The following is a 144,179-nucleotide window of genomic DNA, read 5'->3' as shown; positions in this document are numbered from 1 at the left end:
GGAACTGCGCTTCCGTTAATGTCTCTATATTGATAACTACTAAAGTTGGAGTTCTGTTTTAACATCACGTGGTTCCTCATTTATTCCTGCTATCCGCAAACGGCGTGCCACCGTTTAATTGGCACTGGCGTCACGAACATTTTCTACCATCACCTGCCTTTGCAGAGAGTCAGCCGTCTCAGGTTAGTGTCTATTGCACTACAACACCCAGGAACACTATTACACACAACTTGAGTACGCTGCATTTCTCCATTCATACACTACAGCTAACCATAAGATATAGTCTGCAGAGTGTTTCTCCATTCATACACTACAGCTAACCATAAGATATAGTCTGCAGAGTGTTTCTCCATTCATACACTACAGCTAGCCATAAGATATAGTCTGCAGAGTGTTTATCCATTCATACACTACAGCTAGCCATAAGATATAGTCTGCAGAGTGTTTCTCCATTCATACACTACAGCTAGCCATAAGATATAGTCTGCAGAGTGTTTCTCCATTCATACACTACAGCTAGCCATAAGATATAGCCTGCAGAGTGTTTCTCCATTCATACACTACAGCTAGCCATAAGATATAGTCTGCAGAGTGTTTCTCCATTCATACACTATAGCTAGCCATAAGATATAGTCTGCAGAGTGTTTCTCCATTCATACACTACAGCTAGCCATAAGATATAGTCTGCAGAGTGTTTCTCCATTCATACACTACAGCTAGCCATAAGATATAGTCTGCAGAGTGTTTCTCCATTCATACACTACAGATAGCCATAAGATATAGTCTGCAGAGTGTTTCTCCATTCATACACTACAGATAGCCATAAGATATAGCATGCAGAGTGTTTCTCCATTCATACACTACAGCTAGCCATAAGATATAGTCTGCAGAGTGTTTCTCCATTCATACACTATAGCTAGCCATAAGATATAGTCTGCAGAGTGTTTCTCCATTCATACACTATAGCTAGCCATAAGATATAGTCTGCAGAGTGTTTCTCCATTCATACACTACAGCTAGCCATAAGATATAGTCTGCAGAGTGTTTCTCCATTCATACACTACAGCTAGCCATGAGATATAGTCTGCAGAGTGTTTCTCCATTCATACACTACAGCTAGCCATAAGATATAGCCTGCAGAGTGTTTCTCCATTCATACACTACAGCTAGCCATAAGATATAGTCTGCAGAGTGTTTCTCCATTCATACACTATAGCTAACCATAAGATATAGTCTGCAGAGTGTTTCTCCATTCATACACTATAGCTAGCCATAAGATATAGTCTGCAGAGTGTTTCTCCATTCATACACTACAGCTAGCCATAAGATATAGTCTGCAGAGTGTTTCTCCATTCATACACTACAGCTAGCCATAAGATATAGTCTGCAGAGTGTTTCTCCATTCATACACTACAGCTAGCCATAAGATATAGTCTGCATAGTGTTTCTCCATTCATACACTACAGCTAACCATAAGATATAGTCTGCAGAGTGTTTCTCCATTCATACACTACAGCTAGCCATAAGATATAGTCTGCAGAGTGTTTCTCCATTCATACACTACAGCTAGCCATAAGATATAGTCTGCATAGTGTTTCTCCATTCATACACTACAGCTAGCCATAAGATATAGTCTGCAGAGTGTTTCTCCATTCATACACTACAGCTAGCCATAAGATATAGTCTGCAGAGTGTTTCTCCATTCATACACTATAGCTAGCCATAAGATATAGTTTGCAGAGTGCTTCTCTATTCATACACTATAGCTAGCCATAAGATATAGTCTGCAGAATGTTTCTCCATTCATACACTACAGCTAGCCATAAGATATAGTCTGCAGAGTGTTTCTCTATTCATACACTACAGCTAGCCATAAGATATAGTCTGCAGAGTGTTTCTCCATTCATACACTACAGCTAGCCATAAGATATAGTCTGCAGAGTGTTTCTCCATTCATACACTACAGCTAACCATAAGATATAGTCTGCAGAGTGTTTCTCCATTCATACACTACAGCTAGCCATAAGATATAGTCTGCAGAGTGCTTCTCTATTCATACACTGTAGCTAGCCATAAGATATAGTCTGCAGAATGTTTCTCCATTCATACACTACAGCTAGCCATAAGATATAGTCTGCAGAGTGTTTCTCTATTCATACACTACAGCTAGCCATAAGATAGAGTCTGCAGAGTGTTTCTCCATTCATACACTACAGCTAGCCATAAGATATAGTCTGCAGAGTGTTTCTCCATTCATACACTACAGCTAACCATAAGATATAGTCTGCAGAGTGTTTCTCCATTCATACACTACAGCTAGCCATAAGATATAGTCTGCAGAGTGTTTCTCTATTCATACACTACAGCTAGCCATAAGATATAGTCTGCAGAGTGTTTCTCCATTCATACACTACAGCTAGCCATAAGATATAGTCTGCAGAGTGTTTCTCCATTCATACACTACAGCTAGCCATAAGATATAGTCTGCAGAGTGTTTCTCCATTCATACACTACAGCTAGCCATAAGATATAGCCTGCAGAGTGTTTCTCCATTCATACACTACAGCTAGCCATAAGATATAGTCTGCAGAGTGTTTCTCCATTCATACACTATAGCTAGCCATAAGATATAGTCTGCAGAGTGTTTCTCCATTCATACACTATAGCTAGCCATAAGATATAGTCTGCAGAGTGTTTCTCCATTCATACACTACAGCTAGCCATAAGATATAGTCTGCAGAGTGTTTCTCCATTCATACACTACAGCTAGCCATAAGATATAGTCTGCAGTGTGTTTCTCCATTCATACACTACAGCTAGCCATAAGATATAGTCTGCAGAGTGTTTCTCCATTCATACACTACAGCTAGCCATGAGATATAGTCTGCAGAGTGTTTCTCTATTCATACACTACAGATAGCCATAAGATATAGTCTGCAGAGTGTTTCTCCATTCATACACTACAGCTAGCCATAAGATATAGTCTGCAGAGTGTTTCTCCATTCATACCCTACAGCTAACCATAAGATATAGTCTGCAGAGTGTTTCTCCATTCATACACTACAGCTAGCCATAAGATATAGTCTGCAGAGTGTTTCTCCATTCATACACTACAGCTAACCATAAGATATAGTCTGCAGAGTGTTTCTCCATTCATACACTACAGCTAACCATAAGATATAGTCTGCAGAGTGTTTCTCCATTCATACACTACAGCTAGCCATAAGATATAGTCTGCAGAGTGTTTCTCCATTCATACACTACATCTAGCCATAAAATATAGTCTGCAGAATGTTTCTCCATTCATACACTACAGCTAGCCATAAGATATAGTCTGCAGAGTGTTTCTCCATTCATACACTACAGCTAGCCATAAGATATAGTCTGCAGAGTGTTTCTGTAGTGTACGGGGACTGTAATGCCCGTCACTACAAAAGTGTCACTTGGTGTGCTGTCGTCCCTCCTTATTTATGGGGAAGTTGGTATATGTCAGTTTTATAAAATGTCATGTAATGTAATGCATGTATTTCCCTGTTACTATGAAACTTGCATGTACAGGCCTGCTAGGGGTGTCATTCCAGCTTCTAGTCACTAGAGGGAGCTAGAGAGCCCTAGTTTATATAAGGCCCAGTCAGGGAAGCAAAAGTCAGTCTAGGCTAAGTGTCTGTCTAAAGCTGCAGCCTGTAGTCTGAAGCTGGAGCTTAGACTATGTCAGAGACAAGTCCAGGCCTGAAGCCTACGGACCAGGAGAGGGTATTGCAGACCCTGTAACCGGGTTTCAATTCCAAGGAGAAGGTTCCCCTCCTGAATATATATATGCAGAAGCAGGAAGACCACTGTTCAGAAGTTTCTAGAGCCTGAGGAAGCTGAGAGGGAGACAGAGGCAAAGCGCAGAAAAGCAAGAGGTACTCAAAATAACAGAGGAGGTACTTTATAAAGAGAAAACCAAGGATATACGCCAGAGTTAAGGTATTGGGCCTTGGAGAAGATTTTCTATGTCCCAGGATCAGTCAGAAATAGAGTGCAAGCTCCTGTACTGCAAGTCCTATGTTTCACACTCTGTAATCACCTTGCTCAATCTGTATTGCCTGCATCAACCGTATTGAAAAATCGACTGTATGCAAAGGAACTGCGCTTCCGTTAATGTCTCTATATTGATAACTACTAAAGTTGGAGTTCTGTTTTAACATCACGTGGTTCCTCATTTATTCCTGCTATCCGCAAACGGCGTGCCACCGTTTAATTGGCACTGGCGTCACGAACATTTTCTACCATCACCTGCCTTTGCAGAGAGTCAGCCGTCTCAGGTTAGTGTCTATTGCACTACAACACCCAGGAACACTATTACACACAACTTGAGTACGCTGCATTTCTCCATTCATACACTACAGCTAACCATAAGATATAGTCTGCAGAGTGTTTCTCCATTCATACACTACAGCTAACCATAAGATATAGTCTGCAGAGTGTTTCTCCATTCATACACTACAGCTAGCCATAAGATATAGTCTGCAGAGTGTTTCTCCATTCATACACTACAGCTAGCCATAAGATATAGTCTGCAGAGTGTTTCTCCATTCATACACTACAGCTAGCCATAAGATATAGTCTGCAGAGTGTTTCTCCATTCATACACTACAGCTAGCCATAAGATATAGCCTGCAGAGTGTTTCTCCATTCATACACTACAGCTAGCCATAAGATATAGTCTGCAGAGTGTTTCTCCATTCATACACTATAGCTAGCCATAAGATATAGTCTGCAGAGTGTTTCTCCATTCATACACTACAGCTAGCCATAAGATATAGTCTGCAGAGTGTTTCTCCATTCATACACTACAGCTAGCCATAAGATATAGTCTGCAGAGTGTTTCTCCATTCATACACTACAGATAGCCATAAGATATAGCCTGCAGAGTGTTTCTCCATTCATACACTACAGCTAGCCATAAGATATAGTCTGCAGAGTGTTTCTCCATTCATACACTATAGCTAGCCATAAGATATAGTCTGCAGAGTGTTTCTCCATTCATACACTATAGCTAGCCATAAGATATAGTCTGCAGAGTGTTTCTCCATTCATACACTACAGCTAGCCATAAGATATAGTCTGCAGAGTGTTTCTCCATTCATACACTACAGCTAGCCATGAGATATAGTCTGCAGAGTGTTTCTCCATTCATACACTACAGCTAGCCATAAGATATAGCCTGCAGAGTGTTTCTCCATTCATACACTACAGCTAGCCATAAGATATAGTCTGCAGAGTGTTTCTCCATTCATACACTATAGCTAACCATAAGATATAGTCTGCAGAGTGTTTCTCCATTCATACACTATAGCTAGCCATAAGATATAGTCTGCAGAGTGTTTCTCCATTCATACACTACAGCTAGCCATAAGATATAGTCTGCAGAGTGTTTCTCCATTCATACACTACAGCTAGCCATAAGATATAGTCTGCAGAGTGTTTCTCCATTCATACACTACAGCTAGCCATAAGATATAGTCTGCATAGTGTTTCTCCATTCATACACTACAGCTAACCATAAGATATAGTCTGCAGAGTGTTTCTCCATTCATACACTACAGCTAGCCATAAGATATAGTCTGCAGAGTGTTTCTCCATTCATACACTACAGCTAGCCATAAGATATAGTCTGCATAGTGTTTCTCCATTCATACACTACAGCTAGCCATAAGATATAGTCTGCAGAGTGTTTCTCCATTCATACACTACAGCTAGCCATAAGATATAGTCTGCAGAGTGTTTCTCCATTCATACACTATAGCTAGCCATAAGATATAGTTTGCAGAGTGCTTCTCTATTCATACACTATAGCTAGCCATAAGATATAGTCTGCAGAATGTTTCTCCATTCATACACTACAGCTAGCCATAAGATATAGTCTGCAGAGTGTTTCTCTATTCATACACTACAGCTAGCCATAAGATATAGTCTGCAGAGTGTTTCTCCATTCATACACTACAGCTAGCCATAAGATATAGTCTGCAGAGTGTTTCTCCATTCATACACTACAGCTAACCATAAGATATAGTCTGCAGAGTGTTTCTCCATTCATACACTACAGCTAGCCATAAGATATAGTCTGCAGAGTGCTTCTCTATTCATACACTGTAGCTAGCCATAAGATATAGTCTGCAGAATGTTTCTCCATTCATACACTACAGCTAGCCATAAGATATAGTCTGCAGAGTGTTTCTCTATTCATACACTACAGCTAGCCATAAGATATAGTCTGCAGAGTGTTTCTCCATTCATACACTACAGCTAGCCATAAGATATAGTCTGCAGAGTGTTTCTCCATTCATACACTACAGCTAACCATAAGATATAGTCTGCAGAGTGTTTCTCCATTCATACACTACAGCTAGCCATAAGATATAGTCTGCAGAGTGTTTCTCTATTCATACACTACAGCTAGCCATAAGATATAGTCTGCAGAGTGTTTCTCCATTCATACACTACAGCTAGCCATAAGATATAGTCTGCAGAGTGTTTCTCCATTCATACACTACAGCTAACCATAAGATATAGTCTGCAGAGTGTTTCTCCATTCATACACTACAGCTAGCCATAAGATATAGTCTGCAGAGTGTTTCCCCATTCATACACTACAGCTAGCCATAAGATATAGTCTGCAGAGTGTTTCTCCATTCATACACTACAGCTAGCCATAAGATATAGTCTGCAGAGTGTTTCTCCATTCATACACTACAGCTAGCCATAAGATATAGCCTGCAGAGTGTTTCTCCATTCATACACTACAGCTAGCCATAAGATATAGTCTGCAGAGTGTTTCTCCATTCATACACTATAGCTAGCCATAAGATATAGTCTGCAGAGTGTTTCTCCATTCATACACTACAGCTAGCCATAAGATATAGTCTGCAGAGTGTTTCTCCATTCATACACTACAGCTAGCCATAAGATATAGTCTGCAGAGTGTTTCTCCATTCATACACTACAGCTAGCCATAAGATATAGCCTGCAGAGTGTTTCTCCATTCATACACTACAGCTAGCCATAAGATATAGTCTGCAGAGTGTTTCTCCATTCATACACTATAGCTAGCCATAAGATATAGTCTGCAGAGTGTTTCTCCATTCATACACTATAGCTAGCCATAAGATATAGTCTGCAGAGTGTTTCTCCATTCATACACTACAGCTAGCCATAAGATATAGTCTGCAGAGTGTTTCTCCATTCATACACTACAGCTAGCCATGAGATATAGTCTGCAGAGTGTTTCTCCATTCATACACTACAGCTAGCCATAAGATATAGCCTGCAGAGTGTTTCTCCATTCATACACTACAGCTAGCCATAAGATATAGTCTGCAGAGTGTTTCTCCATTCATACACTATAGCTCAACCATAAGATATAGTCTGCAGAGTGTTTCTCCATCATACACTATAGCTAGCCATAAGATATAGTCTGCAGAGTGTTTCTCCATTCATACACTACAGCTAGCCATAAGATATAGTCTGCAGAGTGTTTCTCCATTCATACACTACAGCTAGCCATAAGATATAGTCTGCAGAGTGTTTCTCCATTCATACACTACAGCTAGCCATAAGATATAGTCTGCATAGTGTTTCTCCATTCATACACTACAGCTAACCATAAGATATAGTCTGCAGAGTGTTTCTCCATTCATACACTACAGCTAGCCATAAGATATAGTCTGCAGAGTGTTTCTCCATTCATACACTACAGCTAGCCATAAGATATAGTCTGCATAGTGTTTCTCCATTCATACACTACAGCTAGCCATAAGATATAGTCTGCAGAGTGTTTCTCCATTCATACACTACAGCTAGCCATAAGATATAGTCTGCAGAGTGTTTCTCCATTCATATACTATAGCTAGCCATAAGATATAGTTTGCAGAGTGCTTCTCTATTCATACACTATAGCTAGCCATAAGATATAGTCTGCAGAATGTTTCTCCATTCATACACTACAGCTAGCCATAAGATATAGTCTGCAGAGTGTTTCTCTATTCATACACTACAGCTAGCCATAAGATATAGTCTGCAGAGTGTTTCTCCATTCATACACTACAGCTAGCCATAAGATATAGTCTGCAGAGTGTTTCTCCATTCATACACTACAGCTAACCATAAGATATAGTCTGCAGAGTGTTTCTCCATTCATACACTACAGCTAGCCATAAGATATAGTCTGCAGAGTGCTTCTCTATTCATACACTGTAGCTAGCCATAAGATATAGTCTGCAGAATGTTTCTCCATTCATACACTACAGCTAGCCATAAGATATAGTCTGCAGAGTGTTTCTCTATTCATACACTACAGCTAGCCATAAGATATAGTCTGCAGAGTGTTTCTCTATTCATACACTACAGCTAGCCATAAGATATAGTCTGCAGAGTGTTTCTCCATTCATACACTACAGCTAACCATAAGATATAGTCTGCAGAGTGTTTCTCCATTCATACACTACAGCTAGCCATAAGATATAGTCTGCAGAGTGTTTCTCTATTCATACACTACAGCTAGCCATAAGATATAGTCTGCAGAGTGTTTCTCCATTCATACACTACAGCTAGCCATAAGATATAGTCTGCAGAGTGTTTCTCCATTCATACACTATAGCTAGCCATAAGATATAGTCTGCAGAGTGTTTCTCCATTCATACACTATAGCTAGCCATAAGATATAGTCTGCAGAGTGTTTCTCCATTCATACACTACAGCTAGCCATAAGATATAGTCTGCAGAGTGTTTCTCCATTCATACACTACAGCTAGCCATAAGATATAGTCTGCAGAGTGTTTCTCCATTCATACACTACAGCTAGCCATAAGATATAGCCTGCAGAGTGTTTCTCCATTCATACACTACAGCTAGCCATGAGATATAGTCTGCAGAGTGTTTCTCCATTCATACACTACAGCTAGCCATAAGATATAGCCTGCAGAGTGTTTCTCCATTCATACACTACAGCTAGCCATAAGATATAGTCTGCAGAGTGTTTCTCCATTCATACACTATAGCTAACCATAAGATATAGTCTGCAGAGTGTTTCTCCATTCATACACTATAGCTAGCCATAAGATATAGTCTGCAGAGTGTTTCTCCATTCATACACTACAGCTAGCCATAAGATATAGTCTGCAGAGTGTTTCTCCATTCATACACTACAGCTAGCCATAAGATATAGTCTGCAGAGTGTTTCTCCATTCATACACTACAGCTAGCCATAAGATATAGTCTGCAGAGTGTTTCTCCATTCATACACTACAGCTAGCCATAAGATATAGTCTGCAGAGTGTTTCTCTATTCATACACTACAGCTAGCCATAAGATATAGTCTGCAGAGTGTTTCTCCATTCATACACTACAGCTAACCATAAGATATAGTCTGCAGAGTGTTTCTCCATTCATACACTACAGCTAGCCATAAGATATAGTCTGCAGAGTGTTTCTCCATTCATACACTACAGCTAGCCATAAGATATAGTCTGCATAGTGTTTCTCCATTCATACACTACAGCTAGCCATAAGATATAGTCTGCAGAGTGTTTCTCCATTCATACACTACAGCTAGCCATAAGATATAGTCTGCAGAGTGTTTCTCCATTCATACACTACAGCTAGCCATAAGATATAGTCTGCAGAGTGCTTCTCTATTCATACACTATAGCTAGCCATAAGATATAGTCTGCAGAATGTTTCTCCATTCATACACTACAGCTAGCCATAAGATATAGTCTGCAGAGTGTTTCTCTATTCATACACTACAGCTAGCCATAAGGTATAGTCTGCAGAGTGTTTCTCCATTCATACACTACAGCTAGCCATAAGATATAGTCTGCAGAGTGTTTCTCCATTCATACACTACAGCTAACCATAAGATATAGTCTGCAGAGTGTTTCTCCATTCATACACTACAGCTAGCCATAAGATATAGTCTGCAGAGTGCATCTCTATTCATACACTATAGCTAGCCATAAGATATAGTCTGCAGAATGTTTCTCCATTCATACACTACAGCTAGCCATAAGATATAGTCTGCAGAGTGTTTCTCCATTCATACACTACAGCTAGCCATAAGATATAGTCTGCAGAGTGTTTCTCTATTCATACACTACAGCTAGCCATAAGATATAGTCTGCAGAGTGTTTCTCCATTCATACACTACAGCTAGCCATAAGATATAGTCTGCAGAGTGTTTCTCTATTCATACACTACAGCTAGCCATAAGATATAGTCTGCAGAGTGTTTCTCCATTCATACACTACAGCTAGCCATAAGATATAGTCTGCAGAGTGTTTCTCCATTCATACACTACAGCTAGCCATAAGATATAGTCTGCAGAGTGTTTCTCCATTCATACACTACAGCTAGCCATAAGATATAGTCTGCAGAGTGCTTCTCTATTCATACACTACAGCTAGCCATAAGATATAGTCTGCAGAGTGTTTCTCCATTCATACACTACAGCTAGCCATAAAATATAGTCTGCAAAGTGTTTCTCCATTCATACACTACAGCTAGCCATGAGATATAGTCTGCAGAGTGTTTCTCCATTCATACACTACAGCTAGCCATAAGATATAGTCTGCAGAGTGCTTCTCCATTCATACACTACAGCTAACCATAAAATATAGTCTGCAGAGTGTTTCTCCATTCATACACTACAGCTAGCCATAAGATATAGTCTGCAGAGTGTTTCTCCATTCATACACTACAGCTAGCCATAAGATATAGTCTGCAGAGTGTTTCTCTATTCATACACTATAGCTAACCATAAGATATAGTCTGCAGAGTGTTTCTCTATTCATACACTATAGCTAGCCATAAGATATAGTCTGCAGAGTGTTTCTCCATTCATACACTACAGCTAGCCATAAGATATAGTCTGCAGAGTGTATCTCCGTTCATACACTACAGCTAGCCATAAGATATAGTCTGCAGAGTGTTTCTCTATTCATACACTACAGCTAGCCATAAGATATAGTCTGCAGAGTGTTTCTCCATTCATACACTACAGCTAACCATAAGATATAGTCTGCAGAGTGTTTCTCCATTCATACACTACAGCTAGCCATAAGATATAGTCTGCAGAGTGTTTCTCTATTCATACACTACAGCTAGCCATAAGATATAGTCTGCAGAGTGTTTCTCCATTCATACACTATAGCTAGCCATAAGATATAGTCTGCAGAGTGTTTCTCTATTCATACACTACAGCTAGCCATAAGATATAGTCTGCAGAGTGTTTCTCCATTCATACACTACAGCTAGCCATAAGATATAGTCTGCAGAGTGTTTCTCCATTCATACACTACAGCTAACCATAAGATATAGTCTGCAGAGTGTTTCTCCATTCATACACTACAGCTAGCCATAAGATATAGTCTGCAGAGTGCTTCTCTATTCATACACTGTAGCTAGCCATAAGATATAGTCTGCAGAATGTTTCTCCATTCATACACTACAGCTAGCCATAAGATATAGTCTGCAGAGTGTTTCTCTATTCATACACTACAGCTAGCCATAAGATATAGTCTGCAGAGTGTTTCTCCATTCATACACTACAGCTAGCCATAAGATATAGTCTGCAGAGTGTTTCTCCATTCATACACTACAGCTAGCCATAAGATATAGTCTGCAGAGTGTTTCTCTATTCATACACTACAGCTAGCCATAAGATATAGTCTGCAGAGTGTTTCTCCATTCATACACTACAGCTAGCCATAAGATATAGTCTGCAGAGTGTTTCTCCATTCATACACTATAGCTAGCCATAAGATATAGTCTGCAGAGTGTTTCTCCATTCATACACTATAGCTAGCCATAAGATATAGTCTGCAGAGTGTTTCTCCATTCATACACTACAGCTAGCCATAAGATATAGTCTGCAGAGTGTTTCTCCATTCATACACTACAGCTAGCCATAAGATATAGCCTGCAGAGTGTTTCTCCATTCATACACTACAGCTAGCCATGAGATATAGTCTGCAGAGTGTTTCTCCATTCATACACTACAGCTAGCCATAAGATATAGCCTGCAGAGTGTTTCTCCATTCATACACTACAGCTAGCCATAAGATATAGTCTGCAGAGTGTTTCTCCATTCATACACTATAGCTAACCATAAGATATAGTCTGCAGAGTGTTTCTCCATTCATACACTATAGCTAGCCATAAGATATAGTCTGCAGAGTGTTTCTCCATTCATACACTACAGCTAGCCATAAGATATAGTCTGCAGAGTGTTTCTCCATTCATACACTACAGCTAGCCATAAGATATAGTCTGCAGAGTGTTTCTCCATTCATACACTACAGCTAGCCATAAGATATAGTCTGCAGAGTGTTTCTCCATTCATACACTACAGCTAGCCATAAGATATAGTCTGCAGAGTGTTTCTCTATTCATACACTACAGCTAGCCATAAGATATAGTCTGCAGAGTGTTTCTCCATTCATACACTACAGCTAACCATAAGATATAGTCTGCAGAGTGTTTCTCCATTCATACACTACAGCTAGCCATAAGATATAGTCTGCAGAGTGTTTCTCCATTCATACACTACAGCTAGCCATAAGATATAGTCTGCATAGTGTTTCTCCATTCATACACTACAGCTAGCCATAAGATATAGTCTGCAGAGTGTTTCTCCATTCATACACTACAGCTAGCCATAAGATATAGTCTGCAGAGTGTTTCTCCATTCATACACTACAGCTAGCCATAAGATATAGTCTGCAGAGTGCTTCTCTATTCATACACTATAGCTAGCCATAAGATATAGTCTGCAGAATGTTTCTCCATTCATACACTACAGCTAGCCATAAGATATAGTCTGCAGAGTGTTTCTCTATTCATACACTACAGCTAGCCATAAGATATAGTCTGCAGAGTGTTTCTCCATTCATACACTACAGCTAGCCATAAGATATAGTCTGCAGAGTGTTTCTCCATTCATACACTACAGCTAACCATAAGATATAGTCTGCAGAGTGTTTCTCCATTCATACACTACAGCTAGCCATAAGATATAGTCTGCAGAGTGCATCTCTATTCATACACTATAGCTAGCCATAAGATATAGTCTGCAGAATGTTTCTCCATTCATACACTACAGCTAGCCATAAGATATAGTCTGCAGAGTGTTTCTCCATTCATACACTACAGCTAGCCATAAGATATAGTCTGCAGAGTGTTTCTCTATTCATACACTACAGCTAGCCATAAGATATAGTCTGCAGAGTGTTTCTCCATTCATACACTACAGCTAGCCATAAGATATAGTCTGCAGAGTGTTTCTCTATTCATACACTACAGCTAGCCATAAGATATAGTCTGCAGAGTGTTTCTCCATTCATACACTACAGCTAGCCATAAGATATAGTCTGCAGAGTGTTTCTCCATTCATACACTACAGCTAGCCATAAGATATAGTCTGCAGAGTGTTTCTCCATTCATACACTACAGCTAGCCATAAGATATAGTCTGCAGAGTGCTTCTCTATTCATACACTACAGCTAGCCATAAGATATAGTCTGCAGAGTGTTTCTCCATTCATACACTACAGCTAGCCATAAAATATAGTCTGCAAAGTGTTTCTCCATTCATACACTACAGCTAGCCATGAGATATAGTCTGCAGAGTGTTTCTCCATTCATACACTACAGCTAGCCATAAGATATAGTCTGCAGAGTGCTTCTCCATTCATACACTACAGCTAACCATAAAATATAGTCTGCAGAGTGTTTCTCCATTCATACACTACAGCTAGCCATAAGATATAGTCTGCAGAGTGTTTCTCCATTCATACACTACAGCTAGCCATAAGATATAGTCTGCAGAGTGTTTCTCTATTCATACACTATAGCTAACCATAAGATATAGTCTGCAGAGTGTTTCTCTATTCATACACTATAGCTAGCCATAAGATATAGTCTGCAGAGTGTTTCTCCATTCATACACTACAGCTAGCCATAAGATATAGTCTGCAGAGTGTATCTCCGTTCATACACTACAGCTAGCCATAAGATATAGTCTGCAGAGTGTTTCTCTATTCATACACTACAGCTAGCCATAAGATATAGTCTGCAGAGTGTTTCTCCATTCATACACTACAGCTAACCATAAGATATAGTCTGCAGAGTGTTTCTCCATTCATACACTACAGCTAGCCATAAGATATAGTCTGCAGAGTGTTTCTCTATTCATACACTACAGCTAGCCATAAGATATAGTCTGCAGAGTGTTTCTCCATTCATACACTATAGCTAGCCATAAGATATAGTCTGCAGAGTGCTTCTCCATTCATACACTACAGCTAGCCATAAGATATGGTCTGCAGAGTGTTTCTCCTTTCATACACTGCAGCTAACCATAAGATATAGTCTGCAGAGTGTTTCTCTATTCATAGACTACAGCTAACCATAAGATATAGTCTGCAGAGTGTTTCTCCATTCATACACTACAGCTAGCCATAAGATATAGTCTGCAGAGTGCTTTTCCATTCATACACTACAGCTAGCCATAAGATATAGTCTGCAGAGTGTTTCTCCATTCATACACTACAGCTAGCCATAAGATATGGGCTGCAGAGTGTTTCTCCATTCATACACTATAGCTAGCCATAAGATATGGTCTGCAGAGTGTTTCTCTATTCATAGACTATAGCTAACCATAAGATATAGTCTGCAGAGTGTTTCTCTATTCATACACTATAGCTAGCCATAAGATATAGTCTGCAGAGTGTTTCTCTATTCATAGACTACAGCTAACCATAAGATATAGTCTGCAGAGTGCTTCTCTATTCATACACTATAGCTAACCATAAGATATAGTCTGCAGAGTGTTTCTCCTTTCATACACTATAGCTAACCATAAGATATAGTCTGCATAGTGTTTCTCTATTCATACACTACAGCTAGCCATAAGATATAGTCTGCAGAGTGTTTCTCCATTCATACACTACAGCTAGCCATAAGATATAGTCTGCAGAGTGTTTCTCTATTCATACACTACAGCTAACCATAAGATATAGTCTGCAGAGTGTTTCTCTATTCATAGACTACAGCTAACCATAAGATATAGTCTGCAGAGTGTTTCTCCATTCATAGACTACAGCTAACCATAAGATATAGTCTGCAGAGTGTTTCTCTATTCATACACTATAGCTAACCATAAGATATAGTCTGCAGAGTGTTTCTCTATTCATACACTATAGCTAACCATAAGATATAGTCTGCATAGTGTTTCTCTATTCATACACTACAGCTAGCCATAAGATATAGTCTGCAGAGTGTTTCTCCTTTCATACACTAAAGCTAGCCATAAGATATAGTCTGCAGAGTGTTTCTCCATTCATACACTACAGCTAGCCATAAGATATAGTCTGCAGAGTGTTTCTCCATTCATACACTACAGCTAGCCATAAGATATAGTCTGCAGAGTGTTTCTCCATTCATACACTACAGCTAGCCATAAGATATAGTCTGCAGAGTGTATCTCCGTTCATACACTACAGCTAGCCATAAGATATAGTCTGCAGAGTGTTTCTCCATTCATACACTATAGCTAGCCATAAGATATAGTCTGCAGAGTGTTTCTCCATTCATACACTACAGCTAGCCATAAGATATAGTCTGCAGAGTGTTTCTCTATTCATACACTACAGCTAGCCATAAGATATAGTCTGCAGAGTGTTTCTCCATTCATACACTATAGCTAGCCATAAGATATAGTCTGCAGAGTGCTTCTCCATTCATACACTACAGCTAGCCATAAGATATGGTCTGCAGAATGTTTCTCCATTCATACACTACAGCTAGCCATAAGATATGGTCTGCAGAGTGTTTCTCCTTTCATACACTGCAGCTAGCCATAAGATATAGTCTGCAGAGTGTTTCTCTATTCATACACTACAGCTAACCATAAGATATAGTCTGCAGAGTGTTTCTCTATTCATAGACTACAGCTAACCATAAGATATAGTCTGCAGAGTGTTTCTCCATTCATAGACTACAGCTAACCATAAGATATAGTCTGCAGAGTGTTTCTCTATTCATACACTATAGCTAACCATAAGATATAGTCTGCAGAGTGTTTCTCTATTCATACACTATAGCTAGCCATAAGATATAGTCTGCAGAGTGTTTCTCCATTCATACACTACAGCTAGCCATAAGATATAGTCTGCAGAGTGTATCTCCGTTCATACACTACAGCTAGCCATAAGATATAGTCTGCAGAGTGTTTCTCCATTCATACACTATAGCTAGCCATAAGATATAGTTTGCAGAGTGCTTCTCCATTCATACACTACAGCTAGCCATAAGATATAGTCTGCAGAGTGTTTCTCTATTCATACACTACAGCTAGCCATAAGATATAGTCTGCAGAGTGTTTCTCCATTCATACACTATAGCTAGCCATAAGATATAGTCTGCAGAGTGCTTCTCCATTCATACACTACAGCTAGCCATAAGATATGGTCTGCAGAGTGTTTCTCCTTTCATACACTGCAGCTAACCATAAGATATAGTCTGCAGAGTGTTTCTCTATTCATAGACTACAGCTAACCATAAGATATAGTCTGCAGAGTGTTTCTCCATTCATACACTACAGCTAGCCATAAGATATAGTCTGCAGAGTGCTTTTCCATTCATACACTACAGCTAGCCATAAGATATAGTCTGCAGAGTGTTTCTCCATTCATACACTACAGCTAGCCATAAGATATGGGCTGCAGAGTGTTTCTCCATTCATACACTATAGCTAGCCATAAGATATGGTCTGCAGAGTGTTTCTCTATTCATAGACTATAGCTAGCCATAAGATATAGTCTGCAGAGTGTTTCTCTATTCATACACTACAGCTAGCCATAAGATATAGTCTGCAGAGTGCTTCTCTATTCATACACTACAGCTAACCATAAGATATAGTCTGCAGAGTGTTTCTCCTTTCATACACTATAGCTAACCATAAGATATAGTCTGCATAGTGTTTCTCTATTCATACACTACAGCTAGCCATAAGATATAGTCTGCAGAGTGTTTCTCCATTCATACACTACAGCTAGCCATAAGATATAGTCTGCAGAGTGTTTCTCTATTCATACACTACAGCTAACCATAAGATATAGTCTGCAGAGTGTTTCTCTATTCATAGACTACAGCTAACCATAAGATATAGTCTGCAGAGTGTTTCTCCATTCATAGACTACAGCTAACCATAAGATATAGTCTGCAGAGTGTTTCTCTATTCATACACTATAGCTAACCATAAGATATAGTCTGCAGAGTGTTTCTCTATTCATACACTATAGCTAGCCATAAGATATAGTCTGCAGAGTGTTTCTCCATTCATACACTACAGCTAGCCATAAGATATAGTCTGCAGAGTGTATCTCCGTTCATACACTACAGCTAGCCATAAGATATAGTCTGCAGAGTGTTTCTCCATTCATACACTATAGCTAGCCATAGGATATAGTCTGCAGAGTGTTTCTCCATTCATACACTACAGCTAGCCATAAGATATAGTCTGCAGAGTGTTTCTCTATTCATACACTACAGCTAGCCATAAGATATAGTCTGCAGAGTGTTTCTCCATTCATACACTATAGCTAGCCATAAGATATAGTCTGCAGAGTGCTTCTCCATTCATACACTACAGCTAGCCATAAGATATGGTCTGCAGAGTGTTTCTCCTTTCATACACTGCAGCTAACCATAAGATATAGTCTGCAGAGTGTTTCTCTATTCATAGACTACAGCTAACCATAAGATATAGTCTGCAGAGTGTTTCTCTATTCATACACTACAGCTAACCATAAGATATAGTCTGCAGAGTGTTTCTCTATTCATAGACTACAGCTAGCCATAAGATATAGTCTGCAGAGTGTTTCTCCATTCATAGACTACAGCTAACCATAAGATATAGTCTGCAGAGTGTTTCTCTATTCATACACTATAGCTAACCATAAGATATAGTCTGCAGAGTGTTTCTCTATTCATACACTATAGCTAACCATAAGATATAGTCTGCATAGTGTTTCTCTATTCATACACTACAGCTAGCCATAAGATATAGTCTGCAGAGTGTTTCTCCTTTCATACACTAAAGCTAGCCATAAGATATAGTCTGCAGAGTGTTTCTCCATTCATACACTACAGCTAGCCATAAGATATAGTCTGCAGAGTGTTTCTCCATTCTTACACTATAGCTAGCCATAAGATATAGTCTGCAGAGTGTTTCTCCATTCATACACTACAGCTAAACATAAGATATAGTCTGCAGAGTGTTTCTCCATTCATACACTGCAGCTAACCATAAGATATAGTCTGCAGAGTGTTTCTCCATTCATACACTGCAGCTAACCATAAGATATAGTCTGCAGAGTGTTTCTCCATTCATACACTACAGCTAGCCATAAGATATAGTCTGCAGAGTGTTTCTCCATTCATACACTACAGCTAGCCATAAGATATAGTCTGCAGAGTGTATCTCCGTTCATACACTACAGCTAGCCATAAGATATAGTCTGCAGAGTGTTTCTCCATTCATACACTATAGCTAGCCATAAGATATAGTCTGCAGAGTGTTTCTCCATTCATACACTACAGCTAGCCATAAGATATAGTCTGCAGAGTGTTTCTCTATTCATACACTACAGCTAGCCATAAGATATAGTCTGCAGAGTGTTTCTCCATTCATACACTATAGCTAGCCATAAGATATAGTCTGCAGAGTGCTTCTCCATTCATACACTACAGCTAGCCATAAGATATGGTCTGCAGAATGTTTCTCCATTCATACACTACAGCTAGCCATAAGATATGGTCTGCAGAGTGTTTCTCCATTCATACACTACAGCTAGCCATAAGATATAGTCTGCAGAGTGTTTCTCCATTCATACACTGCAGCTAGCCATAAGATATAGTCTGCAGAGTGTTTCTCTATTCATACACTACAGCTAGCCATAAGATATAGTCTGCAGAGTGTTTCTCTATTCATAGACTACAGCTAACCATAAGATATAGTCTGCAGAGTGTTTCTCTATTCATACACTACAGCTAACCATAAGATATAGTCTGCAGAGTGTTTCTCTATTCATAGACTACAGCTAACCATAAGATATAGTCTGCAGAGTGTTTCTCCATTCATAGACTACAGCTAACCATAAGATATAGTCTGCAGAGTGTTTCTCTATTCATACACTATAGCTAACCATAAGATATAGTCTGCAGAGTGTTTCTCTATTCATACACTATAGCTAGCCATAAGATATAGTCTGCAGAGTGTTTCTCCATTCATACACTACAGCTAGCCATAAGATATAGTCTGCAGAGTGTATCTCCGTTCATACACTACAGCTAGCCATAAGATATAGTCTGCAGAGTGTTTCTCCATTCATACACTACAGCTAGCCATAAGATATAGTTTGCAGAGTGCTTCTCCATTCATACACTACAGCTAGCCATAAGATATAGTCTGCAGAGTGTTTCTCTATTCATACACTACAGCTAGCCATAAGATATAGTCTGCAGAGTGTTTCTCCATTCATACACTATAGCTAGCTATAAGATATAGTCTGCAGAGTGCTTCTCCATTCATACACTACAGCTAGCCATAAGATATGGTCTGCAGAGTGTTTCTCCTTTCATACACTGCAGCTAACCATAAGATATAGTCTGCAGAGTGTTTCTCTATTCATAGACTACAGCTAACCATAAGATATAGTCTGCAGAGTGTTTCTCCATTCATACACTACAGCTAGCCATAAGATATAGTCTGCAGAGTGCTTTTCCATTCATACACTACAGCTAGCCATAAGATATAGTCTGCAGAGTGTTTCTCCATTCATACACTTCAGCTAGCCATAAGATATGGGCTGCAGAGTGTTTCTCCATTCATACACTATAGCTAGCCATAAGATATGGTCTGCAGAGTGTTTCTCTATTCATAGACTATAGCTAGCCATAAGATATAGTCTGCAGAGTGTTTCTCTATTCATACACTATAGCTAGCCATAAGATATAGTCTGCAGAGTGTTTCTCTATTCATAGACTACAGCTAACCATAAGATATAGTCTGCAGAGTGCTTCTCTATTCATACACTACAGCTAACCATAAGATATAGTCTGCAGAGTGTTTCTCCTTTCATACACTATAGCTAACCATAAGATATAGTCTGCATAGTGTTTCTCTATTCATACACTACAGCTAGCCATAAGATATAGTCTGCAGAGTGTTTCTCCATTCATACACTACAGCTAGCCATAAGATATAGTCTGCAGAGTGTTTCTCTATTCATACACTACAGCTAACCATAAGATATAGTCTGCAGAGTGTTTCTCTATTCATAGACTACAGCTAACCATAAGATATAGTCTGCAGAGTGTTTCTCCATTCATAGACTACAGCTAACCATAAGATATAGTCTGCAGAGTGTTTCTCTATTCATACACTATAGCTAACCATAAGATATAGTCTGCAGAGTGTTTCTCTATTCATACACTATAGCTAGCCATAAGATATAGTCTGCAGAGTGTTTCTCCATTCATACACTACAGCTAGCCATAAGATATAGTCTGCAGAGTGTATCTCCGTTCATACACTACAGCTAGCCATAAGATATAGTCTGCAGAGTGTTTCTCCATTCATACACTACAGCTAGCCATAAGATATAGTCTGCAGAGTGTTTCTCCATTCATACACTATAGCTAGCCATAGGATATAGTCTGCAGAGTGTTTCTCCATTCATACACTACAGCTAGCCATAAGATATAGTCTGCAGAGTGTTTCTCTATTCATACACTACAGCTAGCCATAAGATATAGTCTGCAGAGTGTTTCTCCATTCATACACTATAGCTAGCCATAAGATATAGTCTGCAGAGTGCTTCTCCATTCATACACTACAGCTAGCCATAAGATATGGTCTGCAGAGTGTTTCTCCTTTCATACACTGCAGCTAACCATAAGATATAGTCTGCAGAGTGTTTCTCTATTCATACACTACAGCTAACCATAAGATATAGTCTGCAGAGTGTTTCTCTATTCATAGACTACAGCTAGCCATAAGATATAGTCTGCAGAGTGTTTCTCCATTCATAGACTACAGCTAACCATAAGATATAGTCTGCAGAGTGTTTCTCTATTCATACACTATAGCTAACCATAAGATATAGTCTGCAGAGTGTTTCTCTATTCATACACTACAGCTAGCCATAAGATATAGTCTGCAGAGTGTTTCTCCTTTCATACACTAAAGCTAGCCATAAGATATAGTCTGCAGAGTGTTTCTCCATTCATACACTACAGCTAGCCATAAGATATAGTCTGCAGAGTGTTTCTCCATTCATACACTATAGCTAGCCATAAGATATAGTCTGCAGAGTGTTTCTCCATTCATACACTACAGCTAAACATAAGATATAGTCTGCAGAGTGTTTCTCCATTCATACACTGCAGCTAACCATAAGATATAGTCTGCAGAGTGTTTCTCCATTCATACACTGCAGCTAACCATAAGATATAGTCTGCAGAGTGTTTCTCCATTCATACACTACAGCTAGCCATAAGATATAGTCTGCAGAGTGTTTCTCCATTCATACACTACAGCTAGCCATAAGATATAGTCTGCAGAGTGCTTTTCCATTCATACACTACAGCTAGCCATACGATATAGTCTGCAGAATGTTTCTCCATTCATACACTACAGCTAGCCATAAGATATGGTCTGCAGAGTGTTTCTCCATTCATACACTATAGCTAGCCATAAGATATGGTCTGCAGAGTGTTTCTCTATTCATAGACTATAGCTAACCATAAGATATAGTCTGCAGAGTGTTTCTCTATTCATACACTACAGCTAGCCATAAGATATAGTCTGCAGAGTGTTTCTCTATTCATAGACTACAGCTAACCATAAGATATAGTCTGCAGAGTGCTTCTCTATTCATACACTACAGCTAACCATAAGATATAGTCTGCAGAGTGTTTCTCCTTTCATACACTATAGCTAGCCATAAGATATAGTCTGCAGAGTGTTTCTCCATTCATACACTACAGCTAGCCATAAGATATAGTTTGCAGAGTGTTTCTCCATTCATACACTACAGCTAGCCATAAGATATAGTTTGCATAGTGTTTCTCTATTCATACACTACAGCTAGCCATAAGATATAGTCTGCAGAGTGTTTCTCCATTCATACACTACAGCTAGCCATAAGATATAGTCTGCAGAGTGTTTCTCCATTCATACACTACAGCTAGCCATAAGATATAGTCTGCAGAGTGTTTCTCCATTCATACACTACAGCTAGCCATAAGATATAGTCTGCAGAGTGTTTCTCCATTCATACACTACAGCTAGCCATAAGATATAGTTTGCAGAGTGTTTCTCCATTCATACACTACAGCTAGCCATAAGATATAGTTTGCAGAGTGTTTCTCCATTCATACACTACAGCTAGCCATAAGATATAGTCTGCAGAGTGTTTCTCCATTCATACACTACAGCTAGCCATAAGATATAGTCTGCAGAGTGTTTCTCCATTCATACACTACAGCTAGCCATAAGATATAGTTTGCAGAGTGTTTCTCCATTCATACACTACAGCTAGCCATAAGATATAGTTTGCAGAGTGTTTCTCCATTCATACACTACAGCTAACCATAAGATATAGTCTGCAGAGTGTTTCTCCATTCATACACTACAGCTAACCATAAGATATAGTCTGCAGAGTGTTTCTCCATTCATACACTACAGCTAACCATAAGATATAGTCTGCAGAGTGTTTCTCCATTCATACACTACAGCTAACCATAAGATATAGTCTGCAGAGTGTTTCTCCATTCATACACTACAGCTAGCCATAAGATATAGTCTGCAGAATGTTTCTCCATTCATACACTACAGCTAACCATAAGATATAGTTTGCAGAGTGTTTCTCCATTCATACACTATAGCTAGCCATAAGATATAGTCTGCAGAGTGTTTCTCCATTCATACACTACAGCTAACCATAAGATATAGTCTGCAGAGTGCTTCTCTATTCATACACTACAGCTAACCATAAGATATAGTCTGCAGAGTGTTTCTCTATTCATACACTACAGCTAGCCATAAGATATAGTCTGCAGAGTGTTTCTCTATTCATACACTACAGCTAGCCATAAGATATAGTCTGCAGAGTGCTTCTCCATTCATACACTAAAGCTAACCATAAGATATAGTCTGCAGAGTGTTTCTATATTCATACACTACAGCTAGCCATAAGATATAGTCTGCAGAGTGCTTCTCCATTCATACACTAAAGCTAACCATAAGATATAGTCTGCAGAGTGTTTCTATATTCATACACTACAGCTAGCCATAAGATATAGTCTGCAAAGTGTTTCTCTATTCATACACTATAGCTAGCCATACAATATAGTCTGCAGAGTGTTTCTCCTTTCATACACTACAGGATGCAGTCTGTTTCATCATTCATACACTATAGCCTGGCATAACTGTCGGCTGTAGTCATAAACCTCAGCCATAAACTATAGTCTGTGTTCTTTGTTTTATTCATACCTTATAACGAGCCATAAACTGCAGTCTTCACTCTGACTTTCCATTTGTTCACCATACTCCTCCATAAATCACATTCTAATGTCATAAGCTAGTCTGTCTTTACATGTATACACTATTAGTAGCTATATACCACACCCTACATGGTGCCATATTTAACAATAATTAATTAATTAATAAATAATTGACACAAACCTCTTGTGGACGAAAAAGCCGCGGTCTTTATTAAAATCTTGGGGGTTACGTAAATCAACCAACTTTTAAATACCAATATAAATACCATTCTGAATAATTAATAAATTCCATTACTGAAGTAATTTAAGTCCACCCAGAATTCTGCGCGTCCAACCCCAACAGGCAAGTGATGTATTAACCGAACTTGCCCCGCCCCCCCCACCAACAAAACCGCGGCCCTTTCATTGATGGACTGTAAACCATTAATGAAAATGTCTAGCCCAATATCAGAAAGGTGAACCAAATCTTCCCGGTACAATCCCAAAACAGACCCATCTAACTCAAGATGACGGTGCGACCAACCATTTATTGTTGGCATAAATTTTTCCGAATTCTGTCTAAAAATTTTAACTGAGGATTTTTCCACAAGAAACAAGGGATAACTTCTGAAAAAACCAACACCACCCCCGGAATAAGCTCGCTAATATACGCTAAATCCCTTTTCATTTCTGACAACAAATCCAAAGTTTTGTTCCTACCCAGATCATTTCCTCCGACATGAAAGATAATAACCTGAGGAGGAAGATAGGATTGTAACTCACCCTTTAAAATAGGGACCACTTGATGCCATTTCATACCTCTAAAACCTAACCAATACAAATAAACTGAAGGAATATAAAAAAACACTTGCTGAGCATAATTACGAGCAGAGGATCTCTTCTCAGCCCCAAAAACGAATGAATGTCCAATAATCCAGACTATAATATCATCAGAACCTGAAAAAGAATCATAATCATAACACCAAATAGGTCTAACATACATTCTATAACAATCTGACTTCCATTTACCAATTCTTTTTATCAAAGCTTTATCCAACCCCATCCGTGAAGTCTCAGTAGCAGCCCCAATATGAAACTAATGGGATGAATAACGCTCCGACCCTAAGCCCAATGAAGATAAACATTTCTTGAGCACTGCATTGAATTGAAATTTGGACAATGAAGAACCATCCTCATGAACCAAAAAAGAATTACCTCTCACTGGACGAACCACTAAAAACTCTTTAACCGCCTAAACCAGACAAACCTCCGATTTCCCAATCTTATTCAAAGAATTAACTGAAGCTCTACCAATCTGATCCGTTTTTGATTTCTTAATTGAGATCAAAACTGAATCTACACCTAACTTGATATCAGAAAGCAACAACTGAGAATCAGACTGAGTATTAACAGACACCAATTCACTTAATCTAAACACATCAAAAAATGCCAATACAAACGCTAACTTAAACAACCGAAACTCAAAAACAGAGGAAGCCACATGACTCAAAGACGAAAATAACCTACCAATCAACTCAAACGTAACTGGCCTACGAGCATCGACAACAAATCTACCTCTCTTAAAACCTTTCAAAAACTGCTTTACAACAAATGAATTATTAACAGGAGGTAGACCTGCTAACTTAAAAAAGAAAGACACGCCTGCCAACGTCTTTTGAATAGCTGAAAATCCTAGACCCATCCTAACCAAACCACAACTAAAATCCAAAACTGACCCTACATTTCCATCAAAAACCATTAACCCATGCTTATTACAAAATACAACCCATTTATTCCAAGCTAAAGCATACCCATTCCATGTATTAGGTGCCAATGAATTCTGAATATGCTCACTCATCAGTGCCAGATTATCTCCCATAAGTAGGCTGGACAAGGAATGCCCTTCTTCTGAGCATCTGGAACCAGAACTTGAAATTCCTCCCACTGCGCACGAGAAAGAGAGTCAGCTATATTATTTTCCTTACTTGCTATATACTTAGCCTTCAGCCATATATTCCTAGAAAGACAACATCTGACCACAACATGTAATAACTTCACTACTAACTTATTATTAGAAGATTAGCAATTCACTGCAAACATCACCCTTTGTTATCTGTGTGCAACAAAACCCTCTTATTAGCTAACACATTACCCCAATTAACCAATGATACTACAACTGGGAATAATTCTAATAAAACTTTTTGTAAGCCCCGTAGCTCTCCAAGACTCAGGCCAAGTCTCCGCCGACCACTGCCCTTGTAAAAAAGCTCCATAACCCCATGACCCTGACGCGTCTGTAAACAAGCCTAATGCCTCCGCCTCAACGAAATCTCCCTGCCAAATGCTAGCTCCATTAAAATGAATCAAAAACTCCTCCCAAACCCTAAGATCATCCTTCAATTCCTTACTCAATCGCACATGCGCTCCCGGAGATTTAAGACCACTAGTAGCCAATGCCATATAAAGTCTTTTAGAAAAAATCCTACCAACAGGTATTACTCTAGACGCAAAGGCAAAAAGCCCCAACAAACTTTACTGTAATTCACGTAAAGTAGTTTTCTTTACTACCAACATTTTTCTTATCAATAACAGCAACCTATAAATTTTTTCCGCTGGAAGCCTAAATTCCATAGCCACTGTATCGATAGTTATACCTAAAAATTCAATAGAGCAACAAGGTAAAACCGTTTTTTCTTCAGCTAAAGGAACCCCAAAACAATTGCAAACCTCATAAAAACGACCTAACAAACTAGAACAAACTTCAGAACCGGCCGGACCAAAAAACAAAAAATCATCAAGGTAATGTAATAAACCACCTACCCTAATATTGTACATACAAACCAAATGAATAAACAAATAAAACGACTCAAAATATGAACATGATAACGAAAAACCCATATCATAGTAAAATCTCTCCTCAAACTGAAATCCTAATGAATTAAAACCCTCTGGGCATACTAGTAATAAGCTAAAAGCGGACTTTATATCCGCTTTCGCCAATAAACAATTCTTGCCAAACAAATTTAATAATTTCACAGCCTCATCGAACGAGCTGTATGAAACCGAACATAACTGACTATCAATTTCATCATTCAATGAACATTTTTCAATGAACATATTTAAAAAATAAATGGTGGATAATCCTAAATTCATTACTAGCTTTTTTTGGGGTACTAAACCCAACGGAGAAATGTGAAAATCTTCAAAAGGCGGGGTAGTGAACGGACCTGCCACTCTACCCGCTAAAACTTCTTTATTAATTTTATCCTTTACTACCTCCATATTAAGTGATACCGAATTAAAATTCTCACTCCACTTACAACCTGACCCTTTTAAATTTTGGAACAAAGAAACCAAAACTGAAACCTTTAAGAAGAAGTTCGGCTTTCTCCCTGTTTGGGTAAATTTCTAACCACGGCCGCATGTTTTGCAAGTTCACTGGAGTCTGCGCTTTTTGTATAATCTCGGGTAATGCCTGCCTGCTGGAATCCAGAGGGCCTTTTGAAACACCTGAACATTGGATGAGGACCCGAACAGACAGAACATTCATGCCTAAACCTGCAAGAATTTAACCATTTGCACGCTGACTCATTGAAAGCAAAACGCAAGCTTTTCTTGATCAAATTTTTTGTTCCCACCATATGCTGCTTATTTGATGTTACTGCCCTCTGAGGGAGCATCAAACTAAGCCATAACCCTACGTCCTTATTTCCCCATTTTAAACCTGGATGAACCGCTAACTGTTGTCTAAAAGTTTCATCATATTGAAACCATGAAAGCCCTCCAAAATTACGGTAGGCTTCCAAAATGATGTCAACATGCTGAAAAAGGCCTACACACAACTGGGAGTATTTAGAAACTAAAATAGAAGCGTAAATACAAAACGCCTGTAACCAATTGTTAAAGGATCTAGATACACCTCTTCTCCTCTCTTCCTCTGACTTTTCATCTGACTTCTTATCAACCTTAAAAACTTCTTTAGGTGATGGGAGTAAAGATAAAATATCGACATACTCACACCACCAAATTTTTTCTTTAACTACATTTGACAGATGAAAACCCAGAGGAGAAGCCTCACAAGATAGCGCTTCTTTCAAGCATGACTCATTAACCCCTACAGCATTCTCAAGGACTGGTCCCCTTTTACTAGCAGCAACACTAGCCGCCAATGAAGGACGATCAGTCCACGCCAACACTACTTCCGGATCTGCCCTAGCTATATTACCCTGTGCTAACTCAAAGAAAATTCTAGCTAAATCCTGTAAAAAAGAATGGTTACACTCTCACCCCTGGGCTGCTGATCCGGGTCTTCAGGCGGTGACACAACTATCTCCTCAAAACCAGGCTGCGAAACCGCCGGCCTGGGAGAAGACTTCTAGTGCCTGCCCTCACTGGCACTCCTCTGCGGCAAATATATCCTCCTGGGCCTCTTCCTTCTTGCAGATGTCCTGGTTGGGGCTCCTAAAATATGTGATCCGGCTGGAACATCCAGTTCCTGGACCGGACTACAGAATGACGCACTTCCGGTCGCCGCGCTGTGACGATTCTAAAGCTCTGCCTCTTCCGGCGCATGCGCAGTTCCGCTTTCCTTTTCCACAAGCGCTCCGGAACTCTGCAGTATCGGCGCCTCCCCGGCCAGTAACCTGCGCAGCCAATCCTCGCTGCCACAGGTAAAAGCTCTTTTGCAAATCTGGCAAAGGAGAGCCTCTACACTGCCGGAGTCCATCTTCTGTCGCTGGCCTTCCTTAAACGCAGCCGCTCTTCTTTCTTCCAGGAGCCGCTACTTGCTCTCCGCTCATGACACTGCTCTTCTGCCCTGCTTCCGCTGTACAGCTCCAGGCGGCGCTTCACACTTCAGTCGCCATTTCTTCTCTCTTCTGCCGGCTACCGGTCACCACTTCTTCTTCACCGCCGATGCTCCACTGGACTCCGCTGCCGCCGACACCTCCGCAATTTCTATCTTCAAGCCGAGATGGACGAGCTTCTTCTTGATCTTGACACAGCGACTGAAATCCACAGGTAAGCTCTCTCAATAAATAGGTGAAATTCCTGCCACACACCACCAGAAACCAATCAGGGAACTAAATAAAAATAGAAACAGGCCCAGCAACTGGACAGCAACCGATTTAACCAATAGCAATGCTGACCAGCCATATAATTGTCCAATCCTGAAGCTGTCCAGCATAAAACCGGCTCACTTTACCTGAGGAGAAATAACACAAGAGAAAAAAGGGGGGGGGTGTAGAAAACACCACAAAACCACAATCTATGTTTCGATGGCACCATGAGGGGCAAAGCCCATTCAGGCCATGCCCCTATCAGTCTGTGTCTCCATTCATTTATTATAGGATGTCAGAAATGTAGCTTGTAGTGCTTATATACTGTATGTATATACATGAATCCACTTCTTTCTACCTCAAAAAAGTATATGAAGGAACTTTGAACTTTCTTCTCTGTGTTGGATGGTCTAAGACCAGGGTGCACCCTTCTGTTTAGTAGACAACAGTTCTTGAAGGACATGACAGCAAGCTAATGATCAAGTCATGAAACTTACTTTAAGTTATGTTATCTGGACTGGTAATACATATACACAGACTTTCCATCAATGACCTATCAGGAAAAAGCTAAGTTACCCCATCACCCCCACACAAACTGAAATGAACGTGCAGGTGAACTCTACCATGGATGACATGCAAAAGCAAACAAACACTATGGGGCAGATTTACTATAAAACATGCTCTTTTACCAACTGTTTCATACACTTTTCTAAGCATTTTACACCTCATCTGACAAGGGGTGTGGTTTCACAGGGAGGGCGTGGCCTAAACATGCCTCAGTGCCCCAAAATGTTGGTGCATTTTGGAGTAAAACTACGCCAGCTTTAAAATTTGAGTAGTTTTTATGGCACTCAGACAAATGTTTGGAACACTGACAAATTTTTGGTGCATAGTCAAATTTCTGGAGCTTGAACACAGGCAAAGGATCTCTGATACTCCAAATTTATACAGGTCTATGTGCCAGAATAGTAAATTTGGCTAATATTAAGACTATGATTCGTATTCCTACACGGTGTAAAGTGGGACAGCAAATCTGTACCTACATGTAACGGCACATTGATCTGCGCACAATGATACATGCAAACACTGGAAATGTAGGTTAATTGTACAAATTTTTATGGCAAATATCGACACTTCGAGAATTCGCGAAGATCTAGAATATAGTTCTATATATTCGTAATCGCGAATATTCTAGTTTTTTTTTCATCAGTACCCTCACTGCTTCTTGTTTGTGGGCCAATGAGAAGGCTGCAATATCTTTGTCTGAGCTTAGCAACATCCCTAGCAACCAATAGGAAAGTTGCCTACCCCTTACTATAATCACTGCAAAAAAATGCACCAAAATGATACGTAACTGACAATACTAGCTAATTCCTCAAGCCGATGTTAAAAGCTGAGAACTTTGCCAATACCTTCCAGTCAGGAACATATCGGAGCCCCTCATGCACCACGTCACGGTGTCTCAGCACGCATGGGGTCCTACCACTGAACTGCCCGTGGTGTGTGAACAGGGTCTTAACAGTGCTAGAACCAACTCACAGCCAGACTCTCACATGCCTCCATAGTGGTATCACCAATGCACTGTGAGGTAGAAGAAGCTGCCAGGTGCAAAAGAATGTTACTAACAAAATGAAGTGGCACATTCCATACATATAAAGAAAAAAACTCACTGAAAAAAGTGGCCTAAATGGGTGGAAATGCTCCAAACCCAAACACTGTCGCATGTCTATAACCGGGGAAGCAACGGGAGGAATTGCTCCACCGGTTCTAGACACGCTACAGTGTTTGGGTTACTATATAAGAAACTCCCCAGCAGTGTCATTGCTGTGGGCAGTGTCATTGCTGTGCTATGCTGTGTCATTACATTAGATAGCTAGTTAGTTAGCTTATATATATAAAATTCTGATAGTTAGGGGGAGATAGTCAGTGTAGGTTAGATCCTGATATAGTGTACAGTGCTGCCCATAATTATTCATACCCCTGGCAAATTTTGACTTAAAGTTACTTTTATTCAACCAGAAAGTAATTTTTGGACGGGAAATGACATAGGTGTCTCCCAAAAGATAATATGACGATGTACAAAAGGCATTATTGTGGAAAAATAACATTTCTCAGCTTTTATTTACATTTGAGCAAAAAGTGTGCAGTCCAAAATTATTCATACCCTTCTCAATAATCAATAGAAAAGCATTTATTGGCTATTACAGCAATCAAACGCTTCCTATAATTGCAGACCAGCTTTTTGCATGTCTCCACAGGTATTTTTGCCCATTCATCTTTAGCAATGAGCTCCAAATCTTTTAGGTTGGAGGGTCTTCTTGCCATCACCCTGATCTTTAGCTCCCTCCACAGATTCTCAATTGGATTCAAGTGGACTCTGGCTGGGCCACTCCAAAACGTTAACGTTGTTGTCTGCTAACCATTTCTTCACCACTTTTGCTGTGTGTTTTTGATCATTGTCATGCTGAAATGTCCACTGGTGCCCAAGGCCAAGCTTCTCTGCAGACTGCCTGATGTTGTCGTTGAGAATCCTCATGTATTGCTCTTTTTTCATGGTGCCGTTTACTGTGATTAGGTTCCCTGGTCCATTGGCTTAAAAACACTGCCAAAGCATTAGGTTCCCATCACCATGTTTGACAGTGGGGATGGTGTTCTTTGGGTTGAAGGCTTCTCCTTTTTTACGCCAAATGAAGGAAACATCATTGTGACCAAACAATTCAATTTTTGTTTCATCTGACCATAACACAGAAGACCAGAAGTCTTCTTCTTTGTCCAGATGAGCTTTTGCAAAGGCCAATCGAGATTTTGTGTGCCTTATCTGGAGAAGTGGCGTCCTCCTTGGTCTGCATCCGTGGAACCCAGCAGTGTGCAGTGTCCGTTGGATTGTCTGCCTTGAGACATTGCCACCAGCAGAGCCCAGATTCACCAGGATGGCCTTGGTGGTGAATTGATCCTTGGATTCTTTTTCACCTCTCTAACTATCCCCCTGGCCAGCACAGGTGTCACTTTTGGCTTCCAACCACGTCCTCTGAGATTTTCCACAGTGCGGAACATCTTGTATTTTTTGCTCAAATGTAAATAAAAGCTGAGAAATGTTTTTTTTTCCACAATAATGCCTCTTGTACATCGTACTTATTATCTTTTGGGAGACACCTATGTCATTTCCCGCAAAAAATTACTTGCTGGTTGAATAAAAGTAACTTTAAGTCAAAATTTGCCAGGGGTATGAATAATTATGGGCAGCACTGGTAGCTGATAGGTTCCAGTGCAGGGTGTTAGGTAGTGTGATAGGAATTACAGTCCTGTGATAGGGATTAGATTCCTCCAGTCTCAGGAAACTTCTAGCAGCTTGAAAAATGTATCAAAAGTGACCCACACCTGTATTGCGCGTGCAACACGCGCATATTACATTGCTGATTTTCAAGAAAATAATGATTGGAGATTACGAATTCTAGAATTAGCGAATTTATGGCGACTATTAGGCCAAAAATTCGCGAAATATTGCGAAAACGAATATTGCCTATGCTGCTCATCACTACTACTGTATACTAATGGCTCCTTTACAACAAGTGTGCATAGGAAAAGTGCTGTCGATTACCTGATAAATTGGGTTATAAGATTGTTCGTGTGGACACCAAAATCATTGTTTGCAGACAGGAGATCGTGCCATCTAAACAGTGTCTGCTGCCGGCAATTAATGAGGAGCAATGGCATTACCAATCATTCCTCCACATACCGCGGAAGTGAACACTGAATGTAAATGTTCACTGATGAGCAGGTGATTGCCGGGAAAGAATGCTTCCTTCCAATCGTCTGCTAAATTGAGCAGTGTCTAGAAGCCTTTACTATGCAAGAAAATTAGAAGCACTTTGTGCACATTTTAAATCAAAATAGCGTTGGGCCCATATACCAGGGGCAAGGTGGCTTCTGCAGATGGGAACCTACGCCACACATTCCTGCCTATCTGTCCACGGTTGATAATTAGAGCATAGTATAGTTGGTTGCTGCATTGCCCTGAATTATGTAGGCCTAGACCCAGGTGAGGCATGTCTGATAGTGTAGGTTCCAGGCTGAAGATGCCTCCTTGCCATTTGTAGATGGATACGACACAATTTTGATCACAAATGTGTGCAAAGTGGTTAAAATTTTCATGTACTGTATAGTAAATATTGTAATGTAATTCCGAATAATCCATGTTTCCAGTGTTTGCATGTGCCTCTGCACATGGAGCGGTGGGCTGCGTTTTATCAAGGAAATTTACTAAGTACCCACAGAGAATGGATTCTAGCCTGTAACTCTATTTCCCAATTTTAAGCAATAAGTAATTGTCTATTATGCTTGTGTGCAGTACTAGAGTATGAAACCCTACAAAAGCTGCCGAGATGAGTCAAGCTGTCTGTTCACAAGCCCTGCAATGAAATGTGTTGAGGCTAAAGTTGATAAGGTAATGTTTGTTTCTATATACAAATATTAAGAAAGAATCAGAAAACATATAGTTGGTGTTGATAGTCTACTAATTGAAATAAATTATACCGGCACCCTTGTTAACAGCATTATCCATGATTTCCTTACACGCACTGGAATACAGGCTCGCAATGCAGTGCTAATGGAAGATGTGAAATATGTATCTGCTGCCCCTACCTGGTGATGTCTGCACATTGCACACCCTAAAGCAGTGAGCTCGCCCTCATAAAGCTCTAAGGGACAAAATATCAGAGGAATTCTGCCTATCATCCTGTGAAAATGCTTCGCAAGCTGAACACAACACGAGATGAAGGGCATCTATGACAGAGCAGATCAGGAGACAAAGATTGCACCTAACTGATTGGATGGAATGTTTGCTGGCATATCCTCCTGAACCTGGTTTTTATGCTTGCAGGCAGCTCCTTTGCAGTTTCTTCACAAAATTCAGCTTTAATGCTTTTATGTTGAACCTCCAGAAAGGCATTAAGACATCTATGAGGAAAATTTCTAGCATGTCAGTATTAACAAATTTATAGCAATGCTGCCTTTAAAGAAATACTCTGGGCACTTTGTTCTGCCTAGTGTGTGCTCCAGGACACAGGGATTTAAATAACACCAATCACAGAATCTATGCTGTATCTCCTGCGGCGCAACGTTAGGCATAAGGCAGAGCGTGTGGATTGCCCACAGAATGTATAAAGAAAAATTAAATGCTCCTTGGGTCTCACCAGAAGACCCAGCCATCTAAGTGTCCCCTCTCCAGTAAAATAGCATCTTTCTGTATTTGTGAAAGTGTAATTACACAGTACAAGCCAAACATACTGTAGTCACGTTGCAGATTGTTACATCTGTACAATCAGATATTAGAGCATAAAAATAAACTAGCACTTTCTTCTGCAGACTCCAAGTAGCTACATAAACTACATAAACATCTATACATGTAGATCAGAACATACACGTGGGCAAAAGGCTACTAGAAATCTGCCCACAAATAAGCACAGGACTTTGTTTTCCGTCCTGCATAATGGAAACCAGACGGATCCGTTATGCTTGCCTATAGACTTCTATTATGACGGATCGAAACGGAATGTCTCTTAAAGGCTTCTGTTTTGCATTCTGTCCGAGAACTCCATTATATTCCGTTATAAATGGAACCTAAAACGGAATACCCTAACGCAAGTGCAAACCCGCCCTAACTAGTGTTGAGCTAATCAAAGTCCAGAAGAATTTCCTCGTGCTTCGTGGTAGAGAATACATTTTTCCCTGAAATAGTGTAAAAAAATAAATCATACTTCCCTCATCCATTTGCTTGCGACGGGCCGGCTGTCGCCATCTTGATTGAAGATCTTGCATGAAATCCTGTGTGCGGCGACGTATGACATCACCATACCGGCTGACTTGGTGACACAGGCCACGCGAGATTTCGCACTAGATCTTCAATCAAGATGGCGGCAGCCGTTGCGAGCAAAAGGATGAGGTAAGCATGATTTTTTTTTTTTTTTACATTTTACACTCAGCTATGAACATGGCATCTTAGGGATACAATGACGGGGAGCGGTCATTGCACCCACTACTTACAAGTAGTAATTACTGTACAAGAAGTAATTTGTCACAAAGCGATTTTTAATTTTTTTGTTAAATTTGGTCAAGCAGCTGAATCGAAATTTTGTAATAACTTGTTCATCTCTAATACTTACTTCAGGCAAAAATGGCAAGGATAGGCCCCATTGAATAACAACAGTGTTAACCTATTAATCCCGTGGCTACGTTCACATGACATTCTATACATAAGGTGTGGAAACAGTGTCTCCTAGGTTCCAGTTTATGCGTTTCAGACGACTAAACGTCCTTAATCATAACAGTTATGATTAAAACTGACCTTTCATGGTTTTGTATTAATGGAGATAAATACCTTTACTTGCAGGGCAACCCCCCCGCTGATGCTGCCACCCTGCCTGATTTTTTTAAACATCATTCCTGCGCCCCGCTGTGCCGCCCCCCCCCCGCAGTTTTAGCGCTCAGTATGCTAATACTGAGCATCAGTACAGGGAGGGGGAGACGCTAGGGTTTCTCAATGGGCGTATCCTTCTCCCTGGCTGTGCCGCAATCCAATCACAGCGGAGAGCGTCACAGCCCGGTAGAAGGTGAGTTTTTTTTTCTCCCTTCTCTGCTGTGATTGGACCGCGGCACAGCCAGGGAGAAGGAGACGCCCATTGAGAAAACCTGGCGTCTCCTCCTCCCTGTACCGATGCTCAGTATTAACATACTGAGCGGGAAAACTACAGGGGGGCGCAGGAGCAATATTTTAATTAATCAGGCAGGGTGGCAGCATCACCAGGGGATGCCCCGCAAATAAAGGTATGTATCTCAATTAATAAAAAACCATGAAAGGTCCTCTTTAATCATAACTGTTATGATTAAGGACGCTTAATCATCTGAAACATGTAAACTGGAACCTAGGAGACTGTTTCCACACCTTATATATCGAATATTTGGATAAAGCAACATGGACTGTTAAAAATCAGTGCTGGATCCTTTGTCATGAAGTTTGAATTGGCCTTAAACCCAGGTCTTCTGTGCATGGTGCATATCCCTGCTTCAGGTGAGCTGGAAATCTCTTTGTTTTGTACTTCATTATAATAATGCCTATTCTTGTCTGCAAAACAGTCAAGAATAGAACATATTTTATCTTATTTGTGGGACTGCGGAACGGACATATATACATTCCACAAAAAATGTGGATGAAATGTGGACCAAAAATACGGTTGTGTGAATGGAGCCTAAAGAAAAATAAAATATGTTAAACCTTATACATCCAAAAATGTAATGTAATGAAAACTAGAAAGCTAAAACCAGTTTCGAGAAAAAAAACAAGTGGGAAAACAAGTAAAAACAGCAAGAAGTCATTGTAAGTATATTGTGACAATAACAGCTTGAGTAAGGGCATGATCACCTCTTGGGGACGTCCCTGTCCCTCTCCTTGCGCAGAGTGCCAGCGGTGGCCCCTAGTTACAGTAACCCCCCTTCTACGAGGGGCCAAAGTTATAGGGTCGGGTTCCTCCGGATGAGCCAGATGAAACCTTTTCACCAGTCTGGCAGCATGTAGCTTACTCATCGGCATCCAAGACCTCTCTTCTGGCCCAAAACCCTTCCAATGCACCAGATACTGGAAGGAATTCTGGACCTTTCTAACATCAATAATCCTTAAGACCTCGAATTCAATTTGTCCGGCAACCTCCACTGGAGGCGGGGGTTCCTGTGAAGGAACGACAGGTGACACATACTTCTTAAGTAAAGACTTGTGAAACACATTGTGGATGCGAAAGGAGTAAGGTAGTTTTAGTTTAAAAGATACAGGGTTAATAACCTTAATAATCTCATAAGGACCAATAAATCGTGGAGCAAACTTATTAGATGGTACTTTAAGAGACAGATTTTTGGTAGGTAGCCATACCTTGTCATTCACCATCAAATCCACCCCATGAGAACGTCTTTTATCAGCCTTGATTTTCTGAACCTCCTGGGCTGTGCACAGTTCTCTAACGAATTTATCTGCTTCCGGAACTTGTGAAGAGGACGGCGACAGTAAATTAAATCGTGGATGTAAGCCAAGATTACAGAAAAAGGGCGACACTCCAGTGGAGTTCACCCAGTTATTAATAGCAAACTCAGCCATGGGTAGATGCCGCACCCACAACTGTTGGTTGTCAGCAATATAACATCTCATAAACTGTTCCAACGACTGATTCAAACGATCGGTTTGACCATTAGTTTCAGGGTGAAAAGCAGAAGAAAAAGACAAAGCAATATCACATTTATGACAAAAGGCTCTCCAAAACCTAGAAATAAACTGAACACCTCTATTGGAGACAACATTTTCTGGAATCCCGTGCAGACGTACCACATGATCCACAAACAGGGAAGCCAGAGTCTTAGCATTAGGGAGCTTAGCCAATGGGATGAAATGCACCATCTTACTAAATCTATCGACCACTACCCATACAACTGATTTATCCTCAGGGGGAGGCAAGTCAGTAATCAAATCCATGGAAAAATGCAACCATAGTCTACTAGGAATGGGTAACGGTCGCAACTCACCAGTCGGGAGAGTTCTGGGAGTTTTGGCTCTAGCACACACCTCACATGAAGACACATACGAGTTGACATCCCTCAATAACGTGGGCCACCAGTAGGACCTGGAAATGAGTTCCTTGGTGGCATTAACACCGGGATGTCCACACAATACTGAATTATGGCACTCACCCAAAAGCCGGAGGCGTAAGTGACCTGGAACAAATAACTTATCATTGGAGGACTGTACCGGAGCTAGATGCTGTTCCGCCTCAATTTTAGTGGTAAGATCAGAGGATGTTGAGGCCACAATGATACCAGATGGCAAAATTGGTTCTGGAGGAGTGAATTAAAAGAGAATTATGTATCACTAGTATGTCACCCGTGGGTGATATAAGAGACCGGCGCTGGAAGACGAGCTAAACAGCTATTCCCAATAGAGCTTTTTTACTATATTAAATCTGCCCCTTGTATTGAGATAGGATCTGTGGAAAAGAGGGTGATGTGCTAGGATCAGCCTATCAATATCCTATTGTATAAAGGAATGTATATATATATATAACTGCTGCGTTGAAAGTGATTATAAGTCCTAAAATATTAATAAACAATAAAAGCAAACGCTAGTGTTATTAGTCCGGTCCGTTACCTTCTTTGATTTTTTTGATTTTTTTCTCCCTCTCTCTCAATTTTACTGTGCCTTTCTCCCGCTCGTGTAAAGTCCTTTTCTTTATAGGTGCTTTTTGGATGGAAGCGTCCTCCTTGTTCACCTCCTAACACCAGCGCTGCTCTGGCCGGAAGCATGCGCAGTGCGGGGGAACTTGTGATTCCGTTACCCGGGAAACCACTGCTGGTGACATCACCGTTGAAAGTACTGGAGCCTCCGTGGGTCAAAAAACATCCAACGCGTTTCAGAGCCTATCGGGCTCCTTCGTCAGGGTTCTGGAGGAGTGTCTGGAGGTTGAAAGGCATGAAAACTTTGGGACAAGGCATCAGGTTTTACATTTTTACTTCCTGGCCTGAAAGTAATAGAAAAATTAAAACACGTAAAGAACAGCGCCCATCTTGCTTGTCTAGGATTTAAAGGTTTAGCAGATACCAAAAACAATAGATTTTTATGATCCGTAAGAACAGTGATGCAATGCAGAGCCCCCTCCAAAAAAAATTGCCACTCCTCAAAAGCCCATTTAATAGCGAACAGCTCTGGATTCCCGATGTCGTAATTTCTCTCGGTAGGGGAGAACTTCTGAGAGAAAAATGCACATGGCCTTAGGTTCGTAAGTTTAGATGAACCCTGAGAGAGAACTGCCCCTACTCCGTCCTCCGATGCATCTACCTCAACAATAAAAGGTTTTTCTTGATCAGGCTGAATCAGGCCTGGGGTGTCGCTGAAACACCTCTTGAGGGTTTCGAAGGCTTCTATAGCCTCAGATGGCCAATTAAGATCTGCCCCCTTCCTGGTTAGGTCGATAAGAGGTTTAGCATTGTAACGCTTTAGGGTCCATTCACACGTCCGTAATTTGGGTTCACATTCATTCCGCAATTTGCGGACCCATTCACTTTCAATGGGGCTGGAACGGTTGCAAATCCGCATTTCCGGGATCCACATCCATATTTTCGTAATCCGCATCTGTTTTTTTCTGGATCCGTTTTTTCTGGATCCGCAATTCCGTTCCTGAAAAAAATAGAACATGTCCTATTCTTGTCCGCAATTGCGGACCAGAAAAGGCATTTTCTATTATAATGTCTGTAATGTGCGGTCCGCAAATTGCGGATCGCACATTGCAGGTGTCCGTGTTTTGCGGATCCACAATTTGCGGATACGCAAAACACTTACGGACCTGTGAATGGACCCTTAAGAGAAGAAGGTATTACCCACTCCTGAATGGCTTGAACTTTCCCCGGATCCATCTTAAAAGATTAAGGGGTAAGTATATAACCCAAAAACAAGATTTCCTGTACCCCAAAAATACAATTGATTCTCCCTAAGGACTTCCAGCACTTGTCTGATATGGATGACATGGGATTCCCAACTTGGTGAGAAGATCAGGATAACATCCAGGTACACAATCATAAATTTGCCAATAAACTGCCTGAAAAGGTCATTAAAGGGTCAAGGTACAATGCAAACCAATACAGAGAACTTGGTAAATTTAAAAGACCTTATTCACAGGCAACCTGTGGCCAGCAGGCTGCCTTTTTAAATAGTCCTGGCTGGTGAGTCACATGACGTGGCCAGCGTCACGTGACTCACAGCAGCCAAACTCAGCAGAGCACCGATCATCATTATCAGCGCTCGGCTCTCCTGCAGCTCGCCTGCTGTCATAGAGACGAGGACGCAGGCTACGTTCCTGCCTCTCCTCTTGCGCAGGGTGCCGGCGGTGCTGTGAAGGAAGCGCGCGTCGCCGACCCCTCGGTACAAAGAGGATAAAAATAAAAAATCAGGGAGGGTGCCCCCTTGTCGTTCTAATGCTGGTCTGGGCCCCACCGCTCTCTCGCTTGTTGAGCAGTAGAGACCAGATCAGCTTTGGAAGGCCAGCGGCAGGGGCTTATTGATGGTTAGTAATCCTTCTTAAGTTCCTTTCTGACTAGAGTTGAGCGAACACCTGGATGTTCGGGTTCGAGAAGTTCGGCCGAACTTCCCGGAAATGTTCGGGTTCGGGATCCGAACCCGATCCGAACTTCGTCCCGAACCCGAACCCCATTGAAGTCAATGGGGACCCGAACTTTTGGGCACTAAAAAGGCTGTAAAACAGCCCAGGAAAGAGCTAGAGGGCTGCAAAAGGCAGCAACATGTAGGTAAATCCCCTGCAAACAAATGTGGATAGGGAAATGAATTAAAATTAAAATTAAAAAAATAAAAATGAACCAATATCAATTGGACAGAGGTCCCATAGCAGAGAATCTGGCTTCACGTCAGCAGAGAATCAGTCTCTTCATGCCATAGCAAAGAATCTGGCTTCATGTCAGCAGAGAATCAGTCTCTCCATGCCATAGCAGAGAATCTGGCTTCATGTCAGCGCAGAATCAGTCTTCATGTCATAGCAGAGAATCAGGCTTCACGTCACCCACCACTGGAACAGGCCACTGTCACACATTTAGGCCCAGGCACCCAGGCAGAGGAGAGGTCCCGTAACAGAGAATCTGGCCTTATGTCAGCGCAGAATCTGTCTTCATGTCATAGCAGAGAATCAGGCTTCACGTCACCCACCACTGGAACAGGCCCCTGTCACACATTTAGGCCCCGGCACCCAGACAGAGGAGAGCGGTCCCTTAACAGAGAATCTGGCCTTATGTCAGCGCAGAATCTGTCTTCATGTCATAGCAGAGAATCAGGCTTCACGTCACCCACCACTGGAACAGGCCACTGTCACACATTTAGGCCCAGGCACCCAGGCAGAGGAGAGAGGTCCCGTAACAGAGAATCTGGCCTTATGTCAGCGCAGAATCTGTCTTCATGTCATAGCAGAGAATCAGGCTTCACGTCACCCACCACTGGAACAGGCCACTGTCACACATTTAGGCCCCGGCACCCAGACAGAGGAGAGCGGTCCCGTAACAGAGAATCTGGCCTTATGTCAGCGCAGAATCTGTCTTCATGTCATAGCAGAGAATCAGGCTTCACGTCACCCACCACTGGAACAGGCCACTGTCACACATTTAGGCCCAGGCACCCAGGCAGTGGAGAAAGGTCCCGTAACAGAGAATCTGGCCTTATGTCAGCGCAGAATCTGTCTTCATGTCATAGCAGAGAATCAGGCTTCATGTCACCCACCACTGGAACAGGCCACTGTCACACATTTAGGCCCAGGCACCCAGGCAGAGGAGAGAGGTCCCGTAACAGAGAATCTGGCCTTATGTCAGCGCAGAATCTGTATTCATGTCATAGCAGAGAATCAGGCTTCACGTCACCCACCACTGGAACAGGCCACTGTCACACATTTAGGCCCCGGCACCCAGACAGAGGAGAGCGGTCCCGTAACAGAGAATCTGGATTCATGTCAGCGCAGAATCTGTCTTCATGTCATAGCAGAGAATCATGCTTCACGTCACCCACCACTGGAACAGGCCACTGTCACACATTTAGGCCCCGGCACCCAGACAGAGGAGAGGTTCATTCAACTTTGGGTTGCCCCGCAATATAATGGTAAAATGAAATTAAAAATAGTATTGAATGAGGAAGTGCCCTGGAGTAGAATAATATATTGTTAAGGGGAGGTAGTTAATATCTAATCTGCACAAGGGATGGACAGGTCCTGTGGGATCCATGCCTGGTTCATTTTTATGAACGTCAGCTTGTCCACATTGGCTGTAGACAGGCGGCTGCGTTTGTCTGTAATGACGCCCCCTGCCGTGCTGAATACACGTTCAGACAAAACGCTGGCCGCCGGGCAGGCCAGCACCTCCAAGGCATAAAAGGCTAGCTCTGGCCACGTGGACAATTTGGAGACCCAGAAGTTGAATGGGGCCGAACCATCAGTCAGTACGTGGAGGGGTGTGCACAGGTACTGTTCCACCATGTTAGTGAAATGTTGCCTCCTGCTAACACGTTCCGTATCAGGTGGTGGTGCACTTAGCTGTGGCGTGTTGCCAAAAATTTTCCACATCTCTGCCATGCTAACCCTGCCCTCAGAGGAGCTGGGCGTGACACAGCTGCGTTGGCGACCTCTTGCTCCTCCTCTGCCTTCGCCTTGGGCTTCCACTGGTTCCCCTGTGACATTTTGGAATGCTCTCAGTAGCGCGTCTACCAACGTGCGCTTGTACTCGCGCATCTTCCTATCATGCTCCAGTGTAGGAAGTAAGGTGGGCACATTGTCTTTGTACCGGGGATCCAGCAGGGTGGCAACCCAGTAGTCCGCACACGTTAAAATGTGGGCAACTCTGCTGTCGTTGCGCAGGCACTGCAGCATGTAGTCGCTCATGTGTGCCAGGCTGCCCAGAGGTAAGGACAAGCTGTCCTCTGTGGGAGGCGTATCGTCATCGTCCTGTGTTTCCCCCCAGCCACGCACCAGTGATGGGCCCGAGCTGCTTTGGGTGCCACCCCGCTGTGAACATACTTCATCCTCATCCTCCTCCACCTCCTCCTCATCCTTGTCCTCCTCGTCCTCCAGTGGTGGGCCCTGTCTGGCCACATTTGTACCTGGCCTCTGGTGTTGCAAAAAACCTCCCTCTGAGTCACTTCGAAGAGACTGGCCTGAAAGTGCTAAAAATGACCCCTCTTCCTCCTCTTCCTCCTGGGCCACCTCCTCTTCCATCATCGCCCTAAGTGTTTTCTCAAGGAGACATAGAAGTGGTATTGTAACGCTGATAACGGCGTCATCGCCACTGGCCATGTAGGTGGAGTACTCGAAACAGCGCAACAGGGCACACAGGTCTCGCATGGAGGCCCAGTCATTGGTGGTGAAGTGGGTCTGATCCACAGTGTGACTGACCCGTGCGTGCTGCAGCTCAAACTCCACTATGGCCTGATGCTGCTCGCACAGTCTGTTCAGCATATGCAAGGTGGAGTTCCACCTGGTGGGCACGTCGCATATGAGGCGGTGAGCGGGAAGGCCGAAGTTACGCTGTAGCGCAGACAGGCGAGCAGCGGCAGGGTGTGAACGCCGGAAGCTCAAACAGACGGCCCGCACTTTATGCAGCAGCTCTGACATGTCGGGGTAGTTGCGAATGAACTTCTGCACCACCAAATTCAGCACATGCGCCAGGCAAGGGATGTGCGTCAAACCGGCTAGTCCCAGAGCTGCAACGAGATTTCGCCCATTATCGCACACCACCAGGCCGGGCTTAAGGCTCACCGGCAGCAACCACTCGTCGGTCTGTTGTTCTATACCCCGCCACAACTCCTGTGCGGTGTGGGGCCTGTCCCCCAAACATATGAGTTTCAGAATGGCCTGCTGACGTTTACCCCGTGCTGTGCTGAAGTTGGTGGTGAAGGTGTGTGGCTGACTGGATGAGCAGGTGGAAGAAGAGGAGGAGGAAGCTGAGTAGGAGGAGGAGGAGACAGGAGGCAAAGAATGTTGCCCTGCGATCCTTGGCGGCGGAAGGACGTGCGCCAAACAGCTCTCCGCCTGGGGCCCAGCCGCCACTACATTTACCCAGTGTGCAGTTAGGGAGATATAGCGTCCCTGGCCGTGCTTACTGGTCCACGTATCTGTGGTTAGGTGGACCTTGCCACAGATGGCGTTGCGCAGTGCACACTTGATTTTATCGGACACTTGTTTGTGCAGGGAAGGCACGGCTCTCTTGGAGAAGTAGTGGCGGTTGGGAACAACATACTGTGGGACAGCAAGTGACATGAGCTGTTTGAAGCTGTGTGTGTCCACCAGCCTAAATGACAGCATTTCATAGGCCAGTAGTTTAGAAATGCTGGCATTCAGGGCCAGGGATCGAGGGTGGCTAGGTGGGAATTTACGCTTTCTCTAAAATGTTTGTGAGATGGAGAGCTGAACGCTGCCGTGTGACATGGTTGAGATGCTTGGTGACGCAGGTGGTGGTGTTGGTGGTACATCCCATGTTTGCTGGGCGGCAGGTGCCAACGTTCCTCCAGAGGCGGAGGAAGAGGCCGAGGCGGCGGCAGCAGCAGCAGAAAAGGCCGAGGCGGCGGCAGCAACAGAAGAGGCCGAGGCGGCAGCAGCAGAAGAGGTAGCAGGGGGAGCCTGAGTGACTTCCTTGTTTTTAAGGTGTTTACTCCACTGCAGTTCATGCTTTGCATGCAGGTGCCTGGTCATGCAGGTTGTGCTAAGGTTCAGAACGTTAATGCCTCGCTTCAGGCTCTGATGGCACAGCGTGCAAACCACTCGGGTCTTGTCGTCAGCACATTGTTTGAAGAAGTGCCATGCCAGGGAACTCCTTGAAGCTGCCTTTGGGGTGCTCGGTCCCAGATGGCGGCGGTCAGTAGCAGGCGGAGTCTCTTGGCGGCGGGTGTTCTGATTTTGCCCACTGCTCCCTCTTTTGCTACGCTGTTGGCTCGGTCTCACCACTGCCTCTTCCTCTGAACTGTGAAAGTCAGTGGCACGACCTTCATTCCATGTGGGGTCTAGGACCTCATCATCCCCTGCATCGTCTTCCACCCAGTCTTGATCCCTGACCTCCTGTTCAGTCTGCACACTGCAGAAAGACGCAGCAGTTGGCACCTGTGTTTCGTCATCATCAGAGACGTGCTGAGGTGGTATTCCCATGTCCTCATCATCAGGAAAAATAAGTGGTTGTGCGTTAGTGCATTCTATCTCTTCCACCCCTGGGGAAGGGCTAGGTGGATGCCCTTGGGAAACCCTGGCAGCAGAGTCTTCAAACAGCATAAGAGACTGCTGCATAACTTGAGGCTCAGACAGTTTCCCCGATATGCATGGGGGTGATGTGACAGACCGATGGGCTTGGTTTTCATGCGCCATCTGTGCGCTTTCTGCAGAAGACTGGGTGGGAGATAATGTGAACGTGCTGGATCCACTGTCGGCCACCCAATTGACTAATGCCTGTACCTGCTCAGGCCTTACCATCCTTAGAACGGCATTGGGCCCCACCAAATATCGCTGTAAATTCTGCTGGCTACTGGGACCTGAGGTAGTTGGTTCACTAGGACGTGTGGCTGTGGCAGAACGGCCACGTCCTCTCCCAGCACCAGAGGGTCCACTAACACCACCACGACCATGTCCACGTCCGCGTCCGCGTCCCTTATTAGATGTTTTCCTCATTGTTCCCGTTAACCACAATTTTGAGAATGGCAAATTTGGGAATGCTTTTTCAACCCAGAAAAAAAAGTGTGCTTTTACGGTCACTACAAATAACTTGACCAGCTCAAACAGTGCAGATTTGGTTGAATAGAGATGTGAGACCTGTTTTTTTTGGCGCTGTGTGACAGGTATAGGTTTAATCACAGAATGACACTTCTATCAGCACGCTAGCGTGTGTCTTAGGTTTTTCTGAATGACACTATCAATACCTTCAATGTAAGATTTTCTTTTTGGGATAGATTTCAAGTAGGCCTCAAATACCAGAAACTAGTTATTTTGAGAATGGCAAATTTGGGAATGCTTTTTCAACCCAGAACAAAAAGTCTGCTTTTACGGTCACTACAAATAACTTGACCAGCTCAAACAGTGCAGATTTGGTTGAATAGAGATGTGAGACCTGTTTTTTTTGGCGCTGTGTGACAGGTATAGGTTTAATCACAGAATGACACTTCTATCAGCACGCTAGCGTGTGTCTTAGGTTTTTCTGAATGACACTATCAATACCTTCAATGTAAGATTTTCTTTTTGGGATAGATTTCAAGTAGGCCTCAAATACCAGAAACTAGTTATTTTGAGAATGGCAAATTTGGGAATGCTTTTTCAACCCAGAACAAAAAGTCTGCTTTTACGGTCACTACAAATAACTTGACCAGCTCAAACAGTGCAGATTTGGTTGAATAGAGATGTGAGACCTGTTTTTTTTTGCGCTGTGTGACAGGTATAGGTTTAATCACAGAATCAAACTTCTATCAGCATGCTAGCGTGTGTCTTAGGTTTTTCTGAATGACACTATCAATACCTTCAATGTAAGATTTTCTTTTTGGGATAGATTTCAAGTAGGCCTCAAATACCAGAAACTAGTTATTTTGAGAATGGCAAATTTGGGAATGCTTTTTCAACCCAGAACAAAAAGACTGCTTTTACGGTCACTACAAATAACTTGACCAGCTCAAACAGTGCAGATTTGGTTGAATAGAGATGTGAGACCTGTTTTTTTTTTGCGCTGTGTGACAGGTATAGGTTTAATCACAGAATCACACTTCTATCAGCACGCTAGCGTGTGTCTTAGGTTTTTCTGAATGACACTATCAATACCTTCAATGTAAGATTTTCTTTTTGGGATAGATTTCAAGTAGGCCTCAAATACCAGAAACTACGGTAGTTATTTTGAGAATGGCAAATTTGGGAATGCTTTTTCAACCCAGAACAAAAAGTCTGCTTTTACGGTCACTACAAATAACTTCACCAGCTCAAACAGTGTAGATTTGGTTGAATAGAGATGTGAGACCTGTTTTTTTTTGCGCTGTGTGACAGGTATAGGTTTAATCACAGAATCACACTTCTATCATCACGCTAGCGTGTGTCTTAGGTTTTTCTGAATGACACTATCAATACCTTCAATGTAAGATTTTCTTTTTGGGATAGATTTCAATTAGGCCTCAAATACCAGAAACTAGTTAATTTGAGAATGGCAAATTTGGGAATGCTTTTTCAACCCAGAACAAAAAGTCTGCTTTTACGGTCACTACAAATAACTTGACCAGCTCAAACAGTGCAGATTTGGTTGAATAGAGATGTGAGACCTGTTTTTTTTGGCGCTGTGTGACAGGTATAGGTTTAATCACAGAATGACACTTCTATCAGCACGCTAGCGTGTGTCTTAGGTTTTTCTGAATGACACTATCAATACCTTCAATGTAAGATTTTCTTTTTGGGATAGATTTCAAGTAGGCCTCAAATACCAGAAACTAGTTATTTTGAGAATGGCAAATTTGGGAATGCTTTTTCAACCCAGAACAAAAAGTCTGCTTTTACGGTCACTACAAATAACTTGACCAGCTCAAACAGTGCAGATTTGGTTGAATAGAGATGTGAGACCTGTTTTTTTTTGCGCTGTGTGACAGGTATAGGTTTAATCACAGAATCACACTTCTATCAGCACGCTAGCGTGTGTCTTAGGTTTTTCTGAATGACACTATCAATACCTTCAATGTAAGATTTTCTTTTTGGGATAGATTTCAAGTAGGCCTCAAATACCAGAAACTAGTTATTTTGAGAATGGCAAATTTGGGAATGCTTTTTCAACCCAGAACAAAAAGTCTGCTTTTACGGTCACTACAAATAACTTGACCAGCTAAAACAGTGCAGATTTGGTTGAATAGAGATGTGAGACCTGTTTTTTTTTGCGCTGTGTGACAGGTATAGGTTTAATCACAGAATCACACTTCTATCAGCATGCTAGCGTGTGTCTTAGGTTTTTCTGAATGACACTATCAATACCTTCAATGTAAGATTTTCTTTTTGGGATAGATTTCAAGTAGGCCTCAAATACCAGAAACTAGTTATTTTGAGAATGGCAAATTTGGGAATGCTTTTTTAACCCAGAACAAAAAGTCTGCTTTTACGGTCACTACAAATAACTTGACCAGCTAAAACAGTGCAGATTTGGTTGAATTATAGATGTGAGACCTGTTTTTTTTTGCGCTGTGTGACAGGTATAGGTTTAATCACAGAATCACACTTCTATCAGCACGCTAGCGTGTGTCTTAGGTTTTTCTGAATGACACTATCAATACCTTCAATGTAAGATTTTCTTTTTGGGATAGATTTCAAGTAGGCCTCAAATACCAGAAACTAGTTATTTTGAGAATGGCAAATTTGGGAATGCTTTTTCAACCCAGAACAAAAAGTCTGCTTTTACGGTCACTACAAATAACTTGACCAGCTAAAACAGTGCAGATTTGGTTGAATAGAGATGTGAGACCTGTTTTTTTTTGCGCTGTGTGACAGGTATAGGTTTAATCACAGAATCACACTTCTATCAGCATGCTAGCGTGTGTCTTAGGTTTTTCTGAATGACACTATCAATACCTTCAATGTAAGATTTTCTTTTTGGGATAGATTTCAAGTAGGCCTCAAATACCAGAAACTAGTTATTTTGAGAATGGCAAATTTGGGAATGCTTTTTTAACCCAGAACAAAAAGTCTGCTTTTACGGTCACTACAAATAACTTGACCAGCTAAAACAGTGCAGATTTGGTTGAATAGAGATGTGAGACCTGTTTTTTTTTGCGCTGTGTGACAGGTATAGATTTAATCACAGAATCACACTTCTATCAGCATGCTAGCGTGTGTCTTAGGTTTTTCCTAATGACACTATCAATACCTTCAATGTAAGATTTTCTTTTTGGGATAGATTTCAAGTAGGCCTCAAATACCAGAAACTAGTTATTTTGAGAATGGCAAATTTGGGAATGCTTTTTCAACCCAGAACAAAAAGTCTGCTTTTACGGTCACTACAAATAACTTGACCAGCTCAAACAGTGCAGATTTGGTTGAATAGAGATGTGAGACCTGTTTTTTTTTTGCACTGTGTGACAGGTATAGGTTTAATCACAGAATCACACTTCTATCAGCACGCTAGCGTGTGTCTTAGGTTTTTCTGAATGACACTATCAATACCTTCAATGTAAGATTTTCTTTTTGGGATAGATTTCAAGTAGGCCTCAAATACCAGAAACTAGTTATTTTGAGAATGGCAAATTTGGGAATGCTTTTTCAACCCAGAAAAAAAAGTGTGCTTTTACGGTCAATACAAATAACTTGACCAGCTAAAACAGTACAGATTTGGTTGAATAGAAATGTCAGGTCTATTTTTTAGGCGCTGGGTGACAGGCTCAACTTGCCCCTGATGTAATATATGGCCAAAAAATAACCACACTGTTGATGGTTAAATGCACTTGGGTGACACAGGCTCAGCCTGCACCAGATGTAGTATATGGCCAAAAAATAATCAGACTGTTGATGGTTAAATGCACTTGGGTGACACAGGCTCAGCCTGCACCAGATGTAGTATATGGCCAAAAAATAATCAGACTGTTGATGGTTAAATGCACTTGGGTGACACAGGCTCAGCCTGCAGCTGATGTAGGATATAGCACAAAATAACCACACTATCGATGGTTAAATACACTTGGGTGACACAGGCTCAGCCTGCAGCTGATGTAGTATATGGCCAAAAAATAATCAGACTGTTGATGGTTAAATGCACTTGGGTGACACAGGCTCAGCCTGCAGCTGATGTAGTATATGGCCAAAAAATAACCAGACTGTTGATGGTTAAATGCACTTCGGTGACACAGGCTCAGCCTGCAGCTGATGTAGGATATAGCACAAAATAACCGCACTATCGATGGTTAAATACACTTGGTGATAGCTCGTGCTGGCGCACCACAAGTCACAAAATGGCCGCCGATCACCCCAGAAAAAAAGTGATCTAAAAACGCTCTAGGCAGCCTCAAAAAAGTGAGCAAGTCAATAATAGCACTTCAATGATCCACAGCTGCAGATCGATCACAGAATGAAGTCTTTTGGAGGAGTTAATCTGCCTAATCTCGCCCTAACGTCGCAGCTGCAACCTCTCCCTATACTGATCATAGCAGAGTGACGTGCGGCGCTACGTGACTCCAGCTTAAATAGAGGCTGGGTCACATGGTGCACTGGCCAATCACAGCCATGCCAATAGTAGGCATGGCTGTGATGGCCTCTTGGGCCAAGTAGTATGACGCTTGTTGATTGGCTGCTTTGCAGCCTTTCAAAAAGCGGCAAGAAAGCGCCGAACACCGAACCCGAACCCAGACTTTTACGAACAGTTCGGGTTCGCTCATCCCTATTTCTGACCTTTTTTTTTCTTTAAGTTTATCAAATTACTTGACATTTTTGAACTGTTTCCATTGTCTAGTGTGCATTGTATAATACAGCTTGGAGATTTTTGGACATGGCCTTTTCTTTGAAAAGAGAAAGTATTACGATGAAGTGAAGCTGTATCATTTTATAAAGTCATTGCAAGATACCTGAAGATTGACATTTACTGGATGTATTTTGTAATGTGTGCCACTTTTATGCTAATATCTTGTGATATGCCTAGTAAGCTTGCTCAGCAAGATGCAATATGCCCAATAATTTCACTGCATTAAGTAATTACCCAGCAATATCTAACATACTAGGTAATTGCTCAGCAAGATATGGTAACCAGTAAATTCCCAGGAGGTTGCTCACTCATCCATTAGCTTATATTGTATCACAGTCAAAGCTTCACAGCTGCTTGCCTTGTGTGTCCTGACAGTGACCTTTTCTCTTATGCTTTTCCCTTTTTCAGTGATTATTTAGGCATTGTGGCTGCAAAATTAGCATCACCCTCCATTGCTATTTACCTAGATATTACAAGGACACACATTAATTTCAATCACTTACACAGGTAAGAATAAACTTGGAAGGTACAGCATCTTAGCACCTTGGTTATTAAACGTTATAAAAACACTTGAACATAAGAATAGGTAATTGAAGAGAACTGTCCTTCATAAAGAGGATTCCAGCATTTCTTAAAGTGTTTTGAGGACTTCTTCAAGCAGAGTTCAAAAATGCTGTAATCTCATATTGCTTATTTCTTCAGGAGGACCTATCAGCAGCCCTGGCATGTCTGTTCTAGTAAATACTTGTATTTCCCATCCATAACATTTAGAACACCTTTTTGTAGAACTCCATTTTGTCATTCCTCTTTTGCTCCTAGTGGATATTTTTGAACAGGTTTGGACTGGCCCACAGGGGTACAGGTGACTCCCCTGGTGAGCCCCTCAGCAAGGTGGGCCTTATGTCCTTCACCCCTGCACAAGTGGCATATAACACATATAGATAGGCAGTGTACAGCACCTCAACCAGCCGAAGTTCATATAAAAACTGGGTAGAATACTTAAGAAATTACCCAGTTTATTATTATAGACACTTTATTATAGAGATGACTTATAGGTACGGAGGCAGGACAGCCAGTGCCCTCCTTTCCCAGGGACCAGTCTTCTGAAAGTTGCTGCAGGGATACTAATTAATCATCTTCTAGTATCTTGCTGCTGTCTGCTGCTGTGTAAGCAGGAAATATTTGAATGTATCTGTATGGTGGGCCCCTTAAAATTGATTTTACTGGTGGGCCTTAGACAGCCCAGTCTGACACTGCCCGGGACCCCCGCCAATCAACTGTTTGAGAAGGCTCCGGGGGTCCTGTGAGCATCGCAGCCTTCTCACAACTTTCCCTAGGCCAGTGACATCACGTTCATCTGTCATGTGGCTTAGAAGCACGCCCTCTATACAATACACAGCGCTGTGCTTGGTGAGCACAGAGAAGGCACTGGCGCTCACAGTTGCTCCTGTGTCTTCTCAAACAGCTGATCAGCAGGTGGCCCAAATGTCGGACCCCACCGATCAGGTACTGATGACCTATCCAGAGTATAGGTCATCAGTTATAAAATCTTGGAAGACCTTTGTGACTACATGGTGGTTAAGCGGCTATATGGAGCAGGCTCACGCGCTGCATATGCTGAAGATGCCAGCTGTACCAACCAGCAGGCACACCCCAGCAATGACTCCGTTCAGATATTAATCCAATCCTGACCATTTAACTTGTCATAACTCGGTCAACTTTGGTATCACCATAATTATACTGATCTGCAGAATAAGGCTGTCATGTAGTTATTAGTGCACCGTGGATGCCTTAAACACAAAACCCAAAAAACCATGGAGGAATTACATTTTCCAATTTTAACCCACAAATAATTTTTTTCCCTGTTTTCCAATACAAGCTATTAAATGGTGCCATTATAAAATTCAGCTTGTTCTGCCAAAAAAACTTATATGGCTATGCAAATGGAATAAAATAAAAAAAAAGACAAATCTTGGAAGGTGGGCAGGAAAAAACAAAAAGGCAAAAACCAAAATAAATCATATTCTTAAGGGGTTCAAACAACTAGCCAAACATACAGCCAGCCAGATGCAGATCGTTTAGAAAACAGGTTGGCAATGAAATCTGCAGTTGTTTGCAGGACTCATTCCCAACCTGCTTTCTAAAGACTCTATCTCTGACTGTATCGCAGCTATATGCAGGTCATGTTTTAATGCTCAGCTTGCTACACCGCCTGGGACAGAGTAGGATGAATTAGACCCCCATTTCAGTCGGCTTTAATCTCAGCCAGCCTGGTGGAGAGGGGGAATGATGTTGAAAGGCTGCAGAGAAGAAAAAGCAGAGATCCTCCTTTCCCAGTTTTAGATAATTTTCAGGATCTTATTAAAAGGGATCTTATGTCTTTACATGTGAACATCAGAATTCACCTCAGGCCATGACAATTAGACCCAGGATACTACTTCCCAGTTTAAAAGGGATTTAACAGCCCTCAGGACATGGGCCGGAAAAGGCCTACATCGCAACGCTGACAGTTGCATGGAGTTAATCATTTGAGTTTATTATTTTTATTTGGCACCATGCTGTTGGACCACTATGAGGGCATTATTAGAGCTGGCAATAATTATTGAAGGGTGCACTATCTGTGTGGCATTAGTATTTTCAGGGGGATTATCTGTTTCTGCAGTATAGTATTGGGGACCACAGTGTGCACAGTATTGGGAGTGGCAGGATGGAGTGTTTAGAAGGTGGGAAGATAATGTTAAAATAGGACACTAATACGTTTTTATGTCAAACTCTGCAGAGACAAGAGATGGCTGAAAGAAATCATCATGGCGGTCTGGTCCGAATGGAGAAGATGAGGGAAGAGAATGTTTACATCAGAAGAGATATCACTGGTTGTAAGAGGAATGTGGTGCTGTATGTAATGTTTTAGCAAGTGTGTCTTTAATCCCATACATGTACTTCATTTCTTTGTGGGAATTAAAGACCCATGACGTACATGTACTTCATGGGGATCGGGCGGGGGCAGGAGCTGCGCCCGCCCGATCAGCGGCAGGGGTCCGGCAGTCACTGATAGCCGGACCTCTGCCGCATGCGCCGGCATCGGTAAAATCACAGATGCCGGCGCATTAACCCTTCATGTGCCGTGGTCAGCACTGACCGCGGCACGTGCGATGTGGGGCGGGGATTGGCGCTGCCATCAGGTCCCCGTGCTGCTGTGATGGGAACACGATGACATGGAAGGCATGCGCGATGCCTTCCTTAGGCCTCTGGGCTGCCTTCCGGTGAAGAGCCCCCTGGATCTCACAGGCAGGAAGCTGTATGAGTAATACACACTGTATTACACATACAGCCAATGCATTCCAATACAGAAGTATTGGAATGCATTGTAAAGGTGATCAGACCCCCAAAAGTTGAAGACCCAAAGTGGGACAAAAAATAAAGTGAAAAAAATTTGAAAAAATATAAAAAAATTAACGTCATTTCCCCCCAAATAAAGTTAAAAAAAATTGGAAAAAATAGGGAAAAAAAGAAAAGTGGACAAATTAGGTATCGCCGCGTCCGTATCAACCGGATCTATGAACATATCGCATGACCTAACCCCTCAGATGAACACCATTTTTTTGTCACCTTACATCACTAAAAGTAAAACACCAAGCGATCAAAAAGGCGTATGCCCGCCAAAATAGTACCAATCTAACCGTCACCTCATCCCGCAGAAAATGAGCCCCTAATAAAAAAAAACTATGGCTCAATATATGGAGACACTAAAATATATATTTTTTTGTTTTAAAAATGCTGTTATTGTGTAAAACTTAAGTAAATTAAAAAAAGTATACATTTTAGGTATCGCTGCGTCCGTAAGAACCTGCTATATAAAAATATCACATGACCTACCCTATCTTAGATAATCCCCCCAAAAACTTAAAAAACTATGGCTCTCAGACTATGGAGACACTAAAACATGATTTTTTTTTGTTTAAAAAAAGAAATCATTGTGTAAAAACTTACATAAATAAAAAAAAGTAGACATATTAGGTATCTCCGCGTCCGTAAGAACCTGATCTATAAAAATATCACATGACCTAACCCCTCAGGTGAATACCGTAAAAAAATTAAAATAAAAACGGTGTAAAAAAAGCAATTTTTTTTGTCACCTTACATCACAAAAAGTGTAATAGCAAGCAATCAAAAAGTCATACGCACTCCAAAATAGTGGCAATCAAACCGTTATCTCATCCTGAAAAAAATTAGCCCCTACACAAGACAGTCGCCCAAAAAATAAATAAAACTACGGCTTTCAAAATGTGGAGACACTAAAAAAAAAAATGATTTTTTTCAAAAATGCTTTGTTGCGTAAAACTGAAACAAACAACCAAAAAAAGTAGTCATATTTGGTATTGTCGCGTCCGTGACAACCTACTCTATAAAAATACCACATGATCTAACCTGTCAGATGAATGTTGTAAATAACAAAAAATAAAAACGGTGCCAAAATAGCTATTTCTTGTTACCTTGCCTCACAAAAATGTGTATTATAGAGCAACCAAAAATCATATGTACCCTAAAATAGTACCAACAAAACTGCCAACTTAGGCCTCTTTCACACTACAGTATGTCGATTTCAGTGTTTTGCGTTCCGTTTTTCACAGATCCGTTGTTCAGTTTTTTTGTTTCCATTGTGTTTCCGTTTCCGTTCCGTTTTTCCTTTCCGTTTTTCTGTATGGCATATACAGTATACAGTAATTACATAGAAAAAATTGGGCTGGGCATAACATTTTCAATAGATGGTTCAGAAAAAACGGAACGGATACGGAAGACATAGGATGCATTTCCGTATGTGTTCCGTTTTTTTTGCAGACCCATTGACTTGAATGGAGCCACGGAACGTGATTTGCGGTCAAATATAGGACATGTTCTATCTTTCAACGGAACGGAAAAACGGAAATACGGAAACGGAATGCATACGGAACACATGCCGTTTTTTTTGCGTAACCATTGAAATGAATGGTTCCGTATACGGACCGTATACGGAACGCAAAAAACGGCCCGCAAAACAAAAAAAAAAACGGTAGTGTGAAAGAGGCATAATCCCGTAGTTTCCAAAATGGGGTCACGTTTTTGGAGTTTCTACTCTAGGGGTGTATCAGGGGGGCTTCAAATGGGACATGGTGTCAAAAAAACAGTCCAGCAAAATCTGCCTTCCAAAAACTGTATGGCATTCCTTTCCTTCTGCGCCCTGCCGTGTGCCCGTACAGCAGTTTACGACCACATATGGGGTGTTTCTGTAAACTACAGAATCAAGGCCATAAATATTGAGTTTTGTTTGGCTGTTAACCCTTGCTTTGTAGCTGGAAAAAATTGATTCAAGTGGAAAATCTGCCAAAAAAGTGAAATTTTGAAATTGTATCTCTATTTTCCATTAATTCTTGTGGAATACCTAAAGGGTTAACAAAATTAGTAAAATCAGTTTTGTATATCTTGAGGGGTGTAGTTTCTAAAATGGGGTAAATTTTTTGGAGTTTCTACTCTAGGGGTGCATCAGGGGGGCTTCAAATGGAACATGGTTTTAAAAAAAACAGTCCAGTAAAATCTGCCTTCCAAAAACCGTATGGCATTCCTTTCCTTCTGCGCCCTACTGTGTGCCCGTACAGCAGTTAACTACCACATATGGGGTGTTTCTGTAAACTACAGAATCAGGGCCATAAAAATTAAGTTTTGTTTGGCTGTTAACCCTTGCTTTGTAACTGTAAAAAATGGATTCAAATGGAAAATCTGCCAAAAAAGTGAAATCTCTATTTTCCATTAATTCTTGTTGAACACCTAAAGGGTTAACAAAGTTTGTAATATCAGTTTTGAATACCTGGAGGGGTTTAGTTTGCAAAATGGGGTCATTTGTGGGTGGTTTCTATTATTTAAGCCTCACAAAGTGACTTCAGACCTGAACTAGTCCTGAAAAAGTGGGTTTTAGAATTTTTCTGAAAAATGTCAAGATTTGCTTCTAAACTTCTAAGCCTTCTAACGTTCCCAAAAAATAAAATGGCATTCACAAAATGATCCAAATATGAAGTAGACATATAGGGAATGTAAAGTAATAACTATTTTTGGAGGTATTACTATCAATTATAAAAGTAGAGAAATTGCAATTAGGAAATTTGCTAATTTTTCCCAATTTTTGCTAAATTTTGAATTTTTTTATAAATAAAAATTAATTTTTTGAATCATGAAGTACAATATGTGACGAGAAAACAATCTCAGAATGACCTGGATAAGTAAAAGCGTTTTAAAGTTATCACCACATAAAGTGACATATGTCAGATTTGCAAAAAATGGCCGGGTCCTTAAGGTGAAATATGGCAGGGTCCTTAAGGGGTTAACAGCAGGGTTGGAGAGAAGGGATTAGGTTGTGAATTTCACATAGGGGATGGGTGTGTGCCATTTTTCACCTTAGGCAGCAAAAAGGAAATGGATACATATTTAATTTGCTTATTAATAACATACATATGCGAAATATGATCAAAGTACTGTACACAGTCACCACAAAAGGGAAGAGTACAATTAGTGTATTAGTAATGTAGTGTCCACCCATATCTTCAAAATGCAAGTCTGGCGACCCTCCATTCACCATTATGGGAGTTCCAAAAACTGCCAAGCGCTGGGTCAGCCCATTTTGATAGCAGATGCCTTCTTCCCTGTCTTCTCTGACTGTTTGCGAGATTTGAGATGAATTTGGATCATTTACAATCGATTCACTAATCTCTAATTACCACATAATAAAAATTAAGCTCATTCTTCTACCATAGACAACTAGGGAAGGAGTCGCAGCCCAAGACTATTGGGATTAGTGGGATTAACCCCTTAACTACTTTAACCCCTTAACTAATCTTGATTTGACTTAAGCCTGTATTAGACATTGCGAGAATCAAATGAAAAATCATTATATTGTTCTCAAAAAAGCAATCTTTGCATTGTTTGACAGTTTCCAATAATAGCAAAATCGTTTGACTCTTGCTGATCGTGATCTTTCAGCATATGTAACAATTTTCGTACATCAAGCACATATCTGAGTGTGTAATACAGTAAGTCATCACCCGCTCGTAACAAGATCAGACTGTAGATATTTAAGCGCATGGTGGACTTCATAACGATCAAATTACTACAGCGACCATTGCTCTGTGTAATGTGAGCATTCATACACTAATGAGTGCTAACTATTAGATCGTTATCGGTACAAAAACTACAGTACTTGTCTAATACAGGCCTAGTTTTTGTCTTTATTTTTTTTATTTAAATGTTTACCTTTTTTTTTAATTAGGTAACAGGATCGTCATTCCCTGGGACAGATAAACTTTACAAAGTAATAAGAATACAACTCACTCCTTTGCTTTGGTATCAAAATAGATTTATCTTATTTACAATATTTACAGTATATACAAAAAATAATAATATATATATATATAAAAATATTTTAAAAAATAATATAGATATCTTATTTACAATATTCACACTATATACAAAATATAAATAATAAATATAAAAGTAAACATACCACAAAAAAAAAAACTATGAAAACACTATAAAACAAATACTAACTACATACAAACAAATATAAAACAAAAGGTGGAAGGCGACAGGTTTTGCATGGTGGATAATATCCACTGATAGTGGCTGTGGTATTCGGGGATGTCGGCTGGCAGAATGTGTTGACAGGTCGTGGCAGCTTCTTATAGTTGATAGTATAGACGGTGGTAGTGGCAGCTGATTGTATTTGGCATTAGCTTCTCATGACAGGTGGTACTTGGCAATGACTGAAGGAAACTGATGGTGGCTCTGGTATTCGGGGGTGGCTGTGGCAGCTGGCAGAATGTGTTGAAAGGTCGTGGCGGCTTCTTATAGTTGATAGTATAGACGGTGGTAGTGGCAGCTGGTTGTATTTTTTGGTACTTTCTCATGACAGGTGGTACTTGGCAGTGACTGAAGGAAACTGATGGTGGCTGTGGTATTCGGGGGTGGCTGGTGGCAGCTGGCAGAATTTGTTGACAAGTCGTGGCGGCTGCCGAGAGTTGATGGTAGGAGACAGTGGTAGTGGTAGGTGGTCTTACTTGGTGGTAGCTTCTCATAACAGGTGGTACTTAGCAGTGACTGACGGAAACTGATGGTGGCTGTGGTATTCGTGGGCAGCTGGTGGTGGCTGGCAGAATGTGTTGACAGGTCATAGAGGCTTATTATAGTCAATGGTGGGAGACAGTGGTAGTGGCTGCTGGTTGTATTTGGTGGTAGCTTTTTATGATAGGTGGTACTTGTCAGTGACTAAAGGAAACTGATGGTTGTAACTGGTGGCGGATGTTGTCAAATAATGGCAGTACTGGTGACAGGTCAGGTAAAGACTGGTAAAGGCTGTAGTTTGTTGTGGATGTACTGGCAATGACTAGTGATCTTTCCCCAGGTGTTTTTGGGGATGTCACCACCTGGAACAAAAAAAAAAACATTTTAAAGACAACTTAGTAAAAACTTAAAGGGGTTGTGTCACTTCAGCAAATAGCATTTATCATGTAGTGAAAGTTAATACAAGACATTTACTAATGTATTGTGATTGTCCACATTGCCTCCTTTGCTGGCTGGATACATTTTTGCATCACATTATACACTGCTCATATCCAGGTGTAATGACCACTCTGAAATTCAGCAGTGGTGGCCGTGCCTGCACACTATAGGAAAAAGTTCCGGCTTATGTGCACTACCATGGTCCCAGGCACCAGAGAGGCCAGAGCCTTTTCCTATAGTGTGCAAGCATGGCCACCGGTCCTGGATTGCAGGGTGGTAATAAACCCCTGGATATGAGCAGAGTATAATGTGATGGAAAAATGAATTAAGGAGACTATAAGGACAATCACAATACATTAGTAAGTGTCTTATATTAACTTTCTCTATATGATAAATGCCATTTGCTGAAGTGAGACAACACCTTCAATTCAAAGCAGATATATATTGTAATATGACTATATCTCCCAAACGTAACAGTCCAAGAGGACTAGTAGAGTGGAGTCCTCATCTCCCATTCCCCTCGCAGAACTGAAGACATCATTGGTGCTCTGTCTCACCTCACCCTTATTAGTCCAGTCTGGGTCTTTTGACAGGGGGAGGCTCACAGATGATACCTGCGGCTCCCTCTGTGTTTCTTTCTTCCACTTTCTGATCTTCCAGACTGAAAGAGAATATAGGAATTATATAGTTTGATAAGAACTAGGATTTCAGCATTATGCTATGCAAGGCATTTAAGCAGACCTGGCAGACTGTTCCGGCCTGGAACAGACTTTTGGATCCATCACTGTCGGGCGTAACTGTGCGCCATCGTAATTCCTGCCCCATCCACTGTAATGGGGACCGGTGGAGATTCGTCCGCAACCCGGCAAATATGCTGCGTTTTTTGTCCGCCTGCTCCTCACCATATTTGCCAGGTTGCGGCTAGATCTCTGCTGGTCACCATTATAGTGAATGGGGTCGGGTCTACTTAGCGCAGACGTGAAACAAGTATAATAGAGTGATGTTGGTGCCATCACTGAGGGTAACTCACCGGTCGGGTGCTCCTGGCTCCTCCTCTACAATCCTTTTGGTAGGTGCCAGGCCGAGAATGGCGGCAAATTCCAACCTGCTTAGATGACACAGTAAATGGTGAGGAGACTTAAAAGAAGAGATGCGAGAATTTGCACATGAAGTGGCAGGTATTGTATAGTGACTGAGAAAAAAACTAAACAAATAAGCCTCAAAAAACAGTATTACTCAGCCTGCTCCAATTGTACAACAACCGATACAAAAACCCTATAACAGGGAAACAGTAAGCAGGACTCAGAACCTTGTATACAAAAATATTATACAGGTGAAACTCGAAAAATTAGAATATCGTGCAAAAGTCCATTTATTTCAGTAATGCAAATTAAAAGGAGTTGCATTAATGCAGCTTAAAACTAGAATTTAGTGAAAAAGGTTCAATATTCTAAGCTCAAAGTGTCGCACTCTAGTCAGCTAATTAATCCATACCCCCTGAGCAAAGGGGACGTCAAAATTGTGACTTTGGGGTTTCATAAGCTGTAAGCCAAAATCATCCAAAATATAACAAATAAAGGCTTGAAATATCTCGCTTTGCATGTAATGAGTCTCATATGTTAGTTTCACCTTTTAAGTTGGATTACTAAAAATAAAGGAACTTTGCACGATATTCTAATTTTTCGAGTTTCACCTGTATTCTTTATTGCAGCATATATAAATAAATATGTAGACATAAATCATGTAAAATGGGGACAAAACATCTAGAAATGGAACAATGTCCACAAACGCTGTGCTGAGTATGGGTCCCAAAGCACCGACAAAAGATGGAAATACATGTACATAACACAAAGTTAGGTAAGCCTGTACCAATCCAAATAATATCAGGAAATAATTATATCATATCTACATATCAAACCTAATGCTACAGAGGGGATGAAGTAACATACCCACTCAAAGGGTTAACCACCCGTAAGTCGCTGTAAAACCAGGAGAAACATAAAGGAAAAGAAAAAATAGCAAATAAATATAACAAAAACCGAGTTCAGGACACTAACCAGCCTGTGGACATGTTTGGGGGAGCGTGGGGCAAGGGGTCCAAGAACACACCTCAACGCGCATTTGTCCTTGGCTTCGCCATTATAGTCAATGGGACCAGATGGAATTCTGGCAGCGCACAGTTGTCCCCTCAGTGACGGATTTAGCAGGCTGTTCCTGGCTGAACGATCTAATAGAGTGATGTTGGTGCCATCACTGAGGTTAACTCACCGGTCGGGAGTTCCTGGGTCCTCCTCTACAATCCTTTTGGTAGGTACCAGGCTGAGAAGGGCAGCAAATTCCAACCTGTTGTTGAGGATGTCATGATATTAGATGACACAGTGAATGGTGAGGCGCATCAAGAGAAGAGAAGTGAGAATCTGCACATGAAGTGGCAGGTATTGTATAGTGACTTAGGCTACTTTCACACTTGTGGCAGGACGGATCCGACAGGCTGTTCACCATGTCGGATCCGTCCTGCGGCTATTTCGCCGTGCCGCCGGACCGCCGCTCCGTCCCCATTGATTATAATGGGGACGGGGGCGGAGCTCCGGCGCAGCACGGCGGTGCACGGCGAAAGCCGCCGGACTAAAAAGCCTGACATGCAGTAATTTTAGTCCGGCGCCCTTTCGCCGTGCACCGCCGTGCTGCGCCGGAGCTCCGCCCCCGTCCCCATTATAGTCAATGGGGACGGAGCGGCGGTCCGGCGGCACGGCGAAATAGCCGCAGGACGGATCCGACATGGTGAACAGCCTGTCGGATCCGTCCTGCCGCAAGTGTGAAAGTAGCCTTACTTCGTGTAAACTGGGGTCTCTAATTCCAGTCCAGGTTCTCCAATCTCAGGTATTTTTGCTGCCCTTTCAAGATAATATTTGAGGGTTCTTCTTCTTTTTTTGGGTGTTCGTGCAACTGGATGCTCAGCTAAAAGTGGAGAAAATGTACAATATTAAGAGATTCATCTGTTTAGAAAGTGATGGGTGCAGAATTTTGGGTTAACATTTGCCTTGGACATTCTTCCACTAGGTCCTCTACCCTTATGAGGAAGCTCTATCTTAATTTTCTATGACTACTGGTCATACAGAATATCTACTCATCCAGCACCTGGCAGCTTTTTGTAGCATACTTAGGGTGTGGACACATGGAGCAGAATTTTGCTACATTTCGGTAGAGGAATCTTTGAGAATTGATGTGAATTATAGCAGACTTCACCCTGTCCATTTTAAAGTCTAACATCTACATTGGAAATCCATTTCATAAACGAATATGCTGTGTATTTAAAGATCACCCCGCAGGGCAATATACAACCAGATATTCTTCTGCAGTGTGGATGTGAGATTTCTTAAATTCTCACCCACTTGGCTGGCACTGTAAAACTCAAATTTGCCACATGTATTCACCCCCATGTGGAAGTACCTTTAGGGTACACACATGAGGCAAATTTTCTGTAGCGCAATTTTGACTCTGGATTTTGCCACTGTTTGACAAACTGTTTAACCCATTGCATTGCACAGTGTAAAATCCGCAGCAAAGATCCATAGCATAAACTGACATGCTGCAAATTTATAATCTGCCCCAGAGATCAGTTTCCACTGCAGATTTCTTTCTTAACGTTCTAAAACACTGCAGACTATAAAAATGGCATTGTGGCCGTACCCTAAAAAAGAGGAGAAGTTGTATCTGTCCTTTCTACTTTCTCTTCTTTTGTGACCCACTCTTGATTTTGGCATCCAAAACCCCATTAGGAAACCTGACCGTGTGGCCGTACCCTAAAGGAAGTTTTCTTGTATATTTCTTCCATATCTTTATTTTATACTTACTTGTTTTCTCCTTTTCCCATAGAAAGTTTAATAACCCGTTGGAAACGAACTCCTGGTAGCGGTTCCCTTTATTTGGTCTGGATGATCTTCTTTCGGTCATATTGGCAGCTCTTAGACCCTCCTCACTTCCCAAATTTGTGAATATAAACTAACACAGTTTTGCTGTCACTATGTAATATATCGGTTACTGGCGGAAGAGTCCATTGCCATAAAGATAGAATGTCTGACAGTTGGGAGGTCTTCACTCAGTGTAAACAACTACATGCTGCAGCACCATATTTACCTGTTACTTGAAGGGGCATTCCCATCTCAGACAATGGGGGCATATCTCAAGGTGCGGGCCCCACAGAAATGAATGGAGGGCAGCTGCACATGCGCAGTGCGCCCTCTGGGACTTTGCCGGCTCTGTTTACGAGATATCCTATGGATACAGTATGTCCTCATTGTCTGAGATGACACAACCCCTTTAATTTGTTAAGGACAGGGCCTTTTTGTAACTTTTCATATTTCCTTGCCTTCCAAGAGCCATCTTTTTTTTTTTTTTTTCTGTTTACAGCCTTTACAGCATACATGGGCTTGTTTTTTGTAAGACAAGTTGTATTTTTAATGGCTCTATTAATCTTAACATGGTTAACATAGTGGAAAAAATTCATTGTGTGATGAAATAGGAAAAAAATGGCAATTCACTGTGCAGTAGAAATGACAACCCTATTTTTCGGGTTAGTATGATTATGGCAATAACAAATATACAGTATATAGTTTTTATTATTTTTACTACTTTTAAAAAATTCAAACCCTTTTTTTCCCCCTTTGTATCGCCATATTCATAACATCTTCTATATTGTTGTCTACAGCTGCTGTAACAGCCTGCCCGATTTGAAAGGGTGGCATAGTGCAACGTTTAATCCCCCTGTGGTGTATCTGCAGAGAAATGCAACACTTAGGCCTCATGCACACGACCGTTGTGTATTTTGCGGTCCGCAAACCGCGGATCCACAAAACATAGATGTCTGACATTGTCAGCACAGATGAGACATTGCTGATTAAACATTACCAGGGAACATAGGGACACACCTTACTGAAAAGGGAACCATAACATCCAGTTGTCAGCCTTTTCAGGAAGAATAACAGAGGAACTGAGGATAATTAGCAGTGGAACTGAACAAAACAGAGTTCTTGTTACAGTGTTCCATTATGTATTATTTTATGGAGAATGCATGTTTTTACTAGAAATACATATGTCCAAACAGCCAAATTTCCTTTTTGTAGAATTGTAGAATAAGAACTACCAAGGCTCCGGGTCTAAGACCATTATAATATCACTATATACACGTCTCCTCTGAAGCCAGTCATTGGGTGCAGGTGACCATGCAATACCCTGGCTGGCAGAAAACAAGCTGGGGACCAGAAGATGGAGGAATGCGAGCCAGAGTTTAGGAATGGAGGGCCGGAGAGCGGGTAAGGACTCAATAGGCAATGGAGGCTAGGGGCCACCAATTAATAGTTAAAGGGGTTGTCCCATAAAATTTATTAATTAATACATTTATTTACTTTTTGCCGATTTCAAACCAGCACCTGGATCTGAATACTTTTGTAATTTCATGTAAATAAAATGTATCTGTATAGCGCCACCTGCTGTTTGTTTTTTTCTTATTTTTCTCTCCACATTGCTGAGGTGGACATACATGCTCAGTTCCATCATTCCACTGCCTCCTGAGCTGTGATAGGGAGAGAGCTTCTTTAGAAGATACACCCCCTGATCTGTAGCAAAAAGAATACGTCCCCTGAGCAGCCAGCTTGATAGAAATCTATCAGAACAATTGAAAAAATGAATGGGAAGATCTCTGGATCCATGTGAGATACAGCACTGGATCTAGCTTTGTTAGAAAGAGATTTTCATGTATTGTATGATGTCTGATTTTCATTTTTTATAAAAATCATGGCATAACCACTTTAATTATTCCCAAATAAAAAACTTAAAAATCATTTTAAGCACCATGTATATTATTTATATTTTACCTTTAGTGGCTTCCATGCTTATAATTACATAAAACATCACATTAAGCCTCATTCATATATAAGTGTATTACAAGCCCTATACTGCCCCTTTACCATGCGGGCCAGCATCAGCACCCGGCAAACCCTAGCAAGTGCCGGGGCCCACTCAGGTCTATGCCCACTCTGGTCTATGCGGAAGATCGCTGTACAGGGAATCCCCCAGTGCTACTGAAGATGGCTGTACAGGGACTGTACAGGGACTCTACAGGACTCTAGTTCCCGGCTTAGGAGTCCCTACTCTGACTCCATATATGGCTATGTCCATATATGGAGTGAGTGCTATGAACATGAAGGTGGTGACACCCAGTGTATTCAAGTCTAATTTGGGCTCTATTTCTGCCGGGATTTGAACTCACAACCTTCTACATTAGAGGCAAAAACCTTAACCGCTGAGCTATGGAGCTCAATGCTAAACTGTGCTAGAAAAACCTCATACTAGTTTCTCATGTATGAGGTATTCCTATATAGCAGAAGTATAATTTTATATATTTTTTAGTAATTGTAAAAAAATGTATGGCACAAAATAAATGTGTAATTACTAATATATATATATATATATATATATATATATATATATATACGGTATATAATCATACTTCTGATATATATGAATACATAATATGTGGGAAACCACTACTAAGGTGTTTAGCCATAAAATATGTATAGCCGATTAACATGAAGCTCTATAGCCCACTGGTCAAGGTTCTTGATTTGAATGTAGAAGGCTGTGAGTTTAAATCCCAGCAGAATCATTTCAAAAATAGAGGCTAAATAGACACAACAACCTTTTTAATTGTTGGGAAATGTAGCAACCCTAATAAAACCCTGGTGACCCCCATAACTTTTTTTTATAGTTATGTCTACGAAGATGTGTGGGGGCTCATTTGAGGGAAATCTGTCTTTTTTGACAATACCATTTTGGGGTGTGTATGACTTGATCACTTTTTATAAAATTTTCTTGGGAGATAAAGTGATGAAAAAAACGGCAAATCAGCCTTTTTTATTTATTTTTGTCTGTTACATCCTTCACCATATAGGCTAACTTTTTTTTATATTTTAATAGTAGGGGTGTTTTCACATGTGACGATGCCCATAATGTTATTCTTTTTTTGTTCATTTTTATTTTGGGTAAAGTGGAGTGATTTTACACTTTATGTTTTTTAAATATTTGAAAAACTTTTTTTTTTTACTTTTTTTAAATAACTTTTCATCAGATTGCAACTTATACAGAATAATGTAAATTGCTCCATTATTCTCTATAAAAATCACTATATCACAGTTTAGTGCTGCCATCTAGTGGCCTGAACTGTGATATACTAACAATGAGCCTGGAAGCCTAGTACAGGCTGCGGCTCATTTTTAGAACAGGGGGGAAGGCGCGTCTGAGTAGGGAGCCCGCTCTTCGGTTTTTTAACACTCTCAGATGCCGTGGTGACATTTGACAAATGCCACAAGGGGGCCCACTGAGATTTATTGCCCAAGGGCCCACATGAACATGGAGCCAGCCCTGCATGCGACCACAGGGTTAGGCATCGGATGGAGTCACCCTTATCAGGGTGGTCTGTAAGGGTCATTTAGGAAACACGTCCCTTCACCCTTGGATCCATCAACTGATCCACCAACTGATGTGACAATCACAAGATATGGTAGGATGATCTAACTAGTTTCTTACCTATATATTGCAAACTGGCTAGTGTCGCCATACACCCTGCGTTTGTCATCTTTGTACTTGAGATTTTGTAAATTGGTTAATGTTTTTGATGATCATTTATTGAAGGTTTAGTAGGTTAAATATGTATATACATTTTGTAAATATATTAAATACAGAATATCCTTTTACTAACATGCACTGTACTCGTTTATTGCATTCATGAACTGAGTACACAGTATTATAACCTACAGTATGTCATGCATTGTTATTTAAAAGGAAGCTATTAGTTACTGCTACATTTTATTTTCCTGGTATACTGGACGTGTCTGTTTGTGCTTGAGCACATATTAGTTACGCTTGATCCCAAGCAAGCGCTTGTCTGCAGGGAAAGCGGCTGCCTTACCATGAGAGAACAATATGCTTAGAACATACTGTATTGCTCTGTTCCGGGAGAACATAATGCCCTGGATACCAAGCAAATAAAACCGAGTAGTGGTCCTGCTAACAGATCTCTCATAAATATTCCTCAAAATACAGTAGTTCAGTACAGCTAAAGGATACAGTGTGTGCACAGCGACATCAATAAATTAACAAACTCTTAATGGCTATGGTGGAACATGCCAGTTCCAAGACCTCCTGCTGTCCTGAGTCACTAGAAAGATCCAGGACAGCATTACTGTATTTCAAAGAGATTTTCAAATATGTTGGAAAATCGATGTGATTTTAGTTTGTTCTGATCATCAGGTAATAACGTTGCAGCCTCGATGGGATGAAAGCGAGGAATAGACAGTCGTTTACAAGAATAGGTTTTTGAAGCTACTGTGGTGGGAATATACTGTACAGTAGTTTCTACCATTGACAAATCAATGCACTGTGGCACTATTACAGTATCTATCACATGGTGGCAAAATAGTAAATCATGCTCTACAGGTCTACATGATCTACAAATCGGTGGCCATTAGAGAGAGATGACCGGCAGGTTTTTCCTTACAAAAAATACTCTCTGTGGCATATGGGGGAAACTGGGGCTGTCACTGTTACAAAGAGCATGGGTGGCTGGCTCAGGAGTTATTGAGGGCATCTGTGGCTGGTGAAAGCTCTAATTGGGTTTTCTGTAGCTGATGCAGGCTATAAAAATTATCTGTAGAGGGGTGCATCCAGTGTTGGCACACAAGTCCATTGCCGGAATCATGCTCTGTGTATGAGGGTGATCCTCCGTTCTGGACTTGCAGGAGCTCATGGTATTACACTGATTTATAATGCTGTGTGCCTCTGCTTGACCTTACTCTTACAGGATCATACTGATGGCTTTATGTCACTATGATTATGTAGAAGAAAGGTCAAGCAGAGGCACACAGCATCATAAATCAGTGTAATGCCAAGCTCTCCTGCAAGTCCAGAACTGATAATCATGCTCACACATGGAGCATGATTCCCGCAATGGACTAGCTCGTGTGAAGCTCTTGCACACGAACGTTGTGTGCCCGAGGCCGTATCGCGGCCCGCATGCGGCGGGTCCGCAATACACGGGTACCGGCCCCGTAATACATGGGTACCGGCCCGTGTGCACTCCACATCATGGATGCGGACCCATTCACTTGAATGGGTTAGCAATCACGGAGATGCGGAACGGAAGCACGGATCGGAACCACACAGAAGCACTATGGAGTGCTTCCGTGGTGTTTCTGTCTGTGCCTCCGCACCGCACAAAAAATAGACGGATGCACAACGTTCATGTTCAAGAGGCCTAAGAGTAACATGATCTGAGGAGATACAGGTCGTTGGTTTTCCAGTATTGCTGGCCCAGTTTCCAAAGGTTGATCTTGGTATGCTGTCCTAATTCACTCCAGCAGCTCCTTGTGCCACGACTATACTTTTGGCTGTGAACAAGGTCCGGAATGGACCGAAACACTATTGTCAGCCCTCATTTGCCATTGCTGGAGTAATTGAAAAATTCTGTTACATATCTTCAAGAAACTTTGGAGTGTTGTGGTTTATCTTTGATATTAATGTGGATATACTCCTACCAGTGAACACCATTATCAACCAGAGTGCCAACCAGTAACAGTATTATTAATGACTTCTGAATTTGACCCTTTTCTGTCTGACTTCACCTCACCTCTGTACTGACCCTGAGTTGCCCACCCTGTTTATTGGATTGCATGACGAGGGTATTGGTTATCCATGTTCGCCTCGACCATTACTTTCATACCCACCTTACTCACCTCTAAACCACCATTACATACCACAGCAGCCGTTTATTAAATAACATTTACAACCATAACATAACATAATACAGTAAAAAACCCCAATGGGGGGAGGTCCTTGAAGCCCCAAAACATCGAGCTGTCAAACCAGGGTGAGCCATTCTTGCCTCCAGCCGTACCGCCCAGCTCAAAGGCACCATCGAATGACCCCCCCTCGATTCACCACAACCGCTCGGTCCACCTGGGAGTCCAGCCCCCACCGTGGGGCCCCCCCAATTGTCCTCAGATTCCACCGTGCCCAACTCCAAGGACCCCCCCCCCCACCGCCACCAACGACCGGACTTGACCACCTCAACTCCGGGCGTTCCTCCACAACCTCAGGGCCACCTCAATGCCTTCCTGCAACGCCAAACTCCACATATCCAACCCCACCGCATTCAAATGCACTCCGTCCGAACTCCAAAAAGCCCCCGTTCCCGCCTCCAAATCCCTATGCCTGACTACCACCGCCCCGTTCCTAGCCATAAAACGCCCAACTGCCCTGTTCACCTTTATCCTCGCCTTATTCACAGCATCCACAGACCTAGCCTCCCTCCACACCTGCCGGGGGACAATATCCGACCATATGGTCACCATATCCGGAAATAACGACCACAACCGTAAGAAATCCCACTTGATCTCCTTAATCAACTCCCGGATAGGCTTCGCCGCCAAATCATTGCCCCCCGCATGTACCACCAACACCTCCGGTGCCCTATCCATCCTCACGAACCTATGAATTTCAGGCAGCACCCCTTTCCAAGCCATACCCCGCCTCCCAATCCACCTTACCACCGCAGACTCCCTGTCAAATCCTAGCTGTTGACCGTCCGGCCGAACCGCTGCCCGGACGGCCCCCCAGAAGACATAGGAATGCCCCACAATCCACACCAGAGCGGGCGCTGTATCTGTAACGAGAGAACAAAAAGAACAATACCGCAGCTTTGCACAAACACAATAAACCTAACACCAACCAACCCTCCACACTTTACAAGCGATCCAAACGCACATAAGATTTAAACCTCGCCGATTCCCAACGGCCAATCCTTTTAATAACGTCTTCACCGACACCCCATCTAGCCGCTTCTGTCGCTGCCCCGATTCTAAAGGAGTGGCTAGAATACCCCACCTTATCCACCCCCACCCGGCTCAAACACCTCGAAAAAATAGCAGAAAACTGAAAGCGAGACAAAAAGGTGCCATCCATATGAACCAACAATGGGGACCCGTCCCCCCCCCTTAACCCATAATCCCGCAAACATTGAACCAGGCACATGTCACAATCCTCCACCCGGAAAAGCACCACCATCTTTCCTTTACCCAACGTATCCGTCTTTGACCGCCGAATAATAAACTCTACCCTATCATCAAACAGCTCAACATCCCTCCTCAAAAGTCCCCCAACCCGACTCACCGACGGACAAACCAACTCCCCCACCCGCATAGCCCCAAAAAAGGCCAGCGAGAAAGCCAACCGAAACAACCTCGTTTCCCCCTCTGACCGACAAACCGTCCGCAACTGCCCCCCCAACTTAAGCAACAACCCAAACGAGACTGGCCTCCTCCCGTCCACCCCAGCACCCATCCTCCTCCAACCTTTTAATGCCTGCACCACCAAAAATGACTTTGTCACATCCACCATCCGCCGAGCCTTAAAACCAAAAGCCAACCCGGCCATGTAACTGTTTATCTTGCTAACCGACCAACCCTGCTCCCTACCGTGACCCAAAAACATTAGCAAAACCAACTCCGGCTCCTCAATCCCTCCTCCCAAAGCGGCACACCAGTCCTCCCACACCCTTCAAGCCCTCATATACGCATCCCACGTACCCGGAGCTAATGACGCCCGAATAAGCCCCATCAATGCTCCTCCAGCAGCTCCCACAGGCAACCCGGACACTCCAATCCAATCACCTCCGCCTCCGGAGCCAACTGCCGAAAACGATTCCACTACGACTGGCACTGTTACAGGGGGATCTGTGGCTGGCACTGTTATATATGTGCCATCCACAGACCCCCCACCCCATAACAGTGCCATCCACAGTGCCCACCCCAGCCCATAACAGTGCCATCCAGAGACCCCCATCCCTTAACTGTGCCATCCACAGATTCCGTGTGCCCGCCGCCGCCGTTTAAAGTTATTAAACATGCCCCCCTCACTCCTAATAGTACCGTATATCCGAATTTCTTCTGTATAATGCCGGCAGGCAGGCCGAGCGGCCGGCGCGTCCCTCGGTGACGTCACTTGTCTGCGCCGACTGCTTCATTCATAAAGCAGGCGGCGCAGGCACGTGACATCACTGAGGGACGCGCCGGCCGCCCGGCCTGCCTGCCGGCATTATACTGAAGAAATTCGCACACCCCAAAGGCCGGCCCTGAACGAGCGCCCCTTTACGGAGCCTGGCGCCCCCCCTGGGGGGCGCGCCCCACTATTTGAGAAGCACTGTCCTAACTGCTCCTGGGGGCGGAGCCTCTCGAGCTGTCTACAACCTGGGGCCTGCTGCTACCACCGGATCCACATGCAGCAGCCCCGCGCTGAATGCCTGACCTCCCACGCCGAGGGGCCGCCCCTGTGCCAGGAGTTACAGGGGCGCCCGCAGTACCCGGTCCCGCTCCCACGCCGTCGCCGCTTGCAGGAGTGGACGGCCGGGCCCGGCCGCCCACAAGACTCCGCCTACAGTAAGGATTCCTCCCACGCCGGGGCCTAGTAGAAGCCCTAGGGGGGGAAGTTGATGGGGAAAGGCGCGCCGGCGGCCTGGCCCGCCGCGGCCGTAATGACTGAGGCAAGTGAGGCAAGACAGGCACCTCACTCGGCCCCCCCAGCAGCAGCTGGATCTGCTCCTGGACCCACGCTGGGCCTCTCACCTCAGCCGCTGCCCGCAACTCGCCGATCATGGCCTCCAGACGCTCCATCTCTCAGGTGATGTACCAGCTTTTCTCTCTACCTAAAATGGCCCCTAGCCTTCTTCTTCCCTGCCTATTTAAACCCCTCGACTCCACCCCCTCACACCCCTAACCTATCCTAACCTATTCTCCCTGCCAAAGCCCCCCCCCTCTCCCCTAGCCCGACCACTCCCCCCCCCAGCTCACTGAAACCAAACCCCCGTCATGGGGGCCTCCCCTAAAGGGGGCTCCGCCCCCACTCAGTCCGGCCACTGCTTTATCTCTGCCTGCCCTGACCTCAGCCTGTCCTTATCCCTTCGCTCTCTACACCAGTGTGTCTGGACCCCGATGGGTCAGTGCTCTTATGAACGGAGACTACTCCACGAGGTAGCGACCTGGTGGTTCCCCTGCATCAGAATCTATATCCCTATACAGCTGTCAGAGGGTAAAAGCCAAGAAGGCTTCTCAGATAATGCTATTAGGAGTAGCCCCAAACCAAATCTGTTCAAGTGACTCAGCGGACCCACATCTGCTTTATTATAACTAGTTGGTACAGTATTCAAAATCTTCAATTACAGAAAAGTATATGTATGAAGACACAGAATTTTATGTGTAGTCAGAGACTTATCTCATTTATAGCAAGCTGCTCTGTGCTCTACATAGTGAACTCCGTCAGAGGAATGTCTGACGCCTGGTGTTCTACCCCCTATGTCTGTTCTCCCTGAATTCTTAATTCTTACAAATTTAGCTGAAATGAGTGTTTATGAGCTGTGAAGAACAGAAATGAAATGGCTTCAGATCCCGTCGTCAGACAATGCCTGTGATGGATTTCATTCAGAAGGGAACAAAGCAGACCGAATTGTATATGAAGACTTGCAGACCGCAGAGATCAGCTGGCTGAAAATTTGGAATTTGTAAAAGATTTCAGCCCAAAATTAATACAATGCAATTTTTTTTTAATATACTGAAATCTTTCCATATTCTTTAAAGAAACTGACATTTAATCAATTGGATTGAAGTATGCAAATTGTTATACCACGTAAACGCAATCTTTATTTTTGTCTTCTGCCATATCTCAATAGGAAGCTGGTATTTTGGTTATTAAAGAGTGCCTCTTACAGGGAGTGTTAGCATACTCTGTACAAGAAAAAAATTATTTTGCGACAAGCTTTACAAAGGCATCTAAGTCGTAATGCAGAACGGAAATTCACAGGCGCTAATATAAATAGCTGCAGAGATGTTATTAATTTTGCCACGTCTTCCCCCTCCTTCCTGTTTTTCTCTAATGCATTCTCACTCTCTCGCTTTATATATCTTATCATTCCCACACACACAGCCCTAATGCAGACGGAAAATCATAGCAGAAATCTGGACCAAAATGAAATGTCACCCTTAAACAAGCTTGGATATAAAAATCCTCCATGGCATCCTATCCAGCAAGTTGAATTAGGCTAATAAGAGCTGGAATGTAGAAGTACAAGATGTTCGGGCTGTGGAAGCCCTCTGAGATTTAAATGCCTTTGATATGAAACATCACACATTTCTGGTTCGTGTATACCATCTCAGTCATAGAGTAAATGGTTCCTACTTTCCCTTTTGCTCATTTAAGTAATAATGCTGGCTGTGTTGGCTGTGACCCTTCCCACAAGAATCAAGTTTGCAGACATTCGGGGGGAAAATTGCTGAAGTTTCATATCTGAATGACAGAACACAAGACAAAAGAGAATTTGAAACATATTGAATGTAAAAGCAATGCAGCCTAGCTCAGTAATAGCAAGAGCCTACAGGTAATCAATGCTGCTTTAACATATCATACGCAGACTAACCAAAATGCAAGCGTGTCAAAAACCGTAAAGGGTTAATGGAAAAAAAGAAACTGACTAAAATGGGTCCTTAAAGAGAACCTGTTTTTGATGCTAGTTGTTTCTACAGACAGATCACTGCGTAGTGATGCTGTCCATGGCTGACATCACCTAAAATGGACACATGAACATTAGATATGCACTAGAGATGAGCGAACTAGTCGAGATTTGTTTCGGGTCTGGTTCGTCAAATTATTTAAAAAGTTTGGTTCATACCTAAATTGGTTCAGGTCAAACCGAAGTTGCACTAATTGCCCTGAAAATTGATATATAACCCCCTATAGCCTCCTAGGACTCATCATTTTTAGGAAAACTTGTTATCTCTTTTCATTATTTTCTATGATTTTTCCCTCCCCCTTCCCCAAGTTCTGGAACATAATGACAGCAATAGTAAATGATGTCTGAGTGACTCTGACACACATAGCTATGGGTAACATAACGTTAACACAGCGTTAACATACAGCGTTTTAAGAACACACCGCACCAGCACGTGTGAACTTGATGGTTGGCAAGTGGCATTAGTGGCATGATGCAGGCTGCATCAGCCGTACAGAATGTGATGGTAGGCAGACAGCAAGAGTGGCAAGATGGGGCATTGGCAGCAAGGCAATGTGTATTCATCACAATCAGTCTGGGCTGTGAGAAAATGCTGGGATTGATTCAGCAATGACATATGTATGCTGCTTCATGAAATTAAACCCCCCCTCCCAAAAAAAAAATTACAATTTCAACCTTGTGGAAATTGTATACACGTAAATGGATGATTGAGGCATTAGTGGCATGATGCAGGCCACAGCAGCAGTCGTACAGAACGTGCTGGTAGGCAGACAGTGAAACGAGGTCTATTCACAGCCTTAGCTGTGAGAAAATGGTGGTATTGATGCAGTAATCACATATGTATGCTGCTGAAAGAAATTTAACCTCACCAAAAATTGTTTAAATTTCAACTGTGTGGAAATTAAATATATGTAAATTAACAATTGAAAGGCATTAGTGGCATGAGGCAGGCCACAGCATGCAGCACGTACAGTCAGGTCCATAAATATTGGGACATCAACACAATTCTAACATTTTTGGCTCTATACACCACCACAATGGATTTGAAATAAAACGAACAAGATGTGCTTTACCTGCAGACTGTAAGCTTTAATTTGAGGGTATTTACATCCAAATCAGGTGAACGGTGTAGGAATTACAACAGTTTGCATATGTGCCTCCCACTTGTTAAGGGACCAAAAGTAATGGGACAATTGGCTTCTCAGCTGCTCCATGGCCAGGTGTGTGTTATTCCCTCATTATCCCAATTACAATGAGCAGATAAAAGGTCCAGAGTTCATTTCAAGTGTGCTATTTGCATTTGGAATCTGTTGCTGTCAACTCTCAAAATGAGATCCAAAGAGCTGTCACTATCAGTGAAGCAAGCCATCATTAGGCTGAAAAAACAAACCAAACCCATCAGAGAGATAGCAAAAACATTAGGCGTGGTCAAAGCAACTGTTTGGAACATCCTTAAAAAGATGGAACGCACCGGTGAGCTCAGCAACACCAAAAGACCCGGAAGACCACGGAAAACAACTGTGGTGGATGACCGAAGAATTCTTCCCCTGGTGAAGAAAACACCCTTCACAACAGTTGGCCAGATCAAGAACACTCTCCAGGAGGTAGGTGTATGTGTGTCAAAGTCAACAATCAAGAGAAGACTTCACCAGAGTGAATACAGAGGGTTCACCACAAGATGTAAACCATTGGTGAGCCTCAAAAACAGGAAGGCCAGATTAGAGTTTGCCAAACGACATCTAAAAAAGCCTTCACAGTTCTGGAACAACATCCTATGGACAGATGACACCAAGATCAACTTGTACAAGAGTGATGGGAAGAGAAGAGTATGGAGAAGGAAAGGATCTGCTCATGATCCTAAGCATACCACCTCATCAGTGAAGCATGGTGGTGGTAGTGTCATGGCGTGGGCATGTATGACTGCCAATGGAACTGGTTATCTTGTATTTATTGATGATGTGACTGCTGACAAAAGCAGCAGGATGAATTCTGAAGTGTTTCGGGCAATATTATCTGCTCATATTCAGCCAAATACTTCAGAACTCATTGGACGGTGCTTCACAGTACAGATGGACAATGACCCAAAGCATACTGCAAAAGCAAACAAAGAGTTTTTTAAGGGAAGTAAGTGGAATGTTATGCAATGGCCAAGTCAATCACCTGACCTTAATCCGATTGAGCATGCATTTCACATGCTGAAGACAAAACTGAAGGGAAAATGCCCCAAGAACCAGCAGGAACTGAAGAAAGTTGTAATAGAGGCCTGGCAGAGCATCACCAGGGATGAAACCCAGCGTCTGGTGACGTCTATGTGTTCCAGACTTCAGGCTGTAATTGACTGCAAAGGATTTGCAACCAAGTATTAAAAAGTGAAAGTTTGATTTATGATTATTATTCTATCCCATTACTTTTGGTCACCTAACAGTGCAAACTGTTGTAATTCCTACACCGTTCACCTGATTTGGATGTAAATACCCTCAAATTAAAGCTGACAGTCTGGCAAGCGCCCGACTTCTAGGGAGGGTGCTTAGGGACTGGTGGTCCCCCTTTTCCCCTTCCTAGCCGTGGGTCAGATGCAGCACCTTGCCGGTTGCTTTCAGGTGCCTGAGGGGTTAATGGAGTTATGGTGGCGCGTCACTGGGGGACGAGTAAGTGATGTCTCCTCCCTCTAGCAGGGTATATAACCCCCTCCCCGGCTGCTGCACTTCCTCTTTGCAGCGGAAGCCGAGTTGGTAAGGTTGGCTGTCTGTGAGAGAGATGACCGCAAGGGATGCCTCTTTGAGGGAGGCCCTTATGGCGAGCTATTCGGAAGAGGGCTGGCTGCGCTCTTTTTTGAGCAGCCTTGGTTCCCCTCTGCCCTCTTCTGCTGTCGAGATTAGTGGGAATGTGGCGGCGCTGCCGCAAGCTGCAGGCAGCGCCGTTTCTTCTCAAGGAGGCCGGCGGTCCACCCGGTGCACCCGCCCTCCCACCCGTTTAGGTCACAGTCCCCCTGCGCCCTCCCATAGAGCAGCAGACACTCACCGGAGCTCCCGGTCCCGCGCATGCGCTGTGCCGTCCGGCCGGGAGTCTTCTTCAGCGCGTCAATGCGCTTTAGCCCCGCCCCTTCCTGTTTCGTCATCTCCGGCCGCTCCGGAGTTAGTTCGCGCGTGGCAGGCGAGTTTGTTGAGCATAATGGGAGCACAAGGCAGCGTCGAGTCTTGTGACTCCCCACCGACCCCCCCTCTCTCTCAGCCTACAGCTCAGGCTGCTAGTATATATGAGGTTCCAGGGGGCACAGGTGTTGCCCCGAATGTGATAACTGCCAGTCAGGCTGGATTAATGGGGCCTGCTTCCCCTCAGGCGGACCCCCCCCCCTGTTATAGCTGCGCCCCCTCCTTTGCCATCTCACTCCCTCCAGCTGCCTCAACTCCCCCTGCAGCCGCAACCCCCCCTGCAGCCTCAGACCCCCCTGCAGCCTCAAACCCCCCTGCAGCCTCAACCCCCCCTGCAGCTTCGAACCCCTGGGAGCAGTGTTAAGTCGCGCAGGCGTAGAGAGATGTCGAGATCTTCGTCATCGTCCTCAGACAGTAGGCGGCGGTATCATCGCCATGCACGTAGGCGACAGTCCCGTCACCGTTCCAGGATTTCAGGCAGCAGCAGGCGTTCCAGATCCTCTAGATGGCGCTCACCGTCATCTTCGGATCGATCGACGGGCGCATCTGAGGAGTCTGGTTGGCCGGCGGGTTCAAGAAGAAAGAGGCGGGTGCCTAGTCATACCTCCAGGGCCCCCAGCCTGGCCCCAGTGACGGAACCCCGGATTGAGATCCCGGTACCCGGTCCTTCTCCGGTTCTGGCGACTGACGCACCTGGTGAGTACCAGTATACTGGGGCATGGGGGGGAGGGGGGTTAGTGGGGATGTGGAATCAGTGCTTAAAGCGTTGCTTGCAAAGATGTCCCCTTCTCCTGCCCCGTCTCCTTCTTTATCACGCGCCCCAGTTTTAGCGGGAGTATATAAAGACTCTTTCTTTTGTGGTGTTAGCCCCCTGGGTTGTCATTTGGATGACTCTGCGAAAGAGAAAATATGGTCCAACCAATATATTGACATTTGGTCTCTTATATCGGTGGATCAACATACGGTTGATAAGGAGAGGCGTTTTCCTGACAAGCCGTTTGATCGCAAGCCCAGGGTCGCTAAGACCATTAATAATTGGTTGCAAGCTTTTTCAGTGTTGGGGTGTATTATGGGTCAGCGTCACCCTGACCGCTGTTCGGAATTATTTGTCTACCAAGATACCATTTACAGTGCTTATAGAGCTCATGGCGGTAGTGCTTGGTGGAGATATGATGAAGAATTCCGGCGGCGGTTAGCGTTACATCCGGACGTAGGTTGGGGTGTTAAGGCAACTGATGTCTGGCTTCGCCTCATGGTGTCCCAGCGGCAGCCCCCCTTTCTTAGCACGGCCACTGGTTCCGGAGCAAGTGCTGGTCAAGGGCCAGTGGCCGTTCGCCGCCCAGGGGCGTGCTGGCTTTTCAACGAAGGCCATTGCAAATACGCAGGCCTGTGCAAGTACAAGCACGAGTGCTCGGCATGTGGTGGCAACCACGCCGCTAACCGGTGCTCTCGCCCCACATCTAGACCTTTCAAAACCCCTGGTTCGGGAGACCCTAAGGACCCCGGTGAGCGTAGCAGAGATGTCCCCATGGCTAGACATTTACCCCAATAAGGCGGCTGCCTCGCAGCTTCGCTTTGGTTTCACGTTTGGTTTCACGTTTGGTTTCTTTATTCCTTTTGTCTTGAGCAGGTTTCCTGTTTTTTCCGATAATTTACGTTCTGCTAGGGAGCTCCCTGAGGTTCTTCGTGAGAAGTTGGGTAAGGAGGTGTCTTTGGGTAGAGTCAAGGGTCCGTTTCAATCTCTGCCGTTTCCTAACCATAGAGTGTCCCCTTTGGGTATTGTTCCCAAAAAGGAACCTGGTAAGTTTCGCCTCATACACCACTTATCCCACCCCAAGGGTTCGTCGGTGAATGATACTATTCTGCCTGAGGAGGCCTCAGTGTCATATGTATCCTTTGACCGTGCGGTTTCTCTGGTCAGGACGGCAGGCCAGGGCGCCCTTTTGGCTAAGTCAGACATTGAATCGGCTTTTCGGCTCTTACCTGTTCACCCGGATTGTCATCATCTTCTTGGTTGTTCGTTTGATGGCCTGTTTTATTATTATACTTGCCTTCCTATGGGGTGTTCTATTTCCTGTCACTATTTTGAGATGTTTGGCTGTTTTCTGGAATGGGTGGTCAGGTATGAGACGTTATCCTCATCGGTCATACACTATTTGGACGACTTTTTGTTTGTTTCCCTGGGAGCGGGGGATGGTTGTCTTTTGCTCCTCAACACGTTTTTGTCCTGTATGTCCAAGTTTGGTGTTCCCATATCAGCAGAAAAAACTGAGGGTCCTGTCACGTGTTTGTCTTTTTTTCTGTCAATATGGTTTTTCGTTTGCCCTGTGATAAGTTGCAGAAGTTGTTGTATTTGATAGAAGGTTTTTTGGCAGTGCGTAAGGTTACCCTACAGCAGCTTCAGTCATTGCTAGGTTTGCTCTGTTTTGCATGCCGGGTCATGCCCATGGGACGGGTGTTTTCCAGGCGTTTGTCGTTGGCTACTCGGGGGGCTAAGTCTCCTAATCACCGCATCCGCCTGACTAGGTCCCTGAAAGCCGACTTGAGGGTATGGCGGGATTTTCTGCACTCGTACAATGGTCACACGTGTCTTATTTCTGAAGAGGTTTCTAATTCGGTTTTGTCCCTTTTTTCAGACGCATCTGGTTCCTGCGGTTTTGGCACCATTTTTGGTAGGGAGTGGTGCTCCGCCCCCTGGCCAGAGTGGTGGCGCTCTCATGGCCTTTGTAAGAATTTGTCGTTGCTGGAATTGTTTCCTATTGTGGTGGCTGTGGAGATCTGGGGTTGCGAGCTTTCGAATCACCACGTTTGCTTCTGGTCTGATAACCTAGGTGTGGTCCATTGTATCAACCGCCTGTCATCTTCTTCTCTCCCGGTGATTGCGCTGTTGCGACATTTGGTATTGCGTTGTCTTGAGCATAATGTATATTTCAGGGCTCGACATGTTGCAGGTGTTAATAACAGTATTGCTGATGCTCTTTCCCGTTTTCGTTGGCAGGTTTTTCGGGAGCTGCTTCCGGAAGCGGAGCACATCGGGAAGGAATGTCCGGAGCACCTATGGCGTTTGGTGGCCACCAGCTGATGTCCCTGGTGGGGGCTTCGGTGTCGCCTGCGACCTGGCGGGGTCACTGTAAGGCATGGGCCGACTGGTTATCAGGGGTGGGTGCTAGGAACGTTTCCACACAGGACTCCCTCCGTCTGGAGGTAACGGTGGAATGGTTGCTAAAACTCAGATCCATGGGTGTGTCTGCACCAGTTGCGCAGCGACGGTTGTCTGGGGTTGCCTTTTTCTTTCGCCTTTGTGGTTGGCCTGATGTCTCCAAGCATTTTATCATCAGGCAGGCTATGAAGGGTTGGAAGAAGGAATATGTTTTGAAGGATTGTCGCCGGCCTATTTCATTTAACCTGTTATGCAGGCTGGTCGAGGCTTGTTCGGGGGTGTGTACTTCAGTGTTTGAAGCAAAGCTTTTTTCGGCCTGCTTTAGTTTGGCCTTTTTTGAAGCTCTTCGGGTGGGTGAATTGCTCCCCCCTTCTGGCAAGAAGCCAGGTGGGTTGTTATTTCAGGATGTGGTCTGTGGGAATGGGGCTGTCAGGGTCCGTGTTCGCAGATCTAAGACGGACCAGTTTGGCAGGGGGGCGTGGATCCCCCTTCACCAGGTGTCTGGTGTGGCTTGTCCAGTTCGTTTGGTCTCTGTGTACGGTGAGTCTCGCGTTGGTGGTGCTAATTTCTTCACTCACCAGGATACCTCCCCCTTGACAAAATTTCAGTTTGTAACTGTCTTTCGCGCTTGCTTGTCACGGTTGGGAATTGAGCCGAAGGACTTTGGCACTCACTCGTTTCGCATTGGTGCGGCTACAGAGGCGGCCAGAGCTGGTTTGCCGGAGTCGGAGGTTATGCGCATTGGCAGGTGGCAGTCTGCCTGTTACGCCAGGTATATTAGGCCGGATCTCTTGTTATAAAAAAATAAAATATATATATTTTTTTAAAGGTATAAGTCATACGGATGTTGTATGTATGTAATTCTTGTGTTCCCAGCCTGTTATGCATGATACGGCACCAGTGGGCTTACAGCGCGGGTTCGCAGCGTTATCATATGTTACTTTGGTACTAACTGTTTTTTATTTTAGGTGTGGTGCGCCCGGCGGTCTGGTTGGTTGGCCACTCGTACATTTTCTGGGCGGCTCAAAGGGCGGAATGCAGGCCTGGCGGTCGGATGCTGGGATTCCGTGAAGTGGATGTATCCTGGAGGGGTATCCGTGGTCTTAAGTGGTCACAGATTCTTACTGAGGTGGTAGATATCGGTTTTCATTCCAGGGGTCCTGTGATTCTTGTCATTCATGCCGGTGGCAATGACCTGTGTCTATCACGCTTGGCTGAGCTCATGACTCTCATGCGCTCCGACATTGAGAGGTTCTCGTCCTTCTTTGCCGAGATGGTACTGGTATGGTCCGAAATCATTCCTCGGGTGGTTTGGCACGGCGCCAGGGATGCCGAGGCTGCCGAGAAATGTAGGAGGACGGTCAATTCTCGCATGTCCCGGTTTGTTCGGTCCCGTGGGGGGATTGTGGTGAGACATCGCCAACTAGAAGGCGATAATAGATCCCTTATGAGGCCCGATGGTGTTCACTTGACTGAGATTGGTCTGGACATCTTTATTTCTGGCTTGCAGGACGGTATTGAACAGGCCATGTTTTTGCTGGGTGGTGGTCGGAGCCCCGTGTAAGGCTGCGTGTCTCCTCCGTGGTGGCAATTGATACAGCGGAGTGTTGGAAATGGCTGATGGCGTACTTGCCCGCCGGGAGTCCGGCGGTTGGCATACCGCTCCAAGATGTTATTTGGTTTTGCCGTATAAAATAAATAAGCTGTGGCCGATCATCACCCAGCTAAAAGGTTACCTGTTGTCCTGCGTGTTTATTATATGGGGCAGTTTTAAGTAAAGGGAGCTTCAGGTAGGCAGAGGTGCCGGCCCGGTTCTTAGCTCTCCTTTGCCCTCTCCTAAATACCAGCAGTCTGCAGTTAAAGCACATCTTGTTTGTTTCATTTCAAATCCATTGTGGTGGTGTATAGAGCCAAAAATGTTAGAATTGTGTCGATGTCCCAATATTTATGGACCTGACTGTGTATATATATATATATATATATATATATATATACACACAGTGTATATATATATATATATATATATATAAAAAAACACACACACACAAACACTAGCAGAAGGACCCGGCTTTGCATGGGTATATTTAATCTATTTAATTTAATGTTTTTGTGTGTCGCTAAAAGATATCAACAGTACCCCCATAACAGTGACCTCTACAGCCGTTGATTCGCAAGAGATCACAGCACTCAGCAGATAACTGGTAGAGGAATGGGTGCTCGTCACTTTTATCCCTGACTCCACCTCAGGAATTCTTCAGATAATAGAATAAACTTTCTAACAGCACACCATGTGAAATTTTCAATGCAATTAATGTTTTATTCAGCCGGACATTACATTATTTTGAAAACAGCAACGTTTCGGGCTTACATATCATGCCCTTCATCAGGCTGTACATAAGAATAAAAATAGAAAAGACATCCATTAGAGATATAACATATCGTCCGCTAGGAGGGGTGGGAGAGCATGACTCTGATAAACATAGTCTGAATGAAGGCATACATAGTCAATGGGAGAGAACTAGCAAACTAAGCCATATCATAAGACAGACATAGTGTATAAAGTCAAACAGAGTGAGCTCACTTAGCGCGCCTCCATAGTCATCAAACAAGATGGACTGGGTATGATAACCCACATATAGCAATAGTGAAGATAAAGTAGCGATATACAATGGCAGTGAAAAATAAAAATCACATAAAGCAAACAGCAGAGGAGGTCTTTCTTACCAATATCTGATAGAGTGTCTATATGGTACCGGCTACTTGACAAAATCGCGGTCTGGATATAAATACTGGTGCGCTATTGGTGTCCGTGCTGGTGGGCTGGGAACATCCGGTAACAGTATTAACTCTATTGGACAGCTCTGATTTCAGTCACAAGGTGCCCTGGCTGTATTGTCGAATAGGACGATTTCGCGGGCAAGTGGTTGGCGCTTGCGCGATAGGAGAGGAGTGCATAGATTCTGAGAGTCAGACCGAGCTTGCGCACTGGAGAAAAACTGTACCGTGCATGCGCGAAAGGCAGCCGGCATTCACTTAAGAGCTATGCATGAAGAAGTCAATGATGGCAAACGTGCGCATGCGCAGACGCAAGCGTAAGCGTGCATATCACATAGTGGCCATATTGGAGAAGGGCAATTGCCCTTATGGTAAGAAAGGCTGCTTCCTCAACTGTTGAAAGGCAGACACTGGCATCATATCATCAACTACCAACAAGAATTAGGTCAGGGGACAAGTCAACGTTCTTGATTTGTATTATGCTATATAAATTAGGTATCGGCATAAATAGCACAAATTAAAGATATAATGTAGAGGACATTATTTAATAGGCATACTCATACATGGTTCTAAACTTGGTGGGTAGGTGGATCGTAGTGTGTGCTTAGCGAGTGTCCCCACAGAAATATATTAGATCCAATTAGTGGTACACTAATCCCAGCAATATTCCTTGTTTAAACCAAACGGGTGCAGGGTATTAAGATGTCTTATCCATCTCATCTCTCTCTCCTGGAGCACAGTGACCTCTACAGCAACCGCCCCTTTAACAGTGATCTCCACCGCCCCCACCCCTTAACACTGACCCCACCACAGTGCCTTAAAATGGGACCTCCTCAGCAGCCCAGCCTCTTAACTTTGATTTTTACAGCAGCCTTCCCCTTTAACACTGAGTTTCACAGCACACCACCCCCTTTACAGTGACCTCCACAGGGGCCGCCTCCTTAACACTGCCCTTTACAGCAATATGCCCCTTAACACTGACCTCCATAGCGGACCATCCTCTTAACTGTGATCTCCACAGCAGCCTGCCCCTAGGGTAGACAGAGATCCAGTTTTAGGCCGGATAGTCCGGCTTTCAGACTCCCTGTCCTCCGTCTGGCGTAGGGCCTGGATGGACACAGGGATGTCCTTTTGAACAGCTCACTCTCAGACAGCAGCACTGTGTTGTCTGAGCGTGAGCTGCAGGGAGAAAGTCACCCTCACTCCCACCACTGCAGCTGACAGAAGTTGATTTTTAACTTCATTTCTTCAATCCCTGTCGGCTGACGATTGGGAGGGGGCATGGCCTAACTGGATGGGGGCGTGGTTTATCAGGACCTAGAAGCTGATTTTTAACTTTATTCTTTCAATCCCTGTCAGCTGAGCAGTGGGAGGGGGCGTGGCCTAACTGGATTGGGGGCATGTCCTTTTGAACAGTTCACTCTAAGACAGCAGCACTGTGCTGTCTGAGTGTGAGCTGCAGTATGAAAGTCACCGTCCTTCCCACCTCTGCAGCTGACAGAAGTTGATTTTTAACTTCATTTTTTCAATCTCTGTTGGCTGAGGAGTGGGAGTGGGTGTGGCCTAACCAGATCAGGGGCATGTCCTTTTGAACAGTTCACTCTAAGACAGCAGCACTGTGCTATCTGAGTGTGAGCTGCAGGGAGAAAGTCACCGTCCCTCCCACCTCTGCAGCTGACAGAAGTTGATTTTTAACTTCATTTTTTCAATCCCTGTTGGCTGAGGATTGGGGGCATGGCCTAACTGGATAAGAGGTGTGGTTTAGCTGGACATGGGGGTGGGGTTTTAAGTCCGTCTTTTGAGGGTGGCCTGAATGGCCACCCTAACTGCCCCCTGAACTGTGACCTCCACAGCACTTTGCTCCCTTAACAGTGTCATCCACAGCACCCTGCCCCTTTAAAGCTGACCTGCAGAAGTGAAGAAAAATGGCTGGGTTGTTATGGAAACCTGGGGTAAAACTGTGTCTATGTGGAGACCTGCAAAGGACCTGCGAGCTTCTATTGGCTGATAAGGGACATGTGAACGTGTGTATGGCAGTTAGAGACTTGCAGGTTTGTATTGGCTAATGCAGGTAATTTTTTTTATATATCTCAGGAACGGTATGTCCTAGAGAGCTGAGACCTGGTCTAAAAGTTTCCCGGACACCTGACGTACCTGTGTGCCAAATTAGGTGAAGATCGATCCAGTCGTTTGGTCACGCATAAAGAACAGACAGACAGATAGACGTCCAGACAGAAACTCATTTTTATATACAGTCATGTGAAAAAATTAGGACACCCTTTGAAAGCATGTGGTTTTTTGTAACATTTTTAATAAATGGTTATTTCATCTCCGTTTCAACAATACAGAGAGATTAAAGTAATCCAACTAAACAAAGAAAACTGAAGAAAAGTCTTTTCAAGATCTTCTGTAAATGTCATTCTACAAAAATGCCTATTCTAACTGAGGAAAAAGATAGGACACCCTCACATGTATTCCCTCTTAAATTGGCTCAGATCTCACACCAGGTGCACATAATTAGTAGATCGTTACTCTGCATGTTGAATGAGGCTTGCCCTATTTAAACCTCAGACATTTAGTTTGGTGTGCTCCTGACTGTTGAAGTGAGAGTGAGCACCATGGTGAGAGCAAAAGAGCTGTCAGAGGACTTCAGAAAAAAGATTGTAGCAGCCTATGAGTCTGGGAAGGGATTTAAAAAGATCTCAAAAGATTTTGAAATCAGCCATTCCACTGTCCGGAAGATAGTCTACAAGTGGAGGGCTTTCAAAACAACTGCCAACATGCCCAGGACTGGTCGCCCCAGCATGTTCACCCCAAGAGCAGACCGCAAGATGCTAAAAGAGGTCTCCAAAAACCCTAAAGTGTCATCTCGAGAACTACAGCAGGCTCTGGCTACTGTTGATGTAGAAGTACATGCCTCTACAATCAGAAAGAGACTGTACAAGTTTAACTTGCATGGGAGGTGTGCAAGGAGGAAACCTTTGCTTTCCAAGAGAAACATCGAGGCCAGACTGACATTTGCCAGAGATAAAGTTGACAAAGACCAGGACTTCTGGAATAATGTTCTTTGGACAGATGAGTCCAAAATTGAATTATTTGGACACAACAGCAGAGGACATGTTTGGCGTAAACCAAACACAGCATTCCAAGAAAAGAACCTCATACCAACTGTGAAGCATGGAGGTGGAAGTGTCATGGTTTGGGGCTGCTTTGCTGCAGCAGGACCTGGTCAGCTCACCATCATAGAATCCACGATGAATTCTACTGTGTATCAGAAGGTGCTTGAAGAACATGTGAGACCATCAGTTAGAAAATTAAAGCTGAAGCGGAACTGGACCATGCAACATGACAATGACCCAAAACATACTAGTAAATCAACCAAAGATTGGCTGAAAAAGAAGAAATGGAGAGTCCTGGAATGGCCAAGTCAAAGTCCAGATTTGAATCCCATTGAGATGCTGTGGGGTGACTTGAAAAGGGCTGTACGTGCAAGAAACCCCTCAAACATCTCACAGCTGAAAAAGTTCTGCATTGAGGAGTGGGGTAAAATTTCCTCAGACCGATGTCGAAGACTGGTAGATGGCTACAAGAACCGTCTCACTGCAGTTATTTCAGCCAAAGGAGGTAACACTCACTATTAGGGGCAAGGGTGTCCTATCTTTTTCCTCAGTTAGAATAGGCATTTTTGTAGAATGACATTTACAGAAGATCTTGAAAAGACTTTTCTTCAGTTTTCTTTGTTTAGTTGGATTACTTTAATCTCTTTGTATTGTTGAAACGGAGATGAAATAACCATTTATTAAAAATGTTACAAAAAACCACATGCTTTCAAAGGGTGTCCTAATTTTTTCACATGACTGTATATATATATATATATATATATATATATATATATATATATATAATTACAGTGCTTTAAATGGTTTGGTTCTTTGCAGCATTTCTACATTTCTTGTAGTATATATATATTATTTGTTACTACTTAAAATGAGAGAAAGTGATTTTTCACCTTTTATAATTTCAAAATGTTCCGGAACAATAGATACTAATGATGCATAAAAGAGTACAATTTTTCTGATTAAACACTGATTGTATTGATTAAAAGAAGGTCATAAAAAAAAATAAACTATGCTGTAGAAAATGGAAATTATAAGTATCATTCCAAATTGCATTTGCAGACCACACAAAATACTTTGCTATTATTAAAATGTTTTATGTCTTTAAAAAAAGCAATAACAAATGCATAGTAAATGCAATTTACATGCATTAAAAAAAATCTGTCACCAGGAAATTCATTATTAAACCAGACACAATGACGTGTAGGGCTAGTTAAGCTGTATGTAATGATACCTTTTATTTAGCGATCTGTTAAATGCTTCATTCTGGAGAAAGACTAATTTTATTCCATATGCAAATGGAGGTTAAGTGCACCAAGAACCCACCAAAGTCCCTCTGTGCACCCTTGCTCCTTCTGATTTCTCTGCCAGCCCCTTCCTCTTGTTATTGATTGACAAGCCAGATTCCCGCATAGTCATCCCACCAGGTCCCATCATTCAAGAAGTAGGGGAAGAGGCTGGCAGAGGAAGTTAACCCCCCTTGGTTTACTTTGTTGCACAATTTGTATATGGATTTAAAGTACATTTTCTCCAGAATGAAGCAACAGATTCCAGTGAGAAATGTATAATTACATTCAGCTAAATTATCCCTACAAGACATTGGGGGATGTTTATTTAAGACTGGTGCTTTCTGTGCACTTAAAAAGTCACAAATACACAGCTTGTGAGCCAGTTTTCTGGAGCAAGGGAGATGATACATTCCCCTTATTGTGCCTGCATTAACAGTGGTGAAAGATTCCCTTTTAACTACAGTAGGGAACAGAAGTGTTGACTCAGCACTTCACCCATAGCAATTTCAAATGATTACCAAGGACAATGTCGAAAAACAAATCCATGAGCATAACCAGCTTGTTAACCACATGGTCCATCAGAGATAGACCATGTTGAATTATTGGAGAACTAGACATTAAGGCTGTTACAATAACGGGCGCTAGAACAGTAGTGCTGGCACTGTGATGGGGGATCTGTGGATTGAACTGTTATGGGGGTATCTGTGAATGGTACTGTTATGGGGGGATCTGTGGATGGCACTGTTATGGGGGATCTGTGGATGGCACTGTTATGGGGGATCTGTGGATGGCACTGTTATGGGGGATCTGTGGATGACACACTGTTATGGGGTATCTGTGTATGGTACTGTTATGGGGGGATCTGTGGATGGCACTGTTATGGGGGATCTGTGGATGGCACTGTTATTGGGGAAATCTGTGGATGGCACTGTTATGGGGGATCTGTGGATGGCACTGTTATTGGGGAAATCTGTGGATGGCACTGTTATGGGGGGATCTTTGGATGACACTGTTATGGGGGAAATCTGTGGATGACACACTGTTATGGGGGTATCTGTGAATGGTACTGTTATGGGGGGATCTGTGGATGGCACTGTTATGGGGGGGTCTGTGGATGGCACTGTTATGGGGGGATCTATGGATGACACTGTTCTTGTGGTATCTGTGAATGGTATTGTTATGGGGGGATCTGTGGATGGCACTGTTATGGGGGGATCTGTGGATGGCACTGTTATGGGGGATCTGTGGATGACACTGTTATGGGGGATCTGTGGATGGCACTGTTATGGGGGATCTGTGGATGGCACTGTTATGGGGGGACCTGTGGATGGCACTGTTATGGGGGGATCTGTGGATGACACTGTTATGGGGGATCTGTGGATGACACTGTTATGGGGGGATCTGTGGATGACACTGTTATGGGGGGATCTGTGGATGACACTGTTATGGGGGATCTGTGGATGGCACTGTTATGGGGGGATCTGTGGATGACACTGTTATGGGGAGGATCTGTGGATGGCACTGTTATGGGGGATCTGTGGATGGCACTGTTATGGGGGATCTGTGGATGACACTGTTATGAGGGATCTGTGGATGGAACTGTTATGAGGGGATCTGTGGATGGCACTGTTATGGGGGGATCTGTGAATGGCACTGTTATGGGGGGATCTGTGGATGGCACTGTTATGGGGGGATCTGTGGATGGCACTGTTATGGGGGATCTGTGGATGGCACTGGTATGGGGGATCTGTGGATGGCACTGGTATGGGGGGATCTGTGGATGGCACTGTTATGGGGGGGAACTGTGGATGACAGTGTTTTAGGGGATCTGTGGATCACACTGTTATGGGGTATCTGTGGATGACACTGTTATGGGGGATCTGTGGATGACACTGTTATGGGGGATCTGTGAATGACAGTGTTATAGGGGATCTGTGGATGACAGTGTTATGGGGGATCTGTGGATGGCACTGGTATGGGGGGATCTGTGGCTGACACTGTTATGGGGCTGGTCTGTGGCTGACACTTATTGGGGTCTGTGGGTGACACTTATTGGGGTCTGTGGCTGACACTGTTATTGGGGTATTTGTGGATGACACATAGCATCTTATGCTATGTGTCATCCACAGATCCCCCCATAACAGTGTCGCTGTTTAGTGTGAATGTAATGGCAGCAGGGCCCGCTGCAGTCACTGTATTGCACCGGCACTGCTCAGAGTAGTAATACTTTGAATAACTGTAATAATAATAACGATCTTCACTTCTTCACTTACTACATGGTGAGGCAGGAGGCCGGGCGGGCGGCCAGGCACTGGCAGCGTAAGTCACTACGTCATGCACCTGCGCCAACTGCTTCATTCATGCAGTGGGCGGAGCAGGGGCGTCACTTAGTGAGTTACGCTACCAGTGCCTGGCCGCCAGCCAGGCCTCCTGCCTCATCATGTAGTAAGTGAGCGGGGCCGGTGCAATACAGTGACTGCCCCCCGCTGCCATTACAATAGGATGCTGCACATGTGGTGTCCGTGGAGTGTGTGCCGATGGAGCGGCGTCTGGCCGCACTGCGCGTGTGGGGAAGTGGGCGCATGCGCAGTGCGGCATAATGAGTAAGATAGCCGGCTCTCAGTGTGGACGGCTCCCCGGGATCTGTGACGGCTGCGCTGTCCCGTGTGCTCCGGGCAGAGTATAACTCTGAAAGCCGCTGTGCCCGGCTCCCGGCATCCTCCTCCCTGAGCGCTGCTGTGCCCCCGAGCCCGTCTCTGCGACCTGGATTGGCCTGTGTGTGTGTGTGTGTCCGTCCGCTGCGCATGCGCACTTCTATAATCGGCACACACGCACGGACACCAGCCCTGAGCACCTACACAGGGCTTTTATTAGTATAGATAATATTTTCTCTTACTGTAATACTGACTTATATGTAGCTGTAATATGCGTCACTGGCACTGACTTTTGGCTGAGACTGCAGGCACTGTGACTGGTGGCTGATATGACTGCCACTGACTGGTAGTGCTGAGACCCCTTGCACTGTGACTGGTGACTGATACAGCTGTCACTGACTGGTGGTGATGAGACCACTGGCACTGTGACTGGTGGCTGATATGGCTGGCACTGACTGGTGGTGCTGAGAGCACTGGAACTGTGACTGGTGGCTGATACTGCTGGCACTGATTGCTGGCACTGACTGCTGGCACTGACTGGTGGTGCTGAGACTGTGGGCACTGTGACTGGTGCCTGAGATGGCTGGCATGGACTGGAGGTGCTGAGACTGCAGCTGATGGCTGAAACAGCTGGCACTTACTGGTGGCTGAGACGACTGGCAGTGCCACATGGTGCTGAGACTGCTGTCACTGTGACTGGTGGCTGATACGGCTGGCACTAACTGGTGGTGCTGAGACCACTGGCACTGTGACTGGTGGCTGATAGAGCTGGCACTGACTGGTGGTGCTGAAACCACTGTCACTGTGACTGGAGGCTGATACGGCTGGCACTGACTGGTGGTGCTGAGACCACTGGCACTGTGACTGGTGGCTGATACAGCTGGCACTGACTGCTAGGACTGACTGGTGGTGCTGAGACTGCAGCTGATGGCTAAAACAGCTGGCGCTGACTGGTGGCTGAGACGACTGGCAGTGCCACGTGGTGCTGAGACTGCTGGCACGTTTTGGTGTCCGCCTGGTGGTGCGGAGCCGAACGGATCCATCCTGACTTACAATGTAAGTCAATGGGGAAGGATCCGTTTACATTGACACAATATTGGTGCAATTGTAAACGGATCCGTCCCTCATTGACTTTCAATGTAAAGTCAGGAGTCCCTATTTTAGGCTACTTTCACAACTGCGCTAGGTGCGGATCCGTCTGTTATCTGCACAGAAGGATCCGCACCTATAAATGCAACCGATGGTATTTGTTCAGTGCGGATCCGTCTGCATAACAGCTTTTTCAGATCTGAGTTTTCACTATCGTGAAAACTCAGATCCGACAGTATATTCTAACACAGAGGCATTCCCATGGTGATGGGGACGCTTCAAGTTAGAATATACTAAGAACTGTGTACATAACTGAGCCCTGCTGCCTGGCAGCACCCGATCTCTTACGGGGGCTGTGATCCGCACAATTAACCACTCAGGTGCCGCACTTGAGGGGTTAATTGTGTGGATCTCAGCCCCTGATCGGGTGCTGCCAGGCAGCAGGGGCCAAACCCCCCTCCTTCCCCAGTATTAAAAGCATTGGTGGCCAGTGCGGCCCCCCTCCCTCACTCCCCAATATTAAAAGCATTGGTGGACAGAGCGGTCCCCCCCCTCCCTCCCCAGTATTAAAAGCATTGGTGGACAGTGCGGCCCCCCCTCCCATCCCAGTATTAAAAGCATTGGTGGCCAGTGCGTCCCTCTTCCCTCCCTCCCTAGTATTAAAAGCATTGGTGGCCAGTGCGGCCCCCCCTCCCTCCCTCCCTCCCCAGTATTAAAAGCATTGGTGGCCAGTGCGGCCCCCCCCTCCCCAGTATTAAAAGCATTGGTGGCCAGTGCGGCCCCCCCCTCCCTCCTTCCCCGGTATTAAAAGCATTGGTGGCCAGTGCGCCCCCCCTCCCTCCCCAGTATTAAAAGCATTGGTGGCCAGTGCGCCCCCCCTCCCTCCCCAGTATTAAAAGCATTGGTGGCCAGTGTGGCCCCCCCTCCCTCCCCAGTATTAAAAGCAATGGTGGACAGTGCGGCCCCCCTCCCTCCCTCCCCAGTATTAAAAGCATTGGTGGCCAGTGTGCCCCCCCCTCCCTCCCCAGTATTAAAAGCATTGGGGGCCAGTGCACCCCCCCTAGCTCCCCAGTATTAAAAGCATTGGTGGCCACAGGCTAACAACCCCCCTCCCCCCCATCATTGGTGGCAGCGGAGCGGCATTTCCGATCGGAGTCCCAGTTTAACCGCTGGGGCTCCGATCGGTTACCATGGCAGCCAGGACTCTACTGCAGTCCTGGCTGCTATGGTTACTTAGCTTATACTTACATGCGCTGTCTGTGGCCGGCCGGCGCTCTTCCTACTGGTAAGTGACAGGTCTGTGTGGCGCATTGCTTATAGCACAGACCTGTCACTTACCAGTAAGAGGAGCGCCCGGCCAGCCTCAGACAGTGCAGGTAAGTATAATGCTTCTAAAATTGCTAAGTAACCATGGCAGCCAGGACTGCAGTAGCGTCCTGGCTGCCATGGTAACCGATCGGAGCCCCAGCGATTAAACTGGGACTCCGGTCGGAACTCTCCGCTGCCACCAATGATGGGGGGGGTGATTTTAATTAGGGGGGGAGAGGGGAGGCCGCACTGGCCACCAATGAATTTAATACTGGGGAGGGAGGGAGGGGGGCCGCACTGGCCACCAATGAATTTAATACTGGGGAGGGAGGGAGGGGGGGCCGCACTGGCCACCAATGAATTTAATACTAGGGCAGGGGGCCGCACTGGCCACCAATGAATTTCGTACTGGGGAGGGAGGGGGACCGCACTGGCCACCAATAAATTTAATACTGGGGCGGGAGGGAGGGGGCCGCAGTGGCCACCAATGAATTTAATACTGGGGAGGGAGGGGGGCCGCACTGGCCACTAATGAATTTTTTAACTGGGGAGGGAGGGGGATCTGGCCCCCTGCTGCCTGGCAGCACCTGATCTCTTACAGGGGGCTATGATACGCACAATTAACCCTTCAGGTGCGGCACCTGAGGGGTTAATTGTGCAGATCACAGCCCCCTGTAAGAGATCAGGTGCTGCCAGGCAGCAGGGGGCCGTTATGTCCACAGTTCTCAGTATATTCTAACTTGAAGCGTCCCCATTACTATGGGAACGCCTCTGTGTTAGAATATACTGTCGGATCTGAGTTTTCACGATCTAACTCAAATCCGATGGAATATTCTAACATAGAGGCGTTCTCATGTTGATGGGGACGCTTCAAGTTAAAATATACCATCGGATTGGAGAAAACTCTGATCCGATGCAGTGTGTGCTGATTGGTTTGTGCGCCGCGCATGTGCACTTCACTAATCGGCACACACGCACGGACAACAGCCCTGAGCACGTACACAGGGCTTTTATTAGTATAGATGTGAAAACAACAGTAGCATCACAAATATCACTATTATCAAATAAGAAAAGGCTCCACCAGCAAACTACTGGAGCTCAGCCTTTCAGTTACCAGCTGAAAAAAGAGATCAAATCAATAGAAATATAGGCTGGCTCACAGTATTTTTGCATTACATTTTTTTATTAATACACTAAATTAAATGACTTGTACCATCATACAACATACATACATGCATACATGTGTAAATATAGGTGTATAAGTGCGGAGCTCACGCACAATCCTATATATCTGGAGTACTCCTAATAGGACCAAATGGCTAGAGTGAGGCTGCAAGAGATATTCAAATGAAGCGCTTGTATGTCCAGGACATGGATGGCAATTTGCCAGGTGATTGAAACAAAAGTTCAAACAAAGATTACAAAATGTCCTTGCTGTATTCTCATCAAGAGAGGTTCTGCATTCACATAACCTGTAACAGATCTTAGCCGCAACTGTGAAACAATGCTCCACTTACTTTTTCGCTTGCGGAGCAAGATTTCAGACAAGCTCACTCAGCGTCTCACGTGTCCAGCCAGGTAATGAATCGCTGGGTTAGTGACGCAGGCGTCTGAAGCCGTCAGACCAACGGAAGCTGGTTGAGCTGAGCTGAGCTGGTGATTGCCTTAGCCTGTCAGGCCGGCAGCAGTAGATGTTACAAGGTTTTACCTTGATTTGCGGCAATAGTGACACAGGTGTAGTCCACTTTTTGAGTAGTTAGTGAATGCAAACCTTTAAAGCGGTATGGGACGTCTTCGGATACTTTAAAAATCCTCAAAGAACTGGAAATTGAAGCAAAGTCCTCCTCTTGCAAAAAAACGCATTTGAATATCTCTTGCAGCCTCACTCTAGCCATTTGGTCCTATTAGGAGTACTCCAGATATATAGCATCACAAATATCACCTGGTTATGTACAATGTGTTTGTCCTTAAAGTGTAACTGTCATATTTTTTTATTTTCTGGTTTATTAGAGGTAAGCGTGTATACCTGAATTTAATCTTTTAATCATTGTCAAAAGATCTGTAATTGCTTTATAATAACAGCTTTCATTAATGTCTCCTGTACCTTTCCACCTGTCCTTTAACCACTTAAGGACCACAGGATTATACCCCCCTAGTGACCAGGCCCTTTTTTACAAATCGACACTCCACAAATTTAGCGGTTTATTGCTCAGTCATGCAACTTACCACTCAAATTAATTTTACCTCCTTTTCTTCTCACTAATAGAGGTTTCATTTGGTGGTATTTCATTGCTGCTGACATTTTAACTTTTTTTGTTATTAATCGAAATTTAACAATTTTTTTGCAAAAAAATGACATTTTTCACTTTCAGTTGTAAAATTTTGCAAAAAAAACGACATCCATATATAAATTTTTCTCTAAATTTATTGTTCTACATATCTTTGATAAAAAAAAAATGTTTGGGTAAAAAAAAAATGGTTTGGGTAAAAGCTATAGCGTTTACAAACTATGGTACAAAAATGTGAATTTCCGCTTTTTGAAGCAGCTCTGACTTTCTGAGCACCTGTCATGTTTCCTGAGGTTCTACAATGGCCAGACAGTACAAACACCCCACAAATGACCCCATTTCGGAAAGTAGACACCCTAAGGTATTCGCTGATGGGCATAGTGAGTTCATAGAACTTTTTATTTTTTGTCACAAGTTAGCGGAAAATGATGATTTATTTATTTATTTATTTTCTCCTTACAAAGTCTCATATTCCACTAACTTGTGACAAAAAATAAAAACTTCCATGAACTCACTATGCCCATCACGAAATACCTTGGGGTGTCTTCTTTCCAAAATGGGGTCACTTGTGGGGTAGTTATACTGCCCTGGCATTCTAGGGGCCCTTATGTGTGGTAAGTAGTTTGAAATCAAAATCTGTAAAAAATGGCTGGTGAAATCCTAAAGGTGCTCTTTGGAATGTGGGCCCCTTTGCCCACCTAGGCTGCAAAAAAGTGTCACACATCTGGTATCGCCGTACTCAGAAGTTGGGCAATGTGTTTTGGGGTGTCTTTTTACATATACCCATGCTGGGTGAGAGAAATATCTCGGCAAAAGACAACTTTTCCCATTTTTTTTATACAAAGTTGGCATTTGACCAAGATATTTATCTCACCCAGCATGGGTATATGTAAAATGACACCCCAAAACACATTGCCCAACTTCTCCTGAGTACGGCGATACCACATGTGTGACACTTTTTTGCAGCCTAGGTGGGCAAAGGGGGCCACATTCCAAAGAGCACCTTTAGGATTTCACCGGCCATTTTTTACACATTTTGATTTCAAACTACTTCGCACGCATTTGGGCCCCTAAAATGCCAGGGCAGTATAACTACCCCACAAGTGACCCCATTTTGGAAAGAAGACACCCCAAGGTATTCCGTGAGGGGCACGGCGAGTTCCTAGAATTTTTTATTTTTTGTCACAAGTTAGCGGAAAATGATGATTTATTTATTTATTTATTTTCTCCTTACAAAGTCTCATATTCCACTAACTTGTGACAAAAAATAAAAACTTCCATGAACTCACTATGCCCATCACGAAATACCTGGGGGTGTCTTCTTTCCAAAATGGGGTCACTTGTGGGGTAGTTATACTGCCCTGGCATTTTAGGGGCCCGAATGCGTGAGAAGTAGTTTGAAATCAAAATCTGTAAAAAATGGCCCCATTGCCCACCTAGGCTGCAAAAAAGTGTCACACATGTGGTATCGCCGTACTCAGGAGAAGTTGGGCAATGTGTTTTGGGGTGTCATTTTACATATACCCATGCTGGGTGAGATAAATACCTCGGCAAAAGACAACTTTGTATAAAAAAATGGGAAAAGTTGTCTTTTGCCGAGATATTTATTTCACCCAGCATGGGTATATGTAAAATGACACCCCAAAACACATTGCCCAACTTCTCCTGAGTACGGCGATACCAGATGTGTGACACTTTTTTGCAGCCTAGATGCGCAAAGGGGCCCACATTCCTTTTAGGAGGGCATTTTTTGACATTTGGATCCCAGACTTCTTCTCACGCTTTAGGGCCCCTAAAATGCCAGGGCAGTATAAATACCCCAAATGTGACCCCATTTTGGAAAGAAGACACCCCAAGGTATTCAATGAGGGGCATGGCGAGTTCATCGAATTTTTTTTTTTTTGCCACAAGTTAGCGGAAATTGTTTTTTTTTTTTTTTTTTTTCACAAAGTCTCCCTTTCCGCTAACTTGGGACAAAAATTTCAATCTTTCATGGACTCAATATGCCCCTCAGCGAATACCTTGGGGTGTCTTCTTTCCGAAATGGGGTCACATGTGGGGTATTTATACTGCCCTGGCATTTTAGGGGCCCTAAAGCGTGAGAAGAAGTCTGGAATATAAATGTCTAAAAAATTGTACGCATTTGGATTCCGTGAGGGGTATGGTGAGTTCATGTGAGATTTTATTTTTTGACACAAGTTAGTGGAATATGAGACTTTGTAATAAAAAAATAAAATAAAAAATTTGCGCTAACTTGGGCCAAAAAAATGTCTGAATGGAGCCTTACAGAGGGGTGATCAATGACAGGGGGGTGATCAGGGAGTCTATATGGGGTGATCACCCCCCTGTCATTGATAACCCCCCTGTAAGGCTCCATTCAGACGTCCGTATGTTTTTTACGGATCCACGGATACATGGATCAGATCCGCAAAACACATACGGACATCTGAATGGAGCCTTACAGGGGGGTGATCAATGACAAGGGGGTGATCAGGTAGTCTATATGGGGTGATCACCCCCCTGTCATTGATCACCCCCCCTATAAGGCTCCATTCAGACGTCTGTATGTTTTTTACGGATCCACGGATACATGGATCGGATCCGCAAAACACATACGGACATCTGAATGGAGCCTTACAGGGGGGTGATCAATGACAGGGGGGTGATCAATGACAGGGGGGTGATCAATGACAGGGGGGTGATCAGGGAGTCTATATGGGGTGATCACCCCCCTGTCATTGATCACCCCCTTGTAAGGCTCCATTCAGACGTCCGTATGTGTTTATCGGATCCGATCCATGTATCAGTGGATCCGTAAAAATCATGCGGACGTCTGAATGGAGCCTTACAGGGGGGTGATCAATGACAGGGGGGTGATCAGGGAGTCTATATGGGGTGATCACCCCTGTCATTGATCACCCCCCTGTAAGGCTCCATTCAGACGTCCGTATGTGTTTTGCGGATCCGATCCATGTATCAGTGGATCCGTAAAAATCATACGGACGTCTGAATGGAGCCTTACAGGGGGGTGATCAATGACAGGGGGGTGATCAATGACAGGGGGGTGATCAGGGAGTCTATATGGGGTGATCACCCCCGTCATTGATCACCCCCCTGTAAGGCTCCATTTAGACGTCCGTATGTGTTTTGTGGATCCGATCCATGTATCAGTGGATCCGTAAAAATCATACGGACGTCTGAATGGAGCCTTACAAGGGAGTGATCAATGACAGGGGGGTGATCAATGACAGGGGGGTGATCAATGACAGGGGGGTGATCAGGGAGTCTATATGGGGTGATCAGGGGTGAATAAGGGGTTAATAAGTGACAGGGGGGGTGTAGTGTGGTGTGGTGCTTGGTGCTACATATTACTGAGCTACCTGTGTCCTCTGGTGGTCGATCCAAACAAAAGGGACCACCAGAGGACCAGGTAGCAGGTATATTAGACGCTGTTATCAAAACAGCGTCTAATATACCTGTTAGGGGTTAAAAAAATCGCATCTCCAGCCTGCCAGCGAACGATCGCCGCTGGCAGGCTGGAGATCCACTCGCTTACCTTCCGATCCTGTGAACGCACGCGCCTGTGTGCGCGCGTTCACAGGAAATCTCGGCTCACGCGAGATGACGCCAATCGGCGTTAGCGTAGCCTGGGAGAGCCGCCACAATGACGCCTTTCGGCGTTAGCGTAGCGGCAAGAGGTTAAAATACCATTACTAGGGCTTTTCTGTCTTCCCTTCAGTGTAAACAGAAGACAGAAGGGTGGTCCTCCACACTGCATGCCCGTATTAGCCTTCAGAGTGAGGAGGCGTGTCTCTCAGTAATCCAATCTGATTGGCTGGCAGGAAGCTACTGGATAAGGCAAGTTTGTATGTGAAGTGAGGGAAGGCAGTTTTGGCCTCAGAGAACTTTTTTTTAATGAAAACATGACAGTTACACCTTAAGTTAAATGGACTTTCATAGTCATATAGTGAGCCTTATAAGTGGTCTCAACATTCTTTTACATAGCTTTATTGCAATAAGACTACAAGGACAGCAGCTTAATTAAATAGACTAATAATGTGCCATGTAGTGGACAAAAAAGATGGTTTTAGTTGTGCTATACAAAAGCATTGATGATGCTCCCATGGAACTTGATAGGTCCACTGATTCAAAAGTGGATACTTATGGACATAGCACATGATCACATAGTAAAGCTGAAAAAAGCCCATCAGGTTCAGCATGCAATTTCGATCCACAGGAGGGTAAAAACCTCCATAAGGTAGATGCCAATTTTTGGCACCTTAGGGGAGAACTTGTTTCCCAACCCCAAATATAGAAATTTTATAAATATATCTTGTAATACTGTTACATCCAAGAAATGTATCCAGGGCATCTTTTGAGCTTTTTGGTGAATTCACTATGACACCTTTCTTTAGTAGTTTCCATTGTCTCACTGTTCTTCTAAGTTGGTGTAGAAACCTTTTCTCTAAAGTTGAGCAAACGTTTGAAAAATTTGATTTGAACAATTCGCCAAACTTTGTCAAGAAATTCTATTTGCTCCGAATTAATTTGTCGCAAATTGTGATAAATCAGGTATATCCAGGCCGTTCTGGCTAATCATATTTTATTCCCCTTGGTGGCCTAATCTCAGTGTGAAGGCTTGGAACTTAGACTGCAGGGAGAGTGTATTGCAGTCTGCATTATGTTCTAGCGCACCCAGATTCATAGTTATTCTGTAGGTACTGTGCCGTCAGTATTACATGCAGTTGTAATTAATCACAGTCTACATTACTGTACAGGGCACCAATATTCATAGCTATTCCTTTCAGCATTACAAATAGTTAAGGCTGAAGCTCAGCCTGTAGTTGTGGGAGGGGCATGTAATATTTAGCCCCGCGCCTACCTCACTCCAGCCTGGCATTCCTGCGGCGTGCAGTAGTGTCCGGTCATCAGCGCAGCCACCTCACTTCCAGGTCCGCCCCTTCTGCTTCCTCCGGTGGCAAAGTCCAGCGTTCGGCTCTCCTCCGCTCCCGGCGTCTTCGGGATACCACGGTACGTTCAGGCCAGGGTCTGCTGGTCACCTCACGTTACTTGGTTGGTTCGGACTCCAGGTTCCTGGATTCCCCGAACCTGCATTGTCGGGGTCACTGTCCATCACCCCTTTCAAACCAACCTTCTTTCTGTCCACTTTTTCCATACCCTGAGTTATTATGTCCTAGTCTATTTCACTGCTGTACGTGTTCCTTCTCCACATTGCACTTTTACAATACTTCTACCCAAGGTGTGATGACGATTTGATCATAAGCTGCATCCTGCAGATAACGGCATTTTTCATCAACCTGCGGGTGGGCGTGTGGCTGTGTGAATGAAATACTTACCCTGGTTTTCCGACTCTTAGAAATCAGAAGTAATGTTCACATCCTTCATCTGCTGTGGTGCCTTATTCAGTGCATCCGAGTGTGTCAGTCTCCACGGTCACTGCTATATGTATCATGGGCCTCTCCTCAGGTCGTCTGTCTTCCCTTACACCGCGGTTCTCGGATCCTCCGAGTTCTCCCGGCTCGCAGCATCCTCGCTACATTACCTGTCATTTGCTGGGTCTTCCCGGATCGCCCGGGCTCTCCCTCCTTCACAGGGTTCGTCCTGTCTCAGGTCCTGGATCGCCCAGGGCCGTCTCTCTCCGGTTCGCCCGGTCCATGTATTTATCTCCTGGATCGCCCAGGTCTCTTTCCCTAGTTCACCTAGGGTTCTTCTTCCCCCTGGATCGCCCAGGTCTCTTTCCCTAGTTCGCCTGGGGTTCTTCTTCTCCTGGATCACCCAGGTCCTTTTTCCCTAGTTCGCATGGGGTTCTACCTTCCTCCTGGATCGCCCAGGTCTGTCTTCAGCTTACTCGGCCGCCTGGTCTCTCTCTGTAAAACACGGGTGTGGTTTGTCTATGCTTCTTGTCTCCAGTCGACTTGTCCCTTGTGCCCCTAGGTTACGTCCCAGGCTCGTTCGCTCCCTGGGCCAGCAGGGTCAACTTGATCCTTTTCGGTGTCTTTTCTGTCCCTGCTTCCTTTGGGAGATCGCCTCCCGTTTCTCTTCCCAGCTGTCGGTTAACTGGTCCTCATATGCGTTATCTTCAGATCGTAGGTTCGTTCCGTTTTTCATCTCGCGTTCAGTCGAGGGTTAAATCCTCTCTAAGGTAAGTTCAGGTTATGCTCGGTCCCTCTGAGGGCTGTGTTTTTATTTTTATTTTTTCCTTTCTTTCCCTCTTCTCCTCTTCTGAAGGTCTGGATTTTTCTCTATCTTGCCAGTCCGTAAGCGGATTCAGATCTCCAGTACTTCGGTCTTAGGCTTCATCTGGTAAGTATCTTAAATTGTCTCATTTCCCTCGCCTTTCATCTTCATTCTCGGCTGTTTCTTTCACTCTTCTGCAGTTTTGCTCCCTCTCTCATTTACATTTTTTCCGCAGGTCAAGGATGTCTCACGTGTCAGAAATGGAAGACAATATTTCCCTTCCTGGAACATCGGTTTCTGGTCACTCCGGCAGCGCTTCCTTGAGGAGCTGGACGGTGCCTAGGCTGATCACCGAGCTCAACCGCAGGGGGATTCGTCATCCCGCGTCGGCCCGCAAGGCGGAATTATACCGCTTGTTGATGACGGCCCCGAGTTCAGTGGAAGTTCAGTCTAGCTCGCCTTCCATCCAGCAAGCCCTGTCCCAGATTCAGTCCTCTATTAGCGGGCTGGCCAGTTCTATAATCGACATTCAGGCCAGGGTTGCAGCTCTCGAAGCCAGACCCTCAGCAACCCCTCCCTCTCCGGTGGAGGCACCCTTCCCACCTCCAGATGTGGCAGGTAGGCCAGCTCCTGGTCCTCTAATTGCCCCATCTCATTTCATCCCCGAGCATATTAAAAAGGCCATCTTGGCTGGGAAGGATGTGAATTTGGCCTCTCATCGCCTCCCAGGACATCTCGGAGAATCGGATCATTAATTGCTTGGAGGTTTCGGTGGTCTTGAAGGCCAAAGACGCCAGACTTAATCGCAAACTGTCCATTGCCGAGTTTGTCCTGGCCTTTAGCCTGTATCGGGACATTGTCTGTTCGGTCGATCCATCCAGGAGGGAGGAGCTTGATACCTACCTGTATCGGGTTTCGGACCTGGGCCACAAGTACGGTGGCTCAGCGTTCTATGATTACCACAGGTCCTTTTCCGCCAAGGCAGCAGCAGCCCTGTCGCAGTTTCAGTTCATGACTAATTGGGCCGATCTCGACATGGAGCTGTTCTGGCGTCATTTTGCCGGTCTCAGAGCTCCCTCCTGTGCCTCTTGTCAGTCTATCTTCCATTCCTCTGACTGGTGTCCCGATCAGGCTCATCCTTCCCAGCCGGGAGCTGCTCCTAGTACTTCAGGGGCCGCCAAGAGTTCGGCAACTCTAGACAAATTGGGCAGACCAATTGTCTATTTAGGTAGCAGCCAGGTCTGCAACAACTTCAATGCGGGAGGTTGTGCCTTTAACGCCTGTCGAGCTCTTCATATCTGCTCGGCGTGCTTTCGGGCTCATCCGCGTTCGGCCTGTACCAGGAAATATTCTAAGAGCTCCTGACTAGCCGACATTGATGTAGACCTTCTGGCTGTTCTGCTGCAGGGTCACCCAGACCGTCTTTTTGTGGCTTTCCTCTTGGCCGGGTTCCGGGAGGGCTTCCATACAGGGCTCATCACCCTGCCTCACGGGTCATGGGAAGGTCCTAATTTGTGTTCGGCCTTCGGTGACCCGGAGGCCGTGGATGCCCTCCTTCGATCCGAAGTCGAAAAGGGTTTCATTATTGGTCCTTTCCTCCACATCCCGTTTCAGTCCTGGCGGATCAACCCTATTGGGCTGGTTGTAAAGCAATCTTCCTATAAAAACGCCTCATCGACGATCTGTCAGCGCCTCATATGTCATCCACCCCAAGCCTGAATTCTCTCATTCCATCCGAGGAGTATTCTATGCAATAGAAGAATTCTAGGCAATTCAGCTCATCCTCAAGTCGGGGGTTGGGTCTTGGCTTGCCAAAGTAGATATAGCTGACGCCTTTAAGCTTCTCCCAGTTCACCCGCATCTTTGGAGGTACTATGGTATCAATTGGTCGAACAGGTTTTATTTTGCCAATCGCTTAACCTTCGGGTCCAAGAGCAGCCCTTGGCTGTTCGACCAATTTGCCAGGGCTCTCCATTGGATCCTGGTGCACCACGGCGGTCTTCCCATGGTAATTCATTACCTGGACGACTTTTAGATTTGTTGAACACCCTCATCTGGTCCCCTCAATTCCCGCCACTCTTCTGGAAATATTTTCCCTCCTCCAGGTGCCTGTGGCCTCCGCCAAGACCGACGGCCCAGCCACCAGGGTGACCTTCCTGGGCATCACGTTAGACTCCGTCAAAATGGAGGCTAGTCTGCAACCAGAAAAATTGGCCAAGATCCGCTCTGCCATCTCTAGGGCGGTCAGCACCCTGTCCCTAACCAAGGCGGAGCTTCAGTCCTTGCTGGGTCTGCTGAATCATGCCACGAAGATCATGCCCCAGGGCCGGTCTTTTCTGGCCAGCCTGTTGCATCTTCTCTCCACAGTCCATGACCAGGATTCTGTGGTCCACCTGGACTGCCACGCCATCTCGGACCTTGCCATGTGGAGCACATTCCTTTCAGATTGGAATGGCATTTCCCTCTTCGTTCCCCACTGGGACTCGGCTTCCCTGATTATATTCTCGGACGCCACTGGTTCCATCGGTTTTGCTGCAATCTTCAGGTCCCACTGGCTGGCGACCAGGTGGCCTCCGGAAATCCGGGAAGACCCAGCTGCCATTAGTTCTTCTCCCCTCCTGGAATTATATCCCATCGTGGCTGCCGCCTTGGTTTGGGGCAGCTCCTGGTCCAACTTGCCAGTTCTGTTCGTCACGGATAGCCAGTCCCTGGTCGATATCATCAATTCCGGCAGGTCCAGATCGCTCAGGGTCATGGCCCTGCTGCGAAAATATGTGTGGCTATCCCTCACCTACAACTTCCATGTTTGGTGTGCTCACATTCCAGGGGAATCCAACACTGCCGCTGATGCCCTGTCCCGTTTCTGTTTTTCCGCTTTTTTTCAGGAAATGCCCGAAGCGGATCGTACTGGCACTCAGGTCCCACCGCTCAGCTCATTCATCCTGGATTAGCATCCTTGGTGGTCCAGGCAGAGACACTGGTCGAGGGTTCTTTATCTCGCAACACAGCCAGGAATTATCGGGCCGGGTTCACAGCTTTCAGCAAGTTTTCTCGAGAGTTTCCGAGGGGTCACCTGGAGGAAACCTCATATGTCATGGCGTTCATTGCATTTTGCCACACCCGCCTGTCTTTATCTCACAACACCATCAAACTATATTTAGCGGGGCTCCAGCATCATCGCATGATCACCAAGCCAGAAGGGGGTTCCATCCTTGCCACACAAGCCATCAAGGCAACGCTCAGGGGTCTGCAGAAACAGGGGAGGGGTCCGCACACCCGTAGACAGCCAGTGTCAGGGGAATTGTTCAGAGCCCTATCCTCGGCCTTAGACAGCAGTCCTTTTGGGCCCTCTCTTAGCACGATTCAGAAGGCTGCTATTTACCTCTGGTTCTACGGCTTTCTCAGGCCTGGAGAATTCACGTCTGGCCCCGGGCGTCATAGCTTCCTCCAGAAACGCCACCTAGTCTGGAACAAAGACCATTTTGTACTCTATCTCCCGTCCTCCAAAACCAACCAGTCTGGTCCACCCACGGAGATTAGGTTTTTCCCTTCAAATAATCAATGGTGCCCGGTCAAGGTTCTGTGGCAGCTGTCGTCCTGCTTCATGGTCTCTCCACTAGACTCCCCTCTGCTGCTTTGCGTAGGTAAGCCACTTACCACATCCAAATTCATGTCCCTCGTCCGGTCTCTGATGCAGGTGTTGGGTCACAACCCCAGGACTATTTCAGGTCATTCTTTCCGCATTGGGGCAGCAACGGCAGCTTCTAAGCATCAGGTCCCCACACATGTTATTCGCTGCATGGGGCGTTGGCGTTCGTCTTGTTTCGCCCGTTATATACCAGACCCCCAGGCAGAAATTTCTCAGGCTTTCCATACACTGGCTTTGTAATGTTTAAATAAATCTATGTTTACCTATTCGGAGTCTTTGGCCCCTTTTCTTGGCGTACCCGCGGTCGTGGCTCCCGGCACACCCCAGCCACTAGGTTCAGGGTTAGGGTTCCCTCTCCCCCTGCTTCTCCCTATCTCTAGCCCTGACCATAAATAGTTAAGGCTGAAGCTCAGCCTGTAGTTGTGGGAGGGGCATGTAGTATTTAGCCCCGCGCCTACCTCACTCCAGCCTGGCGTTCCTGCGGCGTGCCCCTCCCTCCCTCCCCTTTCTTTCACTCTCACCTATTGGGTATGCCCCCTTTTCTTGGCGTACCCGCGGTCGTGGCTCCCGGCACACCCCAGCCACTAGGTTCAGGGTTAGGGTTCCCTCTCCCCCCGCTTCTCGCTATCTCTAGCCCTGACCATAATTCAAAAAAAGCATCAGGTCTCATTTATCACCATGGACTTAACTGTGCAGTTCACCAAGATTCAAGTCGTCAGCAGCAATGGCAGTGTGCAGCAAGATTCATAGCTAATCCCTTCTGCTAAACAAAATAAAAAAAAAAAGCATACAGCAGCTTTCAGTAAAGCAAAAATAAAAATAAAAAACCTGTGCCACTGCAGGAGCTGTGTCCAAATGGCTCCTTAGTGGAACAAAATAAAGAAATGGAGACAGCGCTAATAAAGTAGTGGATAAAATAAAGTTATTTTAATGCATGTTGTGGTAGTCCAAGCACATGCTTTGTAATTACTTCTATTAGCTGTCAAATCACTATGCATCAGTATTACAGGCCACTGTTACCGTCAGGTATAATTTATCAGACTTAAAGGGGTTCTCCGGGAATTAAGAAAATGAAAATATGAAATTACGGTATTACTTTATTATAAATATATTCCCAAATATCTTTCATTAGTTATAATGGCTCATTTTGTCTGGGGAGCAATCATCAGGAGAAATAAAATGGCCGCCATCCTATTAGTACACAGAAAACCTGTCCTAATCACACAGCAGGACAAGTTACTTCACAACACTGAGGTAAAGAGCTGCCTCATCCTCCTCTCTGCCCTGCTTGTCAGGGGTTATGATCATGAATACAGTTTAATATGATCTTCAGCTGAATCTGTGTAGGAATAAGTTCATGAGGAGACATGAAGGACAGAGAGGAGGTGGGGATGTGGCTGTGTCCTGCTATGTGATTAGGACAGGTTTTGTGTGTACTAGTAGGTTGGCGGCCATTTTATTTCTCCTAATAATTGCTCCCCAGACAAAACGAGCCATCATAACTAATGAAAGAATATATTTATAATAAAGTAATATTTACATATTTTCATTTTCTTAATTCCTGTAGAACCACTTTCACTGTGCAGTTCCCCAAGATTCAAGGGTGGCAGCAGTGGCAGTAAGCGTGACAAACGTGGCCCCATGACAGAATATGGATGGTGGTAGGAGCGTCAGGGGCAATAGTGGCCCCATGACAGAGTGGAGAAGGTGGCAGTGATAGTGACAGAGTGGGGATGAGGTGGCAACAGCATAAGTGGTAGAAGGTGTCCCATGACAGAATGGGGAAGGTATCAGTAATCGTGCCAGTAGTGGGGAGGGGGTCGGGGGGTCAGCAGCAGTGGCAGTCATGTTGTGCTATCAACACTGCTTATTTTTCCGTCCTTCTGATTCATTAGAAGAACAGAAAACTAAAAACAAAAAAAAAAAATCCTGTATTTTGAGGATCCATAAAGCCTTCACACGGTCAGTATTTGGTCAGTGTTTTGCATCAGTATTTGATCAGTATTTGTAAGCCAAATATATATATATTTGTGATCGGGGCTATATGTGACAGAACCTAACTTACCTAACTCATAAAAGATGTCAACGGTCTGAGTTGTGCCATAACCGTTACCGTCGGGAGTATACCTGAAAGAGGGCATACCCTGTGGAAGAGTAAAGAAAAAGGGCGAGCTGGGAGGGGAACACTGCTGCTGCTGTCCGTGCCCTGATGACAGGGGGTGAGCAGCTGATAAAGGGCAGGGCGCCCCTCCCACAAATGCAGGCCAATACTCGGCCTTGCTACTTGTGATCGGGGCTATATGTGACAGAACCTAACTTACCTAACTCATAAAAGATGTCAACGGTCTGAGTTGTGCCATAACCGTTACCGTCGGAAGTATACCTGAAAGAGGCCAAAAACCCAGCAAGGAAAGCAAGACACTTTATTAAACATTACAACACCAATGTCTGAAAGGCACATGAAATCTCTCCCGTGGGGTTGGGAACATATCGATTAAAACAGGAGGAGCGCCACCGGCCTAATTTGCGAATGATGTGAGCCGGCACTTGATTCTTGGACGCGGCAGATGCCGCCCCAATCCTAAAGGAATGACCTGACACGGAGAGTGGGTCCAAGCCTAAATTACCTGCCAGCATACGTACATGTGAGACGAACTGCGAGGTGGACAATGCTACTGTCCCGCAGGGCAGCAGGGGAGTTTTAGGGCCGAGAGCGCCCAAAGCCCCAGACAACTGCTGAAGTACGTGGACTGGACACCATTTGTGCGCTGTAGGGAAGAATTTAATGCGGGTAGGGGGCCCTGACTGGGAAGTCTTGGTCACGGGTAGGGAGAGGATGAAACCTTCTGATCTGGGGGCCAACTGCCATCGAGCTAGAAATGGCCTACAGGGTGATGACGAGGAGAACTCTCCTGGCCTCATGAAACCATAAAAGGCCAAATAGATGGCCGCTTTGATTACCAGGCTTTGTAGGGTCCCGAAGGGCCTTAAATCTAGCAAATCGGACATGTCTCTGAATATCTGGTCGGAAATGGGCTGTCTACGGGTGTTAACACCGGGGGTACTATTCTGTAGACCTTTCAACGTGGCCTTGACCACATGACTGGAAAACAAAGATGTTAAATTAGGATGGGAAAGGGATAAATGATGTTGCACCCCTGACAGGTAAGTCCTCACGGTGCCATACGATAGGTGCCTGTGCACATGACAGTATCCAATAAAGGACAGTATGCGGTCGATATGACCGAAAGCGCCTGGCGCGTGTTCTTGTAGGAAGGTACAGTACAGCCGCCAGCCGGTGTTGTATGCTTTGGTGGTATTGGCCGCAAGAGACCTGGAAAACAGCCCATGGGCAACGGCTAGGTACTTGTTTAGTGGAGAATTAGCGAGGCGGGATGAGGAGACGGGGTCCTTGATGAGTCGGCTTCTGGACAGATCTGGGAAAACAGAGAGTAATCATGCTTAGCTAGGGCGTCAACTGCTACCGTCTGATCATCATGTATGAGGGAGCCGTGGACCAAGAAATGGTGCTGGAAGGACAACTGCACCAGACGCCTAAGGAAGGCCATGGCCGGGTGTGACTTAGTTTTGCCACTCTGAAGGATGGAAATGACGGCGGAACTGCCAGAAGTAAAGACCACGGTACGGCCTGTCCAAAGGCTACCCCAAACGTAAGCCGCTGCTACCATGGGATACAAGTGCCCCACCTCCGCTGATTGACGAACTCCCGTGGCCTCGAGCAACTCCCTTGGCCAGGTCCCGTTTAGCCAATGGGGGCCAAAAATTGCAGCGTAACCTGTGTTCACCGCCCCACTGGAAAATAAGATAGGGGAGTTATCTGAGACTGCTGGAATAAACATGGACACGCCATTCCAGTGAGTTAAAAAATGATCCCACATCACTAAATATGCTAGCGCCTGATTATCCAGAAACACCGGACTGTCCTGACAGGGGGCCTCTGACAGGAGAGGTAGTAACCTTGCTACAAAAGACCTACCTTGAGGGATAATGCGCATGGCAAAATTAAGCATGCCCAATAATGATAGCAGATGTGCTTTCGTAGTGACCCTGCCCACAGTGAAAGTGTGAATAATATCCTGGACCCGGACCAACTTGTCTACAGGTAACCTGGCGGACATGCTTCCTGTATCCAAGACAATGCCCAAAAAGATAATGACAGTGGCAGGACCATCAACCTTTTTCAAAGAAACGGGAATCCCTAATTGCGCGAAGCATGCTAGGAGACTTTGGAGATTGTCTCGCAGGCCCTGAGGAGACTCAATCAGCAGGAAGTCGTCCAGGTAATGTATCACATGTTCGCACTCAAACCTATTTTCGAGGATCCAATGTAGGGCTTTTGCCAGTTGATCGAAAATCCAAGGGCTGCTACGGGACCCAAAAGTCAATTTTGTGGCAAAATAATAATACGAATTCCACTTGATCCCATGCCATTGCCAAAGCTCTGGCCTGATCGGGATTAACTTAAACGCATCTGATATGTCTGCTTTAGATAAAATGGCCCAGGGACCTGTCGCTAAGATCAGTTCGATAGCCTGATCAATGGAGGCGTACACCATACTGACCTCCTCTGCCGGTATGAGAGAATTAAGACTAGGCGCGTGTGCGCCATGAGGAGCCGACAAATCGAATATCAGTCTCTTACCTGTCACAACCCCTATGGGGCTGACCCTCCACCGCTCGAAAGGGGATGTTGTAAGGGGCCCGATGATGTACCCCTTCACTAATTCCAACTGTAAGAGCCTATCTATGGAAGCAGGGTTCAGTGAAGCGGATTGCAAGTTTCTACACTCGTGAGTATATTCAGGTAATGCCACTAAGCCTGTGTGAAACCCCGTGGTAAACCCAGACACTAGGAAATCACAAAAGAAAGTATCCTCGTGCCCCTGCAGGTAGAACTTCAGGAGATCCACATTCACAACGCTCAAGTAATGTTTGTCAGATTTTAATGAGCAAGTGACCTTCGGGTGAGCCCGGAAACAGTTAACACAAATGTGCAACAGGCGGCATTGACTATAATTGCATGCAGAATAATTGTAATTGTTGCATATTTGTGACCTGCCCAGGTACTTAATGGGACGGCCAAGTTTGTCCACGGTTGCCTGCTGCTGAGCACCAACCAATGGACCTGGGATAGGAGCAGAAGGATTGGACCTTAGTGTACTATCTGCATTGTGACACCATTCGCTAGTGTGGTATATGGACTGGCAAGAAGAACATGCCAGAGCTTTCAGTCCAGCAAAATGCCTGCAAAAGATCTCTGTGTCGATGTTGGACCAATTCGTAGTGAACTGGAATTGGCTGAGGGCCGCTGCAGCCTTCGCGGAAAAGGAGCAATGGTAGTCGTAGAAGCCGAAGCCCCCATATTTGTATCCAAGCTCCGTGACCCTGAACAAGTAAAGGTCCAATTCTTCCCTCCTATCCGGTCGCACAGAACAAATGATGTCTCGGTACAAACTCAAAGCAAGTACAAATTCTGGTGTGGTTAGTTTCCTACTAAGCCTGAGGTCGCGACCCTTCAGGACGACAGAGACATTGCCGCAAGTGATGACCCTATTGTTCGACAGGTCACGAGTGGCGATCAGCAGAGAAGCTAAGTTCACATCCCTCCCATCGAGAATGTCCTTTTTAATGTTGGCCGGGATAAAATGGGCTGGCGTGACATTGGGTACTGAAACAAAGTTACCTGCAGTACTAGCCACTGGGGTAGTCACAACCGGTAACAGTGCAGCAGGTGAAGCCAAACCACAGACCCTTGACTCCACTGACTCCAATCTAGATTGTACGCTAGACATGGAGGACGTGAGACTATTGAGCATGACATGAAGCTGCGTCAAGGAGGTCTGCACCGTGGACATAGAAACATCTTGGTGACTTGGTTCTGCGGGGGTGGACACCAGTAACCGATACAACTCAGCCTTGCGGGCTGCAGCTGGGAAGGGAATGCCTCTCTTAGTTAACTCTGACATGAGTTTAGGCACAGTCCAATTGCGCAGAGAAGGAATACTCCCAGAATCGGATGCCCTTGAACCAAAATCTTCCCCAGACGGATCCACGACATCCGAGACGTGTGACATGATCAGACTGTTAAAACAAGCAAAATTTATGGAACGTTACAATCACAATCTAGAGAGCTGCTGACTACCCCGTGGAACACAGAAACCACCACCGACACTGCAGAAACCATCATGCAAAGAAAAAAGACACCGATTCTGGTGGACCCAACCAGCTGCAGCAAAGTGGGAAGCGGAAAACGTGTAAAGTCTAACTGGCGGACCTTATCACAAATGAACGGTACACGGGGTGAGTAGGACAAAACCGGTTACAATCGTAGTGGAACCAGAGCACCTGAAGAATCGAAAATAAATATCCATTTTTTTTTTTTTTTTTTTTTTTTTTTTTTTAAAGCCACTCCAACTGACACAGAGATAGCCTCTGCCGTTGACTCCTGTCCACGCTTGTTTTGCACCTTTGAGCCTGGGTTCCTCCGTCACCCACGTAACAGTAACCACTGGGACGCTGAGCATGATATGGTGAAGTAACTGATATGAGGCGCCCGACAAAGGGGCCCATGACAAACGGCGGGTAATGAATGCTACCACTCTAGCAACCAGACACAGCTATTCCCCCTGATATCTAGAAAGTGAAATCAACCGAAGCCTTTCCTAAAACATCCTGCAGAAAAGCTACTGCAGCACGCCAGACCTGCAGGGTATAGCGAAGTGAGGTCACGGTTATGTGGAATCGAGGGTTGCTCACTGTATTGGAGAACCCTGGGCAGGCATGCGGCAGTGAAGGAGAGGTAGACACAGTTCCTCTGGGGCACACTCGGTTTGTAGGGACCAGGCCTGATGGTGGATGAGGTGCCCTGGATGTTACAGGTATTTTGAGTGCCTAGGGGAAGGTCCCTTTTGGATTCGTGACGCCAGTGCCTGTAACGGTGGCACACCGATTTATAGTGGGAATAAGTGAGGTACACAGGTGGTATAGTGAACCAAACGTTGCTTTACTTAACAGTCCAACTTTGTACATGCAGATGGTAATACAGTCCTTTAGATCATAGTGTTTCACAAGCAGGCTTTATTCCACAAGATGGCAGGTATTGATTATGCAAGATACTCAGAGGGTAAATCCACAACACATTCAGAATCAGGTTGTACCTTTCCTCAGAAATAGCGTACACTGTCCTTTCTAGAACTCCTGTCTGGTTTCAATCCCAAGGCCCGGATGCCTAAATGGTGGCTTAAATCCTTGGTATATATATATCTTCCTCTCGTATTAAATCCTTGTTTTGCTTCCTAAAGCATCTGCCCATCAGTGTTACTTATCTTTGCTTGTAATATCCTGACTTGTCTGGTAAAGGCTGTGGGTTTCTCCCAGGAGGTTCTGTCCTGCAACTGGGGTGTCTCTACTGAGCTAATCCTAGCCTCAGGAGCTTCAGGTGGACGAAATAACTCCTCTAGTCCCCTGGAATGAACTAACTTCCCCTGTCTGGGCCTACCTATATATGACCAGGGCTCTCTGGCTCCCTCTAACGTCTGGGAGGCTAAACTGCACCCTGACAGGCCTGACACCAGTTAACACAGGGAAAATACATACATATGACATTAAATGCAATTTAGACACATTAACCCCTTTTGTGCAGTGCCCACCTTTACCTAGTGGGACACTACATACCACCACGCTATAACGTTGCCCGTCCTCGGCGCAACATGGAGGGGCCCTGCCCGGCTGGATACTGCAGCCTGAAAGACAAAATGAGAACCGGCATACATGGCAATTATCACAACAACAATACAAACATTGTAACTGAAGGAACGGTGAAAAGGGGCGTCGTTCTCTTCTCTCAGGATAATGGAAGGGAACAGTGGCGCTGACCTGGTGCAGCGTATCAGTGATACCAGGATAGTCCATAAGTGCAAATTGTCCATAATATAACAGTAGAACAATATAAAACGATTTAAAGTTCTTGGAGGCTCAAGGAACAAATATGAGTCCGTACCCGGGCTTGCAACAGGGTTAAACAGGAGTTTCCCGTGAGGGGCTACCTGGGCCCATGATGTAGTCCTCAAACCTCACAGGTGGGTGTCACCTGGTAGAATGTGTAGACCTCCTTAGTGTCAGAGATTCTTCCTGCCTGGACGCAGGAAGGTCAAGGGAGCTCACCGCCTCTGGAACTTCTTCAGGAGGTCTCTGAGGTAAGGTCTCCTGAGACGGGAGACCAACAGAAACAGGAGCAGGAACCAGCAAATTCAGCCAAGGCGTGAGGGCCCAGTGGAGCGGCTCTTTATCGTGGATCAAGTTCTCCACAGCCTGCATAGGGTCCATAGGTGGAGCCGGCAATTCTTCCTCGGAAGGCTCAGGCTCCATCTCCTCTGCCGCTGGTTCTCTCTCTATACAGGGCTTGAGGCGGTTCCTGTGAACGACTTGGGGACCTTTGCCTTCTCTGGAGACCTGGTAAATGTGGGCTGCAGCATTGGGTATGGCAGTAATAAGGTAGGGAATCCTTTCCCATTTGCTGTCCAACTTGCTGGTCCGGTGGTTGTTTTTCAACCATACCTTGTCTCCCAGAGCCAGGGGTCCCGCATGGGCAGTCTGGTCATAGTCCTTCTGCTGCCTCTCACGAACAATCTCCATCCGTTCCTGGACAATCTCCTTAACATTGAGGAGACGCCTTTGATGCTCCACTACCCAATCGGTCCTGGGCAGTGGGTTGATTACATCCGGTACTTGGACACCCAAGGAGTGATCCGCAGGCAATCTCCCTTGTCGGCCAAACATCAAATAGAACGGGGTGTAACCGGTGGAACAATGGATGGTGTTGTTGTAAGTGTACATGAGCTGCGGCAACAGAGTAGGCCAATCACCCCTCATCCCAGGGGGTACTGTTCTCAACATTTCAATGAGAGTCTTATTCATTTTTTCGCAGAGTCCGTTACCTTGCGGATGATAGGCGGTGGTCCGGACTTTCTGGCAGTTGTGCAGCAGACACATCTCCTGGAACAGCTGTGACTCAAACGCAGACCCTTGGTCTGTGAGGATCCTTTCTGGGCAGCCGTAGGGCAACAGGAAATGCTTCCAGAACGCCTCTGCTGTGGTCTTGGCTGTCAGATCTTTCACAGGCACTGCTATGACAAACTTGGTGAAGTGATCAAATACAGTCATGGCATATGTATACCCAGAGCGACTCGGCTCCAACTTCACATGATCAATCGCGACAAGCTCTAAGGCTACATTCACACGTCCGTATTTTTCTACATCCCGATTTTCGGTCCGTTTTTTGCGGATCCGTTGTTCCTGAAAATGTTTCCATATGTCATCCGTTTTTTGCGGATCCGCAAAAAACGGAAACATATGAAAACCCAAATCCGACAGTATATTCTAACACAGAGGCGTTCCCATGGTGATGGGGACGCTTCTAGTTAGAATATACTGAGAACGGTGTACATGACTGCCCCCTGCTGCCTGGCAGCACCCGATCTCTTACAGGGGGCTGTGATCCGCACAATTATTGTGCGAATCATAGCCCCCTGTGAGAGACCAGGTGCTGCCCGGCAGGAGGGGGCAGACCCCCTCCCTCCCCTGTATTAAATGTGACTAGTGCGCCCCCCCCCCCCTCTATATTCATTGGTGGCCAGTGCGGATGTGACCAGTGCGGCCTCACCTCTTCCCCCCCCCCCCATCATTGGTGGCAGTGCGGATTCCCAGTATTAATAAATGTGCCCAGTGCGGTCTCACCTCTCCCCCCCCCATCATTGGTGGCAGCGGAGAGTTCCGATCGGAGTCCCAGTTTAAATCGCTGGGGCTCCGATCGGTTACCATGGCAGCCAAGACGCTATTGCAGTCTTGGCTGCCATGGTTACTTAGCAATAAATAGAAGCATTATACTTACCTGCGACTGCGAGCTGCGATGTCTGACCGGCCGGGAGCTCCTCCTACTTGTAAGTGAAAGGTCTGTGCGGCGCATTGCTTTTAGCACAGACCTGTCACTTACCAGTAGGAGGAGCTCCCGGCAGGACACACATCGCAGCTCGCAGTCGCAGGTAAGTATAATGCTTGTATTTATTGCTAAGTAACCATGGCAGCCAAGACTGCAATAGCGTCTTGGCTGCCATGGTAACCGATCGGAGCCCCAGCGATTTAAACTGGGACTCCGATCGGAACTCTCCGCTGCCACCAATGATGGGGGGGGGGGGAAGAGGTGAGACCGCACTGGGCACATTTATTAATACTGGGAATCCGCACTGGCCACCAATGATGGGGGGGGGAGAGGTGAGACCGCACTGGGCACATTTATTAATACTGGGAATCCGCACTGGCCACCAATGATGGGGGGGGGAGAGGTGAGACCGCACTGGGCACATTTATTAATACTGGGAATCCGCAGTGGCAACCAATGATGGGGGGGGGGGGAGGTGAGACCGCACTGGGCACATTTATTAATACTGGGAATCCGCACTGGCAACCAATGATGGGGGGGGGGGAGGTGAGACCGCACTGGCCACATTTATTAATACTGGGAATCCGCAGTGGCAACCAATGATGGGGGGGGGGGGGGGAGGTGAGACCGCACTGGGCACATTTATTAATACTGGGAATCCGCACTGGCCACCAATGATGGGGGGGGGGGGGAGGTGAGACCGCACTGGGCACATTTATTAATACTGGGAATCCGCAGTGGCAACCAATGATGGGGGGGGGGGGGAGATCCGACAGTATATTCTAACACAGAGGCGTTCCCATGGTGATGGGGACGCTTCTAGTTAGAATATACTGAGAACGGTGTACATGACTGCCCCCTGCTGCCTGGCAGCCCCTGATCTCTTATAGGGGGCTATGATATGCACAATTAACCCCTCAGGCGCAGCACCTGAGGGGTTAATTGTGCAGATCACAGCCCCCTGTAAGAGATCGGGTGCTGCCAGGCAGCAGGGGGCAGTCATGTACACCGTTCTCAGTATATTCTAACTAGAAGCGTCCCCATCACCATGGGAACGCCTCTGTGTTAGAATATACTGTCGGATCTGAGTTTTTCACGAAGTGAAAAATCTGATCTGTAGAAAACTTACTGGGAATCCGCACTGCCGCACTGGCCACCAATGAATATAGAGGGAGGGGGGCCGCACTGGTCACATTTAATACTGGGGAGGAAGCCTAATTTCCAGGAACGGAATCCGCATAAAACGGATGACATACGTAATGACATACGAATGTCTTCCGTTTTTTGCGGATCCATTGACTTTGTATTGGTCCAGGATCCGATTTTTGCGGAAAAGAATAGGACATGTTTTATATTTTTTCGGACATGCGGAACGGAACAACGGAAACGGACAGCACACATTGTGCTGTCCGATTTTTTCCAGGACCCATTGAAAATGAATGGGTCCAGATCTGGTCCAGATCTGTTCCTGAAAAAACGGAACAGATCAGGAAAGAAAAAACGAACGTGTGAATGGACCCTAAAGGTGCTGTACTTACAATAGGATGGAGAGGCGCCCTCTGGTCATGGCGTTCAGTCCGCCCCACAGCACAGGCAGTGCATTCTCGGCACCATTTTTCGATATCCTCTCTCATCCCAATCCAATAGAATCTTCTCCGTATGGTGGCCTCAGTCTGTTGCACACCGAAGTGTCCGGACTGGTTGTGGTACATGTCCAGTACCAGGCTGGCATCCCGACGTGGCAGGAGAATTTGGTAAACTCTATCACAGGACACTGGATCCAGACTCCTTCTGAGCAACAGGCCCCTTTGAAGGAATAGTTGGTGGCGATGTCTCCACAGTCTCACTAGTTCTGGGTCTGCACTCTTCCTGCGGATTCTCTCAGGGATTTTACCACTGGTAAGGAAGTCGAGCAGTTCACCAAGGACTCTACTTTCGGACTGGAGCCTACTCCATCTTTCTTGATCGCCTCTGGACTCAGGATCATCTGAGAAGGGAGGATCAGCAGCAGGGGAATTTTCAGTACGGATATTATCCTGCTGGGCAAATTTTTTGTAAAACGCGGGCATTTCCACTTCTTCCCAGGCATCATTTAGCTCATCTGGGGCCTCTGTAGTGGGAAGCCGCGACAGAGCATCGGCGTTATCGTTGGAGCGGCCTGCCCGGTACTTCACAGTAAAGTCATAGTTGGCAAGGCGGGAGGCCCATCTTTGCTCCAGTGCCCCTAATTTGGCTGTATTCAGATGTGCCAGGGGATTATTGTCCGTGAAGGCAACAAAGGGTGTGGCAGCGAGATAGTCTTTAAACTTTTCGGTCACAGCCCACACTAAGGCAAGAAACTCCAGCTTGAAAGAACTGTAATTCTGGTCATTCTTTTCAGCTCCCTTCAGGGATCTGCTGGCGTAGGCAATTACCCTTTCTTTGTTGTCTTGCACTTGAGCCAACACGGCCCCCAGGCCTCTTTTACTGGCATCCGTGTAGAGGAGGAATGGCTTCTGATAATCTGGGTAACCCAGAACAGGGGGTTCAGTCAACTTCTTCTTTAGGAGTTGAAAGGCAATTTCTCGTTCTTGGTTCCATTCAACAGGAATAGGAGTTTTCGGGCTCTTCTTTGTATGCCCCTCAAAAGTTCCTGGATGGGATCCGCAATTTGTGCGAAATGCGGGATGAAACGCCTGTAGTACCCTGCAAAACTGAGAAAGCTTCTCACCTCTTTCACGGTCGTCGGAGTAGGCCAGTTGCGGACAGCAGCAAGTTTATCAGGATCAGGCTGTATTCCTTCGGCACTGACAACGTGCCCAAGGTATTTGACCGCTGGTTTCAGCAGGTGGCACTTGGATGGTTTGATCTTGAGGCCATATTTAGCAAGAACTTGAAACACCTCACCCAGGTGCTTTAAATGGTCCTTATACGTCTTAGAGTATACAATGACGTCATCCAGATATAAGAGTACAGTCTCAAAATTCCTATGGCCTAAACAACGTTCCATCAGCCTCTGGAACGTTCCTGGAGCATTACAAAGTCCAAACGGCATATAATTGAATTCAAACAGGCCCATAGGGTACTTGCCAGTACCCACTGGTTAAGTCCAAGGTGGAGAAATAGGCTGATGACCCCAGAGCAGTCAAAGACTCTTCAATGCGTGGCAATGGATATGCGTCTTTGTGGGTGATTTGATTAATTTTTCTGTAATCCACGCAGAACCTTATGCTGCCATCTTTTTTTCGGACAAGAACTAGGGGCGCAGCCCAGGGACTATGGCTGTCCCGGATTATATTAGAGTCTTTCATCTCTTTTATCATCTCTTTCACAGACTGATAGGTGGTAGGTGGTATGGGTCTGTGCCTCTCCTTAATAGGAGGATGAGAGCCGGTGGGTATGGTGTGTTTGATTACACTGACCTCTCCGTAGTCCGTGGAGTGCTTGCTGAAAGCCTGGTGGTGCTCCTTCACCAGCTTCAGGACCCCCTCTATCTGCTCCTTTGGGGTAGATTCGTCCCCCACATGTAGTTCTTCCCACCAGGATGTTGAAAGGGTGCTGCTGCTCTGTGTGGTCTGGAACGCCTCCGTGGCAGGCAGACGGATTACATCCTGGAAAGACACCTGGAAAAGCTGAGCAACGGGGCAATGTTTAAGGAGAGTAACGGGATGATCACCAAAGTTAATTAAGCGGAGAGGCACTTTACCTTGAGACACAGTCACCATGCTCTTGGCTGTCCGTACGAAGGGATGATTTTCAAAGGGAATAGGTTCCACTAGGGCTTGATAGTCCTGGCCCTGGATCCCTAACACCGCACGGCACCACAGGATGATCTGGGAATTTGGAGGCAGAATTACCGGCCGGTTATCCCGGATCCGGACAGTGCAAATTTCTCCTTTCTTGTTGGCAAACTTTTGTTGAGCACTCAGCACACTAATAGTCTTTTGGATAACTCTTCTGGAAGCAGGTGAGGCTGAAGATATAGTTTGATTCAATGCTTCAAGCACTTCGGAGTAGCAATTTTTTAGAACGTTAGTCCCCAAGATCACAGGGTGTCCTCCTTTATCTCCTGCCTGTACCCCAATTACGCCTTGCTGTGGCAGGGTGGCATCTCCCACCTGCAGGGTAGGTTCCCAATACCCATGCACTTTCACGGGCTTACCGTTGCTGGCAATAATATCTAGCCAGGACTCTGGTGGCTGGGTGAGGAGACTTGGATCCCAGAACTTGTCAAAGGCAGGCCGTTGAATGGTGGTGACCTGTGACCCAGTGTCCAACAGGGCTTCAAAGGGCATCCCGTTGATACATATATTGACTTTTGGACGGGATCCTACATACTTAGGCATCCAGCTTGGAACCTTTGGACCTACTGTTCTACCTCCCGAGGGGCGGTCCTCTGCCTCAGGGGTTGCCCGTTTAACTGCCAGCACATTGATTCAGTATGTCCATATTTCTTGCAGTGGTGGCAGACAGGCTGTTTTCTACTTCTGGGCCGGTACTTTGGTCGCCCATCAGGCTCTTTTGGGTATACGTCTCCATATGCAGGTGGGAGCCTTGGAGGAAAAGGACCTTCATCTTCTAGTAACAATGGTCTCTCCCATTCCTCTATCTTCTTGCACACCTTCTCTAGACTTAGAGTAAGATGGTTCACTTGCTCCATGAGGGCTGCCACTACATCTGTGACTGGAGCTTGGGTGGCCTGACTGACCCCTACAGACCCCACATTCACAGTCTTGGGCTGACAAGCCTGGGGTTCATAGGAGGCTGCTGGCCCTGGAGCAGGGTTCTGGCCTAATATACTGATGGCCAATTGCAGCGTACTCAAGTTATGTTTAGAAATGTTCCTGGGTGTTGTAGTGCAATAGACACTAACCTGAGACGGCTGACTCTCTGCAAGGGCAGGTGATGGTAAGAAATGTTCGTGACGCCAGTGCCAATTAAACGGTGGCACGCCGTTTGCTGATAGCAGGAATAACTGAGGAACCACGTGATGTTAAAGCAGAACTCAAACTTTAGTAGTTATCAAACAAGGCCATAACTGGAAACGCAGTTCCTTTGCAGACAGTTTGTTGCAGTACATTTGATGCAGGCAATACAGATACAGCAAGGTGACTTCAGAGTGTTAAACACAGGACTTGCAGTACAGGCAGCTTGCACTCTATTCCTGACTGATCCTGGAACATAGAAACTCTTCTCCAAGGTCCAATGCCCTAGCTCTGGCGTATATCCTTGGTTTTATCTCTATCAAGTACCTCCTCTGTTGTCTTGAGTACCTCTTGCTTTTCTTTGCTTGCCTCTGTCTCTCTCAGCTTCCCCAGGCTCTTTAACTGAGGTGTTCCTGCTTCTGCATATGTGAACTCAGGAGGGGAACCTTCTCCTTGAATCTGGAACCCGGTTACAGGGACTGCAATACCCTCTCCTGGTCTGCAGGCTTCAGGCCTGGACTTGACTCTGACATTGTCTAATCTCCAACTGGTTAGACTAGACTACTTCCCTGTTCCCTTCCCTGACTGGGCCTTATATAGTCTAGGGCTCCCTAGCTCCCTCTAATGACTAAGAGCTGGAATGACACCCCTAGCAGGCCTGTACATGCAAATTTCACAGTAACAGGGAAATACATAGCATTACAATTAATTACATTTTATAACCAACCTCCCCATAAATAAGAGGACACGACAGCACACAAAGTGACCCTTTTGTAGTGACGGGCATTACCGTCCCCGTACACTACATACCCCACTGCTTTAAGCTGAGTACGACCTCGTACTCCATCAGGGCTCTCCCAACTGGAATCTCTACCTGAAACAGAAAAGACACATGCAGGCATACAGATATGTAATTCATCTGCATTGACATTCATATCAGGTCCAATTGGCAAAGGTGAAGTGCGGTGACAAGGGGCGTCGTTCTCTTCTCTCAGGATAATGAATGGAACTGGGGCGCTGACCTGGCACAGCGTAACATTATAACCAGGATAGTCCATAGGTGCAAATTGTCCTTAATAGAACAGCAAAATAGATAAAACAGTATAAAAGTTTTTGGAGGCTCAAAGAACAAACATGAGTCCGTACCCAGGTTCCTTTTTGGTAAATCACAGAGGCTCTCATGCGGTGGAGTCCATCTCCGGGCACATTTCCTTTAAAAAGAATAAGAATCTCAGAGGCTCAGGTTCTTTTGAGTCCATCTCTGGGCACAGTTCCTTAACATCCAGTTGCACAATATAAAACAAGTGCTGTAATACCCCTGATCAACCTGAAAAGGGGGTTAGGGGTAAAAGGTGCAACTAAGGAACAGGCACAACTTGGCGTGGGGTAGCAAAAGCAGGCAGGAGATCCTGGAAACAAACTTGGCTTTGTTGACCTTATGATTTCAGTGGTTAACACCTACCACTGAGCCGTGGATGAACTGGCAGCAGCAACAAAGGACCAGGGAAACATAGGACTCCTGTCCTGAAAGGATTAAGTTCTCAACATAATTCCGTGGAAACATAAATCAAAGGCCTAGCAGGCTGATTTACAGAGGCATGTCATAATCTCCCGGCCCTGCTGGCAAATATGGCCTGTAGTAGTCCTCTACAGGAGGATGTGCCCACATCACGGTGTTAGGGGGCAGCTGCAAAGTGAAGGGACCCCTGATAGGTATTGGCCCCATAGGCCTAGGGGTATACCCTCCTGTGGACCGTACCGGTCCCGGCATAACGATTGTGGGATGTAGTGGACTTGGTACCGCCGCCGCAAGCGGTCCGGTGGGCTCTGTGCAGCAATTTCCAGGAGTAATGGGTCTCCCTTGGGGCCTTGACGGAGCAACATTAGCAGACGGGGGGTTACAGGTGGTGACAGGCACCCTTACCTCGTCCTTCTTCGGCGGCGTCCGGATCCTGGCAGTCGCGATCTTGCGCAGCTCCCGCAACTTTTCCTCCAGCCGGACAATCTGGTCACCGATGCTTTCCGTGTCGGAGTCGCTGTCAACTGCTGGCGCCGCCGGCGCAGGTTCAGGCAACGATACCTCGGACGCGACCTCTGCAGGTTCTGGTGGCGCATCGGGTCTCCGACCCTGCCGGATATTCTCAAAGGCAACGCGAAGTCCTTTTAAGTTCTCCATATCCTGGATGGTTTTCTCCCGGCGAGGCAGCTCGGGGGAAGGATAGGGGCTCACCCATTTTTCCAACACGGTTGGCTGCCAGAAGACATTAGGCCCAATGAAGGAGCTCCGCTCCTGGAAGGCGTGATGGGCCGGCTCTGGAGAGCGTTCAGGTTCCCGCTCGCAGCCAGAGTAGTCTTCTTCTGCTTCCCAGTCCTCAGGTCCTCGCTTGGGACGGGTCACGGCAGTTTAATATGGGCCTCTCAGGCTCTCGGCAGGGGTGAACTCCACTTCCTCTCCCTCGCGGAGATTATGTAGATGCGCAGGGAGGTAGTCTCGCTTGACAGATCTCCTGTTTACATATAAGTCTCTGCCAGTTAAGTAATCTTGTATGAACCCGTAGCCACGGGTTTTGTCAAAGGACACCACCAACCCCTTTCTCCTTTCCAGGCGGGGTTGGGTGTTGGTGTGTCGTTCATTGATAGTCTTGGTCAATTCCTCATAATAGATTTTAGTCTTTGTATTCCGCTTTATAGCGGCCTCCCGGATCTCTGCCATTAACAAAGACCACTTGAAAGAGGGCTGAAAGAAGTCTCTCCAAGAGCCATAGCAGGGCTCTGGTTCTTTCTCCCGTGGCGGGCAGGCGGGTTTCTCCGGTCCCGGAGAGTAGGCCGGTGGATCCTCTTCTGGCTCTACACCAATGTCCATGTTCGGTATTTCAGGCGCGGACGGGGCAGCAAAGCAGTGCTCATTCTCCAACATGCTCGATCCTTCTCTGGAGAGCGACAGGGTGGCGCCAATAAGTTCAGCCAGATCCTCCCATTGCCCTGGGAGGCCGCCCCCCAGGTATTCCAGTATGTGGAAGGCGGAGTCCATGCTGGCAGACATGCAAATGTCCAGACAGGCTGTGGCGCCTGACCTTGAACCCTTTCCCGCTTCTTCATCAAAAGGGCGCCAATTCTTCCCGCATTTTCGGGATGAAGATGACGCAGCAGTAAATTCAGCAAGCTCAGCGGCCATCTTTAGCAAGAAACGCTGTCTATTCACTGACAGCAAGCAAGATTGTAAAAAGTCCACAAAACCACACTCCAATGCGGCGATTTCTTTCCTCTTGATAGCGCAACACTGCACAGCGCTTTTTGGAGGTTTTAGGTACACTTTGGGTATGTTTTTCAGTCCACAAAGTCCATTTTAATAAAACAGGCAATTTGTCACTTTGGTCACAGGGCAACTGTATAAGGCACAAAGTTCACGCTTCTTGCACTAGAAAGCGTGCGTATCCTGTTCGTGACGCCAAAAGAGAAGTGCAGCGTACTCAAGTTATGTTTAGAAATGTTCCTGGGTGTTGTAGTGCAATAGACACTAACCTGAGACGGCTGACTCTCTGCAAGGGCAGGTGATGGTAAGAAATGTTCGTGACGCCAGTGCCAATTAAACGGTGGCACGCAGTTTGCTGATAGCAGGAATAACTGAGGAACCACGTGATGTTAAAGCAGAACTCAAACTTTAGTAGTTATCAAACAAGGCCATAACTGGAAACGCAGTTCCTTTGCAGACAGTTTGTTGCAGTACATTTGATGCAGGCAATACAGATGCAGCAAGGTGACTTCAGAGTGTTAAACACAGGACTTGCAGTACAGGCAGCTTGCACTCTATTCCTGACTGATCCTGGAACATAGAAACTCTTCTCCAAGGTCCAATGCCCTAGCTCTGGCGTATATCCTTGGTTTTATCTCTATCAAGTACCTCCTCTGTTGTCTTGAGTACCTCTTGCTTTTCTTTGCTTGCCTCTGTCTCTCTCAGCTTCCCCAGGCTCTTTAACTGAGGTGTTCCTGCTTCTGCATATGTGAACTCAGGAGGGGAACCTTCTCCTTGAATCTGGAACCCGGTTACAGGGACTGCAATACCCTCTCCTGGTCTGCAGGCTTCAGGCCTGGACTTGACTCTGACATTGTCTAATCTCCAACTGGTTAGACTAGACTACTTCCCTGTTCCCTTCCCTGACTGGGCCTTATATAGTCTAGGGCTCCCTAGCTCCCTCTAATGACTAAGAGCTGGAATGACACCCCTAGCAGGCCTGTACATGCAAATTTCACAGTAACAGGGAAATACATAGCATTACAATTAATTACATTTTATAACCAACCTCCCCATAAATAAGAGGACACGACAGCACACAAAGTGACCCTTTTGTAGTGACGGGCATTACCGTCCCCGTACACTACACAATTCTTCAAAGTCCAGAAATGCACAGTGGGGGTGTTGAGCTGACAACATGCGTAGCTGGCCCTTTAAATGCTCATTACTTACGCCCGCAATGAATTGCTCTCTATGAGTCCGGTCCTGGTCCTCAGCTTCTTTAGGATCCACTTGGACTACAGCTCTCAGTGTCTCTTGTAAGGACAGGGCAAAATTGCGGAGCGACTCTCCAGGCTGCTGCTTTCTGCTGAAGAAACGCATTTTAACTTCTGACACCGTTCTGGCCTCAAATGTGGTGCCCAAGCGATCAAAAATCTGTTCCAGGCTACTTTTCTCAGAGCGGGGCCACGACATGACTTCCCTGCGGGCGGCCCCTTCCAACTGAGCCAGGAGGATCTCCATTTGCTGTTCAGCAGTTATGGGATAAAGCCGGAACAAGGCCAGTATCTGCTCCCTAAAGTCCTTTAACTTATGGGCTTCCCCTGAATAACGTGGGAACCAGGGGGCCCCAAAATAGTACGGCATAGTTAGCGGCATCAGGCTTGGCGGTGCCGCGGCGGCAGGGGCCCTAGGGTCGGCTGGGGATACTCCAGAAGGCACGACTGGGGCCACCTGTCCGATTTCCTCAGGTGTAGACATGGCGTTGCTAGTTGGGTATGGCCCTTTAAATGTAGCGGAGCGGACCGGAGCGGCAATGATAATAACTTTTTTTTTTTTTCCAGAAAAGTCTTTGGCTACTAACGGGAGTCCCTCCGGTGCCCTGGCAGGGGTCGGGAATGTTCCGGTAAGGTGATCGGGGGAGCCAGCAAAAGTTCTAAGTCTGTACTTACTCCGGTGGTGCTCGCTCCAGGTCTCGTGAGATGCGTGGCTACGGGCGTTGAGCGTCCTGCGTACAGCGTCAGCAGGTGGGCGCGGCCTCTCGTAGCTCCGGGACTCAGGTAGGCGGCACCTTTTCCTCCAGACAGGGCGGCGATCTTCCTCCTCGCCGGCTGGGTGATGACTCCCCCTGGTTCTTTTCGCGCCAAAGTCCTCTTTTTCGCGCCAAACAGTTCACCGGGCGCACTTGCAATCCACCTCAGGTTTAAGTGGCAAAATGGCTGTCTATTCACTGACAGCAAGCGGTGGCTCAAATAAGCAGCAAACAGTCCAGCAAACACTATCTTCACACCACTAATTCTGACGGTTCTTTGGCCCAGCACTTTATAATAAAACAATTAGGGCTTGGTCACTTTAAGGCAATTTTTAGCACACAGTTGTATATCCGCAATGGCGCAGGAATGTTCCGTGGATCCTGTTCGTGACGCCAATTTATGCAGCACGCCAGACCTGCAGGGTATAGCGAAGTGAGGTCACGGTTATGGGCAATCGAGGGTTGCTCACTGTATTGGAGAACCCTGGGCAGGCATGCGGCAGTGAAGGAGAGGTAGACACAGTTCCTCTGGGGCACACTCGGTTTGTAGGGACCAGGCCTGATGGTGGATGAGGTGCCCTGGATGTTACAGGTATTTTGAGTGCCTGGGGCAAGGTCCCTTTTGGATTCGTGACGCCAGTGCCTGTAACAGTGGCACACCGATTTATAGTGGGAATAAGTGAGGTACACAGGTGGTATCGTGAACCAAACGTTGCTTTACTTAACAGTCCAACTTTGTACATGCAGATGGTAATACAGTCCTTTAGATCACAGTGTTTCACAAGCAGGCTTTATTCCACAAGATGGCAGGTATTGATTATGCAAGATACTCAGAGGGTAAATCCACAACACACTCAGAATCAGGTTGTACCTTTCCTCAGAAATAGCGTACACTGTCCTTTCTAGAACTCCTGTCTGGTTTCAATCCCAAGGCCCGGATGCCTAAATGGTGGCTTAAATCCTTGGTATATATATATCTTCCTCTCGTATTAAATCCTTGTTTTGCTTCCTAAAGCATCTGCCCATCAGTGTTACTTATCTTTGCTTGTAATATCCTGACTTGTCTGGTAAAGGCTGTGGGTTTCTCCCAGGAGGTTCTGTCCTGCAACTGGGGTGTCTCTACTGAGCTAATCCTAGCCTCAGGAGCTTCAGGTGGACGAAATAACTCCTCTAGTCCCCTGGAATGAACTAACTTCCCCTGTCTGGGCCTACCTATATATGACCAGGGCTCTCTGGCTCCCTCTAACGTCTGGGAGGCTAAACTGCACCCTGACAGGCCTGACACCAGTTAACACAGGGAAAATACATACATATGACATTAAATGCAATTTAGACACATTAACCCCTTTTGTGCAGTGCCCACCTTTACCTAGTGGGACACTACACTACTAAGAGGCATCCTCCCCCCCCTACCTAACTAGCAGCACGGCAGCCCGTGCCAGACCTTTCCTCCCCCCCCCCTACACATGGCCACAACCTATACATCCCATGCATTGTATAATAATTACAGACATTTTAACAAACCAGCTTACCATGCCTCCGTTCCGCATGCCGCTGCCTCCCCTTTTATCCCCTGAAAAAAACACCCTTAACCTGCCCCATGCCACGAGATATGATGCCGAAATTAGTCGGACGGAGTCTCGCTGACTCCTGCTACCTGCGTGCAAGTCACGAGGGAGCGGGGCGTGCTGCCAGACTGCCATTCCGGTGTGGGGATGTCCCTTCCTCACCTTGAAGGGACCGACCCCACCGACCGGACTGGAGAAGCGCTGCTGTGACATGACAGCCTCCCTTACCTGGGACTCGAGCCGTGCGACCGGCCACTGCTGCTTCTGTGATGCGGAGTCAGCTGACCGGAAGACCGCTGGAAGCTTCTGCTGACGTCGATCTGCCGGCTGAAGATTCGGAGCGCTTGAAGCAGGGACACGAACACTGCTGCTGCTGAACACTGCTGCTGCTGTCCGTGCCCTGATGACAGGGGGTGAGCAGCTGATAAAGGGCAGGGGCCCCTCCCACAAATGCAGGCCAATACTCGGCCTTGCTACATATATTAAGTATGAATGCTGCAGCAGGTGAACAAGGTAAACACGCCAATATATTAGACCTTCTGTTGAGACTGAGTCTGACGCACAGTAAGTCCATGTATAGCAGAACAGATAAAGTATGAATGGCGCAGCAGGTGTACAAGATGCACAGGGCGATTACGCTCAGCCTGCACAGTCCATGCAGTCTCCCTATGTTCTTCCTACAATCTTCCTGCACTGTCCTTGTACTCTCCTTCTGTTTGTAGCAACACTGTCCCTAGCACATTTGTGCTTGTCAAGTCTCTCTGTATGCTTAGCTCACAGTGAAATGGTGGAGACCACGCAGGATGAGGCTTTTTATAGGGCTGTGACATCACAGGGGATAGCTATCTGTGGATTGGCTGGCTGCATGGCATTATGGGTGATCTCGCTTTCACAGGCTTCTTACTTTCACTCGGTAACACGTATAGCCGCCATTTTAAGAAGAAAAAAAAGCAATTTGTTACCACAAAGCATAAGGAAATTTGGATTCATTGCAAATCAAATTTTTCCTAAACTTCAGATCAAATTCAACTTCGGATTTGATTCGCTCAACACTACTTCCTTCCTCTAGGCATAGAAGATGTTCCTCGCTGCCACTACAGTCCTAGGTATAAACAGATAATGACAGAGATTGATGAATCGACCTTTGAAGTACTGTACATTATTATTAGTAATATTATTATTAATACTTAATTTTTTAGCGGCATTCATTTCAGGGCATGCTAGATGCAAAATGGTCGACATACATAACACAAAAATTAGTACAATAAAAAAGAACTAACGGAGTGACAAGGGAAGGGAAAGGAGAAAGTAGAAGAGAGTGGAAGCTGCCCCGATAGTATTGCAGTGGTACCAGGGTTATAGCAGGTTTACTGCACAGGTGGGTTTACAGGTAGGAAGAATCTAATGCATTTGGTTAGTGAGCAAATTTCAGTGTGGTGCATTATCCCTGGGAATGCCACAAACACGCTGTGTGCATGCCTTTGGTTCATGGGACCCCTCTTAGCAGTACTCGTCTATAATCAACCTCTAGAAAGTGCATTTCTCTGGTTCCTCTTGGCACCATGACACCAGTGAAGGTGGTATAAAAAACGAAATCACTGTATACATCTCTATTTATGACCATTTATATCTCTGCTTATAGAAAGCAAAGACTGGTAAAAATATCAAATTAAATTGTGAATAACGCTTTATCTAAATCAGGGGTGCACAACCTGCGGCCAGGGGGCCACATGCGGCCCTTGATACCATTCTGTGCGGCCCCCAACCATCAGGTAACAGACATGTATGCCTATGTCTTGTGGCTGCTCACATGTATTTTTCATGTATTTCTCCCATTAGATGGGAGTCCTGGAAGTGTAACTAGACATTAATGGTATATAATGTGTGTTCAATATGCCATAAGTACAAAATTTCAATTGTTAATACACCTTAAAATTTTTATTTCGACCCTCGTCATTGGTTCAGTCTGGCAATGTGGCCCCCAACCAGGAAACGTTGTGCACCCCTGATCTAAATGAAGTGAAAATATACCACCATATTAGAAATAATTATGATAATTATGATAATTGTAAATGCAAAGGAATTGTTCTAAATATATGGAATCTCTAGGAAGCAATATGTTGAAATCCACATTTAGTAAACTGAACAGTTTATCGATGGGCTATTTTGAATCACTGCTCTGTCCATTAAATATTTGCCAAGTAAACAAACCAGTGAACCAGTGAGACGCATAGAAGCCATATCCAATCCTTCTCCTAAAAGTGTAGCCCCATTTAAATTCAACCATTTATAATCCACAACCAGCCTAATGCATTATTTGGAAAGAACTGGCTAGCTAGTGTTGATATTTTTTATAAGATGGAGAAATATGTAGCATTTGGTAAATGGTTCATATTCAGCTATACGGTACAATAGAATGTGTGATTTCAATATAACAAGTATATTATATATTAATTTTAGCAGAACTACAAAATTTTACTGTAATAGCTTTAAAAACCTGACATTCGATAATATACTGCCCATAATATAATTTAAGACCAAGGACCACACATCTATTCTTTCCTGAATACAGTACCTTCTTGGCCTGCTTTATATTCCAGTCATTGCTGAAAGGATACTGTAACTTGTCTCCTTATGTCATTTGCAATTTCAGCATAATAGATGTCTCTCTATACTGCTCTATAATTGTCTTTCAATAACTAGTGTTTGCCCAATAGAGGAGGCAACATAAAACAATCAAGGTTATGTCATGTCTAGCAATCTCATTGTGTCCGATGCTTAAGCCAGAAATCAGTTGATGTACTATGGCACTAATGACCTAGCTATTTTAAAGGGAAATTATATCCTAATAGTACACAGGGTTATTACCTGTCAACATGATGTATTATTCAGTAGCAAGAGTCATTCTACTAAGCTTTTATCTTTTCATCAGCTATTTGGTGTCCAAAACAAGGAGACGTGAAATCTGTTTAATCACCCTAACTCATCCCTTGCAGCCATTTCTACACATTCCATCAAACGTAGGCAACAACTCAGCAGCCATGATATTGAATTGGGATACAGTGCAAGCAAAAATCTTTATTGAATAGTGTGTTGGATGGTTTAAGTTCTTCATTATACTGTATATTCATTATACTGTATATAGATTTAATCGTTGGGGTAAGAAGTCAATTCCCCTGGAACGTTCACCCGAATTTTTTCCTTCATTGCCAGTGCCGCCATTTTTCTTTGATATATATATATATATATATATATACAGTATCTCACAAAAGTGAGTACACCCCTCACATTTTTGTAAATATTTTATTATATCTTTTCATGGGACAGCGCTGAAGATATGACACCTTGATACAATGTGAAGTAGTCAGTGTACAGCTTGTATAACAGTGTAAATTTGGTATGCCCTCAAAATAACTCAACACACAGCCATGGATGTCTAAACTGTTGGCAACAAAAGTGAGTACACCCCTGAGTGAAAATGGCCAAATTGTGTCCAAAGTGTCAATATTTTGTGTGACCACCATTATTTTCCAGCACTGCCTTAACTCTCTTGGGCATGGAGTTCACTAGAGCTTAATAGGTTGCAACTAGAATCCTCTTCCACTCCTCCATGAAGACATCACGGAGCTGGTAGATGTTAGAGAGCTTGCGCTCCACTACCTTCCGTTTGAGGATGCCCCACAGATGCTCAATAGGGTCTGGAGATGTGCTTGGTCAGTCCAGCACCTTTACCCCAAGTTTCTTAAGCATGGCAGTGGTCGTCTTGGAGGTGTTTGGGGTCGTTATCATGTTGGAATGCTGGAATTCTTCTGGAACGACAGCCATGCAGACCAATTTGATGCAGTCACCAGTGTATGGTCTGAGCCCTGACAGGCTGACCCTCCCCCCACCCCTTTAACTTCTGCAACAATGCTGGCAGCACTCATACAGCCTCTTGTTATGACACTGAGCACATGCACTCAACTTATTTGGTCGACCATGGCGAGGCCTGTTCTGAGTGGAACCTGTCTTCTTAAACTGCTGCATGGTCCACCGTGCTGCAGTTCAGTTTCAGAGTGTTGGCAATCTTCTTATAGCCCAGGCCATCTTTATGTAGAGCAACAATTATTTTTTTCAGATCCTCAGAGAGTTCTTTGCCATGAGGTGCCATATTGAACTTACAGTGACCAGTATGAGAGAGTGTGAGAGCGATAACACCAAATTTAACACTCATACTCCCCATTCCCACCTGGGAGCTTGTAAAACGAATGAATTACATGATACCGGGGAGGGAAAATGGCTAATTGGGCACAATTTGGCCATTTTCACTTAGGGATGTGCTCACTTTTGTTGCCAGCGGTTTAGACATTAACCCCTTAAGGACCTGTGCCATACATGTACAGTGCTGGGGGACGTGACTTAAGAACCAGTGCTGTACCAGTACGGCGGGATGATCGGGCGGGTGCAAACAGGTGCAAGCAGGTGAAAACACTGATGCCAGTGCATTATCCCTTGCACTGCCGCGGTCAGCGCTGACCACGGCACGTGGGGTATCCTGCCGGGTCCAGGGTGGCCATCAGGTCCCCGCACCACTGTGACAGGGACCCGATGGCAGGGAAGGCAGCCCGATGCCCGGCCAATGTTCGTCCATTACTATTCGTGGATAATATCAGGAAGGAGGAAGGAGATCATGGAGCCACCCATGCCTTCAAAACTGATGAGAAACAACTGTAGCCAAGCATAATACTACTAAATGCGAGACTATGGTTGTCTTGCACATACTCTGTTACTGTAAGCAGCGCATGCAGTACTGTATTAAAGAAAAAATCCAAGCCTGGTTCGGATTCATTCTTTAATACAGTACTGCATGCGCTGCTACTTGTCAAGATCGCGGCGGGCCCCATTCACTTTAATGGCAGGCGAACCTGAAAAACCTTCAGCTCATATTTGCAGCCACCAAATACTTAGTAGAAGTGTACAAATAGGGGGAACAATAACAAAAATGCCAACAAAAAATATGTATCTTAACCACCTCCGGACCGCCTAACGCAGGATCGCGATCCGGAGGTGGCAGCCCTGCGCAGAGTCACGCATATATGCGACATCTCGCGAGACGCGAGATTTCCTGTGAACGTGCACACACAGGCACGCGCGTTCACAGGATCGGAAGGTAAGCGAGTGGATCTCCAGCCTGCCAGTGGCGATCGTTCGCTGGCAGGCTGGAGATGTGATTTTTTTAACCCCTAACAGGTATATTAGACGCTGTTTTGATAACAGCGTCTAATATACCTGCTACCTGGTCCTCTGGTGGTCCCTTTTGTTTGGATCGACCACCAGAGGACACAGGTAGCTCAGCAATATGTAGCACCAAGCACCACACTACACTACACCCCCCCTGTCACTTATTAACCCCTTATTAGCCCCCGATCACCCCATATAGACTACCTGATCACCCCCCTGTCATTGATCACCCCCCTGTCATTGATCACCCCCCTGTAAAGCTCCATTCAGACGTCCGTATGATTTTTACGGATCCACTGATACATGGATCGGATCCGCAAAACACATACGGACGTCTGAATGGAGCCTTACAGGGGGGTGATCAATGACGGGGGTGATCACCCCATATAGACTCCCTGATCACCCCCCTGTCATTGATCCCCCCCCTGTCATTGATCACCCCCATGTAAGGCTGCATTCAGATGTCCGTATGTTTTTTACGGATCCACGGATACATGGATCGGATCCGCAAAACACATACAGACGTCTGAATGGAGCCTTACAGGGGGGTGATCACCCCATATAGACTCCCTGATCACCCCCCTGTCATTGATCACCCCCTTGTAAGGCTCCATTCAGACGTCCGTATGATTTTTACGGATCCACTGATACATGGATCGGATCCGTAAAACACATACGGACGTCTGAATAGAGCCTTACAGGGGGGTGATCAATGACAGGGGGTGATCACCCCATATAGACTCCCTGATCACCCCCTTGTCATTGATCACCCCCCTGTCATTGATCACCCCCATGTAAGGCTGCATTCAGATGTCCGTATGTTTTTTACGGATCCACAGATACATGGATCGGATCCGCAAAACACATACAGACGTCTGAATGGAGCCTTACAGGGGGGTGATCACCCCATATAGACTCCCTGATCACCCCCCTGTCATTGATCACCCCCCTGTAAAGCTCCATTCAGATGTCCGTATGATTTTTAGGGATCCACTGATACATGGATCGGATCCGCAAAACACATACGGACATCTGAATGGAGCCTTACAGGGGGGTGATCAATGACGGGGGGGTGATCACCCCATATAGACTCCCTGATCACCCCCCTGTCATTGATCACCCCCCTGTCATTGATCACCCCACTGGAAGGCTGCATTCAGATGTCCGTATGTTTTTTACGGATCCACGGATACATGGATCGGATCCGCAAAACACATTTGGACATCTGAATGGAGCCTGACAGGGGGGGTGATCAATGACAGGGGGGTGATCACCCCATATAGACTCCCTGATCACCCCCCTGTCATTGATCACCCCCCTGTCATTGATCACCCCCCTGTAAGGCTCCATTCAGACATTTTTTTGGCCCAAGTTAGCAGAATTATTTTTTTTTTCTTACAAAGTCTCATATTCCACTAAATTGTGTCAAAAAATAAAATCTCACATGAACTCACCATACCGCTCACGGAATCCAAATGCGTAAAATTTTTTAGACATTTATATTCCAGACTTCTTCGCACGCTTTAGGGCCCCTAGAATGCCATGGCAGTATAAATACCCCACATGTGACCCCATTTCGGAAAGAAGACACCCCAAGGTATTCGCTGAGGGGCATATTGAGTCCATGAAAGATTGAAATTTTTGTCCCAATTAGGCTACTTTCACACTAGCGTTCAGAGCGTGTCCGTCTGATGTTTCATCAGACGGATCCGCTCCTATAATGCAAACGCTTGCATCCGTTCAGAACGGATCCGTTTGCATAACAGTTTATTTCAGATCTGATTTTTCACTTCGGAAAACTCAGATCCGACAGTATATTCTAAACACAGAAGCGTTCCCATGGTGATGGGGACGCTTCAAGTTAGAATATACTGAGAACTGTGTACATGACTGCCAGGCAGCAGGGGGCAGACCCCCCCCCCTCCTGTATTTAACTTATTGGTGGCCAGTGCGGCCTCCCCTCCCTCCCCAGTATTAATTGTAACCAGTGCGGCCCCCCTCCCTCTATATTCATCGGTGGCCAGTGCGAATATTAAATATGAGCAGTGCGGTCTCCCCCTCCCTCCCTCCCCAGTATTAAATATGAGCAGTGCGGTCTCCCCCTCCCTCCCCAGTATTAAATATGAGCAGTGCGGTCTCCCCCTCCCTCCCCAGTATTAAATATGAGCAGTGCGGTCTCCCCCTCCCTCCCTCCCCAGTATTAAATATGAGCAGTGCGGCTTCCTCCTCCCTCTATTCATTGGTGGCCAGTGCGGATTCAAAGTATTGTGATCAGTGCGGCCTCTCCCCCCCCCCCATCATTGGTGGCAGCGGAGAGTACTGCTATTGCAGTCTTGGCTGCCATGGTTACTTATCAAAAAATAGAATCATTATACTTACCTGAAGAGCTGCGATGTCTGAGACCGGCCGGGAGCTCCTCCTACTGGTAAGTGAAAGGTCTGTGCGGCGCATTGCCTATAGACCTGTCACTTACCAGTAGGAGGAGCTCCCGGCCGGTCACATAGATCGCAGCTCTTCAGGTAAGTATAATGCTGCTATTTGTTGCTAAGTAACCATGGCAGCCAAGACTGCAATAGCGTCTTGGCTGCCATGGTAACCGATCGGAGCCCCCGCGATTTAAACTGGGACTCCGATCGGTACTCTCCGCTGCCACCAATGATCGGGGGGGGGGGGGGGGGAGGCCGCACTGATCACAATACTTTGAATCCGCACTGGCCACCAATGAATAGAGGGAGGGGGAGGCCGCACTGCTCATATTTAATACTGGGGAGGGAGGGAGGGGGAGACCGCACTGCTCATATTTAATACTGGGGAGGGAGGGGGAGACCGCACTGCTCATATTTAATACTGGGGAGGGAGGGAGGGGGAGACCGCACTGGTCATATTTAATATCCGCACTGGCCACCGATGAATATAGAGGGAGGGGGGCCGCACTGGTTACAATTAATACTGGGGAGGGAGGGGGGGCCCGCACTGGCCACCAATAAGTTAAATACAGGAGGGGGGGGGGTCTGCCCCCTGCTGCCTGGCAGCACCTGCCAGGCAGCAGGGGGCAGTCATGTACACAGTTCTCAGTATATTCTAACTTGAAGCATCCCCATCACCATGGGAACGCCTCTGTGTTAGAATATACTGTCGGATTTGAGTTTCACGATGTAACTCAAATCCGATGGTATATTCTAACATAGAGGCGTTCCCATGGTGATGGGGACGCTTCAAGTTAAAATATACTGAGAACTGTGTACATGACTGCCCCCTGCTGCCTGGCAGGTGCTGCCAGGCAGCAGGGGGCAGACCCCCCCCCTCCTGTATTTAACTTATTGGTGGCCAGTGCGGGCCCCCCCCTCCCTCCCCAGTATTAATTGTAACCAGTGCGGCCCCCCTCCCTTTATATTCATCGGTGGCCAGTGCGGATATTAAATATGACCAGTGCGGTCTCCCCCTCCCTCCCCAGTATTAAATATGAGCAGTGCGGTCTCCCCCTCCCTCCCCAGTATTAAATATGAGCAGTGCGGTCTCCCCCTCCCTCCCTCCCCAGTATTAAATATGAGCAGTTCGGCCTCCCCCTCCCTCTATTCATTGGTGGCCAGTGGTATAATCCTGACTTTACATTGAAAGTCAATGGGGGACGGATCCGTTTGAAATTGCACCATATTGTGTCAATGTCAAACGGATCCGTCCCCATTGACTTGCATTGTAAGTCTGGACGGATCCGTTTGGCTCCGCACGGCCAGGCGGACACGAAAACACTGCAAGCTGCGTTCAGGTGTCCGCCTGCTGAGCGGAGCGGAGGCCAAACGCTGCCAAACTGATGCATTCTGAGCGGATCCGCATCCACTCAGAATGCATTGGGGCAGTACGGATCCGTTCGGGGCCGCTTGTGAGAGCCTTCAAACGGAACTCACAAGCGGAGCCCCGAACGCTAGTGTGAAAGTAGCCTTAGCGGAAAGAGAGACTTTGTGAGAAAAAAAATAAATCTATTTCCGCTAACTTGTGCCAAAAAAATAAAATTTCTATGAACTCGCCATGCCCCTCATTGAATACCTTGGGGTGTCTTCTTTCCAAAATGGGGTCACATGTGGGGTATTTATACTGCCCTGGCATTTTAGGGGCCTTAAAGCGTGAGAAGAAGTCTGGGATCCAAATGTCTAAAAATGCCCTCATAAAAGGAATGTGGGCCCCTTTGCGCATCTAGGCTGCAAAAAAGTGTCACACATCTGGTATCTCCGTACTCAGGAGAAGTTGGGCAATGTGTTTTGGGGTGTCATTTTACATATACCCATGCTGGGTGAGATAAATATCTTGGTCAAATGCCAACTTTGTATAAAAAATGGGAAAAGTTGTCTTTTGCCGAGATATTTATCTCACCCAGCATGGGTATATGTAAAAAGACACCCCAAAACACATTGCCCAACTTCTCCTGAATACAGCGATACCACATGTGTGACACTTTTTTGCAGCCTAGGTGGGCAAAGGGACCCACATTCCAAAGAGCACCTTTCGGATTTCACAGGTCATTTACCTACTTTACACACATTAGGGCCCCTAGAATGCCAGGGCAGTATAACTACCCCACAAGTAACCCCATTTTGGAAAGAAGACACCCCAAGGTATTCCGTGAGGGGCATGGCGAGTTCCTAGAATTTTTTATTTTTTGTCACAAGTTAGCGGAAAATTATGATTTTTTATTTTTTTTTTATTTCTTACAAAGTCTCATATTCCACTAACTTGTGACAAAAAATAAAAACTTCCATGAACTCACTATGCCCATCACGAAATACCTGGGGGTGTCTTCTTTCCAAAAATGGGGTCACTTGTGGGGTAGTTATACTGCCCTGGCATTTTAGGGGCCGAATGCGTGAGAAATGGTTTGAAATCAAAATCTGTAAAAAATGGCCGGTGAAATATGAAAGGTGCTCTTTGGAATGTGGGCCCCTTTGCCCACCTAGGCTGAAAAAAAGTGTCACACATCTGGTATCCTCGTACTCAGGAGAAGTTGGGCAATGTGTTTTGGGGTGTCTTTTTACATATACCCATGCTGGGTGAGAGAAATATCTTGGCAAAAGACAACTTTTCCCATTTTTTTATACAAAGTTGGCATTTGACCGAGATATTTATCTCACCCAGCATGGGTATATGTAAAATGACACCCCAAAACACATTGCCCAACTTCTCCTGAGTACGGCAATACCAGATGTGTGACACTTTTTTGCAGCCTAGGTGGGCAAAGGGGCCCACATTCCAAAGAGCACCTTTCGGATTTCACCGGCCATTTTTTACAGATTTTGATTTCAAACTACTTTGCACGCATTTGGGCCCCTAAAATGCCAGGGCAGTATAACTACCCCACAAGTGACCCCATTTTGGAAAGAAGACACCCCAAGGTATTTCGTGATGGGCATAGTGAGTTCATGGAAGTTTTTATTTTTTGTCACAAGTTAGTGGAATATGAGACTTTGTAAGGAAAAAAAAAAAAATCATCATTTTCAGCTAACTTGTGACAAAAAATAAAAAATTTTAGGAACTAGCCATGCCCCTCACGGAATACTTTGGGGTTTTTTCTTTCCAAAATGGGGTCACTTGTGGGGTAGTTATACTGCCCTGGCATTCTAGGGGCCCAAATGTGTGGTAAGTAGTTTGAAATCAAAATCTGTAAAAAATGGCCGTTGAAATCCGAAAGGTGCTCTTTGGAATGTGGGCCCCTTTGCCCAACTAGGCTGCAAAAAAGTGTCACACATGTGGTATCTCCGTACTCAGAAGTTGGGCAATGTGTTTTGGGGTGTCATTTTACATATACCCATGCTGGGTGAGAGAAATATCTTGGCAAAAGACAACTTTTCCCATTTTTTTATACAAAGTTGGCATTTGACCAAGATATTTATCTGACCCAGCATGGGTATATGTAAAATGACACCCCAAAACACATTGCCCAACTTCTCCTGAGTACGGAGATACCACATGTGTGACACTTTTTTGCAGCCTAGGTGGGCAAAGGGGCCCACATTCCAAAGAGCACCTTTCGGATTTCACCGGCCATTTTTTACAGATTTTGATTTCAAACTACTTACCACACATTTGGGCCCCTAGAATGCCAGGGCAGTATAACTACCCCACAAGTGACCCCATTTTGGAAAGAAGACACCCCAAGGTATTCGCTGATGGGCATAGTGAGTTCATAGAAGTTTTTATTTTTTGTCACAAGTTAGTGGAATATGAGACTTTGTAAGAAAAAAAAGAAAAAAATCATCATTTTCCGCTAACTTGTGACAAAAAATTAAAAGTTCTATGAACTCACTATGCCCATCAGCGAATACCTTACATACTTTCCGAAATGGGGTCATTTGTGGGGTGTTTGTACTGTCTGGCCATTGTAGAACCTCAGGAAACATGACAGGTACTCAGAAAGTCAGAGCTGCTTCAAAAAGCGGAAATTCACATTTTTGTACCATAGTTTGTAAACGCTATAACTTTTACCCAAACCATTTTTTTTTACCCAAACATTTTTTTTTTATCAAAGACATGTAGAACAATAAATTTAGAGAAAAAATTATATATGGATGTCGTTTTTTTTGCTAAATTTTACAACTGAAAGTGAAAAATTTCTTTTTTTTGCAAAAAAATCGTTAAATTTCGATTAATAACAAAAAAAGTAAAAATGTCAGCAGCAATGAAATACCACCAAATGAAAGCTCTATTAGTGAGAAGAAAAGGAGGTAAAATTCATTTGGGTGGTAATTTGCATGACAGAGCAATAAACGGTGAAAGTACTGTAGGTCAGAAGTGCAAAAAGTGGCCTGGTCATTAAGGGTGTTTAAGCTAGGGGGGCTGAAGTGGTTAATCAGGGGACATTTTTATGCGTCTCAAAGGGAGATTCTCTGAAACGTGCCCTGTTGGAGCCTAGAAATTTTTTATTTTAGGCCATGGGAGTACGGACCTTAAAAATTTGGCATTCACCTGACATACAAGAAATTCTGATTATGTGGCTCGAGGTACATTATGCGGTCAATGGATACAAATTTTACTGTAGGCCACTGGACTACAGGCCCCAAACATTAGGCATTCACCGGAAAGAAAAGATCAAGTGATTATGTGGCCGGAGGTACACTGCTCAAAAAAATAAAGGGAACACTTAAACAACACAATGTAACTCTAAGTCAATCACACTTCTGTGAAATCAAACTGTCCACTTAGGAAGCAACACTAAGTGACAATCAATTTTACATGCTGTTGTGCAAATGGGATAGACAACAGGTGGAAATTATAGGCAATTAGCAAGACACCCCCAATAAAGGAGTGGTTCTGCAGGTGGTCACCACAGACCACTTCTCAGTTCCTATGCTTCCTGGCTGATGTTTTGGTCACTTTTGAATGCTGGCGGTGCTTTCACTCTAGTGGTAGCATGAGACGGAGTCTACAACCCACACAAGTGGCGCAGGTAGTGCAGCTTATCCAGGATGGCACATCAATGCGAGCTGTGGCAAGAAGGTTTGCTGTGTCTGTCAGCGTAGTGTCCAGAGCATGGAGGCGCTACCAGGAGACAGGCCAGTACATCAGGAGACGTGGAGGAGGCCAACAACCCAGCAGCAGGACCGCTACCTCCGCCTTTGTGCAAAGAGGAACAGGAGGAGCACTGCCAGAGCCCTGCAAAATGACCTCCAGCAGGCCACAAATGTGCATGTGTCTGCTCAAACGGTCAGAAACAGACTCCATGAGGGTGATATGCGGGCCCGACGTCCACAGGTGGGGGTTGTGCTTACAGCCCAACACCATGCAAGACGTTTGGCATTTGCCAGAGAACACCAAGATTGGCAAATTCGCAACTGGCGCCCTGTGCTCTTCACAGATGAAAGCAGGTTCACACTGAGCACATGTGACAGATGTGACAGAGTCTGGAGACGCCGTGGAGAACGTTCTGCTGAATGCAACATCCTCCAGCATGACCGGTTTTGGCATTGGGTCAGTAATGGTGTGGGGTGGCATTTCTTTGGAGGGCCGCACAGCCCTCCATGTGCTCGCCAGAGGTAGCCTGACTGCCATTAGGTACCGAGATGAGATCCTCAGACCCCTTGTGAGACCATATGCTGGTGCGGTTGGCCCTGGGTTCCTCCTAATGCAAGACAATGCTATACCTCATGTGGCTGGAGTGTGTCAGCAGTTCCTGCAAGACGAAGGCATTGATGCTATGGCCTGGCCCGCCCATTCCCCAGACCTGAATCCAATTGAGCACATCTGGGACATCATGTCTTGCTCTATCCACCAACGTCACGTTGCACCACAGACTGTCCAGGAGTTGGCAGATGCTTTAGTCCAGGTCTGGGAGGAGATCCCTCAGGAGACCGTCCGCCACCTCATCAGGAGCATGCACAGGCGTTGTAGGGCGGTCATACAGGCACGTGGAGGCCACACACACTACTGAGCCTCATTTTGACTTGTTTTAAGGACATTACATCAAAGTTGGATCAGCCTGTAGTGTGTTTTTCCACTTTAATTTTGAGTGTGACTCCAAATCCAGACCTCCATGGGTTAAAAAATTTGATTTCCATTTTTTAATTTTTGTGTGATTTTGTTGTCAGCACATTCAACTATGTAAAGAACAAAGTATTTCAGAAGAATATTTAATTAATTCAGATCTAGGATGTGTTATTTTTGTGTTCCCTTTATTTTTTTGAGCAGTGTATATTACACGGTCAATGGATATCAATTTTACTGCAGGCCAGTACAAATACAAGTCAAATACATATATTTAAAAGAACTAAAAATATAAAATTGGATTAAAAACATGGCAAACGAAATCCCCCCTCTTGAAAAAAACCCTAATGATAATAGTTGAAATTCAATAACACGTGGTCGTCACTGGTGTTGAATTCCTCCAAGGCCGCAAAAAGAACAAGTAAGTATGCGGCTGGAGGTAGATTACACTGTCAATGGATATCAGTTTTCCAGCAGGCCAGTGTACTACAGGCCCTAAAAATTATGCATTCAGCGTACATAAAAGAACAAGTACGTATGTGGCTGGAGGTAGATCACACGATCATTGGATAACAATTTTACAGCAGGCCAGTGGACTACAGGCCCCAAACCTTATGCATTCAGCGTACAGAAAAGAACAAGTAAGTATGTGGCTTGAGGTAGATTACACAGTCATTGGATATCAATTTTCCAGCAGGTCAGTGTACTGGAGGGGCCCCAAAAATGATGCATTCAGCGTACATAAAAGAACAAGTAAGTATGTGGCTGGAGGTAGATCACACGATCATTGGATAACAATGTTACAGCAGGCCAGTGGACTACAGGAACCAAACCTTATGCATTCAGCGTACAGAAAAGAACAAGTAAGTATGTGGCTGGAGGTAGATTACACAGTCATTGGATATAAATTATCCAGCAGGCCAGTGTACTACAGGCCCCAAAAATTATGCATTCAGCATACACAAAAGAACAAGTAAATATGTGGCTGGAGGTAGATTATACGGTCATTGGATATCAATTTTAAAGCAGGCCAGTGTACTAAAGGCCCCAAAAATTATGCATTCAGCGTACATAAAAGAACAAGTAAGTATGTGGCTGGAGGTAGATTACACGGTCATTGGATATCAATTTTCCAACAGGCCAGTGTACTACAAGCCCCAAAAATGATGCATCCAGCGTACATAAAAGAACAAATAAGTATGTGGCTGGAGGTAGATCACACGGTCATTGGATAACAATTTTACAGCAGGCCAGTGGACTACAGGCCCCAAACATTATGCATTCAGCGTACATAAAAGAACAAGTAAGTATGTGGCTGGAGGTAGATTACACTTTCATTGGATATAAATTTTCCAGCAGGCCAGTGTGCTACAGGCCCCAAAAATTATGCATTCAGCATACACAAAAGAACAAGTAAGTATGTGGGTGGAGGTAGATTACACGGTCATTGGATATCAATTTTACAGCAGGCCAGTGTACTAAAGGCCCCAAAAATTATGCATCCAGTGTACATAAAAGAACAAGTATGTGGCTGGAGGTCTATTAGACGGTCAATGGATATCAATTTTTCTGAAGGCCAGTACAAATAGAGGTCAAATACATATGTTTAAAAGAACAAAAACAAAAGAAAATTGGATTAAAAACATGGCTAACAAAATCCCCCTCTTGAAAAAAAAAACTAATGATAATAGTTGAAACACGTGGTCATCACAGGTATTGAATTCTTTTGAGGCCCAAAACATTAGGCATTCAACGGACAGAAAAGGCCTTCTAAGACAGGGACCATTATTTGTTCTGGGTGGTGGCGGATATTTGTGGGCTGTCATGAGGAAATTCAATTAAATGTGGTCTTCACAGGTGTTGAATTCCTCCGAAATCCATCCCTCATTAATTTTTTGAAATTTGAGGTAGTCCACACTGTCGTGAGCTAGGCGAGTGCGCTTATCACGATCCCTCCTGCTGACCTGAACGTCCTTTCGGACAGGACACTGGACGAGGGGTAAGCCAAAAGTTCCATGTCAAATTGTTCCAGCTCTGAAGGCCCTCATTTGCACTAAACTGGAAGCGGTGGAGTGGGCTGGCTCCTGCTCATCGTCCAGGATAAAGTCGTCCTCTGTCTCCTCCCCCAGCCACCGACAACACCAGGGATCCAAGAAAACTTTAAAGCATGCTCTTCTTGCTCCTCCGCCCCGGCACCATCCTCCTCTGACTCCTCTTCAGACTCCTGTTGACTTGTCTCAGATGGAGTAGCCCCCCCCTGGGAATTCATCCAGCATTGTGACTTCCTCATCTTCCTGCTCCTGCTCCTCAAAGGGCTTGATCAATGACACAACTCAATGCACGCTCCAAAAAGAAGGCGTAAGGTATGATGTCACTGATTGCACCCTGGCTGCGACTGACCAGTTTGGTGATCTCATCAAATGACTGAAGAAGTCTGCATGCGTCGAGCATGAGCAGCCACTGGCGCAGTGGAAAAAAAACAAGCTCCGAGAACCTGTCCTGCCACATAGTTCGTTCAGGTAGTCGTTAACTGCACGTTTCTGCCTATAAAGCATATACAAGGTGGAGTTCGAGCATGTCGGGCAATCACAAATCAGACGTCTGACGGGCAAGTGATGTCACCGCTGAACGTCAGCAAGGCAAGCCATGGCCGTGTAAGATCTTCTAAAATGGCCAGAGATTTTCCTGGCCTGCCCCAAGACGTCCTGGACCCTGGGGTATTTGACAACGAATCGCAGCACGACTAAGTTCAGGATGTGTGCCATGCATGGCACGTGTGTCAGTGGCGTCGCTAGGTCAAAACATCCGGGGCTTGAGCCCCGGATGTTTTGTTCAGTGCCCCGAATGTTATGCTGCCTGCCTGCTTGGTAGCATTCCAGGGCGGCTGCCGGCAGGGCTCTTAATTGATTGGTCCCTAGCCTGGGCAGCCAGTGGCAAATCCTGCAAACAACCAAACCACCCCCCACATCCCTCCTCCCTCCTCCCTCCCCCCTCCTCCCTCCTGACCAGTACCGCGGCGCGCCCGCACTTACCTGCGGGCTACTGGCGCCGGGCGGAGGTTTACTCATTCAGGACTCAGCAGCGCACAGCCACTGACTGCATAGGGCAGGGGCGGACCCGGCAGAGGCAGAGCGTGCAGGCTGGTGGCAGAGTTGAAGACTCACGTCCCGCTGCGTGCCTGCCTGCGCGCCTGCTGGACCTGATAGCAAGGTGAGGCCGGCAGCGCGGCAAACTTCAAGAGTGTGTGTGTCAGCCAGAGCCTGGTCGACTAGTTAGAATACTGTGCAAGAAGAACTGTGCCCTCTCCCTCACCCTGGCCCCAGTGCCCTGCTGAGCCTGTGACTGGAATAAAAAAGTACGTACCTTACCCAGCGGGGGATCTGTGGATGGCACAGTTATGGGCAGGGGCATCTGTGGATGGCACAGTTATGGGCAGGGGCATCTGTGAATGGCACAGTTATGGGCAGGGGCATCTGTGGATGGCACAGTTATGGGCAGGGGCATCTGTGGATGGCACAGTTATGGGCAGGGGCATCTGTGGATGGCACAGTTATGGGCAGGGGCATCTGTGGATGGCACAGTTATGGAGAGGGGGCATCTGTGGATGGCACAGTTATGGAGAGGGGGCATCTGTGGATGGCACAGTTATGGGCAGGGGCATCTGTGGATGGCACAGTTATGGGGAGGGGGCATCTGTGGATGGCACGTTATGGGGAGGGGGCATCTGTGGATGGCACAGTTATGGGGAGGGGGTATCTGTGGATGGCACTGTTATGGGGAGGGGGCATCTGTGGATGGCACTGTTATTGGGAGGGGGATCTGTGGGGTTGCCCAGATGGCTAGGCCCTTCACTGTAGTTATTAACCCCATTCAGCAGTCCCCCATTCACTGAAGGGGGGGACTGCTGAAAGGGGTTAATAACTACTGTGAAGGCCCCCCCCAGTGGCGATGAGGGCGTGGCTTCATGGGGTGGGGGCGTGGCTTCACGTGGGCTCGTGCCCCGGATGTCTTCAGACCCTAGCAACGCCCTGACGTGTGTCATTTTGCCCTGTTTCAGCTCGCTTAGTAGATTGGCACCACACCACTTTACCAACTGTCAAATTGAGCGTGGTTAGCCACTGATTGGCCTGTGACCGCAAAGCTGAAAGGAGTGCAGGACCAGTGTGGCTCTCGGCTTCCAGGCACAACAGCCGCAGCACAGCATGGCAACGTCTCCTATGGCACGTCGAATAAGTTCTGGGGAGCTCGGGGGGCGAGGCGGAAGAGGCGGTAGCATTGGAAAAGGAGGAGTCAGCTGAGGAGGAGACGGAGGATCGAGTAGGAGGAGGAGAAGAAGAGGCAGACCTGTATGCAATCCGTGGAGGTGACACCAAATCCACACGGGTGCCACAGGTTGCATGTTTGACAGCCGTCAGAAGGTTCACCCAGTGGGCTGTAAAAGTTATGTATCTTCCCTGCCCGTGTTTGCTAGACCACGTGTCTGTGGTCAGATGTATCTTGGTACCGACACTGTGTGCCAGAGATACATGCATTTGCTGAACATGGCCAAATAGCTCCGGGATGCCCTTCTGGAGAAATATTCCCTTCCGGGGACCTTCCATTGCGGTGTGCCAATGGCCACAAATTTTCTAAAGGACTCAGAGTCCACTAGTTTATATGGCAGTAGTTGGCAGGCTAGCAGTTCCGACAAGCCAGCGGTCAGCCATTGGGCAAGAGGGTTATCTGGCATCATCATCTTTTTTCGCTTGAACATTTGGGCCACGGAAGCCTGCCTTTTGCCAGATGAACACGACGATGGCATGGTGGAAGGTGGAGTGGAGTACAAATGGGAGGATAGAGGAGAAGGAGAAGAGGCAGGAGGTGGAGCGCCGGGAGTGTGGCTTTGTGGGTTCTGACGGTGTTGCTCCCACTGGGCTTGTGATGGCAGGCCAGGTGCCTTCTTAAGGCGGTCGTCCCTAGGTGTGTGTTTTGCTTACCGCCACGGTATGCGTTGACAGCACAGGCTGCAGATGGCAACACTATTGTCAGTAGCGGACACGTTAAAAAAAGCCCACACTGTGGAGCCATGTGCTGGCGTCCTGGGAGCGCCAGATGTGACCATGCATGGTGCATGGTTCATTCCAGATACATTATCTGTCTGCTTTTTGCCTCCTGTGCACTGTAAGTTCTGCCTGCTTCTCCTCCTTCTCCTCCCTATCTGCTGCTCCGTCTTTCCATCTGAACTCCCCTCCTCTTCCTCTCTTGTGGGCACCCACGTAATGTCCATCGAGACGTCATCATCGTCACCTATACCACCACTGACATTAGAGATCTCGGAGTAGGCAGCA

This window comes from Bufo bufo, chromosome 1 (assembly GCF_905171765.1).
Source record: "Bufo bufo chromosome 1, aBufBuf1.1, whole genome shotgun sequence".
Lineage (NCBI taxonomy): Eukaryota > Metazoa > Chordata > Amphibia > Anura > Bufonidae > Bufo > Bufo bufo.
Note: the sequence above shows the minus strand (reverse complement) of the source record.